Source organism: Gallinula chloropus (assembly GCF_964237585.1).
Source record: "Gallinula chloropus genome assembly, chromosome: 25".
In the NCBI taxonomy this organism is placed as follows: Eukaryota; Metazoa; Chordata; class Aves; order Gruiformes; family Rallidae; genus Gallinula; species Gallinula chloropus.
The window spans coordinates 4,147,719-4,268,458 of NC_140110.1; the positions used below are offsets into that span (position 1 = coordinate 4,147,719).

Consider the following 120,740-nt stretch of genomic DNA (forward strand, 5'->3'; position numbering starts at 1 on the left):
AGAAGGGCTGAAGCCCAACTGGGACTCAGCCTGGCCAGTTCTGTACCAGAGAATCAAAGTCCTTCTCTAGGGAGATGAACAGGAACAGGAGGGTCAAGGGGAATCTCCAGCCCTGACTGGACGCAGGGGGAACAGGAGTGACAAGGGATGAGGACAAGGCTGAGGTCCTGAATTCCTTCTTTCCCTCAGCCTTTACTAGTCAAATTATTTGCAGGAGACTGCGGGTGCTGCACTTACAGTGCCTTCCTCCTCCTCCTCCTCCTCCTCTGCATGGGGGTGCAGCGGTGCAGGACAGAGCGGCGCCCTGGGTAAAAAGGGAATCAGTGAGTCCCCTGCCTCGCTCCCTGCTGCCCGGCCACCCTTGCGTCGCCCACCGCCCGCAGCCCCAGGACATCCCACAACACCTGGGGACGGGCCCCCGTTTCCATGGCCTCCCTTGGCGTTGCTGCCTGTGGCTGGCAGCTGGCTGCCTCCCCCTTCTCCGGCTGTGTGTCTGCCGGGTGCGCCTGGAGCGGGGTCTCTGCCGGCGGCTGCTCCAGCTGTGGCTGCAGCGGTACCCAGCCATGGCTCCTGCTGCCACGGCTGCTCCTGGGCTTCTGGCAGCCCCACAGCCGCCACACCCCAAGTTATAGTGGAGGGTGAGTGTGACATGTGATGACATCACAGTGCCGAGGGGTGACGGTGCAAGGGGCAGGCAACCACGTGCCACCACCTGGGCAAAGTCAGTGACTGGCGTCGCCTGGGAGACCAAGAGGAGCTGGCCCTGGAACCCCAAATGCCCCCAGCCCTTTGCCCGGGGGGTGAGGGTCAGCTGGGGGCCTGCTGAGGCTTTGATTCCAGCTTTTCAGGGTTCAGGATGAGTCCCCAAGCCTGCCAGCTTCCCAGAGGCCATGTAAAAACCACGGTAAGAAGATGGGAAAGGGAATGAACCTCTGGGTCAAAGCCCCCGCCAAGCACAGCACTTGGTCTGAGCAGCCCCTCTTCTCTCCCAGCACCCAGCGACCCAGAACTGGGACAGAGCTGGAGGAGGCCGAGCTGGGAGCAGGACGCCAAAGCTGGGCCACGCGTCGCTCCAAGGGCAGATGGCTGGCGTGACCAGTGGAGGGTTGGGGTGGAATGGTCATGGCTGGGTCCTTTGACCGTTCCCCTCATTGCTCAGCCGTATTTGCCCCAAACCCCAACCCAAACCTTGACCCCAGGAGCCATGGCAAAGGCTCAGCCCAGACTTGCTCCCCTTGAAGGATGAGGACACGGACGTGGAGGCGACTTCTTGGATCTCTCTCCTCAGCCAAGCTGGCTTCCTTCCTGGCCGACTCCTCTTCCCACAGCCTGGGACAGCCTGTTCTTGTGCCGCCAAGTTTTCCTTCAAGGGATCGGTGGGCCCCACAGTTGGGTTCTGAAGGAAACTGGGGGAGATTTTGGCCAGAAACACTCCAAGTTGACTTAAAAGAGATCGAGAATGGGACAAAATGGTTCTCCAGGGAGGTGGGGATACAGGGATGGGGTCAAGGCCACCACCAGCACCACCAGTAGCACCACCAGGAGCTCTGGCTCAGTAGTAGGTGGCCGTGTCACCATCCCTGAGGCTGTTCATCTGCAGCATCACCGTGCTCTGGGAGTTGTCCTTGGAGATGGTGAACCGGCCCTTGACCGATGACCCGTAGTCAGTGCTGCTACCATCGTTACTAATGTGTGTGACCCACTCCAGCCCATTACCGGCGGCCTGGTGAGCCCAGAATATGTGGGTGCTGCTGAAGTCAAAGCCAGAGGCCTTGTAGAGGAGGCGCAGGGACCCCCCGGGTGTCTTGAAGCCCCTCTGTACTCGACCACTGTCCCAGCTGGAAAAATTAGAGGGTTTTGGAGGAATATAAAGGAATTTTGGGGGAAATGAAGGAATTTGTGGAAAATATGAGGGAATTTTGGGGTAAATTAAGGAAATTTAAAAGATAATTAAGGAATTTGTGGAAAAATTATGAGAATTCTGGGAAAAATTAATAGAATTTGGGGGTAAATTAGGGGTGAGGCTGTTTGAGAGAATGGGGGCTGCAGAAAATGGGTGCTGTAAGAAGCAGCCAGAAACTCTCTGCAGACCCCAGAGAGTAAACATTGGCTGATTCAAGGCCAGAGCTGCTGCTGACTAAGGCCGAGCCAATTGGCGATGGTCACAGCGCCTCTGGGAATCACATACAGGAGAAAGAGAAACACAAGCAGCTGCATTTACCGCCAGAGAAGGGAGCAAAATCCTGACTAAAATTAAGTCTGCTAAGAAGGGAGGGGTGGGGGAAGGTGCTTTGAGATCTGGTCACGCTTCTGACTCGACTCTGGTGTCACTGTCTGTGTAGTGCAGTGTCATCAATCAGAGAGTTTTCTTTCCTTCACTCTGTGTTGAGTCTGTTCTGCCGTGTTGTTGATTACAGGATGATCTCTCCCTGTGCTTATCTTGACTCCTGAGCCTCTCTATATCTATTTTCTCCCCTGTCCAAAAAAAGGGGAGTGATAGATCGACTTTGGTGGGCGTCTGGCCTCCAGCCAGGCCTAAACCACCACACATACTAATCTCACAGAACTGGGGCCTCATTGTTTCCTTGCACCCCCTCAGGATGCTGGGAGCTGTGGTACCCTTGTACCACACGCTGCATCACACACCCCATGTGACACTGGCCCAGGAAGAGCCCTGAGGCAGTGCAGGGGGCAGAATCCCACTTCTGTGGGGCTGGCTCTTCTGCTTGATAAAATACATCAAGGCTTTACTCAGCATCAGATCCACCTGCACAGTGCCTTAGTCTACCTTAAATCACAGACTCCAATTTTCTGCTCTAACCCCTTCATGAGGAGAGAGGCTTTCTCAGTAACGGGCCTCAGTGGGGCCAATTAACACTCTACAGCAGTTCAGCTTTTTCTTCTGACCTTAACTCTTGGAGAGACTGCTTCAGTCTCCTCACAGGATCTGCAGTTCATGGAATCAGCACCAAATACACCATGGGGCTCATTAAAATTGAAAAAGCCCTAACAATCTATGTGTCTTTTCTTCAGGGTTTCAAGACTTGTACAGCTAATTGGAGAAGTTTCAGGGCTCGATTTAAAGTGGAAGATTTCAATGAGCACTTACTTGAAAAGAAAAAAGATATTTCAACACTTTCAGGCTTTTTAGTTTTTCAAATTACAGAAGTGACAGCAGATTTCTCCAATTGATAGTGCACCAGAGGACCTCCTAAGGAGGTGTGGAAAAGTCATAACACCTGTCTCCCTGAGTTCTCACAGTGCTTAGATGACCTCCCTCTACACCTCCCCAACCCCACCATGTCTTCAAGGGATGTTTGGGAGCTGCACTCTTTTCCTCCATCAGGCTTCTGCACTGGGTCTGCAGCTGAATGTTGCAGCCCCTTTGCTGCAATTCCCACCCTTTTACCCTGAGGACTGGCTGGAAATAGAAACAGCTAAGGGCTGTGGGTGATGAAACTCCTTCAGAACATTGACACGTGCTTCCCTGAATGCTGATTAGAGCAGGAAATCAGAGGGAGCAATTTCAGGACGACAAAGTGAGAAGATACAGGCATGCTGTGTCGTGGATCCACTTGGATGTGTCCTGGCACACCACAGGGCCCAGTGGTAGTCCAATGCCCACTGAAATGGGGAGGCTTTTGGTCATCACTTCTCCCCCTCCTCTTTTCCTTTAAAGAGCAGGCAGCTGCCTGGATCTCAGCTCTCAGCCGGGGTAAAACCACGACCCTCAGGTCTTTCCTTGGCAAGGGAATGTTCCTAACGATGCCTCTGTCATTCCGTGTGCTAACAGTGTCCATATTTCAAACTGATAAATGTCCAGCAGTAACTCCCAAATAGGAGGATTGAGGGCAGAAATATGTTCCTGTCCTGAAACCATGCCAGGTAGCCCAGTAGCAGCCCCAGTAACCTTGGGACTCATGTCTGTCCCTACCAAGGGATCGTTCCTAACAGTGCCTGACACCATCACCTGGGAAGGAATAACTGCTGGAATCAGTACAGGCTGGGGGATGACCTGTTGGAGAGGAGCTCTGCAGAGAAGGGAAGAACCTGGGGGTCCTGGTGGGTGACAGGTTGGCCATGAGCCAGCAGTGTGTCCTGGGGGCTAAGAGAGCCAATGGGATCCTGCGGGGCATCAGGAGGAGTGTGGCCAGCAGGTCACAGGAGGGGATCCTCCCCCTCTACTCTGCCCTGGTCAGGCCGCACCTGGAGTATTGTGTCCAGTTCTAGGCTCCCCAGGACAAAAAAGCCAGGGATCTCCTGGAGAGAGTCCAGAGAAGGGCTACAAAGATGATTAAGGGCCTGGAGCCTCTCCCCTATGTGGAAACGCTGAGTGAGCTGGGACTATTCAGCCTTGAGAAAAGAAGGTTAAGAGGTGATCCTATTAATGTTTATAAGTATCTGAAGTGTTGGACACAGGGTGAAATTGTCAGCCTCTTTTCAGTGGTCTGTGGGGACAGGACAAGGGGCAATGGTTTCAAGTTGGAGCACAGGAAGTTCCGCACCAACATGCGGAAAGTCTTTTTCCCAGTGAGGGTGACAGAGCCCTGGGACAGGCTGCCCAGGGGGGTTGTGAAGTGTCCCTCTCTGGAGATATTCATGACCCTCTGGACGCTGACCTGTGCGACCTGGTAAAGAGATTGAGTGACACATAGATAGTGAGGTAAGCCGATAGACAGATAAACACATTTTGAGGTAAGAACATGGACTGATAGATGTGAGGTAATGAGACTGACTGATAGATTATGAGGTAAGGGGATTGTGAGGTATGATGATTGTGAGGTAAGGGGATTGACTGATATAGATTGTGTGGTAAGGAGAGTAACCAATTGTGAGGTAAGGGGATTGTGAGGTAGAGGAGATTGTGAGGTAAGGAGATTGATTCATAGATAGACTGACAGGTAAAGAGATTAACTGAGAAATAGATTGTGAGGTCAGGAGATTGACTGAGAGATAGTTTGTGAGGTAAGGAATTTGACAGATTGTGAGTTAAGAGGATTGTGAGGTAAGGATTTTGTGACTGTCACAGTTTTGTGTAGCTGGGTGCTGGGAGAGAACTGGGGCTGCAGAAAATGTCTGGTGTAAGGAACAGCTAGAGCTCTCTGCAGGTCCTGAAGAGTAAACATCAGCCAATTCAAGGCCATAGGTACTGCTGATCAGGGCTGAGTGAATCTACGATGGTCACAGAGCCTCTGGGAATCACATAGAGGAGAAAAAACCACAAGCAAATGCAACGCCCATCGTGAAGACAGGCCAGAGGGAGGTCCCAGGGAACTGCAGGCCTGTCAGCCTGACTGACCTCGGTGCTGGGGAAGGTGATAGAACAAATCATCTTGAGTCCCATCATGCAGCACATGCAGGACACTCAGGTGATCAGGCCCAGTCAGCATGGGTTTAGGAGAGGCAGATCGTGATGGACCAACCCGATCTCCTTCTATGGCAAGGTGACCTGCTGCTCAGTGGATGAGGGGAAGGCTGTGGATGTGGTTTATCGAGATTTCAGTGAAGCCTTCATCACTGTCTCCCAAAGCATTTCCCCTGCTGGAGAAACTACCCGCTCATGGATTAGATGGGTGCACTCTGTGCTGGGTTAGAAACTGGCTGGGCAGCCAGGCCCAAAGGGTTGTAGTGAACAGAGTTAAATCCAGCTGGTGGCAGGTCACAAGGTGTGTTCTCCAGGACTCAGTGCTGGGACCTGTCCTCTTTAACATCTTTATTCATGATCTGGACGAGGGGATCGAGTGCACCCTCAGTAAGTTTGCAGATGACATCAAATTGTGTGGGAGTATTTATTGTCTGGACGACATGTAGGCTCTGAAGAGTGATCTGGACAGGCTGGATCGATGGGCAGAGGTCAATTGTATGAGGTTCTTGGGTTCTTGTGGCCAAGTGCCAGGTCCTGCATTTTGATCAGAATAACCCCAGGCAACGCCACAGGCCTGGGTCAGAGTGGTTGGAGAGCTCCCTGGAAGAAAAGGATCTAGGGGTGTCCGTGGATACCTTGGCTGGACATGAGCCAGCACTGTGCCCAGGAGGTCTAGAAGACTAACAGCATCCTGGCCTGGATCAGGAATCGTGTGACCAGCAGGAGTAGGGAGTGATTGTTCCATTATCCTCAGCTCTGGTGAGGCTGCACCTCGAGTGCTGTGTCCGGTTTAGGGCCCCTCACTACAAGAAGGACCCTGAGATGCTGGAGCATGTCCAGAGAAGGGCAACAAAGCTGATGAAGGATTTGAAGGACAAGTCCTCTGAGGAGCAGCTGAGGCAACTGGGGCATTTTAGCCTTGAGAAAAGGAGGCTGAGGGGGAGACCTTGCCGCTCTCTCCAACTACCTGCAAGGAGGAATGTAGAGAGGTGAGAGCCGGTGTCTTCTCTCCGGGAACAAGTGACAAGATGAGAGGGAATGGTTTCAAATTGCACCAGGGGAGATTTAGGTTGGATATCAGGAAGAATTTCATTACTGAAACTTTAGTCAAGTATTGGAACAGGCTGCCCAGGAAAGTGGTGGAGTCACCAACCCTGGAGGGATTTAAAAGGTTCTTATAGATGTTGTGCTTGAGGACATGGCCTAGAGGTGGACTAGGCAGGGGTAGGCTTTGGTTGGACTCAATGATCATAAGGGTCTCTTCCAACCTAAGTGATTCTATGATTCTCTGGTACAGTTCCAGGAAATTCCTGTTCTGTCATGGTGGGAAAACACTGTCATTTCAGAAGCATAGTTGAGTGGTTCTGCTGTTGGAAATGTGCTTGTAAAACTTTTATAAATGTCAGGGGGAAAAAACGGAATAAAAAGTTGTGCCCCTTTCCAGGCAGAGATGATGGAAAGAGAGCACAGCTCATCACTACGCAGTGTCTGGGTCACACAAGACCAGGAGATACTGCATTAGCAATGGGATGAAGCTGGTCCATGTTATTAAAGCTGAGACAAACTAGGAGGGGAAAAAAACCCCAACCCAACAGCTAAAAACCCTACTAAATACAGACTGGTCCTAATGTGAGCTACATGGCCAGTGATAGGCAGAGTGAGCAGTTTGTTGCTGCTTTGAGACATCCAGTCATCACTTTCCAAACGGCATCATTGAGCTCCTGGTTCCTCATGCTGTAGATGGGAAATTTTAATTCTGGAGGAACCACTGACTAAATATTGTCACTACCAGGTGCAAATGATGGAGAGAAGCTTCAGGTAGGTGAACACAGCAGTGATGAGGAACAGGGAGACCATGGCCAGGTGAGGGAGGCAGGTGGAAAAGGCTTTGTGCCGTCCCTGCTGCGAGGGGATCCTCAGCACAGCCCTGAAGATCTGCACACAGGACACCACGATGAACACAAAACAGCCAAAAGCTAGACATGCTCTGATTACAGTTTCACTGAGGTAGGATCATGAGTGAGAGAGCTTGAGGATCTGGGAGATTTCTCAGAAGAACTGGTCACAGGCACTGCCCTTGCAGAGGGGCAGTGACAATGTATTGGCTGTGGGGATCAGAGCACTGGTAATCACAACACTGTGACAGTGTTTTTAAGAAGGGAAATAATAACCAGCAGCTGCTTTTTGCCACCAGAGAAAGGAGTGAGAAAGTGTAAGGGATGTTGCAGACAACAAGGTCAGTGAATTAAGGGAGAAGATCCTCCAAGCCTCATTGCAGAGATTCCCCTGCAGCCTGTGGAGAAGCCCATGGTGAATGGGGCTGTACCCTGCAGCCCATGTTGGATGATGTGGAACAGTGATTCTACCTGCAGCCGATAGAGGTCCCCAAGGTTGAGCATGTGAGGACACTGAAGGAGGCTGTGACCTCATAGGAAGCCTGTGCTGGAGCAGGTTTGCTGCCAGGGCTGTGGAGGACCCAGGCTGGAGCAGCCTGTTGCTGAAGGACAGCACCCCATTAATGTGACCCACACTCACACAGTGGGTGATGAACTGAAGCTATGTGGGAAGGACTCACATTTGAGAGGTTCATGGAGGACTGTCTGCCGTGGGTGGGACCCAGTGCTGGAGCAAGGGGAGACAGTGAGTAGTCCTCCCCCTGAGCAGGAAGGAGCAGCTGAGACGATGTGTGATGAACAGACCCCAACCCCCATTCCCTGTCCCTCAGTGCCACTCAGTCAGAGAGAGTAGAGAGTAAAGAGTTAAAGAGTGAAGTGGACCCTGGGATAAGAAGGGACGGTTGTCAGTGGGTGTTTAAAAATATCATTTCTTTAGTTTTTTCTTCTCATTTCTCTGCTCTCTTTGGATTGAGTAATGAATTAGATTGATTTTATTGTTGGTGTCAAGTCTGTATTGCCAGTGAGAGTAACAGCTGCATGACCTCCCCCTGTGCTTTCTCCCTGTCCTGATCATTCTGCTCCCAGGCAGAATGATCTCAGAGATGAGGTCATAGAATGATCCCCATGAGGCTTGAGACACCAGGAGGGAGCCTACAAGAACTGGTCTTCTCCTGCTGAGCTGGGCCATGCCTCTGGGATGAAAGAGCTCATGGCAACCCGGCAGCACTGCAGAGAGACAGCTCTGCCCAGGAGCAGCTCCTCTGCCAAGCACACAGGGCTGGGGACACTGCCTGTAGGCACCGAGGGGAGACCTGTGAGGCTGAGAGAGCTGATGGATGCTGAGAGCTCACTGGAGGAGACAGGTAAAGAGACTTTGCTCTGAATTTTCTTGTCTTGGTGACTGGGTGGGAAGAGGGAGCTGAGCTTTTCTCGATAACTTTGCAGAAGGCAGTGGAAACTCATTGGTCATTAAGACTTGTCAGAGGATCTCCTGAGCCCTGGACACACAGAGGTTCCCCGGGGCAGTGCCCTGATGCCAGGAGTGGTCTGCAAAGTGGATCTGAGCACAGCACAGGTGGGATCAGGTTTGTGAGCACAAAGCAGGAGGTGACATGGGCAAAGAGAAGCAGCTGCAGGGACAGCTCCAGGCAGCAGAGACATTGTCAGGTATGGAGAAGGAGCTGCTCTCAGCATAGCCTTGACAGTGGGGATTTGGTACCTCCCTGACATCACCCACAGTGCTGACCCTTTCCCTCACTGAATCCCTGGTTTCTGCTGCCCAGCACAGGCTCTGCACCAGGAGTTCCAGTGTTTCAGGCTGACTCTTCTCCTTGGCAACCCAGCCCACAAAGAAGAGAAACCCCTGAGTGCCTGTCTGTCTGTCCCTGTACTTCCAGCCCTGGCTGGAGCATTTCACTCTGTTTCCCCTCCTGTCCTTGCTGACTTTGTCCACTGGTTACCTGGGGCTCTAGGCACGTCCATTGGTGGGGCTGACCTTGAGATGACCCTCATTTCAGGTCTTGCCATCAATGGTAGACAAGACAGCACAAAGCAGACCTCCCAAAAGGGACCTGCCACAAGTCTTCTTGAATACAGAGACTCAAAATGATGGCATTAGATAAGTCGTAGAAGGGATTTTCCTCAAAGAAAGATTCCCTAATTTCTCTCTGCCATTTCCTCCTTGGACAGGTCTCCACACTTGACAGCAGCAGATGTCCAACAGCAGCTCCATCAGCCAGTTTCTCCTCCTGGCCTTTGCAGACACACGGGAGCTGCAGCTCCTGCACTTCTGCCTCTTCCTGGGCATCTACCTGGCTGCTCTCCTGGGCAATGGCCTCATCATCATCACCACAGCCTGTGACCACCACCTCCACACCCCCATGTACTTCTTCCTCCTCAACCTCTCTGTACTTGACTTTAGCTGCATCTCCACCACTGTTCCCAAGTCCATGACCAATTCCTTGTGGGACACCAGGGCCATTTCCTACACAGGATGTGTGGCTCAACTCTTTTTCTTTGTATTTTTGATCGTCACAGAGTACTGTCTTCTCACTGTCATGGCCTATGACCGCTACGTTGCCATCTGCTACCCCCTGCACTATGGGACCCTCCTGGGCAGCAGAGCTTGTGTCCACATGGCAGCAGCTGCCTGGGCCAGTGGGTTTCTCTATTCCATTCTGCACACAGCCAGTATATTTTCACTGCCCCTGTGCAAGGGCAATGCTGTTGACCAGTTCTTCTGTGAAATCCCCCAGATCCTCAAGCTCTCCTGCTCAGATGACTACCTCAGGGAAAATGGAGTCATTGTGGTTGGTGTCTGTTTAGGTTTTGGGTGTTTTGTGTTCATCGTGGTGTCCTATGTGCAGATCTTCAGGGCTGTGCTGAGGATCCCCTCGCAGCAGGGACGGCACAAAGCCTTTTCCACCTGCCTCCCTCACCTGGCTGTGGTCTTCCTGTTTATTATCACTGGTGTGTTTTCCTACCTGAAGCCCCCCTCCATCTCCTCCCTATCTTTGGACATGGTATTGGCATTTCTGTACTCGGTGGTTCCACCAGCAGTGAACCCCCTCATCTATAGCATGAGGAACCAGGAGCTCAAGGATGCCATGTGGAAACTCATGACTGGATGTTTCTATGCAGCAATAAACTGCTTGTCTTCTTCATACCACTGAAAATGTAACTCCTGATCAGTTCATTTTTAATAGGGGTTTTAGTTGTTCTTTTTTGGTTTCACTCTAGTTTTGTTAAGCTATAAAAACGTGGTCAATGTTCATCTCATTCTTAATGCAGTATCTCCTGCTCTTCCATGTAATGTCGAGCTGTGCTTTCTTTGCATCATGTCTGCTTCCACAGAGCCATTTTTTTCCTCTTTTTTTTACCCTTTTATTAATAAAAATATTACAAGAACATTTTCATCAGCTGAACAAATTGAGGACGTGCCTGTAATGTTAATGCTTTCCCACCTTGACAGAAGGGGATAAGGACAGTTTGCTGACAAAATTCACCATGAAGGTAGAATAATATTGGCCAGTTACACTGACAGCCAGTGCTAACACAGGGTACCTTATTGACCTGACAATTACAGAGTGCTGTCTGACAGCAAAGACAGACTGCCAGAACCAGGACATTATCCACCCCTGTTTCCACACCATCCACAACATGGCCAGATCTTACATGTTCAGAGTACTGGGGACGCTCATAACATCACCGATCTATTATGTAGAACATCTGCCATGGACCCATTTAGTTATACACCAAAAATTTATTGTCTATCCTTACCTAGAACTACAACCCCTTTGGGTACACACTGGACTTCCCCATTCTTTCACATCCCCCACCAAGTGGACCAAAATCCCTGAGCAAAAGCAATCCCGTGGATGGGTTTGCCTTTGTCTGAAGAAGGAACATCCCAGAGTGTCTTCCCTAACAGGTTTTTCATGTGTAATACAGGCACTTTATGCCCCTCCACAGTCTGTGGAGGACTGAAATGGTTTGGCCCTGGCTAGAGGCCAAATGCCCATCAAAATCCCCCTATCACTCCCCTTTTCAGCCAGAAAGGGGAAAACACATGTACTGGGAGGCTTAGGATTTGACATAAGGACAGAGAGGTATCACTCTGCAATTAGTGTCACGGGCAAAACAAACTCAACACAGAATAAAGGAAAAAAAAGTAATTTATTACACTACAGCTACACACCCAGTGACACCAGAGTCAGGTAATGAGAAGAGTGACCAGGTCTTGAAGCACCTTCCCCCATCCCTCCCTTCTTAGCACACTTCACTTTAGTCATGATTTTTCTCCCATCATCCACCCCACAGTGACACAGGGAGGGGCAGGGCCTGGGGGAATGTGGTTTCAGTCAGTTGCTCCCGAGTTGTTTTCCTTCTTAGCTGGGGGGGTGGAAATCCACACCCCCTTCCCCTGCTGCACACTGTCTGTCTCTCTCTCTCTCTCTCTCTCTCAAATCTTCTAAATCTTCTAGGGAGATACCATGACAAAAGGTTCCAGCACAACACCCACACATCAAGGCAGCTCAGACATGACTAGATGGGGAAGTGGCTGCAAGGAGAAGAATTTGGGCATTGCAGGGGATGCCATAGCAATCAGAGGTGCTGAACTGGAATCTGGCCATGAGCACATTGGGCTGCACTCTCAGGAGGAACGTGGCCACGCAGCCAAGAGCCCTTATGGTCCATCTGGACTCAGCGCCAGTGATGCCACCTCTGGAGCAGCCAGTCCCAGTGTGGGGCTCCCCGGTGTGGAGGAATTGGGAGGAACTGTCACATGGGACGAGAAAGTCTGCCAAGATACAGTTAGGGGTCTTGTGTAGAAAGGCTGACAGACCTGGGCTTCTTTAGCCTGGGGAAGGGGAGGCTGAGGGGAAGCCTTCTTTGTGCTACAGGGAAAGAACATAAGAAAGGAAGTCAAGGTGAAACTGCAGCTTTGAAGGTCAGAGTGGACATGAGGATAAAGAAATGTCACTCTGAGGGCAGTGCTGTGGTGCTTGAAGTCACTTGGAGAAAATGTGGATGAGCTGGTGGCTTTGTGTTTGTGGGAACAGCTGATGTGGAGGGAGAGACAGCAGTACAGGCAGGGACATCATGGAGTGAGATCAAGGTGGGGAAGGGGGTTGGGTACCTGCAGCCTGCAGGGAAACAGCACAGGCGTGGGGCAGTGTGGGATGGGCTGTGGTGCAGATGGCCAAGGGTGCCAGCCAGGTCTTTGACTCCTTGACTAGAGCTGATATCCCTGCCATAGAGGCCTCAGAGGAGACACATTGTCCTCACAGTCATGGAGTATCATTGCCTCCTTACATCCATGCCAGGGGAGGACACCATTTGTTATACCAATGTCCGTCCCTTGTAATCACACCCCAAGGAAGAGCCCTGAGACACAGGTGGGGGTCAGAGTCTCCCTGCCCAAGGGCTGGGGGTCAGCACTTGGCATTTCTGCTTCATCAGACCAAGCCAGGGTGTCCTCAGCATCAGAGCTGCCTGCGCTGAGCCTGTGTTTGTCCTCATGGCCTCCAGTTCTCTGCTTTAAGGAGCCCATGGGGAGGCTTTGTCAGTAACAGCTCCCAGTGGGTCTTGTTAATGCTTCAAGGTACTTTGGGCATTACTCCTGACTTGAACTTCTTGAGAGGTTTCCTCACTCTCCACTTGGTATCTGAGGTCTGTGGTCCCAGAATAAAAGACACCATGGGGCTCATTAACATCCAGAAAGCCCTTACAAGAATGTCTCAAAATTTAAAAAAAACAAATTAAAGAACTCAAGACTTCCACAACTACTTGGACTTTAGTTAGGTCTTTAGTGATGAAGATTTCAAAGGAATTTCCCATGAAGGAGCTTTTTCCAGTCACAGGTATTTTCTGCCATGGCTCAGTTGATATAAGGAGTGACAGCAGCATCATGTGGTGGATATCTGTCTCCTAAGGAGATCTGGACAGGCAGGAAATGCAGTTTCTTAAGATCCAACCTTTTATGGAGAACCTTGCTCTTCCTGGAAACCAACAGTTCCCCAGCTGGCCTCCTGGGACTCCCAACACTTTTCCTCACAGTCTCTCCCAGAACAGTTTAAATCAGATACATAGAAAGGTCGCTTACAAACACACTGACCTCCTGCCAGAACAGTTCATAAGAGTACTGAAAGATGGGATGTTTTCCAACTCTCTGAAGCTCAAAGCAGACACCGGAGGCTGAGCATCATCTGAAAGACCTAAGAGCAAGCAGAGGTGGAAACCTGTATGCCAAGTGAAGTGCATACGTCCAGGCAGTCTGCTGAAAAGAGATCCTTAGGATATCAAGCTGTCAATGATGTGGTTCACTGCTGGTGGAACCACTAAGTGAAGAAATGCCACTACCAGGTGCAGAAATATGAAGGACGTGGAGGGGGGCTTCAGATTGGCAAACACACCAGTGCTCACAAACAAAGAGACCACAGCCAGGTTGAGGGAGGCAGGTGGAAAAGCTTTGTCCTGTCCATGCTCCGATGGGATCCTCAGCACAGCCCTGAAGATCTGCACATAGGACACCACGATGAGCACAAAACACCCAAAAGCTAGACAAGCTCTGACTACATTTTCCCTGAGGTAGGCATCTGAGCAGGAGAGCTTGAGGATCTGGGGATTTCACAGAAGAACTGGACAACAGCATTGCCATGGCAGAGGGGCAGAGACAATGTATTGGCAATGTGGAGCAGAGGATTTTTAAGAGCAACTCTGTGACAATATTTTTAAGAAGGATGTCCTGGTTTTGGTCAGGATGGAGTTAATTTCATTTGTAACAGCGGATGGAATGCTGTGTTTCAGAGTAAAATGGGAGTAGTGCTGATAAGACCCTGATGTTTCTAGTTGCTGTCAGACAGTCAAGGACTTTCTCAGCTCTTCATGAGAAAGGAGGGGCGAAGCCAGGACAGGTGACCCAACTGACCAAAGAGAGTATTCCACTCCAGTTACGTCCTGCCCAGGATATCAGGTGCTGACGGGAGGAAGGCTGAGGGCGGCTCCGGGACGCGCGGTGCTTGGGGGAACGGTCGGGTTCTGGGACGGCTCTGGGTGGCACAGCCTGAGTTGTGTGGTTTGGTGAGAAACTGCATTGTGTATCAACAGCTTCATATATTTTTGCTTTAAAGTCCTGTTAGCATTGTTACATTGTATCTTTCTGTTATCTTAGTAAATTATCCTTATCCCAACCCACGGGCCTCTTAATTTCTTCCTCTTCCTTTTCCCTTCCCTTACTTCTCCCCCCCCCCCCCCCCCTTCCCTTTAACCTGCTCTTTTCCTCTAAGGAGCAGGCAGCTGCGTGGATCTCGGCTCTCAGCCGGGGTGAAACCACGACAGTCTTTTTGGCGCCCAACGTGGGGCCCGAAAGGTTGGGATAACGGTAGATCTGACCCTGACCCAATTGTAATTAAGACAAAGTTGTGATAAGCACTTTGGTTTAAGCAGTCTCTGGTCACGATGCTCTGATATTTACTCACAAGGCTGTGCTCACAGCTGTGGCAGCAAAAGCACCGTCTGTTGTATGCAATCCTAGCAGGATCTTTTAACATCCTGGGGCTGTGGCTCCTGTTTTCGTTCCCGTACCTCTTTTTGGTGTACTTTATGACAAGAGTCTATGATACAGTGATATCGATGGTTGTGAACTTGTATGAGATTGTGCTGTCCTGTCCATTCTTTGGACAGGGAGGAGTTAATAACAGCAGGCGGTATGGTGGCAGTACAGAAAGGAATATCTATGATGCTTTCTCTTCCTTTGGGCTAAATACAACAGCTCTGGTAACAGTTTCCGAAAATTTCCAATATCCCTGGGATATTCAAACTAGCATTGTGCTGTTGTTATGTTCAGTGAACATGGTTCTGCTTTTGTTAAATATTAAGCAAAGGTTTATGAATACCACTCAAGAGTTTTCTGCGAGGCCAGATAATCACGAGTGGCAGGGTATGTGGCAGAGTATGGGCAAGTACCTAGGCACTTTCTAACGCCCGATGGTTTGGAGTTTCACCCCTGAACAGTTACAGGACCCTGATAAAGTGACTGCATATCTGAAAAGAAATTGCTGTAAGTTTCGCAGAGATGCACAGCTTACTGCACTGTGCTGGGCCCTGGCCACTATTTACCAAACACTGCTTGATAGCAGGCAGCACTGCCAGTACTGTCAGCACTGTCAGAGGGAAAGGAAATAAAACAGACCAGCAGTGACTGTAGCTGCTGCAACTCCTATGACTGGCACTGCAGCTACTGTAACCACTGTGACTGGCACTGAGGCCTCTGTAACTTCTGTGACTAGCACTGTGGCTACTGCAACCTGCCCAGCCAATGCTGCAGCTACTGCTACCCCTACAGCAGATACTGCTGATAAAACAAAAAATCAACCCACATCAGTGTCTATTGCTCCCGTACGAAAGAGGAAATGAACAAGGAGAGTTGTTCCCGTAGTGAAGGAGGATGAGGATGAAAGTGAATCAGGGCCACCTCATGAATGTCAGGATAAAGCGGGGCCATCTCAACCATCTCGGGATAAGGCAGGGCCATCTCAACCATCCCAGGATAAGGCAGGGCCATCTCAACCATCTCAGGATGAGGTTGTTGTCACACGATCCCTGACCCTTGGTGAGCTGCGTGAGATTCGAAAAGATTTCAGCCGCCACCCAAGTGAGCACATCATCACTTGTTTGCTCCGATGCTGGGATCCCGGGGCCAGTACTTTGGAATTAGATGGCAGGGAGGCCAAGCAGTTGGGATCCCTAGCTAGAGCATTGATAAAGCAATGCTAGAGCATTGATAGGCATTGATAAGGCAATTGGGGAAAAGCCTGAAATCCTCAGCCTCTGGAGGTGACTACTGTCAAGTGTGAGGGAAAGGTATCCCATAAAGGAATACATTACATGTCAATCACCCAAGTGTAACAGCATAGAGGCAGTTATCCAGCACCTGAAAGAATTAGCTGTACGGGAGATAATTTATTATGATCTGGACAACTCACAGCTTCCCTCTGATCCTGATGACGTCCTATGCACCCCAGATATGTGGCGTAAGGTTGTACGAAATGCACCAGCAGGGCACACCAATTCATTGGCAACTATGGACTGGAGTGATGCAGATCGCACAACAGTATATGAGATGTCCTGTCGACACCAGAGTTATCAGGACAATGTTTCCCTCTCTGTCATCACAGCCGTAGAGAAACTGGTCAAACAACTTGACAACAATGTGTCCAACTGCCAACCCGTATGGAGCAATGTTGCAGCTACTGGGAGAAAGCGTCCATCGTCCCAGAAGGCAGGACACAGATGGTACACACTGCGAGAGACGCTGTGGTTTTACCTGCGTGACCATGGTGAGGACATGAGGAAGTGGGGTATGCAGCCCACCTCAGCCTTTCAAGCACGAGTAAATGAGCTGCGAGGTAAAAGAATCACACAACGTGATTCTGCCAGGAAGAACGCTGCACCAGTGAACAACCAATACAATCAGCAACAATAGAGGGGCCCTGTCTCCAGCCAGGTGGAGGAGAGGGATAACCGTGTTTATTGGACTGTATGGATCCGATGACCTGGCACGTCAGACCCACAAGAGTACAAGGCTCTGGTGGATACTGGTGCCCAGTGTACAATAATGCCATCGAATCATGTAGGGACAGAACTGGAGTGACAGAGGGATTCCAACAATTGACTGTGTTAGAGGCTGAAGTGAGCTTAACTGGGAAGGACTGGGAGAAACACCCAATTGTGACTGGCCCAGAAGCTCCGTGCATTTTAGGTATAGATTATCTCTGTAGAAGGTATTTTAAAGACCCAAAAGGGTACCGATGGGCTTTTGGAGTAGCTGCTTTGGAGACAGAAGAAATTGAACAATTGCGTGCCTTGCCTGGACTCTCGGAGGATCCTTCTGTTGTGGGGTTGTTGAAGGTCGAAGAACAGCAAGTGCCAATTGCTATGACGACGGTGCACAGGAGACAATACCGTACTAACCGGGATTCCCTGATCCCCATCCATAAGCTGATTCGTCAACTGGAGAGTCAAGGAGTGATCAGCCGAACCCGCTCACCCTTTAACAGTCCCATATGGCCAGTGCGGAAGTCTGATGGAGAGTGGAGGCTGACAGTAGATTATTGTGGCCTAAATGAAGTCACTCCAGGTATGAGTGCTGCTATACCGGACATGCTGCAACTGCAGTATGAACTGGAGTCAAAGGCAGCCAAGTGGTACACCACAATCGACATTGCAAATGCTTTCTTCTCAATACCACTGGCGCCAGAGTGCAGGCCACAGTTTGCTTTCACTTGGAGGGGCATCCAATACACGTGGAATCGTCTGCCCCAGGGGTGGAAACACAGCCCCACCATCTGCCATGGACTAATTCAGACTACACTGGAAAAGGGTGAAGCCCCAGAACACCTGCAGTATATTGATGACATCATTGTATGGGGCAATACAGCAGAGGAAGTATTTGAGAAAGGAAAAAGGATAATTCAAATCCTTTTAGAAGCTGGTTTTGCTATAAAACAAGATAAAGTCAAGGGGCCTACGCAAGAAATCCAGATTTTAGGAATAAAATGGCAGGATGGGCATCGTCAGATCCCAATGGACATTATCAATAAAATAGCAGCTAGGTCTCCACCAAGCAACAAAAAGGAAACACAAGCTTTCTTAGGTGTTATAGGTTTTTGGCGAATGCATGTCCCAAACTACAGTCTCATTGTGAGCCCACTTTACCACGTAACTCGGAAGAAGAATGATTTCCAATGGGGCCCTGAGCAGCAACAAGCCTTTGAGCAGACCAAACGTGAGATAGTCCATGCAGTGGCCCTTGGGCCTGTCCGGACATGGACAGATGTTAAAAATGAGCTTTACACTGCAGCCGGGGAAAATGGCCCTACCTGGAGTCTCTGGCAGAAAGCACAAGGAGAGACTCGAGGTCGACCGTTGAGGTTTTGGAGTCGGCCCTACAAAGGATCTGAGGCCAATTATACTCCAACAGAAAAGGAAATACTGGCCGCCTATGAAGGGGTTCGAGCTGCTTCAGAAGTGATTGGAACTGAAGCCCAGCTCCTCCTGGCACCCTGACTGCCGGTGCTGGGCTGGATGTTCAAAGGGAAGGTCCCTTCCACACACCATGCCACTGATACTACGTGGAGCAAGTGGGTTGCACTGATTACTCAGCGGGCTCGAATAGGAAACCCTAATCGCCCAGGAATTGTGGAAGTGATCACAGACTGGCCTGAAGGCAAAGATTTTGGGATGTCACCAGAGGATGAGGAGGTGACATGCGCTGAGGAAGCCCCACCTTACAACAAACTGCCAGAGAATGAGAAGCAATATGCCCTTTTCACTGATGGCTCCTGTCGCCTTATGGGAAAGCATCGAAGATGGAAAGCTGCTGTATGGAGTCCTACAAGACGAGTAGCAGAAGCCACTGAAGGAAAAGGTGAATCAAGCCAGTTCGCTGAGGTAAAAGCCATCCAGTTAGCCCTGGACATTGCTGAGAGAGAAAAGTGGCCAATGCTCTACCTTTATACTGATTCATGGATGGTGGCTAATGCCCTGTGGGGGTGGTTGCAGCAGTGGAATAAGAACAACTGGCAGCGTAGAGGCAAACCCATATGGGCTGCTGACTTATGGCAAGATATTGCTGCCCAGTTAGAGAAGCTTGTTGTAAAGGTACGTCATGTTGATGCCCATGTACCTACGAGTTGGGCCATGGAGGAACATCAAAACAACCACCAGGTAGATAAGGCTGCTAGGATTGAAGTGGTTCAGGTAGATCTGGACTGGCAACGTAAGGGTGAATTGTTCATAGCTTGATGGGCTCATGATTCCTCAGGTCATCAAGGGAGAGATGCAACATTAGATGGGCTCGAGATTGAGGGGTGGACTAGACCATGGATGCTATTGCACAAGTTATCCATGAATGTGAGACCTGTGCTGCAATCAAGCAAGCGAAGCGGTTGAAGCCCCTTTGGTATGGAGGAAGGTGGATGAAATATAAATATGGGGAGGCCTGGCAGATTGATTACATCACCCTCCCACGAACCCGCCATGGCAAACGTTATGTGCTTACGACGGTGGAGGCAACCACCGGCTGGCTAGAAACATATCCTGTACCCCATGCCACTGCCCGGAATACAATCCTGGGTCTGGAAAGGCAAGTCCTATGGCGACACGGCACCCCAGAAAGAATCGAGTCGGACAACGGGACTCATTTCCGAAACACTCTCATAGACACCTGGCCAAAGAGCATGGCATTGAGTGGGTGTACCACATTCCTTATCATGCACCAGCCTCTGGGAAAATTGAACGATATAATGGGCTTTTAAAGACTACCCTGAAAGCGATGGGTGGTGGAACATTCAAACACTGGGATACACATTTAGCCAAAGCCACATGGTTAGTTAACTCTAGGGGATCCACCAATCGAGCTGGTCCTGCCCAGTCAAAATTTCCACGCACTGTAGAAGGAGACAGAGTCCCAGTGGTGCATATGAAGAGTATATTAGGTAAGACAGTTTGGGTCATCCCTGCTTCAGGCAAAGGTAAACCCATGTCAGGGATTGTTTTTGCTCAAGGACCTGGTTGTACTTGGTGGGTAATGCAGGAGGATGGAGAAATTCGATGTGTACCTCAAAGGGATTTGATTTTAGGTGAGAATCACAGAATCACAGAATCACTGTCTGAGTCTCTTGCTGCCAGGGGAAAGAGGCAAGGGCCTCACCTGTGTGAGGTGTGAGCAGGTGGATGACCTCCTCTGCTTAGTTGCCAATCTAGGGGAAGAGCTCGAAAGGCTGAAAGCCACCCGGGAAAGGGAGCGGGAAGAGCTCGAAAGGCTGAAAGCCACCCGGGAAAGGGAGCGGGAAGAGCTCGAAAGGCTGAAAGCCACCCGGGAAAGGGAGCGGGAAGAGCTCGAAAGGCTGAAAGCCACCCGGGAAAAGGAGCGGGAAGAGCTCGAAAGGCTGAAAGCCACCTGGGAAAGGGAGCGGGAAGAGCTCGAAAGGCTGAAAGCCACCCGGGAAAGGGAGCCGGAAGAGCTCGAAAGGCTGAAAGCCACCCGGGAAAGGGAGCGGGAAGAGCTCGAAAGGCTGAAAGCCACCCGGGAAAGGGAGCGGGAAGAGCTCGAAAGGCTGAAAGCCACCCGGGAAAAGGAGCGGGAAGAGCTCGAAAGGCTGAAAGCCACCCGGGAAAAGGAGCGGGAAGAGCTCGAAAGGCTGAAAGCCATTCGGGAATGCGAGATGGAGATTGATTGGTGGTGTAGCTCCCTGGCATCCAAGAGGGAAGAGTGCCAGGTAGATTCCACACTACTGAAGGCGGTCCCCCTGCCCAGCCCTAGCCAGGTAAATGGGAGTGACCCAAACCCTGTGGAGGTCTGGAAGGCAGTCCCTACTCGCTGCCGTAGGCACTCCCCCCGCCTACCTACCCCGCTCCCCCAGGTCCCCATATGCAATAGGTTTGGAGCCCTGGAAGTTGAAGAGGAGATATGTGAGGAGATGAATACAGTCCCTCTACCTCAGAGGAAGCGAAAGCCCAGAGCGAGGCGAGTATCTGCACGCCTTGTGACTGCCTCAGCAAAGCAAGAAGAAAGAAGGGTAGTTGTGGTTGGGGATTCCCTCCTCAGTGGGACGGAGGGCCCCATATGTAGACCAGACCCTACACGTAGGGAGGTGTGCTGCCTTCCTGGAGCCAGGGTCAGGGATATTACCAGAAGGCTCCCAGGGCTGGTGAGTCACTCTGATTATTACCCACTGTTGATAGTTCAAGCAGGCAGGGATGCAATCACAAAGTGTAGCCTGCGCACTATCAAGAGTGAATTTCGTGACCTAGGGCGCTTTGTTGGGGGGACGGGTGCCCAAATAATATTTTCTTCTATCCCCACTTGTGGGAGGTGGGGTTCAGAGTGGGTCAGGAGAACACATGAATTGAATCAGTGGTTGAAAGGCTGGTGCCTGCACAAGAAGTTTGGGTTTTTTGACCAGGGGATGGTGTACTCTGCTCCGGACATGAGTACTGCTAATGGGGCTCGCCTGTCCCATAGAGGAAAGCGGATCCTAGCTCAGGAGATGGCAGGGCTCATTGATAGGGCTTTAAACTAGTTAGGAAGGGGGAAGGGGATATTACAAAGGCCGCTGGGGTAAGGCAGGTGCTTTGGGAGTCACAGCACGAGTTGATGGAGGAAATAGATAAATGCCAACAACACAATGGCAGACTTGGGGATGTTGCTCCACATGAGAGTAGGGATAACTCTGTGGATTACCCCGTGAACTCCTCAGTGGAGCCGCTTTTGCCCATCCCCTATCGAAAAACTCGCTGTGAGCTATTGGGGATATCTGCATCTGCTGCCCCACTAAAATGCCTATATACAAACGCACGTAGCATGGGGAACAAACAAGAAGAATTGGAGATCTTTGTGCGGTCACAGGGCCACGATCTCATTGCAATCACTGAGACGTGGTGGGACAGCCTGGATGACTGGCATGCTACCATGGATGGCTACGTGCTTTTTAGGAAAGATAGGCTAGGGAGACGAGGTGGAGGAGTTGCTCTTTATGTTAGAGAGCACCTAGAGTGTATTGACCTCCAGCTGGGTAGGGATGAACCACTTGTCGAGAGCTTGTGGGTAAGAATTAAAAGGCAGGCCAGTATGTGTGATGTAGTCGTGGGCGTGTACTACAGGCCCCCTGATCAAGAGGAGTGGGTTGACTGTGCATTTTTCAAGCAATTGGAAGTAGCTTCAAGATCGCAGGCGCTGGTCATTATGGGGGATTTCAATTACCCAGATATTTGCTGGGCAAGCAATACGGCCAGTCGTATGCAGTCCAGGCAATTTCTGCGGCATATGGAAGACAACTTCCTGATACAGATGGTGCAGGAACCTACGAGGAGAGGGCGGGTGCTGGACCTTGTTTTCACTAACAAGGATGGGCTCGTTAGGGAGGTGAAGGTCGGGGGCAGCTTAGGACAAAGTGACCATGAAATGATCGAGTTCAAGATCCTGAGTGGAAGAGGCAAGCCAAAAAGTAGGACAGCTACCCTGAATTTTGGAAGAGCTAACTTTGATCTCCTCCGAAATCAAATAGGGGCTATCCCTTGGGCTGCTCTGTTTGAAGGAATGGGAGCCTGCGAGAGCTGGCTAACATTCAAACAGCACTTCTTCCAAGCACAGTATAGGTGCATCCCTTTGAGTAAGAAATCGGGAAGGAGAGGTAGAAGACCTGCGTGGATAAGCAGGGAGCTTTTAAGTAAACTCAAAGGGAAGCAGAAGACCTATAAACTGTGGAAACATGGTCTGGGATCATGGGATGAATATAAGGATGTTGCCAGGGCCTGCAGGGATGCAACTAGGAGGGCTAAAGCCTGCTTAGAAATTAAGCTGGCAAGGGACATAAAAGATAATAAAAAGAGTTTTTTCAGGTATGTGAATAGTAAAAGGATAACCAGGGATAATGTAGGTCCCTTGTTAAATGAGGCGGGTATCTTGGTAACGGGAGATGATGAGAAGGTGGAGATACTGAATGCCTTCTTTGCCTCGGTCTTTACTCCGAAGGCTTCTCGGGACCCACAGATACTAGACGAAAGTAGCAGTGGTTGGGGAATGAACGGCTCACCTCTAGTTGAGGTAGGGGTAGTCCAGGAGCGACTCAAAGGATTGGATGCACACAAATCCATGGGTCCAGATGGGATACACCCACGTGTGCTGAGAGAACTGGCGGAGGTGATTGCGGAGCCACTCTCTATCATCTTCAACAGGTCCTGGACTACAGGAGAAGTGCCTGAAGATTGGAGAATAGCCAATGTGACTCCAGTCTTTAAAAAAGGCAAGAAGGAGGATCCCAGTAACTACAGGCCAGTCAGCCTCACTTCTGTCCCTGGAAAGGTGATGGAACAGTTTGTTTTGGATGCCATCTCCAAACAACTGGAAGAGAAGAAGGTTATGAGGAGTAGTCAGCATGGATTCACCAAGGGGAAATCGTGCTCGACCAATCTCATAGCCTTCTATGATGTCATCACCAACTGGGTGGACGGAGGGAGAGCAGTGGATGTCGTCTACCTTGACTTTAGCAAAGCTTTCGACACTGTCTCCCACGACATCCTGATAGAGAAGCTGAGGGAACAAGGGTTAGATGAGTGGACAGTGAGGTGGGTCGAGAACTGGCTGTCGGACCGGGCTCAGAGGGTTGTGATCAGTGGAGTAGAATCTGAATGGAGGCCTGTGACTAGCGGTGTTCCCCAGGGCTCGGTGTTGGGTCCAGTCCTGTTTAATATCTTCATTGACGATCTTGATGAGGGTATAGCATCCACCCTCAGCAAGTACACCGATGATACAAAGCTGGGAGGAGTGGCTGACACGCAGGAACACTGCGCTGCCATCCAGCGAGACCTTGACAGGCTGGAGAGCTGGGCTGGGAGAAACCAGATGAGGTTCAACAAGAGCAAGTGTAAAGTCTTGCACCTGGGGAGGAACAACCGACTGTATCAGTACAGGCTGGGGGATGACCTGCTGGAAAGGAGCTCTGTGGAGAAGGACCTGGGGGTCCTGGTTGATGACAGGTTGGCTATGAGCCAGCAGTGCGCACTGGTGGCGAAGAGAGCCAATGGGGTCCTGGGATGCATCAGGAAGAGTATGTCCAGCAGGTCGAAGGAAGTGATCCTCCCCCTCTACTCTGCGTTGGTCAGGCCCCACCTGGAGTACTGTGTCCAGTTCTGGGCTCCATGGTATAAAAAAGACAGGGATCTCCTGGAGAGAGTCCAGAGAAGGGCCACGAAGATGATTAGGGGCGTGGAACATCTCCCATATGAGGAAAGGCTGAGTAAGCTGGGTCTGTTCAGCCTGGAGAAAAGAAGGCTTAGGGGAGACCTAATTAGTGTTTATAAATATCTTAGACTTGGGATGCAGGGGGATTTGGCCAGCCCCTTTTCAGTGGTCTGAGGGGACAGGACTAGGGGCAATGGCTGTAAGCTGGAGCATAGGAAGTTCCGCACCAACATGCGGAAGAACTTTTTCACAGTGAGGGTGACGGAGCAGTGGAATAGGCTGCCCAGGGAGGTGGTGGAGTCTCCTTCTCTGGAGATATTCAAGTCTCGCCTGGATGCCTATCTGTGTAATATGAGATAGGGAGCCTGCTTTGGCAGGGGGGTTGGACCCGATGATCTCTTGAGGTCCCTTCCAACCCCTAAGATTCTGTGATTCTGTGATTCTGTGATCCTGTGTAGGAAATGGCCCTGGTATACCACAAGGAATTGGCCATGGATTTGGGAACCGTAGTGGAGATGCAGCTAAAGTCAAGTACAGAGAGGTTGAGGAGGAAGAAGTACATGGGGGTGTGGAGGTGGTGGTCACAGGCTATGGTGATGATGATGAGGCCATTGCCCAGGAGAGCAGCCAGGTAGATGCCCAGGAAGAGCCAGAAGTGCAGGAGCTGCAGCTCCCGTGTGTCTGCAAAGGGCAGGAGCAGGAACTGGCTGATGGAGCTGCTGTTGGACATCTGCTGACATTAAGTGTGGAGACCTGTCCAAGGAGGAAAAGGCAAAGAGAAATTAGGGAATCTTTCTTTGAGGAAAATCCCTTCCACTACTTATGGAATGCCCTCAGGTTGACTCTCTGTATTCAGGGAGAATTTTGTCAGGTCCCTTTTGGGAGGTCTGCTTTGTGCTGGCTTGATTCTACCACTGCTGGAAAGAGGGAAGTCCTACAGATTGGGGTCCTGAAGTGAGGGTCATCTCAAGGTCAGCCCCACCAATGGACATGCCCAGAGCCCCAGGTAACCAGGAGACAAAGGCAGTAAGGACAGGAGAGGAAACAGGAAGAAATGCTCCAGCCCAGGCGGGAAGTACAGGGACAGACAGACAGGTACTCGGGGGTTTTTCCTCTCTGTGGGTTGGGCTGCCAAGGAGAAGGCTCAGCCTGAAACCCTGGCACTCTGTGCGCAGAGTCTGTGCTGGGTGGCAGAAACCAGGGGGTCGGTGAGGGAAAGGCTCTGCATTGCAAGGAATGTCAGGGAGGTACCAAATTGCCACTGCCAGGGCCTTTCTGGGAGCAGCTTCTTCTCTCTCCCTGACAATGTCTCTGCTGCCTGGAGATGACCCTGCAGCTGCCTGTCTTTGCCCATGTCATCTCCTGCTCTGTGCTCACAGACCTCATCCAAACTGCCCTGCGGTCAGCTGTGCTCTGCAGACCCCTCCTGGCATCAGGGCACTGCCCAGGGGAACCTCTGTGTGTGCAGGGCTCAGGAGAAGCTCTGACAAATCTTAATGACCAATGAGCTTGCACTGCCTTCTGCAAAGTTATCGAGAAAAGCTCAGCTCCCACTTCCCATCCAGACACCAAGAGCAGAAAATTCAAAGCAAAGTCTCTTTACCTTTCTCTTGCAGTGAGCTCTCAGCTTCCATCAGTTCTCAGCCTCACAGGTCTCCCCTCAGTGCCTACAGGCAGTGTCCCCAGCCCTGTGTGCTTGGCAAAGGAGCTTCTCCTGGGCAGAGCTGTCTCTCTGCAGCGCTGCCGGGTTGCCATGAGCTCTTTCCATCCCAGGAGCCTGGCCCAGCTCAGCAGAAGACCAGTTCTTGTAGGCTCCCTCCTGGTGTCTCAGGCCTCATGGGGATCATTCTATGACCTCATCTCTGAGATCAATCTGCCTGGGAGCAGAATGATCAGGACAGGGAGAAATCATGCAGGGAGAAAGCACAGGGGGAGGTCATGCAGCTGTTACTCTCACTGGCAATACAGACTTGACACCAACAATAAAATCAATCTAATTCATTACTCAATCCAAAGAGAGCAGAGAAATGAGAACAAAACCTAAAGAAATGAAATTTTAAACACCCACCTACAACTCTCCCTTCTTATCCCAGGGTCCACTTCACTCTTTAACTCTCTACTCTCTACTCTCTCTGACTGAGAGGCACTGGGGGACAGGGAATGGGGGTTGGGGTCTGTTCATCACACATCGTCTCAGCTGCTCCTTCCTGCTCAGGGGGAGGACTACTCACTGTCTCCCCTTGCTCCAGCACTGGGTCCCACCCACGGCAGACAGTCCTCCATGAACCTCTCAAATGTGAGTCCTTCCCACATGGCTTCAGTTCATCACCCACTGTGTGAGTGTGGGTCACATTAATGGGGTGCTGTCCTTCAGCAACAGGCTGCTCCAGCCTGGGTCCTCCACAGCCCTGGCAGCAAACCTGCTCCAGCACAGGCTACCTATGAGGTCACAACCTCCTTCAGTGTCCTCACATGCTCAACCTTGGGGACCTCTATCGGCTGCAGGTAGAAGCACTGTTCCACATCATCCAACATGGGCTGCAGGGTACAGCCCCATTCACCATGGGCTTCTCCACAGGCTGCAGGGGAATCTCTGCAATGAGGCTTGGAGGATCTTCTCCCTTAATTCACTGACCTTGTTGTCTGCAACATCCCTTACACTTTCTCACTCCTTTCTCTGGTGGCAAAAAGCAGCTGCTGGTTATTATTTCCCTTCTTAAAAACACTGTCACAGTGTTGTGATTACCAGTGCTCTGATCCCCACGGCCAATACATTGTCACTGCCCCTCTGCAAGGGCAATGCCTGTGACCAGTTCTTCTGAGAAATCTCCCAGATCCTCAAGCTCTCTCACTCATGATCCTACCTCAGTGAAACTGTAATCAGAGCATGTCTAGCTTTTGGCTGTTTTGTGTTCATCATGGTGTCCTATGTGCAGATCTTCAGGGCTGTGCTGAGGATCCCCTCGCAGCAGGGACGGCACAAAGCCTTTTCCACCTGCCTCCCTCACCTGGCCATGGTCTCCCTGTTCCTCAGCACTGCTGTGTTCTCTTACCTGAAGCTTCTCTCCATCATTTGCACCTGGTAGTGACAATATTTAGTCAGTGGTTCCTCCAGAATTAAAATTTCCCATCTACAGCATGAGGAACCAGGAGCTCAATGATGCCGTTTGGAAAGTGATGACTGGATGTCTCGAAGCAGCAACAAACTGCTCACTCTGCATAACACTGGCCATGTAATTCATGTTAGGAACAATCTGTATTTAGTAGGGTTTTTAGCTGTTGGGTTTGGTTTTGTTTTCCCCCTCCCAGTTTGTCTCACCTTTAATAATACGGACCAGCTTCATCCCATTTCTAATGCAGTATCTCCTGGTCTTGTGTGACCCAGACACTGTGTAATGATGAGCTGGGCTCTCTTTACATCATCTCTGCCTGGAAAGAACACAACATTTTATTCCTTTTTTTCCCCGCGATACTTATAAAAGTTTTACAAGCACGTTTCCAACAGCAGAACCACTCAACTATGTTTCTGAAATGACAATGCTTTCCCACCATGACAGAACAGGAATTTCATGGAAGTGTACCAGAGAATCATAGAATCACATAGGTTGGAAGAGGCCTTTACGGTCATTGAGTCCAACCAAAGCCTACCCCTGCCTAGTCCAGCTCTAGGCCATGTCCTCAAGCACAACATCTATAGGAACCTTTTAAATCCCTCCAGGGATGGTGACTCCACCACTTTCCTGGGCAGCCTGTTCCAATACTTGACTAATGCTTCAGTAATGAAATTCTTCCTGATATCCAACCTAAATCTCCCCTGGTGCAATTTGAAACCATTTCCTCTCATCTTATCACATGTTACCTGAGAAAAAACACTGGCTCTCACCTCTCTACATTCCTCCTTGCAGGTAGTTGTAGAGAGCGGCGAGGTCTCCCCTTCAGCCTCCTTTTCTCAAGGCTAAAATGCCCCAGTTGCCTCAGCTGCTCCTCACAGGACTTGTCCTTCAAATCCTCCATCAGCTTTGTTGCCCTTCTCTGGACACACTCCAGCATCTCAGTGTCCTTCTTGTAGTGAGGGGCCCAAAACCGGACACAGCACTCGAGGTGCAGCCTCACCAGGGCTGAGGATAATGGAACAATCACTTCCCTACTCCTGCTGGTCACACTATTCCTGATCCAGGCCAGGATGCTGTTGGCCTTCTTGGCCACCTGGGCACAGTGCTGGCTCATGTCCAGCCAAGGTATCCACGGACACCCCCAAGTCATTCTCCTCCAGGGAGCTCTCCAACCACTCTGACCCAGGCCTGTAGCGTTGCCTGGGGTTATTCTGATCAAAATGCAGGACCTGGAATTTGGCCACAAGAACCCTAGAACCTCATACAATTGGCCTCTGCCCATCGATCCAGCCTGTCCAGATCACTCTTCAGAGCCTACATGTCGTCCAGACAGTAAATACTCCCACACAATTTGGTGTCATCTGCAAACTCACTGAGGGTGCACTCGATCCCCTCGTCCAGACCATGAATAAAGATGTTAAAGAGGTCAGGTCCCAGCACTGAGTCCTGCGCCAGCTGGACTTAACTCAGTTCACTACAACACTTTGGGCCTGGCTGCCCAGCCAGTTTCTAACCCAGCACAGACTGTACCCATGTAATCCATGAGCGGTTAGTTTCTGCAGAGGGGGAAATGCTTTGGGAGACAGTGATGAAGGCTTCATGGAAATCTAGGTAGACCACATCTACAGCCTTCCCCTCATCCACTAAGCAGCAGGTCACCTTGTCATAGAAGGAGATCGGGTTGGTCCGTCACGATCTGCCTCTCCTAAACCCATGCTGACTGGGCCTGATCACCTGAGTGTCCTGCATGTGCTGCATGATGAGACTCAAGATGATTTGTTCTATCACCTTCCCCAGCACCGAGGTCAGGCTGACAGGTGCTGGGAAGGTGATAGAGAGCCATCCTGGCCTCTCTTCAGGATGGGCGTTGCAGCTGCTTGTGTTTTTTTCTCCTCTGTGTGATTCCCAGAGGCTCTGTGACCATCGCAGATTCGCTCGGCCCTGGTCAGCAGCACCTATGGCCTTGAACTGGCCGATGTTTACTCTTCAGGACCTGCAGAGAGCTCTAGCTGTTCCTTACACCAGACATTTTCTGCAGTCCCCAGTTCTCTCCCAGCACCCAGCTACACAAAACTGTGACAGTCACAAACTCCTTACCTCACAATCCACTTAACTCACAATCTGTAAAATTCCTTACCTCACAAAATATCTATCAGTCAATCTCCTGACCTCACAATCTATTTCTCAGTCAACCTCTTTACCTGACAGTCTATCTATGAATCAATCTCCTTACCTCACAAACTCCTTACCTCACACTCCCTTTACCTCACAATCCTCTTACCTCACAATCTGTTACTCTCCTTACCACACAATCTATCTCATTCAATCCCCTTACCTCACTACCTATCAATCCTGTGACTTCATAATCACCTTACCTCACAATCATCATACCTCACAATCCCCTTACCTCATAATCTATCAGTCAATCTCATTACCTCACATCTATCTATCAGTCAATCCCTTTACCTATCTTTCAAGGTGTCACTCAATCCCCTTGCCTCACAATCTATCAGTCACAGAGTCATAGAATCATAGGGGTTGGAGGGACCTCAAGAGATCATCGGGTCTAACCCCCTGCCAAAGTGGGTTCCCTAGGACAGGTCGCAGAGGTCAGCGTCCAGAGGGGTCTTGAATATCTCCAGAGAGGGACACTTCACAGCCCCCCTGGGCAGCCTGTCCCAGGGCTCTGTCACCCTCACTGTGAAAAAGTCTTTCTGTATGTTGGTGCAGAACATCCTGTGCTCCAACTTGCAGCCATTGCCCCTTGTCCTATTGAAAACCATTGAAAAGAGGCTGAAAATTTACCCCTGTGTCCTACACTTCAGATACTTATTGATAAGATCCCCTCTTAACCTTCTGTCCTGGTTTTGGTCAGGATGGAGTTAATTTCATTTGTAACAGCGGATGGAATGCTGTGTTTGAGAGTAAAATGGGAGCAGTGCTGATAACACCCTGATGTTTCTAGTTGCTGTCAGACAGTCAAGGACTTTCTCAGCTCTTCATGAGAAAGGAGGGTCGAAGCCAGGACAGGTGACCGAACTGACCAAAGAGTGTATTCCACGCCAGTTACGTTCTGCCCAGGATATCGGGGGGCTGACGGGAGGAAGGCCGAGGGCGGCTCCGGGACGCGCGGTTCTTGGGGGACGGTCGGGTTCTGGGACGGCTCTGGGTGGCACGGCCTGAGTTGTATGGTTTGGTGAGAAACTGCATTGTGTATCAACAGCTTCATATATCTTTGCTTTGAAGTCCTGTTAGCATTGTTACATTGTATCTTTCTGTTATCTTAGTAAACTATCCTTATCCCAACCCACGGGCCTCTTAATTTCTTGATTTTGGGGTTATTTGCCCCTTTCTCTTCCTTTTCCCTTCCCTTACTTCCCCCCCCCCCCCCCCCCCCTTCCCTTTAACCTGTTCTTTTCCTTTAAGGAGTAGGCAGCTGCGTGGATCTTGGCCCTCAGCCGGGGTGAAACCACGACACCTTCTTTTCTTGAAGCTGAATACTCCCAGGTGACTCAGCCTTTCCTCATAGGGGAGATGGTCCAGGCCTTTAATCACCTTTGTAGCCTCTGCTGGACTCTCTCCAGGAGATCCCTGGCTTTTTTATCCCAGGGAGCCCAGAACTGGACACAATACTCCAGGTGGGGCCTGACCAGGGCAGAGCAGAGAGGGCGGATCACCTCCTTCGACCTGCTGGCCACACTTCTCTTGATGCACCCTGGGATCCCTTTGGCTCTCTTAGCCCCCTGGGAACACTGCTGGCTCATGACCAACCTGTCACCCACCAGGACACCTTCTCCTCAGAGCTCCTCTCCAGCAGGTCACCCCCCAGCCTGTACTGATTCCACCGGTTATTCCTTCCCAGGTGATGATGTCAGGCACTGTTAGGAACAATCCCTTGGTACGGACAAACATGAGTCCCAAGGTTATTGGGGCTGCTACTGGGCTACCTGGGATTGTTTTAGGACAGGAACATATGTCTGTCCTCAATCCTCTTGCTTGGGAGCTACTGCTGGACCTTTATCAGTTTGAAATATGGACACTGTTAGCACACAAAATGACATAGGCATCGTTAGGGCCATTCCCTTGCCAAGGAAAGCCCTGAGCTCAGAGGTTACTGGGGCTGCTAGTGGCTCCCTGGGGAGGTTTCAGGCCAGGAACCTCATTCAGCACTCAAACCTATTGTTTTGAAGCTGTACCTGGGCATTTAGCAGTTTCTAAGGTGGACACTGGTAGAGCCTGAAAATGACGTCAGGAGCTATTAGGATCATTCCCTTGAGGAGGAATCACAGAATCACAGAGTGTTAGGAGTTGGCAGGGACCTCAAAAGATCATCTAATCCATCCTTCCCTGCCAAAGCAGGATCACCTAGACTAAATCACACAGGAACACATCAGGGTTTGAATGTTTCCAGAGAAGGAGACACCACGCCCTCCCTGGGCAATCGGTGCAAGAGCTCAATCACCCTCACAGGGAAAAAGTTCCTCCTTACATTCACATGGAACTTCCAATGCTCCAGCTTGAACCCGTTGTCCTGTGTCCTATCGCTGGCCATCACTGAGAAGAGCCTGGCTCCATCCTCCCAACTCTCACCATTTACATAAATATAAAGATGAATGAAATCACCCCTCAGTCTCCTCTTCTCCAAGCTCAAGAGGCCCAGCTCCCTCAGCCTTTCCTCACAAGGAATCATCTTGGTGGCCCTGCCCTGGACTCTTTCAAGGAGTTCTCTGTCCTTCTTGAACTGAGGGGCGCAGAACTGCACATAACATTCCAGGTGCGGTCTCATGGTGGCAATTTGTACTTAGTAGGGCTTTTAGTTGTTTTTTTTTTTTTTCCTTCTAGATTGTCTAAGCTATATAACATTGTGCACATTCATCCCATTCCTAATTCAGTATCTCCTGGTTTTCTGTGACCAAGACATTTAGTAATGACGAGCTGTGCTCTCTTTGCATCGTGTGTCCCTTCAAATGTGCACATATTTCTTTCTTTTATTTCTCCTGGTATTTATAAAAATTTACAAGCACCTGTATCACTCGTCTACTTGTCTGGAATGGCAATGCTTTCCCACCATGCCAGGTACTGCACCTAATATAAGAGACTGACCCCAACCTCTCTACATCCTCCTTGCTGGTGGTTATAGAGAGCTACAAGGTCTTCCCCGGGTCTCCTTCTCTCAAGACTAAAAAGCCCCAATTTCCTCAGCCACTCCTCATAGGTCTTGTGCTCCAAACCCTTCATCAGATTCGTTGCCCTTCTCTGGACATGCTCCAGCATCTAAAGTTCATTCTTGTAGTGAGGGGCCCAAAACTGGACACAGTACTTGAGGTGTGGCCTCACCAGACATGAATATGATGGAACAATCACTTCCATTCTCCTGCTAGTCAGACCATTCCTGATCCAGACTCTTGGCCTTCTTGGTCACTGTTGCCTCTTGCTAAGGCACGGCAACCTGGTTCAGGAACGGCAACAGCGCCAGACTCTGGCTGCTCGGTCCATCAGCTCCCAGACACCAATGTGGTGGACGACAAATGGCATTTATTAGAGAGAGGCACGGGGCTTTATACCCCAGGGATCAGATGTCACTTCTGTCCGCTTACCTCACCGGCTACCTACTATTGGTTTCCTAAGGAGAGGGGGGGTCCCTACCTTTCCGTACAGCCCAAAATCTTCCGACCGCAAGGCCCTATCTACCGACATTTCCCCCCCCCCGTGCTCACTAAAACTACTCACAGTGCAAAGTGCAAAAAAGTGACACACAATACTGATATATAAAAAGGTGATAGCTTATAACAGTGTTGGACTACAGTAGTGACAATATATAATAGTGATAATACATAATAGTGATAATAATGGTGATAATAATAGTGAGATTAGTGATAATATATAATAGTGGTAAGTTATAATATTGATAGCTTATAATAGTGATAGCTTATAATGTTGATAGCTTATAATGTTGATAGCATAAGGCACATTAAGTGAATGATAAGTCAGAGGTAGCCTAGACAGTAGGGTGTACTAGGGACAACTACAGAACAGTAGAGGTAGTGCTTAGTGGTTACTTTCTTAAAGCATCTGTTTTCTACAAAGAGAATGTTAACCCTCTCTAGACGACTCTTGACGAATGCTGTGAGCTTGTTCAGTTCACAGGGTCCGAAGATCAGTGCTATTATGATCATTACAGCTGGTCCCAACAAGGTATTAAGGTTGTTAGCCATGGCGAATAACTAAACCATGATTCCAATCATCCTCGTTGGGCCTCTCTTTCCTTTTTTCTCTGAGCTAACCTTTCTCTCAGTTGAGCCATCGAATCCCTGACTAATCCAGTGTGGTCAGCATAAAAGCAGCATTCCTCTTTCAAGGCGGCACAAAGGCCTCCTTGTTGCATGAACAGGAGGTCTAAAGCCCGTCTGTTCTGCAAGACAACCTCTGAGAGTGAAGAGACAGATTGTTCTAGATGGGTCATAGAGTCCTTGAGTCTCTGCAGATCTTCGTCGATGGCAGTTTGTAGTCGAGCCAGGTCTTGGTGATGGTTCAGCATAGCGGTTGCTCCCGTAGCTGTACCAGCTACTCCCAGGCCGAGCAGTGTTGCTATTGTCAGTGCTGTCAGTATTTCTCTCTTTTGGATCCTGTTGTCTGCACCTCCCCAGTAATAGCTCATTTCTTCATCCGAATGATATAGGACCCTTAAAGCTAGGAGGGCCTGAGGTGACGATTTTCTGGAGTATTTTATGATCCTCCATTTTCTTATCCTCCCATCTTCCTAGCATCCATTCCCACGGCCGACGATCATACAGACCTGTAGTTGGCACAACAAACCCTAAAAGTAAAATCACACAGAGACATTGTGGCCCTTTGCCACGGGGACTGTTTCGCTGTTGTTTGGGTTCTGCCAGTTTGGGAGTCTTGGGTGCAGACGGGATGCTTGCTGGGTTGTCGTCCTCCTCAGCCACCGGGGTGTACCGGTCACAGGGGCGTCCGATGATCCAGCCCTGTGGACAAAGACTCACCATTTTCATTAGTCTTATTCCGGAGGTTTGGCTTAATGGACTTAAGCAGACACCATTTAATTCTGCCATCTTTTTTAATGGCAGCGTACCCTCGTCCTGTTAGTACCAACCTCCATCCCTGTTCCTATTCTCCCAGCTCATTTCTGATTACTACCAGTGGACCTTCATCTAGCGCTAAAGTGGCCCAATGTTTCTGGGTAGGACTGTTTACCTCCTCTCCTCTGGGGAACTGATTCAGTGCTAACAGAGCAGTTGCCAACAGGCGTGTTTGGTCTCCTGTAGGAATGGCATTGGTAAAACCCTCTGCCTTTGCTATCACTTCTAATTTAGATTTTACTGTTTGGTTCGCTCGCTCGACTATGGCTTGCCCTGTGCTATTATACAGGATGCCATACGTTAAGGTAGTACCCCATTTCTGAGTGAATGCCTTGACTGATTTGGAGACAAAGTTTGAGCCATTGTCTGTTTTAATCTGATTAGGGATGCCAAGCCATGCCATGGCTGTTAGCCAGTGCTGGATGGTTGCTTTCGAGTCGGCCTTAAGGTGTTGTGTAGCTACGATCACCCCACTATATGTGTCTACAGTTACCGCTAGCCATGCTTGAGGTTTCAGCAGCTGACAGAGTGTAAAATCTGTTTGCCACACCTCGGAGGCTTTGAGGCCTCTGGGATTGACTCCACTGCACCACAGTGGTGATTTCTGGCAGTGAGGGCACGTGGCTACTACATGTTTCACGTCCGTGACTGAGATCCCGCATCTCCATGCTAGCGCTTTAGCTCCTATATGGAGAGTCTCGTGTAGCTGACGAGCGTCTCTTAGCATCCACAACCCTTTTGCAGCAGCATCTGCTTTGCCATTGCCTGTTTGGAAAAAACCTTTTACCGGGTTGTGGCTGTTGATGTCGATGACTGATACGGTGCCCTTTCGAGAAGAAAGCGCTTCTTCTAGCATTAAGGCTACTGTAGATGTTGACACACCAGGTCCCGACATGGCTAAGCAAAGCTTGGCTGTGAACATTGAGTCAGTCACTATATTGAGGTGCTCTGTTGGAAACAGCTCGCACACCAGCACGATGGCCATTGCTTCTAACTGCTGCACTGAAAGCCCACAGTCAGTCATTTCAACACAGTGACATTCTTCTTCTGCTTGCCATACCGCAGCTGCTGTTGAGGTTGCTGAGGATGCATCTGTGAAGACCGTTGGTCCCTGTTGGGGTCGGTCCAAGACCTTTTGTGGAAGTTTGATGTCGATAACCGCCAGCATCTGAGTCCATGGGGGCTTTGCAGCGTACACGATTTCTCCGCCAAATCCGACCAGGGCTATGGCCAGGTACTCTGACATTGTCACTGATTGTGCTGGGAGCTGTTTGTGGAAGGGTAGGTATATCTTGGCTGGTTCGATGCCCAGGTGTCTTAGGGCAAGTTTTCTACCTTTCATGATAAGGTTACCGAGGCACTTGACTCCTGGTGAGAATGTATGCGATGGCTTCCCCAGGACTATCCATTGTATCGGTTGGGCTTTTTCAGGGGGGCCTTAGGCTAGTGCTCCTACACCCCCTCCTTCTGAGAAGTGTACATACAGATCAAGTGGTACATCCAGGTTCCATCTGGTGAGCGTGCCTGATGATATCTGTTGCTCGATAAAATTGAGAGAGTACATTGCCTCCGCTGTCAAACATTTTTGCTCCCATGGGTTTTTTCCCTTTAAGAGATCGTACAGGGGGTTCATGATTTCTGGAGGGATTAGGACAATGGTACGTAGCCATTGCAAGGATCCCACCAACTGCTGCCTATAACGGAGAATTTTTTTGGTTGCTGAATTACACTGCTGACGTCAGCATTCTGCTACGACCGGGCCTTTTGCTTCCGGAGGCAGCGCTGACGAGTCTACTGCTGCTTGGAGGCGATCCACAAATTGTGTGAAGCTTTTGCTTTCACTCTGCTTTATTGTGGCCCATGGTGATGGCCTAGCGATGGTTCTAGAGACTGCACGAATAGCTTCTCTGGCTGCACGAGTAGTTGCCGCAACCTCAGGGGCCCGTAGGCCCTGTGCTTGTGCCTGAGGGGTAAGCATTGCTGGATCTGTACCCAGTAGCCGCTGCAGGCTAGAGCCACGCAGAGCATGATCGTCCCCAACTGCTTGGGCCAGTAGCCTCGCACAGTTCTCCTCCCATTCTTGTTAAAAAACGATCATTCCTGCCCCATCAAAAATCAGTCTACAAGTTTGCTTTATATCAAAGGGAAGTAGGACATCTCCTCCAAAAACCCCATCTATGAGAGTGGAGACCATGGCCGAATTAAGCCCCTTATCCGCAATTGCTGTAACGATCGCTTGTATATCCTTAGGGTTTATTGGCGAGTGAGCCCTCTGTCTCCCAGGCATCACCCGGACCAGGAACGCTAACGCGGCTGATGGGGTCCAATCGGCACACGCAATTTGTATTTTTTTCCAATCCATAAGAGGAATATTTTCCTCTAATAATTCTTTTTTATTTTGGATGCGAATATTTTGGCGTATGATTTTGTCTATTCTCATTTCCTCCTCTGAGTCACAATCGGTTGTGAGCTGCTCACCCTGACTAGTGTCCGAGTCGGATCCGGAACTCGACTGACTGGCCATTTCCGGTGATACCCTTCTTTTTGTCAGGCTCCGACCCCGCCCGCCATCTTTGTGGGTGGATCCTTGTTCCCTCCCCCTTGACCCACCCCTTTTCTTGAGCGGGTTCTGATTGGCTCTCCGCCTGTCGCTCTTGTTCTTGTCCCTTCCTTCTCTACCTCTACCCACCCTTCTCTTCCCCTTCCTTTTCACGTGATCCAGGCAGCTCTGGAATTTCCTCCATTTTCTCACCAAAAGTATGCTTTCCCCGCCCTTCTCCACTGTCAGCGCCACCTTTGAGCATATAGGGAGGTGGCTCTGAGCAGACTTGATGAGATTCTGATATCTTAGTGGCAGCCCTGGCCTCCTCGGCTAGCCCACCCCAGAAAGATTTCGCTCGCTCCTCCCCCCGCTGTAAGAGTTTTAGCTCGCTCCTGCCCCGCCGCAAAAGTTTCAGCTTGCTCCTGACTCTCCGTGAGTGGATCGGGCTTCGGGGATGGAGGCGGCGTATCGCCCTCTCGATCTTTGGGCTTGGCAGGCTTATCACAGTCGGGGGGCTGCAAAGTTTGTGTGGCCGCCCCAATTCCCAATTTTGGGGTGACCAACAAACATTCTTTTGCCGCCCTCCAAGTGTCCTACTCTTGTATCACTTTCCAGAGTGCCTGCACGACCCTCCCCCACGATTTCAGATTTTTCCCACTGCCGGAGGACATAGTTTCCTCAGCTAAAACTTTAGTACATTTATCCCACACCTCAGGATGGAGAATATCAACCGGCTGGTCAATGACCCAGATTTTTAAAAGTCTCGTAACAGCGAGAGTAAAATCTTGAGCCTTACACTCAATACCCCTCTGCATACACAATCCCAATATGACCTTCACGAGGGCTTCCATCCTCCTTGGTCCGGGAGCGTCCTCCCCGCCGGGCTGGTCCCGCCGCTCCGGCCACCATTTACCCGAATTCAGGGGAGTTTCCCGGGTTTTGGCTCCACTTGTTGCCTTTGTTAGGCATGGCGACCTGGTTCAGGAATGGCAACAGCGCCACACTCTGGCAGCACGGTCCATCAGCTCACGGACACCAATGTGGTGGACGGCAAATGGTGTTTATTAGAGAGGGGCACAGTGTTTTATAGTCTAGGGCTAAGATGTCACTTCCGTCCGCTTACCTCACCGGCTACCTACTATTGGTTACCTGAGGAGAGGTGGGGCCCTATCTTTCCATACAGCCCGAAATCTTTCGACCGCAAGGCCCTATCTACCGACAGGAAGGGAGATGCTGGTAGAGCCACAAAATGATGTCAGGCACTGATAGGCGCGTTCTCTTGGTTATGAAAACTGTGAGCCTCAAGCTTACAGGGGTGGCAAATGGCCTTCCATGGAGGATTTCAGGCCAGGACCCTTTTTCAGCCCTCCTAGCTTTTGTTTGCAACCTACAATAAAGGTGGGAAATTCTCCCTTTCCCTGTCTTCAGCAGCACATATACTAAAATTGGAATGATACAGAGAAGATCAGCATGGCCCCTGCGCAAGGATGACACACAAATTCATGAAGCCTTACACATGTATTTAAATTCCCACCTGGAGTGTTGTGTCCAGTTCTGGGCTCCCTGGGATAAAAAAGACAGGGATCTATCTCCTGGAGAGAGTCCGGAGGAGGCTACGGAGAGAAATTAATAAGGGCCTACACCATCTCCCCTATGAGGAGAGGCTGAGTGACCTGGAACTGTTTAGCCTTGAGAAAGGGGGGACCTTATTAATGTTTATAAATAACTTAAGTATGGGATGCAGGGGGAAATGGCCAGCCCCTTTTCAGTGGTCTGTGGAGACAGGACAAGGGGCAGTGGCTGCAAGTTATAGCATGGGAAGTTCCGCACTAACATGGGGAAGAACTTTTACACAGTGAGGGTGACAGAGCCCTGGGACACGCTGCCCAGGGAGGTGGTGGAGTCTCCTTGTCTGGAGATATTCAAGACCTGTCTGGATGCCGACTTGTGCAATATGAGCTGGGGAGCTGCTTTGGCAGGGGGTTAGACCCAATGATCTCTTGAAGTCCCTTCCAACCCCTATGCTTCTATGATTCTATGATTCTCCTTTTGTTACTAATTTTGTGAATACATTAATAACAAATAAGGGCCAGGGAGAATTTCAAAGATGGATGCTGGTGGAGCTGGAAAAGATGTCAGACAAATTTTGGACTATTCAGTTGTCTATGAAAGACCTGTGCCCCAGGACTGAGGTACTTAAAGACATTTTTTGCTTCAGTCTTTAGTAGTATGATCAGTTGTTTCCTGATCCCCAACCCCTGAGTGGAAATATGGGGACAGGAAGTAGACTGAAGCCCAAATCATCCTAGGGGAATTGGTAAGTGACCTGCTCAGCCACTTAGATCCACATACGAGGGCATTGAGGGAGCGGGTGGAAGTTCTTGCCAAGCCACTTTCCCTTATTTACCAACAGGCTGACTGAGGTGGTTCTGCCTGACTGGAAGCTGGCACATGTGACACCCATGTGTCACAAGAAGGGACAGAAGGAGGACCCAGGGAACTAGAGGCCTGTCAGCCTGACCTCGGTGCTGGGGAAGGGGATGGAACTAATCATCTTGAGTACCATCATGCAGCACATGCAGGACACTCAGGTGATCAGGCCTGGTTAGCATGGGTTTAGGAAAGGCAGATCTTGCTTGACCGACCTAATCTCCTTCTATGACAAGCTGACCTGCTGCTTAGTGGATGTGGGGAAAGCTGTGGATGTCATCTACCTGGACTTCTGTGAAGCCTTCATCACTGTCACCCACAGCATCCTGATGGAGAAACTCACCTCTCATGGATTCGATGGATACACTCTGTGCTGGGTTAGAAACTGGCTGAAGGCTGGGCCCAAAGTGTTATGGTGAACAGAGTTAAATCCAGCTGGCAGAACGTTACAAGTGTTGTTCCCCAGGGCTCAGTGCTGGGGCACGATCTCTTTGACTCCTTTATTAATGATCTGGACAAGGGGATTGAGTGCACCCACAGTCAGTTTGCAGACGACACAAAATTGTGTGGAAGTGTGGATCTGCTGGAAGGAAGGAAAGCTCTGCAGAATGATATGGACAGGCTGGATTGATGGGCAGAGACCAGCTTTTTGGGGTTGACATGGCCAACTGCCAGGTCCTGGACTTTGGTCACAATAACCCCAGGCAATGCTACAGGCCTGGGACAGAGTGGCTGGAGATTTTCCTGGAAAAAAAGGATCTGGGGATCTTAGACAGGCAGATGTACGTGAACCAGCACTGTGCCCAGGTGGCCAAGAAAGCCAAAAGCATCCTGGGCTGTGTATGGAACAGTGTAACCAGCAGGAGCAGGGAAGTGATTGTTCCATTATACTCAGCTCTGGTGAGGCCGCCCCTCAAGTGCCGTGTCTGATTTTGGGCCACTTAACAAGAAGGACATTCAGATGTTGGAGTGTGTCCAGAGAACGACAACGACTCTGGAGATGAGTTTGGAGCACAAGTCCTCTCAAGATCAGCTGAGGGAAATGGGCCTTTTTAGTCTGAAGAAAGGGAGGTTGAGGGGAGACCTTACCGCTCTCTACAACTACCTGCAAGGAGGGTGCAGGGAGGTGGTATTCAGTTTCTTATCTCAGATAGACAGGGAGAGAATAAGATCAAATGGCTTCAAAATGCACCAGGGGAGATTTAGGTTCCATATCAGGAAGAATTTCTTTACTGAAACAGTAGTCAAGTGTTGGAACAGGCTGCCCAGGAAAGTGGTGGATTCACCATCCCTGGAGGTATTTAAAGGGCCTTTAGACATCGTGCTTGAGGACATGGTCTAGAAGTGAACTGTGCAGGGTTAGGCTGTGGCTGTGGACTCGATGATCCTAAAGGTCTTTTCCAATCCCAGTGATTGGATGATTCTATGGTACAGAGGACACAGGAAATTCCCGTTCTGTCATGGTGGGAAAGCATTGCCATTTCAGAAAATTAGTGGAGTGACTCAGCTGATGACAATGTGCTTGTAAATTTTTATAAATGGCAGGAGAAAAATAAATAAGGCAAAAAATGTGCACCTTTCATAGGAAACATGATGCAAAAGGAGCACAGCTCGTCGATACACACTGGGTAAAAAAAGTCAGATACATACAGCACTAGAAATGGGATGAATGTGAGACATCTTATTACAGCTTAGACAACATAGAAGGAAAAAAAAAACCCTAATAAATACAGACTGGTCCTCACATGAGTTACATGGCCAGCGGTATGCAGAAGATGATGATGAGCAGTTTATTACTGCCTAGAAACACCCAGTCATCAGTTTCCAAATGGCATCCTTGAGCTCCTTGTTCCTCATGCTGTAGATGAGGGGGTTCAATGCTGGTGGAACCACCGAGTAAAGAAATGCCAGTATTAGGTCCACAATAAGGGAGGACATGGAGGGGGGCTTCAGGTTGGCAAAAACAGAAGTGCTGAGAAACAGGGAGACCACGGCCAGGTGAGGGAGGCAGGTGGAAAAGGCTTTGTGCCGTCCCTGCTGCGAGGGGATCCTCAACACAGCCCTGAAGATCTGCACATAGGACACCACAATGAACACAAAACACCCAAAACCGAAACAGACACTGACGACAAGGACTCCAGTTTCCCTGAGGTAGGCATCTGAGCAGGAGAGCTTGAGGATCTGGGGGATTTCACAGAAGAACTGGTCAACTGCATTGCCATGGCAGAGGGGCAGGGAAAATGTATTGGCTGTGTGCAGCACAGCATTGAGAAACCCACCACCCCAGGCAGCTGCTGCCATGTGGACACAAGCTCTGCTGCCCAGGAGGGTCCCGTAGTGCAGGGGGAGGCAAATGGCAACATAGCGGTCATAGGCCATGACAGTGAGAATATAGTACTCTGTGAAGAGCAAAAATAAAAAGAAAAACACTTGAGCCACACATCCTGTGTAGGAAATGACCCTGGTGTCCCATAAGGAATTGGTCATGGATTTGGGAACAGTTGTAGTGATGCAGCCAAGGTCAAGTACGGCGAGGTTGAGGAGGAAGAAGTACATGGGGGTGTGGAGGTGGTGGTCACAGGCTATGGTGATGATGATGAGGCCATTGCCCAGGAGAGCAGCCAGGTAGATGCCCAGGAAGAGGCAGAAGTGCAAGAGCTGCAGCTCCTGTGTGTCTGCAAAGGGCAGGAGGAGGAAGTGGCTGATGGAGCTGCTTGGACATCTGCTGCTGTCAGGTGTGGATACCTGTCCAAGGAGGGAAAAGGTAGTGAGAAGTTAGGGAGCGATTCTTTGAGGGAAAGTTTCCAATTCACATTGACTCTCTGTATTCAGGAGGACACTTGGCTGGCCCCTTTTGGGAGGTCTGCTTTTTGCTGGCTTGAGTGCCACTGCTGGGAGGAGGGTCAGCTGTGGGGTCTTGAGAACTCAGTCCTGCCTGGCAGCAGTAAGTGAATAGAAGGATGTTGTGATCTCAGACTAAATCCCCTGTGGATAGCAATGAGCTTTTCAGCACTGTCACTCCTGTTTCACCGAGGGAAGAGCAGAGCTTTGGAGCTTTGGTTTTCTCCTGACTGATAGCTGAGGAATCCAGTCTTGCAGGGCAGAGCTCCAAAGCCCTCCTGCAGTCTCATCCTACCCAAGGAGGATCTCAGCTACCTGCTCCCAGCCAGGGTCACCCAGGGCTCAGTGCAGTTGCCCACACACAGGTGATGAGTGGCATTGCCACGGCCTCTTTGCCGAGATGTCTCCTGCATGGGGCTCCTCTCTGGGGCACAAGAGTCCCTGGGAGAGCGGTGCCATTGTGGGAGGCAGCTGCAGCCCAGCAGGAGGTGCCTGGAAACCTCAGTCCTACAGATGGGATTCTGAAGTCTGGGTCAATCAGTGCCAGCCCTCCACTGGATTTGCCCAGAGCCCCAAGAAACGGTGGGAGAAAGGCAACAAAACAGGAGGAGAAACAGCGAGAAACATTCCCCAGCAGGCTAGAAGGACAGGCACTTAGAGGTTATTTCTCTCTGGGACAAGGACCCTGCACCATATTTCCATGTGTCACACTTTACATCCACCGCTTATTTCCACAGTGCGAATGCAGCCATGTCCAGGAGAAGACAGCTGTCCTGCCCTGTCCCTCTGATGGGGCACAAGGGCATCCCTTCCAGGCAGCACTTTCTGGTCCTAGAGAGAACCTGTCCTCCTGACAGACCCCACACACTGTCCCATGTCCCAGCTTGAGGAGATCCCTCCAGGAACAGAACCTGCATTGCCCTGCACCCACAGACATACCAGGGAGAGGCTGTGGACATTTCTCCTCCACTGAGCTCTCAGCATCCATCAGCTCTCTCAGCCTCACAGGTCTCCCCTCGGTGCCTACAGGCAGTGTCCCCAGCCCTGTGTGCTTGGCAGAGGAGCTGCTCCTGGCCGGAGCTGTCTCTTTGCAGCACTACTGGGTTGCCATGAGCTCCCCCCATCCCAGGAGCCTGGCCCAGCTCAGCAGGAGAAGACCAGTTCTTGTAGGCTCCCTCCTGGTGCCTCAGACCTCATGGGGATCGTTCTATGGTCTCATCTCTGACAATCTCAGGATCTCCCTGCCCAGGGGCTGGGGGTCAGCACTTGGCATTTCTGCTTCATCAGACCAAGCCAGGGTGTCCTCAGCATCAGAGCTGCCTGTGCTTTGCCTGGGTTTGTCCTCATGGCCTCCAGTTGTCTGCTCTAACGAGCCCATGGGGAGGCTTTGTCAGGAATGGCTCCCAGTGGGGCCTGTTAGTGCTTCAAGGTACTTTGGGCATTACTCCTGACTTGAACTTCTGGAGAGGTTTTTTCACTCTCCTCTTTGTAGCTGAAGTCTCTGGACTCACCAGAGACACCATGAGGCTCATTAACATCCAGAAAGTGCCACGATGGGGAGAGCTGGGACCCAGCTTGATGCAGCCAGAGTCGGTTCATTGCACAGAACCATTCCTGTTTATGTGCTCTGCAGATGGCTGCTTTCTGTCAAACACACCCTGTTCCTGGGCTACAGCTGATGGGTCAACGTTTTGCTGTCACAGCAGCATCTCTATCTGATCATGCCAATAGAACTTCTAAACCCTCCTCAGACAGCAGATAGACCTTAACAATAGAGGACACTCTTTCCTGGAGCCTGTCCCAGCAGGGGCCAGCAACAATGCTGCCACCTTGTTTAGTTTCCCGGAGGTTCATGGCCTAAAGGCTCCATCCCGATATCTGTTAAACTGGCAGAGCTTGAGGATTTGTTTCTCAAGGTGCATGACACACCTCACAATCCTCTTACCTAACAATTCCCTTACCTCACAATCCCCTCACCTCACAATCTCTTTACTGCACAATCTATCTGTCAATCAAATCTTTGACTTCATAATCCCCTTAACTCACAATCATTATACCTCAAAATCCCCTTACCTCAGAATCCCTTTACATCACAATCCCCTTACCTCACAATTTATCTGTCAATCTATTCTCTGACTTCATAATCTCCTTAATTCACAACCATCATACCTCACAATTCCCTTACCTCACAATCCCTTTATCTCACAATCTCCTTACCTCACAATCCCCTTACCTCACAAAGCCCTTACCTCACAATCCCTTTATCGCACAATCCCCTTGCCTCACAATCCCCTTGCTTCACAATCTGTCTGTCAATCAATTATCTGACTTCATAATCCCCTTAACTCACAATCATCATACCTCTAAATCCCCTTACCTCAGAATCCCTTTACCTCACAATCCCCTTACATCACAATCCCCTCACCTCACAATCCCTTTACCTCACAATCTCCTTACCTCAGAATCCCTCTACCTCACAACCATCATACCTCATAATCCCCTTACCTCACAAACCCCTTACCTCATAATCCTTTACCTCACAATCCCCTCATCTCACAATCCCTTTACCTCACAATCCCCTCATCTCACAATCCCTTTACCTCACAGTCCCCTCATCTCACAATCCCTTTACCTCACAATCCCCTTACCTCACAATTCCTTTACCTCACTGTCCTGGTTTAGTTCAGGATGGAGTTAATTTCATTTGCAGCAGCGGATGGGATGCTGTGTTTGGGAGTTAAAATGGGAGTAGTGCTGATAACACCCTGATGTTTTAGTTGCTGTCAGACAGTCAGGGACTTTCTCAGCTCTTCATGAGAAAGGAGGGTCGAAGCCAGGACAGGTGACCGAGCTGACCAAAGAGAGTATTCCACGCCAGTTACGTCCTGCCCAGGATATCGGGGGCTGACGGGAGGAAGGCCTGGGGCGGCGCGGGGACGCGCGGTTCTTGGGGGACAGTCGGGTTCTGGGACGGCTCTGGGTGGCACGGCCTGACCTGTGGGTATGGTGAGAAACTGCATTGGGTATCAACAGCTTCATAGATTTTTGCTCTAAAGTCCTGTTAGCATTGTTATATTGTATCTTTCTGTTATCTTAGTGAACTGTCCTTATCCCAACCCACGAGCCTCTTATTTCTTGGGTTTGGGGTTATTTGCCCCTTCCTCTTCCCTTCCCTTGCCTCTTCCCGCCCCCCACCCCCCCCAGCCCCGCCCCCCCGGCCCCTTCCCTCTTCCCCTGCTCTTTTCCTTTAAAGGGCGGGCAGCTGCATGGACCTCGGCTCTCAGCCGGGGTGAAACCATGACAGGGGGGAACACCCACAAGCAGTTGCTTTGTGCCCCCAGAGAATGGGGTGAGAAGGTGTGAGGAGCCATATGGACACCAAGGCCCGGGAACAAGGAGGTGGAGGGAGGAATGAGGTGCTCTAGGTGTGGAGAGAGATTCCCCTGCAGCCCGTGGAGAAGCCCACGGTGCAGCGGGTGTCCCCTCACAGCCCATGGATAAGGACGGGGAGCAGAGACCATCTACAGCCTGTGCAGAGACCGACCCAGCCTGCAGCAGGTTTGCTGGGGACTTGTGACTCTGGGGGGGACCAGACTGGAGCAGTCTGGGCCCCAAGGTCAGCACCCCATGGAAGGAGCCGCGCTGAGGCCTGTGGTGAGGAGATGACTCCCTGACAGAGAGGACTCAGGCTGCAGAAGTTGGTGGAGGTCTGTCTGCCGTGGGTGGGACCCCACAGTGCCGCAGGGGAAGGGGGTGCAGAATTCCCCCCCTCCAGCTAAGAAGGAAAAGAAGTTGGGAGGAACTGACTGGAACCCAATCCCCCAGTCCCTGCCCCTCCCCATGACACAATGTGGGGGAAGAAGGGGGTAAAGTCGTGACTAAAGTGCAGTCTGCTAAGGAGGGAGGGGTGGGGGAAGGTGCTTTAAGACCTGGCCACACTTCTCATCACCCGACTCTGGTGTCACTGGGGGTGCAGTTGCAGTGTAATAAATCCCTTTTCTTTCCTTTATTCTGTGCTGAGTCTGTTTTGCTCGTTGCACTAATTGCAGAGTGATCCCTCTGTCCTGAGCTTGGATCCTCACCCTCCTGATCGCTGTTTGCTCCCCTTTTCAGCTGAAATGGGGTGTGAGCGAGCGGCTTGTTGGGCACTTGGCCTCCCTTCCCTCCCTCCCCACCTCGTTATGCAAATCATCTCCCACCCCTCTGCCTTATAAGGACCCCCTGACCCCATCATGCTGCCATCAGGGCCTGAGTACCCTTACCACTTTGCCCCACCCCTTGGCCTCAATATTCTCCCTCCCTGCCCAATGTCACCCCTTTCTCCTCAGTCTCAGCCCTTGGCATCCGGCTGTGACAGTGACCCAAGGGCCGAGGGCTGGGGTGACCAGTTGTGGGTTGGGTGGAATGGTCACGTCTGAATGGGGCTGGGGCAAGCTGGAGGGCAGTGTGCAAGGGTTGAGTAAAGGACTCAAGGGGTTGGTGGGAACTACAGGCAGGTTTGAACCAAAGGGGATGTGTTTTGAGCTGAAAATAGGCAAAGATGGGTCAAAAGAATTTGATAATGGGCCAAAATTCTTCTACAGGGTGGTGGGGACACAGAGACAGGGTCGGGGCCACCGCCATCACCATCATCATCATCATCATCTTCTTCAACGCAGCAGTAGGTGGCCGTGTCACCGTCCCTGAGGCTGTTCATCTGCAGCGTCACCGTGCTCTGGGAGTTGTCCCTGCAGATACTGAACCAGCCCTTGACTGACGACTTGTACCATATGCCGGTACCGGTGCTGTTAATCACTGCGACCCACTCGAACCCCTTCCCGGGTGCCTGGCGCACCCACTGCATGTGGGTCCTGCTGAAGTCGAAGCCAGAGCCCTTGCAGAGGAGGCGCAGGGACCCCCCGGGTGTCTGGAGGCCCCTCCGGACTCCACCAGCGTCACGGCCGCCCGCAGCCCTGGGGACACCAGTGAGTCGCCTGCTCCCATCATCATCATCATCATCATCATCTCCATCACCATGTCCTCACCACCCCCTAAATACCTGGGAGGGCGACGAGGAAGAGGAGGATGGTGGAGGCCCAGCGGGTGCCCATGGTGATGGGGAGGGGGGTGATGTCGCCATGATAGGGTCGGGGGTTCTTATAGGGCAGGGGGGTGGGGTTACCTCCCCCTGGGTATCAGATTTCTGACAACCTCCCCGACATGTTTTGGTTGGACTTAATTAATTAGTTCTCCAGGGAACGAGTTTTGGGGATAAAATAATAAATTAGTTAATTTATTAATTCATTACAGGGGTCTGGTCTCAGGTGTCTGGTGAAAACAAAGAGTTAATCAATTAATTATTAAATCTCCAGGGAGGATGTGGCAGCTGTGCAGGTTAATTAATGAATTATGGGGAGAGGCAGGGTGGAAAGCAATCAAGAAATAAGTTAATGAAGTCATTAAAGGGGGCATCCCGGGAGCCCATGTCAGATGCACGACAAAAGTAATCTGTTAAACAAAAGAAATCTGTTAATCAAGTAATTAAAGGTCGTCTATAGGGTGTCCACAACAGAGAAACAGGTAAAGTAATAAAAGAAATCAGTTAATTATTTAATTACAGGAGATCTCTAAAGAACCCATGGCAGGTGCACAGTGAAACCAATTGAGAAGTTATGTTAATGAAGCCATTAAAGGAGGTCTGCACAGAGCCCAAGGCAGATGCCCAGCAAAAGTAATTAAGAAATCTGTTAATTAAGTAACTATAGTGGGTGTCTATGCTCAGGAAGCCTTTCCCGGGGGTCCAGCCCCGACTTGGTCCCTCTTCCCTTTCCTGGAGGCTTCCACACCCACCCTGAGCGGGGGCATGGGCAGCTTTGCTCCAGGGGAGAAGAACTTGGCCTCCTCACCTCCTTTTTTGGACCCAAAGCTGCTCTTCCCGTGGCTTCTCTGGTCACTTTGGACCCAGATCTCACCAAGCTTTGGGTCTACCAGTCCATCATGACCCAAATCTGCTCTTCCTTTGGCTTCTTCTGGTCCATTTTGATACAAATCTGGTCTTCCTTTGGGTCCTTGGGCCAATTTTTACCCCAATCTTGAAAAACTTTGGGGTTTGGGGCCAATTTGGACCCAAATCTGCTCTTCCTTTCCCTTTTTTGACCAATTTTGACCTAAATTCGCCAGGTGAGGGGAGGCAGTTGTGCTGATTGAGGGAGAATTGCTCCCCGCTGTGTCACCGTGGTGCTCCTGGTGGTTGGAATGATTCATATGGTCAAACAGGCGATGACAAAAACCCGCCCCTTCCTCATTCTTCTGAGGTTCTTGGTAAATTTGGGCTGGTTTTCCCAATTTTCCAGGGTTTTGACCCAATCCTGTTCATTTCTTTGACCTAAAGATGGGAATTTTTCCACTTTCTACCCAAATATTTCAACTCTTCTCCAAATTTTGACCAATTTTGCCCATATCTTCAAATTAATGTCCTATTTATGACACTTTTTCCCCCAAATTTGGCCTTTGTGTGCCTAAAATTGTCATTTTTCCCCCCAAATTGAACCTTTTCACCTATTTTTCCTCAAATATGAGCACTTTTCAACCTAAAATTGCAATTTGAACCCAACATCGGGGAATTTTTTACATTAAACCCATTTTTGACCCAAATATTTCAAGTCTTTTCTAACTTTTGCCCATCTTCCCCCAAATCTTCACATTATTTTACCAATTATTTAATTTTATTACGTCAAATATGGCCTTTTATTGCCAAAAAATTGCATTTTTGCTCCAAAGTAGCAATTTTTTTACTCTTTTTGCCCCATTTCTGTCCAAATTTGGTAAACATGTAAAATTTTTAGGGCATTCCCATTCTAATCTCTCCACCACACTTAGGTGAGCATAAATCCTCCCTTTTTACCCCCTTTTTACCCCAAAAGTTTCTTCTTCAGGGGAATTTTTTATTGTTTTTTGGTAATGTTTCCCTTTTCCCACCATTTTTCAACCAATTTTTGCCCAAATCCATCACTTTTCTCTACCAAAATCCACCATGCATGCAACAAAATTCCAGAAATTTACAAAAGAAAGTGAAAATTTTAAAATAATTTGAAAATTTCACAGAATAAAAATCTGGAAATAGTTTGAATTTTTAGAATTTTTTTCCGAAAATGTATCTTTTGACCCCAAAAAATTGTTGTGGGGGAAGCACCGGGTGTGAATCATAGTAGTATTCCTGGTCGTATTGATAACTGGGGCGCCAGAGCTGTCGTCACCATCTCCTCTGGTAAGTCCTCATCACCATCATCTCCCCAGGACCAATTTTGACCCTTTTAGGCCCAAAATTTCACCATGCCAGGGCGGGGGAGTGTGGGGGAGGTGACGAGGGTCGACATCCCATCCCCAAAATTCCACCCTTGAGGCCGTTGCTGGGTCAAAATATGGGGTTTTTGGGGGGAGGAGGGAAATTCCATTTTGAGGTGAGAAATTTGATTTTTGGAGAGAATTTGGGGAATGTTGGTGAATTTTAGGGGGTTTTAGTTAGGGTGGTTTTAGAGTGTCGCACAGTCCGACTTGCCCACAAAACCCAACTTATCACCCCAGACTTTGACCCCTGGAGCCACGGCAAAGGCTTGGCCCAGACTTGCTCCCCAAAAGGACGAGGACACAGAAATTGAGGAAGATGATGGTGGGAGCGGGCGACTCAGTGGTGTCCTTCCTCCTTCCCCAGGGCTGCGGGCGGCCGTGACGCTGGTGGAGTCCGGAGGGGCCTCCAGACACCCAGGGGGTCCCTGCGCCTCCTCTGCAAGGGCTCTGGCTTCAACTTCAGCAGCAGATACATGGTTTGGGCTCGCCAGGCGCCCGGGAAGGGGCTGGAGTGGGTCGCAGCTATTTACACCAGTAATGGCAACACCTACTACGCGCCGTCAGTCCAGGGCCGGTTCACCATCACCACGGACAACTCCCAGAGCACGGTGATGCTGCAGATGAACAGCCTCAGGGACGGTGACACGGCCACCTACTTCTGTGGCAAAGGTGCTACTGGTACTGGTGGTTATATTTCTGGTGGCCCCAACCCCGTCCTTGTGTCCCCATCTCCTCTCGGGACTTTTCTGGCCCCACCACCGACTGCTTCTGCTCCAAGAAGTGTTTCAGACCTGTGCTGGTCCTGGCCAGGCCAGAGCTCAGCTCCCCAAGCAGCCAGCACAGCTGAGCTGAGTTTGCCTGGGCTGTTTTCCACACCCCCTGACACCACTGCCCCATGACAGCAGCTGGGGGAGAAAGGGGAGGGGCTGTTTGCCTCCAGAACAGGCTGAGTGTGGCCGGGGTGTGGGGCCGCTCAGTCGGTCCTGGCCGTCAGGCAGCCCTCTGGAACCGTCGGGTCAGTCAGGGACTCTGTGTCAGCACTGGGGGGGGAGTGGAACTGCCCGTTCTTGTTCTACACTCACAGGGATTTCTGTCAGGAACTGTCCCTGTCCCACCCCACGGAGGCTCCGTCTGTCTGTCTGTCTGTCCCGGGGGAGTGAGCGAACGGCTTGGTGGGCATTTGGCCTCTGGCCAGGGCCAAACCACCCCCCACCCCCCAAACCCCCATTTAGACCCAACGACGGCCTCCAGGGTGGAATTTTGGGGGGAGCGTGTCAACCCTCGTCCCCTCACCCACACGTCCCCGCTGTGGGATGGTGAAATTTTGGGTTAAAAGTGGCCAAAATTTGCCCCAGCGAGATGATGGTGACAAGGACTTACCGGAGGAGACGGTGACGACAGCTACAGTGCCCCAAAACTCAATCCAAGCAGGACAACCACTGTGATTCATGCCTGGTGCTTCCTCTCCCAACATTTTTTGGGTTTAAAAAGCCAAATTTTGGAGAAAAGATCTATTAAATTTTATTTTAAATACACTGATTTTTAAAAATTTCAATTTTTTACTATTTTTCAAATGATTTTAAAAATTCCTTGCAATTTTCGGGTTCCGTGTTGGAAATTGGGTGAGAAAAGTGACGGATTTACACAAAAATTGGATGAAAAATGGCAAGGAATGAAAAAATTACAAAAATGATGAAAAATTCCCCCAATTCATCGAAAATTGGGATAAATAAGGTGATAAAAATTTGCATTTGGGCTCATTGTAGTGAGGTGTAAAGATGGGGTAAAGCCCTAAAATAGTCCAAAGTTGCCCAAATTTGGGGGGAAATGGGGCAAAAAGATTAAAAAAGAGAGACTTTGGGGTGAAAATGGTGAATTTTGTTAATAAATCGCCATATTTGGGGCAAAAAATTGAAATAATTGGTAAAAAAATGTGAAGATTTTAAAGGAAATGTGGCAAAAATTGGAAAAGATTCAGAATATTTATGTCAAAAATGGATTTAAAGTAAAATGTTCCTTAATGTTGGGTTAAAAATGGCGATTTTAGGCTGAAACATGCCCATATTTGGGGAAAAAGAGATGAAAGAGGTCAACATCGGGGCAAAAAGTGATAACTGTAGGAACACAAAGGCCAAATTTTGGGGAAAATGTGGAATAAATGGTAAAATAATGTGAAAATTTGGGCAAAATGGTGTAAAAGTGGGAGGAAAGTTGAAATATTTTGGTGAAAATTTGGTATAAAGTGGAAAATTACTCAATTTTGGGTCAAAAAATTAACAGAATTGGGTCAAAACCTTTGAAAATTAAGAAAATCAGCACAAATGTATCGAGAAACTTGGAAGAAAGAGGAAGCACCATTTTTTTGTCACCACCCATGTCACTGTGAGTAGCACCCCAACCACCAGCAGCACCACGGTGACACAGGGGGGACAAATTCTCCATCTATCGGCACAGCTGTCTACGCTCACCCTTTGGATTTGGGTCAAAATTGGGCAAAAAAGGGAAAGGAAGAGCAGAATTGAGTCCAAATTGGCCCCAAACCCCAAAGGTATTCAAGATCTGTGTAAAAATTAGCCAGGAGACAAAAAGTTTGATGAGATTAGGGTCAATGTTGGCCCAAGGAACCAAAGGAACCCCAGATATAGGTCAAAATGGACCAGAAGAAGCCAAAGGAAGACGAGATTTGGGTCAAGATGGTGGGAGCGGGCGACTCACTGGTGTCCTTCTTCCTTCCCCAGGGCTGTGGGCGGCCGTGACACTGGTGGAGTCTGGAGGAGCCTCCAGACACCCGGGGGGTCCCTGCGCCTCCTCTGCAAGGGCTCTGGCTTCACCTTCAGCAGCTTCGAAATGGGATGGGTGCGCCAGGTGCCCGGGAAGCGGCTTGAGTGGGTTGGGAGTATTTTCAGTGGTGGGACCACATGGTACGCACCGTCTATCAGGGACCAGTTCAGCATCTCCAGGGACAACTCCCAGAGCACGGTGACGCTGCAGCTGAACAGCCTCAGGGACGGTGACACGGCCACCTACTACTGCGCCAAACATGCTGCTGGTGATGGTTATATCCCTGGTGGCCCTGATCCTGTGCCCGTGTCCTCACCTCCCTGGAGAACCAATTTGGCCCATTATCAGCCTTTTCTAACCCATCTTTGAGTTTCTTTGCCCCAAAATGTTGATCACTTTGGTTCTACCCCTGCCTGTATTGCCCGCCAAACCCTTGAGGCCTTTACCCAACCCTTGGCCATTGGCCTCCAGCTGTGACCGTTTCCCTCAAACCTCAATGCTCTTCCCCCAGCAATGGGCACCAGCAACATCAGCACCACCACTTCCATCACCAGCTTATTCACCACCACCCATCACCATGGGCACCCACTGGACCTCCACCATCCTCCTCTTCCTCGTCGCCCTCCCAGGTAACAAGGGGGTGGTGAGGACATGGTGATGGAGATGATGATGATGATTGATGATGATGATGATGATGATGATGATGATGATGATGATGGTGGGAGCTGGCGACTCACTGGTGTCCTTCCTCCTTCCCCAGGGCTGCGGATGGCCATGACGCTGGTGGAGTCCGGAGGGGCCTCCAGACACCCGGGGGGTCCCTGCGCCTCCTCTGCAAGGGCTCTGGCTTCACCGTCAGCAACACTGGCATGGGATGGTTACGTCAATCACCTGGGAAGGGGCTGGAGTACGTCGCGGGGATTGGCAGCAGTGGTAGCGGCACCAGCTATGCACCATCTGTCCGGGGCAGGTTCAGCATCTCCAGGGACAACTCCCAGAGCACGGTGACGCTGCAGATGAACAGCCTCAGGGACGGTGACACGGCCACCTACTACTGTGTCAAAAGTTCTGGTGCTGATGACAGTTGGAGTGGTTTGGGCCTCAAGCGTGTGGCCTGAGTCCCCTGAGCCTGTTCCCCCCACCCCTCGGCCTCCATCTTCTCTTTCCCTGGCCCAATGGTGCCCGGTTCTCCTCAGCCTCAGCCCTCGGCACCCGGCCTGGGACAGGGGCCCAAGGTCCGAGGGTTGGGGTGACCAGTTGAGTGTTGGGGGGACCAGCTGAGGGTTTGGGATGAAGAACGTTCAGGTCGGCGGGAAATGGTCACAGCTGGAGGCCAATGGCCAAGGGTTGGGCAAAGGCTTCAAGGGGTTGATAGGCCCCACAGTTGGGTTCTGAATGAACTGGTGGAGATTTGGGCCAGAAACACTCCAAGTTGGGTCAAAATAGGTTGAGAATGGGGCAGACTTGTTTTCCAGGGAGGTGGAGAAACTGTGACGGTGTCGGGGCCACCACTACCATACCCAGCAGCACCAGCTTCTCTGGCGCAGTAGTAGGCGGCCGTGTCGCCGTCCCTGAGGCTGTTCATCTGCAGCGTCACCGTGCTCTGGGAGTTGTCCCTGGAGATGCTGAACCTGCCCTTGACTGATGACAGGTACCATGTGCTCCCACCGCTGTTGATACTTGCGACCCACACAAGGGTCTTCCCAGGCTCCTGGCGAACCCATGCCATGGGGAAGCTGCTGAAGTCGAAGCCAGAGGCCTTGCAGAGGAGGCGCAGGGACCCCCCGGGTGTCTGGAGGCCCCTCCGGACTCCACCAGAGTCACGGCCGCCCGCAGCCCTGGGGAAGGAGGAAGGACACCAGTGAGTCGCCCGCTCCCACCATCATCATCATCATCATCATCATCATCATCATCATCATCATCATCATCATCTCCATCGCCATGTCCTCACCACACTCGCGTTACCTGGGAGGGCGATGAGGAAGAGGAGGATGGGGGAGGCCCAGCGGGTGCCCATGGGGATGGGTGGCAGGTTTGGGGAGGGGGGTAATGGTGCCATGAGGGATCAGAGTGTTCTTATGGGGTGGAGGGGTGGGTGGTGATTTGCATAACGAGGCTAGGCGGCTGAGATGAGGGGAGGGGGGCCTTGTTAGCTCCTGCCCTGGGAAGGTGAAATTTTGGGTCAAAAAAGACCAAAATCTGTCCCGGTGAGATGATGGTGACGAGGACTTACCGGAGGAGACGGTGACAACAATCCAGGTGCCCCACGATTCAATATAACCAGTTGTCCTGGTTTTTGTCAGGATGGAGTTAATTTCATTTGTAGCAGCGGATGGGATGCTGTGTTTGAGAGTAAGATGGGAGCAGTGCTGATAACACCCTGATGGTTTAGTTGCTGTCAGACAGTCAAGGACTTTCTCAGCTCTTCATGAGAAAGGAGGGGCGAAGCCAGGACAGGTGACCGAGCTGACCAAAGAGAGTATTCCACGCCAGTTACGTCCTGCCCAGGATATCGGGGGCTGACGGGAGGAAGGCTGAGGGCAGCTCCAGGACGCGCGGTTCTTGGGGGACGGTCGGGTTCTGGGACAGCTCTGGGTGGCACGGCCTGAGCTGTGGGTTTGGTGAGAAACTGCATTGGGTATCAACAGCTTCATATATTTTTCCTCTAAAGTCCTGTTAGCATTGTTATATTGTATCTTTCTGTTATCTTAGTGAACTGTCCTTATCCCAACCCATGGGCCTTTTAGTTTCTGGGTTTTGGGGTTATTTGCCCCTTCCTCTTCCTTTTCCCTTCCCTTGCCTCCCACCCCCCACTTCCCTCTTCCCCTGTGCTTTTCCTTTAAGGAGCAGGCAGCTGCGTGGATCTCGGCTCTCAGCCTGGGTAAAACCAGGACAATGCTGCAATGGGGGCTGGTCCAGAGGTCTCCTAAGGAGATCCGGACAGGCAGGAAGAGCAGTCTCTTGAGATCCAACCCTGCCTGGAGAGCTTTGATCTTCTCCAAGCCCAGCAGTTCCCTCGCTGGCCTCCTTGGACTCCCAACACTTTTCCTGGCATCATCTGTGCTCACAGGCACAGACAGATTTCTCTGACAACGAACAGCAGTTAAACATGACACAGTTTAATACCCATGAAATCTCTCTCCTCAGCTGCTGCTACGGCCAAGCAGCGTGTGAAGGGGGTCAGCTTTCAGAGGAGATTCTCTCCCAGAACAGTTTCACAGAATCACAGAATCAGAATCACAGAATAATCAAGGCTGGAAAAGACCTAAAAGATCATCCAGTCCAACCATTCACCTATTACTACTAGCTCCCACTAAACCATGTCCCTCAATACAACATCCAGTCTTTCCTTGAACACCCCCAGGGTCGGTGACTCCACCACCTCCCTGGGCAGTGTGAGAAGTAGTGCTTCCTAATGTCCAGCCTGAATCTCCCCTGGCACAGCTTGATACCATTCCCTCTAGTTCTGTCACTGTCATCTGTTTCAATCAGATACATAGCAAGGTCATTTATCAACACACTGAACCTCTGACAGAACAGTTCATTAGACTTCTGAGAGATGGGATATTTCAAACTCTCTGAAGCTCAAAGCAGAAATGGGTGAGATGAGTGGAGGTGAATAATCAAAGAGCAAGTACAAGTGGAATCCTGTGAGCAAAGTGAAGGCAAGTGGTATGCAGAAGAAGATGAGTAGTTGGTTGCTACTTAGAAACATCAATTCATCAGTTTCAACATGGAATCCTTGAGCTCCTGGTTCCTCATGCTATAGATGAGGGGGTTCACTGCTGGTGGAACCACCGAGTACAGAAATGCCAATACCAGGTCCAGAAATATGGAGGAGATGGACGGGGGCTTCAGGTTGGCAAACATGGCAGTGCTGACAAACAGGGAGACTACAGCCAGGTGAGGGAGGCAGGTGGAAAAGGCTTTGTGCCGTCCCTGCTGCGAGGGGATCCTCAGCACAGCCCTGAAGATCTGCACATAGGACACCACAATGAACACAAAACACCCAAAAGCTAAACAGAGACTGACCGTAATGAGTCCAGTTTCCCTGAGGTAGGCATCTGAGCAGGAGAGCTTGAGTATCTGGGGGATTTCACAGAAGAACTGGTCAACAGCATTGCCATGGCAGAGGGGCACTGAAAATGTATTGGCTGTGTGCAGCACAGCATGGAGAAACCCAGTGCCCCAGGCAGCTGCTGCCATGTGGACACAAGCTCTGCTGCCCAGGAGGGTCCCGTAGTGCAGGGGGTGGCAGATGGCAACGTAGCGGTCATAGGCCATGACAGTGAGAAGAAAGTACTCTGTGGAGAGCAAAAATAAAAATAAAAATAGTTGAGCCTCACATCCTGTGTAGGAAATGGCCCTGGTGTCCCACAAGGAATTGGACATGCATTTGGGAACAGTGGTGGAGATGCAGCCAAGGTCAGCAAGAGAGAGGTTGAGGAGGAAGAAGTACATGGGGGTGTGGAGGTGGTGGTCACAGGCTATGGTGATGATGATGAGGCCATTGCCCAGGAGAGCAGCCAGGTAGATGCCCAGGAAGAGGCAGAAGTGCAGGAGCTGCAACTCCCTTGTGTCTGCAAAGGGCAGGAGGAGGAACTGGCTGGTGGAGCTGCTGTTGGACATCTCCTGCTGACAAGTGAGGAGACCTGTCTGAGGAGAAAAAAGCAGTGAGAATTTAGGGAACTCTTCTTTGAGGAAAACCTCTTCTAATTCACATTGCCTCTCTGGAAGAATTTTGTCAGGTCCCTTTTGGGAGGTCTGCTTTGTGCTGCCTTGAGCGTGCCACTGCTGGGAGGAGGAGGCTCAGCTGTGGCTCTCAAGAGCTCAATCCTGCCTGGCAGCAGTCAGTAAATTGAAGGATGGTGTGATCTCAGACTAAATCCCCTGTGGCTTGGAATGAGCTTTTCAGCACTGTCACTCCAGTTTCACCCAAAGCTTTGGAGCTTTGGTTTTCTCCTCACTGCAACTGAGGAGTGTTTCTTCTGTTAGATCTCGCTGACATTGCTGCTGCAGTGCCAGTGAAACCTTCCGCTGAGTGCAGCGTGGGGAGAGTTGCTCTGTCCATCAGCCCTGCTCTCAGCTGCCCTGTGTTGGGTGCTCTGTGATCACACCCTGGTTTTCCCCGTAGAATGAACTGGACCCCACAGAGAGCTGAGGAATCCAGTCTCCCAGGGCAGAGCTCCAAAGCCCTCCTAAGGTCTCATCCTACCCAAAGAGTATCTCAGCTCCCTTCTCCCAGCCAGGGACACACAGGGCTCATTGCAGCCGCCCACAGACACAGGTGATGAGCGGCATTGCCAGGGTCTCAGTGCTGAGATGCCTCCTGCATGGGGCTCCTCTCTGGGGCACAAGAGTCCCTAGGAGAGTGGTGCAATTTTTGCAGGCAGCCTGCAGCCCAGAGCAGCCCTCAGGAAGTCCTCAGTCCTAGAGTTGGTGGTCCTGAAGTGAGGGTCAGCTCAGTCCCAGGTCCACCAATGGACGTGCCAAGATCCCCAGGTAATAGTGGGAGAAAGGCAGCAAGGACAGGAGGGGAAACAGCGAGAAAGGCTCCAGCCAAGTCTGGAAGGACAAGGACAGACAGACAGACAGGCACTGGGGGCTGGGCTGCCAAGGAGAAGACTCATCCTGAAAGCCTGGTACTCTGGGTGCAGAGTCTGTGCTGGGTGGCAGAAAATAGTGTGTCGGCGAGGGAAAGTTTCTGCACTGTGGGGTATGTCAGAGAGGTACCAAATCCTCACTGCCTGAGTATTGCTGGGAGCAGCTCCTTCTCCTTCCTTGCCAATGTCTCTGTTGCCTGAAGCTGTCCCTGGAGCTGCTTCTCTTTGCCCATGTCACCTCCTGCTCTGTGCTCACAGACTTCATCAAACCTGCTGTGTGCTCAGCTCTGCAGACCCCTCCTGGCATCAGGGCACTACCCCAGAGAACCTCTGTGTGTGCAGGGCTCAACAGAGTGTCTGAAAAGTTCCTATGACCAAATGTGTTTGCACTGCTGCCTTCTAAGTTATCAAGAAAAGCTCAATTCCCACACCCCACCCAGTCCAGAAGAGCAGAAAATTCAAAGCAAAGTCTCTTTACCTCTCATCCACAGACATACCAGGGAGAGGCTGTGGAGATTTCTCCTCCAGTGAGCTCTCAGTATCCATCAGCTCTCTCAGCCTCACAGGTCTCCCCTCGGTGCCTACAGGCAGTGTCCCCAGCCCTGTGTGCTTGGCAGAGGAGCTGCTCCTGGGCAGAGCTGTCTCTTGTCAGGGCTGCAGAGTTACCTTGAGGTCCCTCAATCCCAGGAGCCCTGCTGAGCAGGAGAAGACCTGTTATTATTGGCTCCCTCCTGGTGTCTCAGCCCTCATGGGGATCACTCTGTGATCTCATCTCTCAATTTTCATTCTTCGGCTGGGGAGAAATCCCTGTGTCCAGCAGAGTCCTTTCTCCTGATCAAACCAGAGCTGGGCAGGACAATCACCTTTCCTTGTCTCTACATGAGACTGGACACCCAGGCAGGGACAGGACAGGGACTCGTTCCCCCTGTGAAAGAAAGGGATTTGAGTGAGGATTTGGGCATTTCTCTGTGTTTCACAAGAACAAAATCAGGAAAAACAAATCTAGAAAGCTCTGCTCTGCAGTTGGGGGAAGTGGGAACCACCATCCAGAAAATAGCTTATAGATCAGAAAAGACAGACCTTCTGCTGCAAGGACAAACTAACACCTGGGGAGCTCCCATCACAGCCCCATACAGCCAGTGGCACCCTCAGCCAGCAGGAAATGCACCTCCCAAAAAGCACCTTTCCAATGTCTAATAGAACAGGGAGAGGCAGTCCTTGGGTCTCCAATGAGAACATTTCACTCAGGGAAGAGTGCCCCAAGTTCTCACTGCCTTGTTCTCCTTGCAGAGGGCTCCATGCAAAGAGGCAGAGAATGTCCAACAGCAGCTTCATTCCCTACTTCCTCCTCCTCCTGCCCTTTGCAGACACACGGGAGCTGCAGTGGGTTTCTCAGTGCTGTGCTGCACACAGCCAGTACATGTTCCCTCCCCCTCTGCAAGGGCAATGCTGGTGACCAGTTCTTCTCTGCAATCCCCCAGATCCTCAGCCTCACCTGCTCAGATGCCTACCCCAGGGAGATTGGTCTTCTTGCATCTAGTACCGGTTAAGTTTTGGGTTGTTTTGTGGGCTACCTCTGGAGCTTTAAGTCTAGGAACATTTTTGGCCCTCACACCTTGTTCTTGGGATCTGTAGCTGGACATATAGCATTTTTGAAGATGGATGCTGGTAGAGCCTGATAAAGAGGTCAGGCACTGTTAGAACCATTCCCTAGGCAAAGAAAGCCCTGAGCCCCAAGGGTACTGGGGCTGCTAGTGGGCTACTGGGGAGGTTTCAGGCCAGGAACATCGTCACCACTCAAAGCTTTTGTTTCAGCTGTACCTGGACATTGAGCAGTTTCTACGGTGGATGCTGGTACAACCTGAAAATGACATCAGGAGCTTTTAGGATCATTCCCTTGGGTAGGAATAACAGAATCAGAGAATCCCAGAACTTTGTGAGCTTGAAGGGACCTAGAAAGATCATCTAGACAAACCCCTGTGGCCAGAGCAGGACCACATTGGGTGAATCACACAGGAACGTATCCCGGCAGTCTTTGAATGTCTCTAGAGATGGAGACTCCACAACCTCTCTGGACAGTCTGTCCCAGGGCTCTGTCACCATCACAGTGAAAAAGTTTCTCCTTACATTCACATGGAACTTCTTCTGCTCCAGGTTGCATCCATTGTCCCTTGTCCTATCGCTGGCCATCACTGAGAAGGGCCTGGCTCCATCCCCCCAACTCTCACCATTTACATGTTTAGAAACATTAGTAAGGTCACCCTTCAGTCTCCTCTTCTCCAAGCTCAAGTGGCCCATCTCCCTCAGCCTTTCCTCATAAGGAACAATCTTGGTGTCCCTGCCCTGGACTCTTTTAAGGATTTTTATGTCCTTCTTAACCTACTAACCACACCCCTTCTAACACACCCCAGGATGCCATTGACCTTCTTAGCCAGGAGGGACATTGCTGTCTCATGGTCATCCTGATGTCCCCCAGGACACCAGGTCCCTCTCCCCTATGCTGCTCTCCCAACAGGCCAGTCCCCAACCTACTCTGGTACATGGGGTTGTTCTTCCACATATGCCAGACCCTACACTTGCCCTTGTTCAATCTCATTAAACTTCTCCCCGCCCAGCTCTCCAGCCTTCAGGGCAGCACAACCCTCTGGTGTTTCAGCCAACCCTCCCAGTTTTGTGTCCTCAGCAAACTTGCTGACTGGACACTCCATTCCCTCATCCCACTCATCAATAAATATAGTGAATATCAGAGGTCCCAGGAGTGACCCCTGAGGGACTCCGCTAGATACAGGCCTGCAGCCAGACTCTATCCCATTGACCCAAACTCGCTGGCTTCTTCCCTTCACCCAGCTCTCAATCCACCTCACTGCTCGATTTTCCAGACCCCATTTCCTCAGCCTAGCCACGAGGATGCTGTGGGAGACTGGTCAAATGCTTTACCTGAGGCCAAGGTAGACCACATCTACTGCCCTACTATCATCTATCCACCTAGTTATATCCTCATAAAAGGCTAGTAGATTAGTCAAGCATGACTTTCTCTTGGTAAAACCATGTTGACTGCGCCTAACAACCCTCTTATCTTTATGTGCCTAGAGACAGCACCAAGGATACATCTTTCCATCACCTTTCCAGGGATGGAAGTGAGTCTGTATTTACCCGGGTTCTTCTTCTTGCCCTTTTTAAAGACTGGAGTGAGATTTGCTTTCCTCCAGTCTTCAGGATGTCCTGGTCCTCAAGGTTATTGGGGCAACTCGTAGGCTTCCTGCAGAGGTTTCAGGCCAGGATCAGCCCTTTGGCTTTCGTACCTTCTTTTTGAACTATAGTTGTTCGTTTACCGTTTTGAAGGTGGAGGCTGGTAGAGCCCTAAACTAGCATCAGGCAATTTTAGGACTGTTCCCTTGGTAAGGAAAGCCTGCTGCTAATGGGCTACCTAGGCAGTTTAAAGGCCAGGAGCCTCTGTAAGCCCTTGCACCTTTTGTTTTGGAGCTATTGCTGTAGGTTGAGCATGTTCCAACGAGGACGCTGTTAAAAGCAAAAATAACCTCAGGCAATGTTAGGACCGTTCTCGTGGCTCAGTGTGCCCGGAGATTCAAGGTTACTGGTGCTGTTAGTAGTCTACAAGGGGAAGTTTCAGGCCAGGAACATCTTTCAGCCCTCACACCTTTTGCTTGGGACGTATTACTGGACATTAAGCAGTTTTGAAGCTGGAGGCTGGTAGAGCCAGGAAATGCTTTCAGGAACAATTAGGAAATTTCCCTTTGCATTGAAAACCCCGATCTGCAAGGTTACTGGGGCTACTAGTTAGCTACCTTGGCAGATTTCAGGCCTGGAATGTGTTTTACCCCTTCAAAAATATTTTGGGGAGCTATTGCTGGACGCTTCACATGTCCTAGTGGACGCTGGTAGAGCCTGAAAATGATGCCAGGCAATATTAGGACCCTTCCTGAGGCTAGGGTTGCCTTGAGCCCAAGGGTACTGGATCCACTTGTGGGCTACCCAGGGGGGTTTCAGGCCAGGAACAGCTCTTAGCTCTTGCACCTTTTGTTTGGAAGCTATTGGTGGATGTTTAGCATTTTTGAAGGTGGACACTGGTGGAGCTGCCAAATGGTGTCAGGCATTGTTTAGGACCATTTCATGGCAAGGAAAGCTCTGATCCCCAAGGTTACTGAAGCTGCTTGTAGTCTTCCGTGGGAGCTATCAGGCGAGGAAAATCTTTCCACCCTTGCACCTTTTGTCTGGAAGCTATCGATGGATATTATGAAGTTTCAACTTTGGAGGCTGAGAGAGCCTGAAAGTGATGTCATCATGTTAGGACCATTCCCTTGGACAGGAAAGCCCTGAGTTCCGACAGTCCTGGAGCTGCACATGGGACATTACAAACCCATGCAGAGCTACAGGCTGGGAGAGCTGTCAGGCAAAGAAGGACCTGGGGGTGTTGGGTGACTGCAGGCTGAATATGAGCCTGCAGTGTGCCCGGGCAGCCAGGAAGGCCAATGACATCCTGGCTTGTATCAGAAAATAGCGTGACCAGTAGGTCTGGGGAGGGGATTGTGCCCCTGTACTGGGCATTGGTGAGGCTGCACCTCGAGTGCTGTGTCCAGTTCTGGGCTCCTCACTATCATAAGGACATTGAGGTCCTTGAGTGAGTCCAGAGAAGGGCAACTAGGCTGAGGAAGGGGTTGGAGGGCAAATCCTATGAGGAGCAGCTGAGAGACATGGGGATGGAGAAAAGGAGGCTGAGGGGAGACCTAATCACTGCCTATAATTACCTGACAGGAGGGTGTAGAGAGGTGGGCAATGGTCTCTTCAGCCAGGTGACAGAACAAGGGGAAATGGCACAAAGCTGTGCCAGGGCGGGTTCCAATTACATGTTAAGAAAAAATTTTTACAGAAAGTTTTCAGGGCCTGGAACAGGCTGCCCAGGGAGGGGTTGAGTCACCTTCTCTGGGTGTGATTAAAAAAAAGGGTAGATCAGTTACTTAGGGACAGGAATGGATGGACACTATGATCTTAAAGGTCTTTTCCAACCTTGTGGTTCTGTGATTCTATATAGAAAACTGGTGATGCACCATGCAGGTTCTCACAGAACTGCACAGCTCAGACTGCACAGCTCAGAGCTGTCCTGAGGGTGGAGAGTGCCAAAAACTGTGTGTCCTGGATCTCTATAATCCTCCCCCAACAACCCTCTGTTGAGCATGACACAATTGAATGGAATACCGCTTTGATGAGTTTGGGCCACCTGTCCTGGCTGTGTCTCCTCCCAGCTCCTTATGTGCCCCCCACCTTCTCGTTAGCAGAGCAGTATGAACAACTGAAAAGTCTCTGACTGCTTGGCAACAACTAAACCATCTGGGTGTTACCAGCACTGCTCCCATCCTAACTCCAAAACACGGCATTCCACCAGATACTAGAAGGAAATTAACTCTACCCTACTTAATGGACACTTAATGGACGCGGGGAAGGCTGTGGATGTGTCCACCTGGACTTCAGGAAAGCCTTTGACACGGTGTCTCACAGCATTCTGACTGAGAAACTGGCTGCCACTGGCCTGGACAGGTGGACCCTCAGCTGGGTTAAAAACTGGCTGGATGGCCGGGCCCAAAGGATGGTGGTGAATGGAGCCAAATCCAGCTGAGGCCGGTCATGAGTGGCATCCTGGGTCCAGTTCTGTTAAACATTTTTATCATAGAATCATAGAATCAAGGAATGGCATGGGCTGGAAGGGACCCCAAGGATCATAGAGCTCCAACCCCCTGCCACAGGCAGGGACACCAACCTCAGGCCTGGATCTACACAAGGTTGCCCAGGGCCCCATCCCACCTGGCCTTGAACAGTTCCAGGGACAGGGCATCTACAATTTCTCTGGGCAGCCTGTTCCAGCACCTCACCACTCTTTCTGTAAAAAACTCCCCCCTAATATCTAATCTAAACCTTCCTTCCTTTAGTTTTAATCCATTCCCCCTTGTCCTGCCGTTGTCTACCCTTTTAAAAAGTTGAATCCCCTCCTGTTTCTCTGTTCCCTTCAGGGACTGGAAGGCTGCAATGAGGTCCCCCCACAGCCTTCTCTTCTCAAGGCTGAACCAGCCCAGCTCCCTCAGCCTCTCTTTGTAGGGCAGGTGCTCCAGCCCTCTAATCATCCTTGTGGCTCCTCTGAACCCTCTCCAAGAGTTCCACATCCTTCTTGTATTGGGGGCCCCAGATCTGGACACAGTACTCCAGATGGGGCCTCACGAGGCAGAGTAGAGAGGGACAATCACCTCCCTGTCCCTGCTGGCCACTCCTCTCCTGATGGAGCCCAGGATACCATTGGCCCTATGAGCTGCAAGAGCACACTGCTGGCTCATGTCAAGCTTCTCATCCACCACAATCCCCAAGTCCTTCTCAGCAGGGCTACTCTCAAGAAGCTCTTCTCCCAGTCTGTATCTGTGTCTGGGATTCTTCCATCCCAAGTGCAACACCTGACACTTGGCAGTGTTGAACCTCATTAGGTTCCCCCGGGCCCATCATTCCAGCCTGTCAAGATCCCTCTGGATGGCTCCTTTCCTTCTAGGGTGTCGACCACACCACTCAGCTTGGTGTCATCCGCAAACTTGCTGAGGGTGCACTCAATTCCATCATCCATGTCATTGATAAAGATGTTCAAGAGCACCAATCCCAAGACAGACCCCTGGGGGACACCGCTTGTCACCGGCCTCCACCTGGACACAGACCCATTGACCACCACCCTTTGGCTACGGTCTGTTAACCAGTTTCTTATCCAGTGGATGCTCCACCCATCAAATCCACTTCTCTCCAATTTAGAGATAAGGATGTGGTGGGGGACTGTGTCAAAGGCCTTGCACAAGTCCAAGTAGATGACATCAGTCGCCTTCCCTTTATCCCCCGATGCTGTCACTCCATCAGAGAAAGTCACCAGATTGGTGAGGCACGACCTTCCCTTGGTGAAGCCGTGCTGGCTGTCCTGGATCACACACGCTTCCCTCATGTGCTCCAACATGTCATCCAGGAGGATCTGTTCCATGATCTTCCCAGGCACAGAGGTGAGGCTCACCGGCTTGTAATTCCCTGGGTCTTCCTTGTTCCCTTTTTTATAAATGGGAGTGACATGACCTTTTTTCCAGTCCCCAGGGACCTCTCCTGACAGCCACGACTTTTCAAATATGATGGAGAGCGGCTCGGCAACCCCATCAGCAGCTCCTTCAGGACCCTGGGATGCCTGTCATCCGGCCCCAGAGACTTGTAGACATTCAGTCTCATGAGGCGGTCTCGGACTTGCTCTGCTCTTACAGTGGGGGGGGGGATTTACTCCCCCATTTCCCACCTAGAGTTCTAGGGATGCAAGGTTCTGGGATTTGAGACTGATGAGAATCCTGGCTGCCAGAGAAGACCGAGGCAAAGAACTCATTCAGTACCTCAGCCTTCTCCTCATCAGTCGCAGCCAATTCTCCTTTCTCATTTCCCAAGGGGGGTACGTTCTCTTTGGCCTGTCTCTTCTGGCCAATGTACCTGTAAAATCCCTTCTTGTTGTTTTTAACATCCCTTTCCAAGTTCAGTTCCATCTGCGCCTTGGCTTTCCTGATCCCATCTCTGCAAGTCTGAACAGCATCCCTGTATTCTCTCCAGGCTACACACCCTTGTTTCCAGAGCTTGTATTTGCCTTTCTTTTCCCTCAGTTTGACCAGCGGGTCCTTGCTTAGCCATGCTGGCCTCCTGCCCCTCTTGCCCACTGTCTTATTCAGAGGGACAGGGAGCCCTTGAGCTCTCAGAAAGGCATCCTTAAAGAGCAGCCAGCTGTCCTCAACATTCCTGTCTCTAAGGACAACCTCCCAGGAGATCTTGGCCAACAAGTCCTTAAACAGCCTAAAGTTTGTGCTCCTAAATTTCAGGGTCCTGATGCCATGAGAAAAATAAATGGGAAAAGAACAAAACCCTAAACAACATACTAAATACACATTGGTCATAACGTGAAGTACATGGCTACCCATATGCAGAACAAGATGAGCAGTTTATTGCTGCATAGAAACTGTCAGCAGCTTCCAAACATCATGCTGTGGCTCCTTATTCCTCATGCTGTAGATGAGGGGGTTCACTGCTGGTGGAAACACTGAGTAAAGAAATGACACTACTACATCTACAAATATGAAGGAGATGGAGGGGGGCTTCAGGTTGGCAAACATGGCAGTGCTGAGAAACAGGGAGACCACGGCCAGGTGAGGGAGGCAGGTGGAAAAGGCTTTGTGCTGTCCCTGCTGCGAGGAGATCCTCATCACAGCCCTGAAGATCTGCACATAGGACACCACAATGAACACAAAGCACCCAAAACCCATTGGCATTGCCATGGCAGAGGGGCAGTGAAAATGTATTGGCCATTTGCAGCAAAGAATTGAGAAAAATGTCAGTGCTGAGGTGTCTTCTGCCTGGAGCTCCTCTCTGGGGCACAAGAGTCCCTGGAAGAGCGGTGCCATTGTGGGAGGCAGCCTGCAGCCCAGCAGGAGCCCCCGGGAAGTCCTCAGTCCTACAGATGGGGGTACTGAAGTGATGGTGAGCTCAGTGCCAGCACCACCAACTGATGTGGTCAGGGCCCCAGGTAAGGGTGGGACAAAGACAGCAGGGAGAGGAGGGGAACCAGGAGGAAATGCTCCAGCCATGGCTGGAAGGAGAGGGACCGACAGACAGGCACTCAGGGGTTTCTCCTTACAGGGGCTTGGGCTGCAAAGGAGAAGACTCAGCCTGAAACCCTGGAGCTCTGGGTACAGATTTTTGTTGGGTGGCAGAAACCAGGGGCTTGCTGTGGGAAAGTGTCTGCACTGTGGGGGATGCCTTGAGCTGTGCCTGCAGCAGCTTCTCTTTGCGCACAGACCTCATCCAAACTGCTCTGTGCTCAGCTTTGCTCTGCAGACCCCTCCTGGCATCAGAGCACTGCCCCGGGGAACCTCTTTGTGTGCAGGGCTCAGGCACAGCTCCAACATCTGAATGATGGAAAGCCCACATACTTTCCCATGTCCCAGCTTTATGAGATCCCTCCAGGAACCACATCTTGACTACTGTGTCCAGTTCAGGGACCCTCATAGAAGAAGGACGTTTAGATGCTGGATTGTGCCCAGAGAAGGACAAAGAATCTGGAGAAGGGTTTGGAGCACAAGTCCTCTGAGGAGCAGCTAAGGGAAATGGGGTTTTTTAGTCTATGAAATGGAGGCTGAGACCTTAATCACTCTCTACAACTACCTTCAAGGGGACTCTAGAGAGGGGGAGTTTGGTCTTATATCTCAGGTTAAACGTTATAGGATGAGAGGATTTGAAATTGCACCAGGGGAGAGTTAGGTCAGATATCAGGAAGAATTTCTTTACTGAAAGGGTAGCCAAGTATTGGAAAAGGCTGAGAAGGGAAGTGGTGGACTCACCAGCCCTGGAGGGATTTAAAAGGTGTGTAGATGTTGTGCTTGAGGACATGGTCTCAAATCAGAGCCCCATACAAGTGGGCAGGGTTAGGTGTAGTTGTACTCAAAGATCATAAAGGTCTCCTCCAACCTAATAGATTCTATGATACATTTGCAGAAAATTCATGTTCTGTCATGGTGGGAAAACATTGCCAATTCAGAGAAGTTCTCAACTGATTCAGCTGGTGAAAATGTACTTGTAAAATTATTATAAATGTCAGGAGAAAATAGAAGAAAACTTTGTGCAACTTTCAGGCAGGTATGATGGAAAGGGAGCAGAGCTGGTCAATACAAAGTGTCTGGGTCACATGAGACCTGGAGATACTTAATTAGGAATAAGATAAACATGTCCCATGTTAATATACCTTTGACAAACAGAAGAAGATGAGCAGTTTATTGCTACTTAGAACCATTCAGTCATCAGTTTCCACATGGCATCCTTGAGCTCCTGGTTCCTCATGCTGTAGATGAGGGGGTTCAGTGCTTGTGGAAACACTGAGTAAAGAAATGCCAATACCAGGTCCAGAAATAAGGAGGAGATGGAGGGGGGCTTCAGGTTGGCAAACATGGCAGTGCTGAGAAACAGGGAGACCACAGCCAGGTGTGGGAGGCAGGTGGAAAAGGCTTTGTGCCGTCCCTGCTGCGAGGGGATCCTTAGCACAGCCCTGAAGATCTGCACATAGGACACCACAATGAACACAAAACACCCAAAAGCTAAACAGGCACCGACCACAAGGACTCCAATCTCCCTGAGGTAGGCATCTGAGCAAGAGAGCTTGAGGATCTGGGGGATTTCACAGAAGAACTGGTCAAGGGCATTGCCATGGCAGAGGGGGAGTGAAAATGTATTGGCTGTGTGCAGCACAGAACAGAGAAACCCACTGCCCCAGGCAGCTGCTGCCATGTGGACACAAGCTCTGCTGCCCAGGAGGGTCCCGTAGTGCAGGGGGTGGCAGATGGCAACGTAGCGGTCCTAGGCCATGAGAGTGAGCAGACAGTACTCTGTGACAATCAAAAATACAAAGAAGAAGAGTTGGGCCACACATCCTGTGTAGGAAATGGCCCTGGTGTCCCACAAGGAATTGGCCATGGATTTGGGAACAGTGGTGGAGATGCAGCCTAGGTCAGTAACAGAGAGGTTGAGGAGGAAGAAGTACATGGGGGTGTGGAGGTGGTGGTCACAGGCTATGGTGATGATGATGAGGCCATTGCCCAGGAGAGCAGCCAGGTAGATGCCCAGGAAGAGGCAGAAGTGCAGGAGTTGCAGCTCCCGTGTGTCTGCAAAGGGCAGGAGGAGGAACTGGCTGATGGAGCTGCTGTTGGACATCTGCTGCTGTCAAGTGTGGAGACCTGTCCAAGGAGGAAAAGGAACAGTGAGAAGTTAGGGAACTCTTCTTTGAGGAAAACCTCTTCCAATTCCCATTGACTCTGTATTCAGGAGGACTTTCGGCAGGTCCCTTTTCTGCTGGCTTGAGGAGGGTCAGCTGTGGGCTCTGGAGAACTCAGTCCTGCCTGGCAGCAGTCAGTAAATAGAAGGATGGTGTGATCGCAGACTAAATCCCCTGTGGATAGGAATGAGATTTTCATCACTGTCACTCTAGTTTCAATCGAGGGCAGAGCAGAGCTTTGGAGCTTTGGTTTTCTCCTGACTGCAACTAGGGAGTGTTTCTTCTGTCAGGACTCCCTGACATTGCTGCTGCAGTGTCAGTGAAACCTTCCCCTGAGTGCAGAGTGCGGAAAGCTGCTCTGTCCATCAGCCTTGGTCTCAGCTGCCCTGTGCTGGACGCTCTGTGATCACACCCTGGTGTTCCTGTAGGATATCAGTGTCTGCACTGTGGAGGATATCAGGGATGTCTCATATCCCCAGTCCCATGGCATTTCTGGGAGCAGCTCCTTGTTTCTCCCTCCTAGCCAACGTCTCCACTGCCTGGAGCTGTCCCTGCAGCTGCTTCTGTTTGCCCATGTCACCTCCCGCTCTGTGGTCACAGACCTCATCCAACCTGCCCTACACTCAGGTTTGCACTGCAGACCCCTCCTAGTATCAGGGCACTGCCTCAGGGGACCTCTGTGCATGCAGGGCTCGGGAGATCCTCTGATGTGGACATTCTTGAGGGGAGAAATTAGTTCTGATACACCACAGTCAGCACAGCCCACAGGAGAGGAAAAGTCAAAGCAAAGGCTCTGCCTGGCAAGAAAATGCTTCCTTGATGTTGTTCTTCAAATTCCCTTTGGCATTTCTCAGTGATCAGCTGGAGCTGAGAGCAAAGCTGACCCAGGAAGCACTGTCTTACTGCAGAAGGACCTTAGGCTTCTCTTCCTTGGTCACTCCTTCAACCCACAGGTCCTTTTCCTTTTCTCCTGGGGAAAGCCCACAAGGCAGGCTGAGTACTGACCCTGGCAGCAGCAGAGTCTCTGCCCCAGCACACAGACCCCATGGCGCAGGGACCCTGCTCACAAGGACAGCCCTGGGCACCCCTGGGTGCACACTCTGCTTCACACCTCTGCAGCCATGCCCAGGAGAAGACAGCTGTCCTGACCTGTTCCTCTGATGGGGCAGAAGGACATCCCTTCCAGGCAGCATTTTCTGGTCCTAGAGAGGACCTGTCCTCCTGACAGACCCCACACACTGTCCCATGTCCCAGCTTTAGGAGATCCCTCCAGGAACAGAACCTGCATTGCCCTGCACCCACAGACATACCAGGCAGAGTGCTGTGGAGATTTCTCCTCCAGTGTGCTCTCAGCATCCATCAGCTCTCTCAGCCTCACAGGTCTCCCCTCGGTGCCTCCAGGCAGTGTCCCCAGCCCTGTGTGCTTGGCAGAGGAGCTGCTCCTGGCCAGAGCTGTCTCTCTGCAGCACTGCAATATTTCTTGAGCTCCTACTGTCCATCCCAGGAGCCCAGCCCAGCTCACAGCAGAGCAGCAGGTGAAGACATCATACCCTCGGTTCCCTCTGGGCTCCACCCTTAATGTCCAGGGAACCTACTTAGAATGACTTTGAAGTTCTCACTGATGTTTCCTTCCTCAGCTGGGGAGAAATCCTTCTGTCCAGCAGAGTCCTTTCTCCTGGTCAAACCAGAGCTGGGCAGGACAATCACCTTTCCTTGTCTCTGCATGAGACAGAACACCCTGACAGGGACGGGAGGATTCTCTGTCCCCCTGCAGAGGTTAAGGAGCATGGCTGCCTGGGAGCTGCTGGTCCCAGTGCCGATGGGAAATAATGAGGGTGGAGGCCAGGAGAGAGTTGCTCAGACACCAACCCCTGTTGTCACCCAAAGGGCCAGAGGTGGTCCAAGAGACATGAGTGGGATCAAGGTCCAATGGAGCAATGGTGAAAGAGGGCAGTGCCTGGGAGCAGCAGTTTTGAGCCTGGTGGGGAATTCCTTTGGCCAACTGACAAGACACATTTAGGACCGTCCATACCCAGAGGCACCACATGTCCAACAGCAGCTCCATCAGCCACTTCCTCCTCCTGCCCTTTGCAGACACATGGGAACTGCAGCTCTTGCACTTCTGGCTCTTTCTGGGATTCTACCTGGCTGCTCCTCTGGGCAACAGTTTAATGATCATTTTTATAGTCTCTCCAACATTTCCTCCTCCCTCAGCAGACAGTCCCTGGCTGGCAGAGTTTGTGGAAGGATTTGGCCAGGTCATAGAGCAGTTATCACCTCCTACAGCCTGTGACTTTACAGCTGCACAGGCAAACAACCCTGGCAAACTGACACGCCACCTGATCAATGGGTGCCTTGACTACATCATCCCAATCCCACCCCCATCCCAATCTCATCCCATCTGTCCTGGATCTTGCCAGAGAAGAGTTAAACTCACCAGGCAGGCAGCACAGGTGAGCTGAGTTAGCCCAGGGTGTTTTTCACACCACTTGACATCACTCCCCCATAAAACGGGGCTTGTTGGGGAGGGGCACTCCTGGTGCCTCCAGGGCAGTGCAAGTGCAGCCGAGTCATCGAATTGGTCATCGTGTTGTGAAGTTACTGGGTCATAACTGGGTATAAGTGAAATTCAGTGTGGGCTATTCGTCTTTCATGGTGGTTTGGTCAGTAAACTGTCCTTACCCCAGCCCATGGAGGCTCTGTCTGTTTCTCCTCTGGGAGTGAGTGAGCCGCATATGTCACTCAGCCACTGGTTGGAGCTGAACCACCACAGACCTTTTTGGAGCCCAAGGTGGGGCCTGAAGTTTTATGATAACGGTAGAGGATGAGGTGAGGGGTGCTTTCTCCTCCCCTTTTCCCTTTAGGCTTTTTACAGCATCTGTTGAGAATGTTGACTATCCCTGGGATGTTCAGACCAGCATATGTGTCTTGCTCGCTCTCCTGAATGTCTGTCTGGACCTACGTGTAACCAACAACTGTTCCAAGAATATTGCCAAGAGGTCTTCCCTGGGCTGAAGGTTCAGGGGTGGCATGGGGTGTGGGAGGGCATTGAAAAATACCTAGACAAGAAAACCAGATCCAGAGGCACTGTGGCTGCCCAGGCCTCAGAAACCAACACCACAGCTGAACCACAAAGAACCCTTACAACAGGCACTGGAGCTACCTGTGCCTCAGAGAGTGCAGCTCCTGCCGTCTCCCCAACAAGCACCATGGGTACTCAAACCTCAGAGGCCAACCCCAGAGCTGATCCAGACAGCCAACCAGTACGACTGTCACCTCTATCCAGAAGAAGAAATACACAGAGAAATCAATCCTCATCATGAGAGATGATGATGAACTGGGACCATTGCAAGGACCTGAAGAGGCAATACCAGAGGTTATAACTTGATCCCTGTCCTTGAGCTGAGAGACATAAGAAAAGACTTCAGCTGCCTTCCAGGGGAGCACATCATCACCTGGCTACTGCGATGCTGGGACAATGGGGCACGCAGCAGGGAGAAGGCAGGGAGGCCAAGCAGCTGGGATCCCTGTCCAGAGAAGGAGGCAGTAACAAGGCAATTGGAAGGAAGGCTCAAGCTCTCAGCCTCTGGAGGTGACTTCTATCAAGTGTAAGGGCAAGGTACCAGTTCATTGAAGATGTTGTGTATTGGCCAGACCAGTGGATGACCATGGAGAGAGATATCCATTGTCTGAAGGGATGAGCCATGTGAGAGATGATTTAGTGTGATCCTGATGATCTGCAGCTCTGTGCATACTGGGCATAGACTTCCTCTGGAGAGGGCACTTCAAAGACCCAAAAGGGAACCAGGGGGCTTTTGGAATAGCTGCCTCAGAGACAGAAGACATTGAACAAGTGTCTCTTCTGCCTGGGCTGTCAGAAGACCCTGCTGTTGTGAGGCTGCTAAAGGTTGAAGAACAGCAGGTAGCAATTGCTACCATGATGGTGCACAGGCAACAATACCACACCCAACAGAGACTCCCTGATTCCCATTCAGAAACTGATCATCAACTGGAGAGTCAGGGAGTGATTGGTAGAACCCGCTCACCCTTCAGCAGTGCAATCTGGCCAGTGCAGAAGCCCAGTGCAGAGTGGAGGCTGACGCTGGACTATCGTGCCCTGAATGAGGTCATGCTGCCTCTGAGTGCTGCAGTGCCAGACCTGCTGGAACTCCAGTGTGAACTGGAGTCAAAAGCAGCCAAGTGCTACACTACAACTGACATTGCAAATGTGGTTTTCTCAACCCTTTGGCAGCAGAACACAGGCCACAGTCTGCTTTCACTTGGAAGGGAATCCAGTACACCTGAGATCGACTGTCCCAGGGCTGGAAACACAGCCCCACCATCTGCCATGGACTGATCCAGTCTGCATTAGAGCAGGGTGAAGCCCCAGAGCACCTATAGTATACTGATGATGTCATGGCATGGGGCAAAACAGCAGAGGAATTTTTTTGAGAAAGAAAATACTTGAAATCTGCTAAAGCTGGTTTTGCCATCAGACAAAGTAAGGGCAAGGGACCTGCTTAAGTAATCCACTTTTTAGGAATAAAATAGCAGGATGGGTGTCATCAGATCCCAATGGATGTTATCAGTATAATAGTAGCTATGTCTCCATCCACCCACAAAAAGGAGACACAAGCTTTCCTAGGCACTGTGGGGTTCTGGAGAATGCATATCCCAAACCACAGTCTCATTGTCAGCCCTCTCTGCTGTGTAACCTGTTAAGAGAACGATTTCCAATGAGCAATGAGAAGCCTTTGAAGAGATCAAACAGGAGACAGTCCTTCCAGTAGCCCTTGGGCCTGTCCAGACTGGGCCAGATGTAAAAAATGTGTTCTACAGGTCAGCCTGGGAGAATGACCCTACCTGGAGACTCTGGCAGAAAGCACCAGGGGAGGCTCAAGGTCAGTCTCTGGGTTTTGGAGTTGGGGCTACAGAGGATCCAGACACTCTAACAGAAAAGGAAATAGTGGCAGCACAGGAAGGGGTTTGAGCCACTTAAGAAGTGATTGGGACTGAAGCCCAGCTCCTCCTGGCACCCCGACTGCTGGTGCTGGGCTGGATGTTCAACGGGAAGGCCCCTCCTACACACTATGCCAATTATGCTACGTGGAGCAAGTGGGTCACACTTACCACACAGTGGGCTGGAATAGGAAACCCCAATCACCCAGGAACCCTGGAAGTGATCACAGACTGGCCAGAAGGCAAAGATTGTGGAATATCACCAGAGGAACAGGTGACACGTGCTGAAGAGGCCTCACTGTACAGTGAACTGAAAGAAAATGAGAAAAATATGCCCTGTTCACTGATGGGTCCTGTGGCATTGCTGGTAAACATCAGATGTTATGAACCCCCCCAGTACTCTGAAAATGTAAGACCTGGGCATGATGTAGATGGTGTTGAAATAGGGGTCAATAATGTCCTGGTTCTGTCTAGGCCAGAGCTCACCTCCCCAAGCAGCCAGCACAGCTGAGCTGAGTTCACCTGGGCTGTTTTCCACACCACCTGACTTCACTTCCCCATCCAAGGTGCTGGTTGGGGGGGGTGGTCATGGCACGGTGCAGCACTCTGTTATTGTTGGGTTTGTAAGGTACTCTCTGTGCTTTCACTGGGTGTGAGTCCAATTGGGGCTGTTATTGGTTCCCTTTTATGGTGCTTTTGTCTCTAAACTGTCCTTATCCCAACCCACAGAGGCTCTGTCTGTTTCTCCTCCGGGAGTGAGCGAGCAGCATGTGGTGCTCAGCTATTGCTTGGGGATGAACCACCACAGTTTCCAAGCCACAAGCAGTGAGCTTCTCTAAGAGAAAGTTCTGGAAAACTGCGTACAAGGCCTTGCTGAAGTCAAGGTAGACAACATCCAGAGCCCTTCCCTTGTCCAAGAAGCAGGTCACCCTGTCATAGAGGGAGATTCAGTGGGTCAAACAGGACCTGCCCTTATGAACCCAAGCTGGCTGGGCCTGATCACCTGGGGGTTCTTCATGAACTGGATAATGCTGCTCAGGATGTTCTGCTCCATCAGCTTCTCTGGGACTGAAGTCAAACTATCAGGCCTGTAATTTCCCTGACCATCCTCTTTATATATCACCCTTATATAGGGGGTTACGTTGACTGATTTCCAATCTGCTGGTACCTCTCCAGTCAGCCAGGACTGATGGAAAGTGGCTTGGTGAACCCCCCTTCCCAGCTCTTTCAGCTCCCTTGGCTGCATCCCATTCAGCCCCACAGATCTCTGCACATCTCTGTGGTGCAGCAGGACCATCTCCTCCTGGATTGAGGTGGGGTCATTCTGCTCCCTGTCCCTGTCTCCTAGCTCAGGGAATTGGATTCTCTCTGTACAACTGCTCCTGTTACTAAAGACAGTGGCAAAGATTTCATTAAGCACCTCAGCCTTGTCCTCATCTTTCCACAATGTTTCCCCCTGAATCTGATAGGGGATGGAGGGTCTCCCTGCTCTTTCATTTATTTAAATGGAGGACAGATGAATTTCTAGCTGGGCTTTGGACCAACAATGAGGAGAAACTCTCATCCTGTTGTTCTTCCCTGAGCATTACACACCCCATGCTGACCCAGGAAGAGCCTGAGCAATGCCTGAAGGACAGGACCTGTCTTTCCTGGGGATGGGGGTCAGGGCTTGGCCTTTCTGCTTCATCAAACCAACCCAAGGCTTGCTCAGCATCTCAGCTGCTTGTACATTGCCTTTGCCTACCAGCCAACATGTCCTCCAATTACCTGTTCTAACGAGTCCCTGGGGAGACTCAGCCAGCAATGGCTCTCAGTGGGACTCATTAATACTTCAGGGTACTTTGGCTTCTACTTTTGACATGGAGTTTTTTGTGTAATTTCCTCTCAGTACCTGAGCTTCAAGGACTCAGCACAAATGCACCCCAGGGCTCATTAAAAATAAAACGCAAGCCTTAATGAGCTGTGTCTTCATGTAATTATCTTCAAGTCTTCAAGAGATGTACAGACCATTGAAGGGAGCTGAGACTAAAATTGATTTCTTTTTAAGGGTGTAGGTTATTATTTTCACTGTAGAGGAGAGGTGACAACCTCTGACTGAGATTGATCCAGAGTGCCTCCTAAGGAGGACTGGACTGGTCTGAAAAAGGGTCCCTTGAAGCAGTGGGAACAACCTTGCTGCACATCTCCACAAGCCCACCATGACTCTCACCAGCCAACTGGGACTTGCATCCCTTGTCCTTACATCAGGTCTCTCTGCTACACTCCACAGTGGGGCATTACAGCCCCTCTGTACCAGCTCCCCTGCTTTCCTTAGAGAACTGGCTGCACACAGGCAGCACACAGGGAGTTATTTTCCCAACAACAGAAGAAACCTGACAAGATCCACCATGAAATCAAACACTCCTCACTCTATGCCAAGTGCAATCTGACACCAGTGAGGTTCACCTGCCACAAAGCTTAACCAGGTGAGAAATGTTCTAGTGAGGAAGGAGACTGTGAAATCACCGCAACTCAAGAGCTGGCTAAAGACAGAATGAGTCAGACAGCTGCCAGAAAGGCAAGGGTTTAACTCCCTGAAACTCAGAGCAGCAGCTGGATTGTTGAGAGGTGTCTGAATGGTCAAAGGGGAAGGGAAATCTAGAGACCAACCACAAATGCTGGTGTGCAGATCCATTGATGGAATGATGATTTCAGACATGGTCAGTAGACTTTGGACAGGTAGAAATATGTGACAGACAGGGGAGATTAAATGCACAGCGGTCCTGTTTCAGGCCAGGCAAGAGTTCACCTCCCCAAGCAGCCAGCAGAGGTGAGTTAAATTAGCAGAGGTGACCTGAGTTAACACAGCTCAGCTGAGTTAGTCCAGGCTGTTTTCCACACGACCTGACATCTCTCCCCCATAAAAGGGGCTGGTTGGGGAGGGACACTCATGGTTTCCTTAAGAACAGTCTGAATGTGGCTGGGGCATTTGGTTGGTCCTTGCACTGTGCAGTACCTTGTGATCCTTTGGTCAGTAAAGTACTCTCTGTTATCACTGGATGTGAGTGTAGTTTGCAGTGTGCTGTTATCATTTTTGTCACAGTGATTTTGTCAGTAAACTGTCCTCCTCCCAGCCCACAGACGGTCTGTCTGTTTCTCCTCCAGGAGTGAGCATTATAACCTGACCCTTGTACATGAGTACCAAGGGAATGGTCCTAAAATTGCCTGATGCCATTTTAGGACTCTACCAGTGTCCACCTTTAAACACACTGAACATCCAGAAATATCTCCCAAACAAAACGTGCGAGGGATGAAAGATGGGTCTGGACTACAGCCTCCCCAGGTAGCACCCTAGCAGCACCGGGAACCTTGGGGCTCAGGGCTTTCCTTAGAAAGGGAACAATCCTGACAATGCCTGATTTCACGTTTGGGCTCTACCTATATACACTTTCCAACTGCTAAACGAACAGCAATAGATCCTTAAAAAAAGCTTTAAGGGATGAAAGATGTTCCTGGATTGAAAGCTCCTGAGATAATCCACAAGCAGCCCCAGTACCCTTAGGGCTCAGGGCTTTCATAGACAACAGAATCTTCCTGGCAGTGCTTGACATCATTTTTCGGGCTCTAACAACGTCCAGGTTTGAAACTGCAAAACGTCCAGCAATAAATCCCCCAAAAGAAAATCAAGGGCTGAGAGATTGTCCTGCCTTGAAACCTCACTAGGTAGCCCACTATCAGCTCCAGTTATACTTGGACTCAGGTCAGTCCTTATGAAGGGAATGGTTGTAACAGTTCCTGATGTCATTTCCAGGCTCTACCAGCATCCAACTTGGAAACTGCTAAACGTCCAGCAATATCTCCCAAAGGAAAAGTGAGAGGGTTGAAAAAAGTTGCTTGGAATGGAACATGCCCAGGAAGCCAACTAGCAGCCCTGGTAACCTTGGGGCTCAGAGATTTGCTTGCTAGGAGAACAGTCCTAAGGCAGGCTTCTTTATGTCACTTCCAGGCTCTGCTACCATCCAGCTTCGAAACTGCCAAAGCTCCAGCAATAAATCCTTCCTAAATACAATTTGAGGGATGAAAGATGTTCGTAGGCTGAAACCTCCACTGTGAGAGGCAAGTAGCCCCAGTAACCCTTGAGATCAGGGCATTCCTTGCCATGGGAACAATCCTAACAGAGTCTGATGTCATTTTCAAGCTCTTCCAGCGTCACCCTTAAAATATTCTAAATGTAGAGCAATAGTTCCCCAACCAAAGGTGTGAGGAATTAAAGATGTTCCTGGCCTGAAACTCCCCCAGGTAGCCCATGAGCAACCCCATTAACCTTGAGGCTCAGGGCACTCCCAGACAGGGAACAGTACTAACAGGGCCTGATGTCAATTTACAGATCTACCTGCATCCACATTCAAAACTTCTACATGTAACACAATAGCACCAAAGCAAAAGGTGTGGGGACTGAATCCTCCCCAGGCACTGCACTAGGAGCACTGGTAAGCTTGGAGCTCGGGGCATTCCTAGCCATGAGAATGGTCCTAAAAAGGCCTGATTTCATTTTCAGCATCTACCTTCATTGACCTTCAAACATGCTGAACGTCCAGCCATAGAGTCCCAGGTTCTTTAACACCAATTGCTGTCATTTTGTTAGAGGGAACACAATTTGGAGAGATACCTGCATGCACACATGTGCACCGTTAACAAAATGGAGCTGCACTTCAAACTGACCTTGACAAACGCTGGGATTTCCAGACCAGAAACATCAAGAAGGTTTCCAACCAGAAGAGATCTTCTCCTCCTGACCATATTTTGTCTGGGCTGGAATTAATTCTCATGTTTGCAGCCCCCAGAGTTCTGTGGGGTGGATTTGTAAGCAAAAAAGTCTAACTAAATGGATTTGTTCCTTGCTGAGCAGTGCTTGCACAGCATCAAGGGCTTTGGACTAATTTTGCTCCAGAAATGAGTCAACTGGGAGTGCCCAAGTGCTGGGAAGGGGACAGAACAGGCCCAGGTGACCATAACTGACCAAAGGAATTATCCATACTGTATGATTACAAGAGTGAGCCCACTGTTGTGTTACACTTGTTGTCTGCAAAGGTGGCCTGGTTTCAGCCAGGATAGAGTTGATTTTCTTTCTGGCAGCGGGTGGAATGCTGTGTTTGTGAGTTCAGGTGAGAGCAGTGCTGATAACACAGGGATGGTCGAGTTGTGTCCAAGCAGTCAGGGACTTTTCAGGTTTTTATGCTGCCCTGTTTCCGAGAACACAAGTTGCACCCAGGGAGCTGGGAGGGGACACAGCCAGGACACAGCCAGGTGACCCAAACTGGCCAAAGAGCGTATTCCATTCAATTGTGTCATGCTCAGATGATGGCTGGAGGGGAGAGGATCATGCAGATCCAGGACATGCAGTTTTGGGGACTGTCCAGGTTCAGGACAGCTCTGAGCTGCTGCCCCTGAGCTGTGCGGTTCAGTGAGAAACTGCATTGTGCATCCCCAGTTTGTATATTGTGCTACAAAGTCCTGTTGTTGTTGTTAGTCTCTCTCTGCTGGCCCAGTAGACTGTTCTTATCCCAACCCACGATGTTTTGGGTGTTTTGGTTTCCTTTTTTCTCCCTTCATCCCAGCCATAATCCACCCCCACACCCTGTTAAAGAGAGAGAGTAGCTGTGTGGTACCCGGCCCTCAGCTGGGATGAAACCATGACCAAAGGTTCCAGCACAACACCCGCATATCAAGGCAGCTCAGACATGATGGGAGGAGAACCGGGCACAAGAAGAATTTGGTCATTCTGGGGGAAACCATAGCAGTCAGAGGTGCTGAACAGGGATCTGGCCATGAGCACATTGGGCTGGACTGGGAGGAGCGTGGCCACACAGACAAGGGCCCTTCTTGTCCAACTGGATGCAGCACTGGTGAGGCCACTTCTGGAGCAGTCAGTGCCAGTGTGGGGCTCCCCAGTCTGGAGAAATGGGGAGGAACACTTGTGTGGGCAGTAAAAGTCTGCCAAGTTACGATTAGGGGTCTTGTGTGGAGAGGTTGAGTGACCATTGCTTCTATAGGTTGGGGAAGGGGAGGCTAAGGGAAGCCCTGTCTGTGGTGTGTGGAAAGCACATAGGGTATCAAATCCACTGAAACTGCAGCTTTGAAGGTCAGAGTGGACGTGAGGATAAAGAAATGTCACTCTGAGGGCAGTGCTGTGGTGCAAAATGTCACTTTGAGGAAGTGTGGATGAGCTGGTGGGTTTGTGCTTGTGGGAGCAGCGGGTGAGGATGGAGAGACATCAGAACAGGCAGGGACATCATGGGGTGAGATCAAGGTTGGGAAGGGTGCTGGGTGTGTGCAGCCTGCAGAGAAACAGGCACAGGTGTGGGGCAGTGTGGGATGGGCTGTGGTGCAGATGGCCAAGGGTGCCAGCCAGGATGAAAGGGCCTGATAGTAACGAGGTCTTTGCCCCCTTGGCTGTGGCTGATGTCCCTGCCACAGAGGCTTCAGAGGAGACACATTGTCCTCTTGGCCACAGAGCATTGTTTTCCCCTTGCACCCACCCCAGGGGAGGACTCCATGTGTCACATCCCTGTCCTTCCATGGGGTCACACTCCCCACATCCCAAGGAAGAGCCCTGAGACACAGCTGAGGGTCAGGATCTCCCTGCCCATGGGCTGGGGGTCAGCACTTGGCATTTCTGCTTCATCAGACCAAGCCAGGGTGTCCTCAGCATCAGAGCTGCCTGTGCTTTGCCTGGGTTTGTCCTCATGGCCTCCAGTTGTCTGCTCTAAGGAGCCCCTGGGGAGGCTTTGTCAGGAATGGCTCCCAGTGGGGCCTGTTAGTGCTTCAAGATACTTTGGGCATTACTCCTGACTTGGACTTCGTCAGAGGTTTCTTCACTCTCTTCTTGGTAACTGAGGTTACTCAGAAGAAAACACACCATGGGGCTCATTAACATTCACAAAGTCATTACAAGCACGGCTCTACAACTCATTTTTATTAGAAAAAAACAAGACATCTACAATTACTTGGATTTTAGTTAGATCTTTAGATCTGGACAGGCAGGAAAAGCAGTCTCTTCAGATGCAACCCTGCATAGAGAACATTGCTCTTCCCCAAGCCCAGCAGTTCTCTCACTGGCCTCCTGGCACTCCCAACACTTCTCCTGGCATCATCTGTGCTCACAGGCACAGACAGATTTCTCTGTCTGTGCCTGGGGAAGGTGAGTATTTCTTCTGGTACCATAGGTACACTACCTGGAAATTCCCATTCTGTCATGGTGGGAAAGCACTGCCATTTCAGACAAGTAGTCAAGTGCTTCAGCTGATGAAAATGTGTCTCTAAGTTTCTTTATAAATGTCAGGAGAAAAAAAAGGAGAAATAATTGTGCACTTCTCCACACAAAAATAGGTGCAAAGAGAGCACAGATCATCATTACACAGTATCTGGGTCACACAAGGCCAGGCAAATACTGCATTAGGAATGGGATGAATAGGGAAAAAGTTGTTATAGCTTAGAAAAACTAAAAGGAAAATAAACCTAACAGCTATAAAACCTACTAAATAGAGATTGGTCCTAATGGGAATTCCATGGCCAGTGATATGCAGAAGATGAGCAGTTTATGGCTGCGTAGAAACATCTAGTCATCAGTTTCCACACAGCATCCTTGAGTTCCTGATTCCTCATGCTGTAGATGAGGGGGTTCACTGCTGGTGGAAACACTGAGTAAAAACATGCCACTAGCAGGTCAAGAAAGACAGACGAGATGGAGACGGGTTTCAGGTAGCAAAAGGCGGCAGTGATGACAAAGACAGAGACCACGGCCAGGTGAGGGAGGCAGGTGGAAAAGGCTTTGTGCCGTCCCTGCTGCGAGGGGATCCTCAGCACAGCCCTGAAGATCTGCACATAGGACACCACAATGAACACAAAACAACCAAAAGTTAAACAGACACCGACCACAATGAGTCCAGTTTCCCTGAGGTAGGCATCTGAGCAGGAGAGCTTGAGGATCTGGGGGATTTCACAGAAGAACTGGTCAAGGGCATTGCCATGACAGAGGGGTAGCGACAATGTATTGGCTGTGTGCAGCAGAGCATGGAGAAATCCACAGCCCCAGGCAGCTGCTGCCATGTGGACACAAGCTCTGCTGCCCAGGAGGGTCCCGTAGTGCAGGGGGTGGCAGATGGCAACGTAGCGGTCATAGGCCATGACAGTCAGAAGACAGTACTCTGCTACAATCAAAAATGAAAAGAAGAAGAGTTGAGTCACACATCCTGTGTAGGAAATGGCCCTGGTGTCCCACAAGGAATTCGTAATGGATTTGGGAACGGTGGTGGAGATGTAGCCAAGGTCATTAACAGAGAGGTTGAGGAGGAAGAAGTACATGGGGGTGTGGAGGTGGTGGTCACAGGCTATGGTGATGATGATGAGGCCATTGCCCAGGAGAGCAGCCAGGTAGATGCCCAGGAAGAGCCAGAAGTGCAGGAGCTGCAGCTCCCGTGTGTCTGCAAAGGGCAGGAGGAGGAACTGGCTGATGGAGCTGCTGTTGTTGGACATCTGCAGCCATCAAGTGGGGAGAGCTGTGAGATTTGGAAAATGCAACGAAAGGTTAGGGAACACTTCTATGAGGACAACCTCTTCCAATTCACATTGACTCTCTGTATTAAGGAGGACTTTTTTCAGGTCCTTTTTGGCAGGTCTGTTTTGTGCTGCCTTGAACGTGCCACTGCTGGGACTCCCTGGTCAGCTGTGGCCTCTCTAGAACTCATTCCTGCCTGAGTTCTGTAGAATATCAGTGTCTGCGCTGCAGGGGATATGAGGGAGTTCCCAAATCCTCCCTTGCCAGGGCATTTCTGGAAGCAGTTCCTTCTTTCTCCTTCCCTGAAAATGTCTCTGATACCTGGAGCTGTCCCTGCAGCTGCTTCTCTTTGCCCATGTCACCTCTGTGCTCACAGACATCATCCCACCTGTCCTGTGCTCAGCTCTGCTCTGCAGACCCCTCCTGCAATCAGGGCACTGCCCTGGGAACCTCTGTGTGTGCAGGGCTCAGGAGATGCTCTGATGTGGACATTCTTGACGGGAGAAATTAGTTCTGATATACCACAGTCAGCACAGCCCACAGGAGAGGAAAAGTCAAAGCAAAGACTCTGCCTGGCAGGAAAATGCTTCCTTAATGTTGTTCTTCAAATTCCCTTTGAAATTTCTCAAGGATCAGCTGGAGCTGGGAACAAACCTGACCCAGGCAGCACTGTCTTACTGCAGAATGACCTCACACTGCTCTTCCCTTGGTCTCTCCTTCAATGCACAGGTCCTTCTCTATCCCTGTGGAAAGCCCACAAGGCTGGCTGAGTGCTGACCCTGGCAGCAACAGAGTCCCTGCCCCAGAACACAGACCCCAGGTCACAAGGACCCTGCTCTCAAGGACAGCCCTGGGCACCCATCAACCATGCCCAGGAGAAGACAGCTGTCCTGCCCTGTCCCTCTGATGGGGCACAAGGGCATCCCTTCCAGGCAGCACTTTCTGGTCCTAGAGAGAACCTGTCCTCCTGACAGACCCCACACACTGCCCCATGTCCCAGCTTTAGGAGATCCCTCCAGGAACAGAACCTGCCTTGCCCTGCACCCACAGACATACCAGGCAGAGTGCTGTGGAGATTTCTCCTCCAGTGAGCTCTCAGCATCCATCAGCTCTCTCAGCCTCACAGGTGTCCCCTCGGTGCCTACAGGCAGTGTCCCCAGCCCTGTGTGCTTGGCAGAGGAGCTGCTCCTGGCCAGAGCTGTCTCTTTTCAGGAGCTGCTGGGTTGCCATGAGCTCCCTCCATCCCAGGAGCCCAGCCCAGCTCCCACCAGAGGAGCAGGTGAAGCTGTCACGTACTCCATCCCCTCTGGACTCCTTCGTGGTGTCTCTGGAGCTCAAAGGAACTAACTTGGAAAGATACTGAAGTCCTTTGTAATGTTCCCTCCCTTGTCTGGGGAGCAATCCTTCTGTCCATCAGAGTCCTTTCTCCTGACCAAACTAGAGTTGGGCAGGAGAATCACCTTGCCTTGTCTCCCTATGAGACACGACCCACAGGAAGGGACAAGGAAGGGTCTCTTTCCCCCTGTGAATGGAAGGGAGTCAGTCCAGTAATTCCAGACCCTTCATCCTTGCTTTGCAGCCCTGGGGCTGGAAGGACTTGCTGCTCTGACCTATGGCTGCCACAAACCCATTGGAGTTTCCATTCCTCTTGCCCCAGTTCTGGTGGCACAAATAGGCACCTTCTGTATGGGAGCTGCTGGTCACAGCTCCCTTAGGAATGGAGGCAAGTTGCAATTTACTCTTCTCCATGAGAGTGAGCCTCATAAGATGGAAAGTGGGTGTCACCCACATTTGCTCGTACCCAAAACTATCGCCGTTCACGGCGTGGCCACCTGGTTCAGGAACGGCACCGGCGCCACACTCTGGCTGCTCGGTCCATCCGCTCACAGACACCAATGTGGTGGGCGGCAAATGGCGTTTATTAGAGAGGGGCGCGGGGCTTTATACCCCAGGGGTCAGATGTCACTTCCGTCCACTTACCTCACCGGCTCCCTACTATTGGTTACCTAAGGAGAGGGGGTGGGGTCCTACCTTTCCGTACAGCCCGAAATCTTCCGACCGCCAGGCCCCATCTTCCGACATTTCCCCCCTCCCTGTGCTCACTAAAACTACTCATAGTGCAAAGTGCAAAAGTGACACACAATACTGATATATAAAAAGGTGACAGCTTATAACAGTGTTGGACTACAGTAGTGACAATACATAATAGTGATAATATGTAATAGTGATAATATATAATAGTGATAATAATAGTGATAATATGTTAGTAATAATATATAATAGTGGTAAGTTATAATATTGATAGCTTATAATAGTGATAGCTTATAATGTTAGTAGCATAAGGCACATTAAGTGAATGATAGTCAGAGGTAGCTTAGACAGTAGGGTATACTAGGGACAACTACAGAACAGTAGGGGTAGTGCTCAGTGGTTACTTTCTTAAAGCATCTGTCTGTTTTCTACAAAGAGAATGTTAACCCTCTCTAGACGACTCTTGACGAATGCTGTGAGCTTGTTCAGTACGCAGGGTCCGAAAATCAGTGCTATTATGGTCATTACAGCTGGTCCCAACAAGGTAGATATTAAGGTGGTTAGCCATGGCGAGTAACTAAACCATGATCCCAGCCATCCTCGTTGGGCCTCTCTTTCCTTTTTTCTCTGAGCTAACCTTTCTCTCAGTTGAGCCTTCGAATCCCTGACTAACCCTGTGTGGTCAGCATAAAAGCAGCATTCCTCTTTCAAGGCGGCACAAAGGCCTCCTTGTTGCATGAACAGGAGGTCTAAACCCCGTCTGTTCTGCAAGACAACCTCTGAGAGTGAAGAGACAGATTGTTCTAGATGGGTCATAGATTCCTCGAGTCTTTGCAGATCTTCATCAATGGCAGTTTGTAGTCGAGCCAGGTCTTGGTGATGGTTCAGCATAGCGGTCGCTCCCGTAGCTGTACCAGCTATTCCCAGGCCGAGCAGTGTTGCTACTGTCAGTGCTGTCAGTATTTCTCTCTTTTGGATCCTGTTGTCTGCATCTCCCCCTTAGTTGCTCTTCTCTTCATCCGAATGATATAGGACCCTGGGAACAATCAAAACTTGTACACAAAAGTCAGTTGTAGAGTTGAAACGCTTAATGGACACACAGGGGGTCAGACCTGTCTGATGACAGATCCACATCCCTGATGCTGATGGAATTGCCCTGTGATAGATGAGCCTTTGTTCAGTAAACCACATGTACCTTGAAACAGGTTGTAACGTTCTGACTTTGTAAGAATGATTGTGTAACGTATATTGTTAGTTGCTAACGAAGCATAGAACTGAGTTATAGGTAACTTAGAAGTGGAAACCATAGAAATTAAGCAGCCAATGAATGAACTTGCTGTTAAAGATGACCAAATATGGGAGAGGGGTCAACTAAGGGACAAGTGAGGAAGAGGAGCAACTTCATCCCATCGACCACTAGAAGGTAGAAGACGACCCCCTAACAACAACTGGCGCATGTGCAGAAGAAGCCTCAGTGAAACAATCGGGACCCGGAACTAAAGGACTATAAAAACCTGAATTGGGAAAGGGACGGTGCGTGCCGTTGGTAGAGCTGAGACGCTCCGGCCGCCCAGCGCTGTTTGCTTAATTGCCGCCTGCTAAATTAATAAAATTAAGTTTGTAACTGAATTAACTGGTTTCCGACTGGTGACTGGGAAACCCACGATAACAATTTGGTGCCGTGACTCGGATGGAGAACAACCGGACGTGAGCCTCTGAGCAGGGAGGCGCCCCGCTGTATCAGCGGCCCTGCCAGAGGATCCGCTCGGCTCTCCACCCACGAACCGAAATTCTCGGCAATAAGCAAAGAAAAGCCGGCAAAGCCCCTTAATCTTTGTGCACGAAGCCCCGGACGAAGACGCAGGATGCGTGAGTATAGGCCAGTTTACCGTTCGGTTGGGGCTAGGATTCCCGGGGTGGGAGAGGTACGAACCCCGAGAGGTGGGTAAGAGTACAGACCCCGGATGATGGGACAGAGGAGAAGCAGGCCCACTGTCACCATGGGTGGGGGAGATCCTGTGAATCTTTCCCCAGTACCCCCGAGTAGTCCATTGGGACTGATGATTAAATACTGGGATGCTCACCCTTCTAGGCGGGGTAAGAGTAAAGTAAAGATGATACATTAATGTATGGAAGTCTGGGCAGGACAACTCATAAGGGGTGAATCTGTTCGCTGGCCCAGGTTTGGTTCCTTTGAGGATTGGGTATGTCAAGCTCTAAATTTGTGTGTAAACGAAAAGGAACCCTTTAGTTTAGAAGAAAGTGAATATGCAGCCCTTTGGATAATTTCTGAAACAAGGGCAAATTTATACACTTTAAGTGAAAGAGAACCCCTTACGAGAAGTGGCAATGGGGGAATGAGAAAATGTTTAAAGAAGACTAGGGGTGTCAAGAACTTTATTTGCTGGGGATAAGGAGTAAGACAGAGCCCCTGGTAAAACTGAAAGTATCTCCCCAGCAGTAAGAAATTGAGTTCCTCGTGGACTCAGGGACGGAAAGATCCACCATCCAAAGTTTACCCCCGGGGATGTAAAATTTCCTCGGAGACAGTACAGGTAATTGGCGCAAAAGGGGAACCCTCTGCGGTACCCGTGGTCAAGGAAATATTATTTGAAAGCAACTCCAAAATTGGCTTAGAATCATTGTTGCTGGTGCCTGAAGCTGACTATAATTTACTGAGACGAGACTTAATGGTTAAACTAGGAATTTCTTTGGAAATAAATAAAAAAACAATTAGGAGTTAAATTATGCTCCCTTAAAGTCGAAGATGAAAAGCAAATTAACCCTGAGGTATGGTATACCCCAGAGACCACGGGAAGATTAAATATTAAACCTTTTGTGATTGTGATTAAGGACCCTGAGGTCCTGGTACAAATTAAACAATGCCCACTACCTGAGGAGGGTAGGAAGGGATTGAAACCAGAAATTAAAAGACTAACAACTTTTACGGGAATATGAGCCGGGCCAAGGAGTAACCCTCATCCAGTATGTGGACGACTTGTTGTTGGTCGGAGAAGATGAGGAAACAATTAGACGGGAGAGTATTAAACTTTTAAACTTTTTAGGTTTACAGGGTTTAAAGGTGTTTAAACAAAAATTACAGTCTGTAGAAGAAGTAGTAAAGTACCTAGGACACAGACTCAGTAAAGGAACTAAGAAATTGGATCAGGAAAGGGTTAATGGAATACTCTCTATGCCTCTGCCCAGAAATAAATGACAAGTGTAACAATTATTGGGACTTTTTGGGTATTGTAGACAATGGGTTGAGAATTTTAGTGGAAAAGCAAAATTTTTATATGCTAAATTAGCTCACGATGGGTTGCTAAAGTGGACTCCAGAGGATGGAGAAAAATTGGAAACACTTAAGAGGGAATTGACAAATGCCCCCATGCTCAGTTTACCCGACTTGCGGAGACCCTTTTTCTTATTTGTTAATACAGAGGGAGGTGTCGCATACGGGGTATTGGCTCAGGAGTGGGCAGGAAGCAAAAACCTATAGCCTATCAAACTATTAGACCCGATTAGTAGGGGATGGCCCATTTGTCTGCAAATAATAGCAGCCACGGCACTATTGGTGGAGGAAGCTCTCAAAATTACCTTTGGAGGAGATTGAAAGTAATCTCCCCACAGAACATCAGGGGAGTATTACAACAAAAAAAAGCGGACAAATGGATATTAATTGCTTCTCCAACATTGTGTCTAGAAACTACCTCTCTGCAGAATCCGGCCCAATTTTTATATCTTGAACCATATTCACAGACTCAAAATATGCTTTTGGAATAGCTTATACATTTAGAAGATTTGGGAATAGAGAGGGTTAACAAATTTACAAGGAAAAGACTAATCCATCAAGAGCTTACAAGCCATAAGGGGCCTTAAGAAAATTGCAGTGGTACGCTTGAGGGGACACCAGAAAGGGTTAACCCCGCAAATAAGAGCAAATAGTTTAGCTGACCAAGAAGCTAAAAGAGCTGCTTTATTAATTCTGGAGACTAGGGACACAGATATATCGGATAAGAGGCAGAAAGAACTAAATCCACAGGTACCGAAATTCACACCACAGGAGTAAGAAAAACTAATAAAGATGGGAATACAAAAGAATAGTTCAGGAGCCTGAGAATTACCTGACAGCCGAGAGGTTTTTCCTAAAACAATGGCCCTCAAAATTTTACAAAGAATACACAGTGGTACACACTGGGGCACTCGAGCCTTAATTGACCAATTTGTAATTAAGTATATGTGCATTGGTTTATATGATCTGGCTAAGCAAATTTTAAGGGGATGTATAACGTGTCAAAGGGTCACAATAGACAATATCTAAGAAAAAATAAAGCAGCTGAATCCTGTAGTTTCACAAAATGTTTTTAACTAGTATTTTTAACAGTACTGCTGCCTACAACAAGAGTTTTCCTCCTCCCAGGCACTGTGCCCCTCCCCTGTGCTGGCATCTTGCTGGTGCCAGTGTATCTGCAGGGTGGACTTGGCCAGGGAGATCACAGAGTTACAGCTGCGTGGTGGTGTGCTGACTTAGCATGCAGCTCAGCTGCTTCCCCTGGCTGGTTCACCAAGCCACATGGAAGCTGCTTGCACTGGCTGAAGGGAAGCACAAGATGCACATGGAAAAAGCCGGAGGAAGAATCCTGGCCCATAGACCCTTTTCTAATACACAAATTGATTTTACCGATTCGACAACACGAACCACGGCCTGGGTGGAGGTTAAAATATTATTAGAAAAAAAAAAAATTAATTACTCCCCGATGTGGGATTGTTGAAACTGTAGATTTGGAATTGAGTGACAACACCACACACCATGGCACCCACAAAGTTCTGGCAGAGTTGAAAGAATGAATGGAGAAATTAAAAAACAATTAACAAAATTAAAATTGGAAACAGGGATGTCCTGGATTAGGTGTTGACCATTGGCTCTATTAAATATCTAAACACAGCCGAGAACTGATGTGGGTGTTTCTCCCTTTGAAATGTTATATGGGATGTCATATGACATGAGTAACCCGGGGAATCATCCGCGATTGGAGGATTCCCGAGTAGAAACTTATATAACACAGCTAATGGCAAGAAGAAAGGAGTTAATAAGAAAAGGAATATTGGCACAACGCCCCCCCCCCCCCCCCCTTGGATATGGCGATACACAAGATACAACCGGGTGACAAAGTCCTGATAAAGACTTGGAAAGAAACTTCTTTAACACCTCAAAAGGGAGGGACCTTTTCTTGTCTTACAACAGATACAGCCATTAGGACTGCTGAGTGTGGATGGACACATGCCAGTTGAGTGAAGGGACCTATTTCGGATTCAACATTGCAAGAGCCATCCTGGAAGGTCACCAATTCCCCTGGAAGTCTCAGAATGACCCTAAAGAGATCTTAAACACCGATGCTCTTATACAGATAAGTGATGAAGAAGAAACTTGTAACTCTAAGTGTGTAAAAACTTTACAGTTAAGTGTGGAGTCAAACGTTGTAATTGTTATCCTTTTGTGTGTTTTATTTGTAAAATCTGCCAAGGACGGTGGTGGTCTCATTGTTATGAAGGAACCCCTCCTAGGGGAATTTATGGGAATAATTACACACAAAAATTGAAATTGACACAAGAAATGAACAGGTTCATTTAGGTGGAAACAATAATATTCTGGTAACCTATATATATTCCACCACTGTGGTGACCATTTTTCAATTTCCCCTTAAGCTATTTTATACTCTTGTTTCCACCTAAATGAACCTGTTCCTCTTTCAATAACTATTGTCCAGGTGTGTTGCCGGAGAGACCTAAGTGGAGTATGGTGCAGCTCCCCAGAGTAAAACTGGGAGAAATTCAAACAAAGGTGCGCCAAGAGAAAAATCTCGGCACCTCCTGAAGAATACCCCTGCTGCCGGGAAGATGGAACACCCTGTGACTCGAAGCAACCGAGCCGATGGGCGAGGCAGAGGTGTAAAAACTGTGGAGGACGGAACCCCGAGATCAGAGTAACGCGCAAGCCTCAGAGGAGCTGCCCTAGTGCAAATCCCGGCTTAACACTGCCTCAGGAACACACCCACCTAGGAAAAGAAAAAGGGGGGGCTAGAGGGCAATAAATGGGATCAAGAAAACCCTTGTAGGAAATCGGAATACCACCACCCATCCTGGCTGATTATTTTAATTATTGTATGTATCTGGGAGCAATTAATTAGACCATGTCAAGGACCCTTGTTAGGTGGGAGGATTCAAAGGTCCTTAAAGTTAATGTTAACGGAAAAATCCCTAAGATCACGATCTGAGGTGGTGTTACAGGACAGGAGAGGTTTAGATCTCCTATTTTTAAAACAAGGGGAACTTTGTGTAGCCTTAGGAGAAGAATGCTGTATTTATGCAGATCATACCGGCATTGTTAGAGATACTGTGGCTAAACTTAGGGAAGAGTTGGAAAAGAGATGACGAGAAAGAGAAACTCAACAAGGCTGGTATGAATCATGGTTTAACTCTTTCCCCGGTTGACTAAAATCTTACACTAAGCCACCGAAAATTATAATGGTTTACTGAACAAAATGGTGATAAAAAGATGATAGATGTGATAGATGAGCCTTTATACGTTACACAATCATTCTTACAAAATCAGAACGTTACAACCTGTTTCAAGGTACATGTGAAACCATAGAAATTAAGTAGCCAATGAATGAGCTTGCTGTTAAAGATGACCAAATATGGGAGAGGGGTCAACTAAGGGACAAGTGAGGAAGAGGAGCAACTTCATCCCATCGACCACTAGAAGGTAGAAGACGACCCCCTAACAACAACTGGCGCATATGCAGAAGAAGCCTCAGTGAAACAATCGGGACCCGGAACTGAAGGACTATAAAAACCTGAATTCAGAGAGGGACGGTGCGTGCCGTTGGTAGAGCTGAGACGCTCCGGCCGCCCAGCGCTGTTTGCTTAATTGCCGCCTGCTTTCTGACTGGTGACTGGGAAACCCACGATAACAAGCCCCCAGACCCAAATGGAGAGGGGCTGCTTGGGGGCCCCCTGGGGCCCCTTCAGGCCAGCTAGGTCTTTGGGTCCTGGCTCCTTCGCTTTGGGAGCAGTCGCTGGACGTTGGGCATGTTGGCCGGAGAGTGCTTCTCGGGCCACGACCTGCAACCTGGCAGGTACCTCCCAGGTTCCCGGCCCAACGAAAGCCCCCAGACCCAAATGGAGAGGGGCTGCTTGGGGGCCCCCTGGGGCCCCTTCAGGCCAGCTAGGTCTTTGGGTCCTGGCTCCTTCGCTTTGGGAGCAGTTGCTGGACGTTGGGCATGTTGGCTGGAGAGTGCTTCTCGGGCAGCGGCCTGCAACCTGGCAGGTACCTCCCAGGTTCCCGATCCAACGAAAGCCCCCCGATCCAAATGGAGAGGGGCTGCTTGGGGGCCCCCTGGGGCCCCTTCAGGCCAGTTAGGTCTTTGGGTCCTGGCTCCTTCGCTTTGGGAGCAGTCGCTGGACGTTGGGCATGTTGGCCGGAGAGTGCTTCTCGGGCCGCGGCCTGCAACCTGGCAGGTACTTCCCAGGTTCCCGGCCCAACGAAAGCCCCCAGACCCAAATGGAGAGGGGCTGCTTGGGGTCCCCCTGGGGCCCCTTCAGGCCAGCTAGGTCTTTGGGTCCTGGCTCCTTCGCTTTGGGAGCAGTCGCTGGACGTTGGGCATGTTGGCCGGAGAGTGCTTCTCGTGCCGCGGCCTGCCACCTTGCAGGTACCTCCCAGGTTCCCGGCACAACGAAAGCCCCCAGAGCCAAATGGAGAGGGGCTGCTTGGGGGCCCCCTGGGGCCCCTTCAGGCCAGCTAGGTCTTTGGGTCCTGGCTCCTTCGCTTTGGGAGCAGTCGCTGGACGTTGGGCATGTTGGCCGGAGAGTGCTTCTCGGGCCGCGGCCTGAAACCTGGCAGGTACCTCCCAGGTTCCCAACCCAACGAAAGCCCCCAGACCCAAATAGAGAGGGGCTGCTTGGGGGCCCCCTGGGGCCCCTTCAGGCCAGCTAGGTCTTTGGGTCCTGGCTCCTTCGCTTTGGGAGCAGTCGCTGGACGTTGGGCATGTTGGCTGGAGAGTGATTCTGGTGCCGCGGCCTGCAATCTGGCAGGTACCTCCCAGGTTCCCGATCCTACGAAAGCCCCCAGACCCAAATGGAGAGGGGCTGCTTGGGGGCCCCCTGGGGCCCCTTCAGGCCAGCTAGGTCTTTGGGTCCTGGCTCCTTCGCTTTGGGAGCAGTCGCTGGACGTTGGGCATGTTGGCCGGAGAGTGCTTCTCGGGCCGCGGCCTGCAACCTGGCAGGTACCTCCCAGGTTCCCAACCCAACGAAAGCCCCCAGACCCAAATAGAGAGGGGCTGCTTGGGGGCCCCCTGGGGCCCCTTCAGGCCAGCTAGGTCTTTGGGTCCTGGCTCCTTCGCTTTGGGAGCAGTCGCTGGACGTTGGGCATGTTGGCTGGAGAGTGATTCTGGTGCCGCGGCCTGCAATCTGGCAGGTACCTCCCAGGTTCCCGATCCTACGAAAGCCCCCAGACCCAAATGGAGAGGGGCTGCTTGGGGGCCCCCTGGGGCCCCTTCAGGCCAGCTAGGTCTTTGGCTCCTGGCTCCTTCACTTTGGGAGCAGTCGCTGGACGTTGGGCATGTTGGCAGGAGAGTGCTTCTCGGGCCGCGGCCTGCAACATGGCAGGTACATCCCAGGTTCCCGTCCCAACGAAAGCCCCCAGACCCAAATGGAGAGGGGCTGCTTGGGGGCCCCCTGGGGCCCCTTCAGGCCAGCTAGGTCTTTGGGTCCTGGCTCCTTCGCTTTGGGAGCAGTCGCTGGACGTTGGGCATGTTGGCCTGAGAGTGCTTCACGGGTCGCGGCCTGCCACCTGGCAGATACCTCCCAGGTTCCCGGCCCAACGAATGCCCCCAGACCCAAATGGAGAGGGGCTGCTTGGGGGCCCCCTGGGGCCCCTTCAGGCCAGCTAGGTCTTTGGGTCCTGGCTCCTTCGCTTTGGGAGCAGTCGCTGGACGTTGGGCATGTTGGCCGGAGAGTGCTTCTCGGGCCGCGGCCTGCAACCTGGCAGGTACCTCCCAGGTTCCCGATCCAACGAAAGCCCCCAGACCCAAATGGAGAGGGGCTGCTTGGGGCCCCCTGGAGCCCCTTCAGGCCAGCTAGGTCTTTGGGTCCTGGCTCCTTCGCTTTGGGAGCAGTCGCTGGACGTTGGGCATGTTGGCCGGAGAGTGCTTCTCGGGCCGCGGCCTGCAACCTGGCAGGTACCTCCCAGGTTCCCGGCCCAACAAAAGCCCCCAGACCCAAATGGAGAGGGGCTGCTTGGGGGCCCCCTGGGGCCCCTTCAGGCCAGCTAGGTCTTTGGGTCCTGGCTCCTTCGCTTTGGGAGCAGTCGCTGGACGTTGGGCATGTTGGCCTGAGACTGCTTCTCGGGTCGCGGCCTGCAACCTGGTAGATACCTCCCAGGTTCCCGGCCCAACGAATGCCCCCAGACCCAAATGGAGAGGGGCTGCTTGGGGGCCCCCTGGGGCCCCTTCAGGCCAGCTAGGTCTTTGGGTCCTGGCTCCTTCGCTTTGGGAGCAGTCGCTGGACGTTGGGCATGTTGGCCGGAGAGTGCTTCTCGGGCCGCGGCCTGCAACCTGGCAGGTACCTCCGAGGTTCCCGATCCAACGAAAGCCCCCAGACCCAAATGGAGAGGGGCTGCTTGGGGGCCCCCTGGAGCCCCTTCAGGCCAGCTAGGTCTTTGGGTCCTGGCTCCTTCGCTTTGGCAGCAGTCGCTGGACGTTGGGCATGTTGGCCGGAGAGTGCTTCTCGGGCCGCGGCCTGCCACCTGGCAGGTACCTCCCAGGTTCCCGGCCCAACGAAAGCCCCCAGACCCAAATGGAGAGGGGCTGCTTGGGGGCCCCCTGGGGCCCCTTCAGGCCAGCTAGGTCTTTGGGTCCTGGCTCCTTCGCTTTGGGAGCAGATGCTGGACGATGGGCATGTTGGCCGGAGAGTGCTTCTGGGGCCGCGGCCTGCAATCTGGCAGGTACCTCCCAGGTTCCCGATCCTACGAAAGCCCCCAGACAAAAAAGGAGAGGGGCTGCTTGGGGGCCCCCTGTGGCCCCTTCAGGCCAGCTAGGTCTTTGGGTCCTGGCTCCTTCGCTTTGGGAGCAGTCGCTGGACGTTGGGCATGTTGGCCTGAGAGTGCTTCTCGGGCCGCGGCCTGCAACCTGGCAAGTACCTCCCAGGTTCCCGGCCCAACGAATGCCCACAGAGCCAAATGGAGAGGGGCTGCTTGGGGGCCCCCTGGGGCCACTTCAGGCCAGCTAGGTCTTTGGGTCCTGGCTCCTTCGCTTTGGGAGCAGATGCTGGACGATGGGCATGTTGGCCGGAGAGTGCTTCTGGGGCCGCGGCCTGCAATCTGGCAGGTACCTCCCAGGTTCCCGATCCTACGAAAGCCCCCAGACCCAAATGGAGAGGGGCTGCTTGGGGGCCCCCTGGGGCCCCTTCAGGCCAGCTAGGTCTTTGGCTCCTGGCTCCTTCACTTTGGGAGCAGTCGCTGGACGTTGGGCATGTTGGCCGGAGAGTGCTTCTCGGGCCGCGGCCTGCAACCTGGCAGGTACCTCCCAGGTTCCCGGCCCAAGGAAAGCCCCCAGACCCAAATGGAGAGGGGCTGCTTGGGGGCCCCCTGGGGCCCCTTCAGGCCAGCTAGGTCTTTGGGTCCTGGCTCCTTCGCTTTGGGAGCAGTCGCTGGACGTTGGGCATGTTGGCCTGAGAGTGCTTCTCGGGTCGCGGCCTGCCACCTGGCAGGTACCTCCCAGGTTCCCGGCCCAACGAATGCCCCCAGACCCAAATGGAGAGGGGCTGCTTGGGGGCCCCAGGCTCCTTCGCTTTGGGAGCAGTCGCTGGACGTTGGGCATGTTGGCCGGAGAGTGCTTCTCGGGCCGCCGCCTGCCACCTGGCAGGTATCTCCCAGGTTCCCGGCCCAACGAAAGCCCCCAGACCCAAATGGAGAGGGGCTGCTTGGGGGCCCCCTGGGGCCCCTTCAGGCCAGCTAGGTCTTTGGGTCCTGGCTCCTTCGCTTTGGGAGCAGTCGCTGGACGTTGGGCATGTTGGCCTGAGAGTGCTTCTCGGGCCGCGGCCTGCAACCTGGCAAGTACCTCCCAGGTTCCCGGCCCAACGAATGCCCACAGACCCAAATGGAGAGGGGCTGCTTGGGGGCCCCCTGGGGCCCCTTCAGGCCAGCTAGGTCTTTGGGTCCTGGCTCCTTCGCTTTGGGAGCAGATGCTGGACGATGGGCATGTTGGCCGGAGAGTGCTTCTGGGGCCGCGGCCTGCAATCTGGCAGGTACCTCCCAGGTTCCCGATCCTACGAAAGCCCCCAGACCCAAATGGAGAGGGGCTGCTTGGGGGCCCCCTGGGGCCCCTTCAGGCCAGCTAGGTCTTTGGGTCCTGGCTCCTTCGCTTTGGGAGCAGTCGCTGGACGTTGGGCATGTTGGCCGGAGAGTGCTTCTCGGGCCGCGGCCTGCAACCTGGCAGGTACCTCCGAGGTTCCCGATCCAACGAAAGCCCCCAGACCCAAATGGAGAGGGGCTGCTTGGGGGCCCCCTGGAGCCCCTTCAGGCCAGCTAGGTCTTTGGGTCCTGGCTCCTTCGCTTTGGGAGCAGTCGCTGGACGTTTGGGAATGTTGGATGGAGAGTGCTTCTCGGGCCGCGGCCTGCAACCTGGCAGGTACCTCCCAGGTTGCCGGCCCAACGAAAGCCCCCAGACCCAAATGGAGAGGGGCTGCTTGGGGGCCCCCTGGGGCCCCTTCAGGCCAGATAGGTCTTTGGGTCCTGGCTCCTTCGCTTTGGGAGCAGTCGCTGGACGTTGGGCATGTTGGCCTGAGAGTGCTTCTCGGGCCGCGGCCTGCAACCTGGCAAGTACCTCCCAGGTTCCCGGCCCAACGAATGCCCCCAGAGCCAAATGGAGAGGGGCTGCTTGGGGGCCCCCTGGGGCCCCTTCAGGCCAGCTAGGTCTTTGGGTCCTGGCTCCTTCGCTTTGGGAGCAGTCGCTGGACGTTGGGCATGTTGGCAGGAGAGTGCTTCTCGGGCCGCGGCCTGCAACCTGGCAGGTACCTCCCAGGTTCCCGGCCCAAGGAAAGCCCCCAGACCCAAATGGAGAGGGGCTGCTTGGGGGCCCCCTGGGGCCCCTTCAGGCCAGCTAGGTCTTTGGGTCCTGGCTCCTTCGCTTTGGGAGCAGTCGCTGGACGTTGGGCATGTTGGCCTGAGAGTGCTTCTCGGGTCGCGGCCTGCCACCTGGCAGGTACCTCCCAGGTTCCCGGCCCAACGAATGCCCCCAGACCCAAATGGAGAGGGGCTGCTTGGGGGCCCCAGGCTCCTTCGCTTTGGGAGCAGTCGCTGGACGTTGGGCATGTTGGCCGGAGAGTGCTTCTCGGGCCGCCGCCTGCCACCTGGCAGGTATCTCCAAGGTTCCCGGCCCAACGAAAGCCCCCAGACCCAAATGGAGAGGGGCTGCTTGGGGGCCCCCTGGGGCCCCTTCAGGCCAGCTAGGTCTTTGGGTCCTGGCTCCTTCGCTTTGGGAGCAGTCGCTGGACGTTGGGCATGTTGGCCTGAGAGTGCTTCTCGGGCCGCGGCCTGCAACCTGGCAAGTACCTCCCAGGTTCCCGGCCCAACGAATGCCCACAGACCCAAATGGAGAGGGGCTGCTTGGGGGCCCCCTGGGGCCCCTTCAGGCCAGCTAGGTCTTTGGGTCCTGGCTCCTTCGCTTTGGGAGCAGATGCTGGACGATGGGCATGTTGGCCGGAGAGTGCTTCTGGGGCCGCGGCCTGCAATCTGGCAGGTACCTCCCAGGTTCCCGATCCTACGAAAGCCCCCAGACCCAAATGGAGAGGGGCTGCTTGGGGGCCCCCTGGGGCCCCTTCAGGCCAGCTAGGTCTTTGGGTCCTGGCTCCTTCGCTTTGGGAGCAGTCGCTGGACGTTGGGCATGTTGGCCGGAGAGTGCTTCTCGAGCCGCGGCCTGCAACCTGGCAGGTACCTCCGAGGTTCCCGATCCAACGAAAGCCCCCAGACCCAAATGGAGAGGGGCTGCTTGGGGGCCCCCTGGAGCCCCTTCAGGCCAGCTAGGTCTTTGGGTCCTGGCTCCTTCGCTTTGGGAGCAGTCGCTGGACGTTTGGGAATGTTGGCTGGAGAGTGCTTCTCGGGCCGCGGCCTGCAACCTGGCAGGTACCTCCCAGGTTTCCGGCCCAACGAAAGCCCCCAGAGCCAAATGGAGAGGGGCTGCTTGGGGGCCCCCTGGGGCCCCTTCAGGCCAGCTAGGTCTTTGGGTCCTGGCTCCTTCGCTTTGGGAGCAGTCGCTGGACGTTGGGCATGTTGGCCTGAGAGTGCTTCTCGGGCCGCGGCCTGCAACCTGGCAAGTACCTCCCAGGTTCCCGGCCCAACGAATGCCCACAGACCCAAATGGAGAGGGGCTGCTTGGGGGCCCCCTGGGGCCCCTTCAGGCCAGCTAGGTCTTTGGGTCCTGGCTCCTTCGCTTTGGGAGCAGATGCTGGACGATGGGCATGTTGGCCGGAGAGTGCTTCTGGGGCCGCGGCCTGCAATCTGGCAGGTACCTCCCAGGTTCCCGATCCTACGAAAGCCCCCAGACCCAAATGGAGAGGGGCTGCTTGGGGGCCCCCTGGAGCCCCTTCAGGCCAGCTAGGTCTTTGGGTCCTGGCTCCTTCGCTTTGGGAGCAGTCGCTGGACGTTGGGCATGTTGGCCGGAGAGTGCTTCTCGGGCCGCGGCCTGCAACCTGGCAGGTACCTCCCAGGTTGCCGGCCCAACGAAAGCCCCCAGAGCCAAATGGAGAGGGGCTGCTTGGGGGCCCCCTGGGGCCCCTTCAGGCCAGCTAGGTCTTTGGGTCCTGGCTCCTTCGCTTTGGGAGCAGTCGCTGGACGTTGGGCATGTTGGCCGGAGAGTGCTTCTCGGGCCGCGGCCTGCAACCGGGCAGGTACCTCCCAGGTTCCCAGCCCAACGAATGCCCCCAGACCCAAATGGAGAGGGGCTGCTTGGGGGCCCCCTGGGGCCCCTTCAGGCCAGCTAGGTCTTTGGGTCCTGGCTCCTTCGCTTTGGGAGCAGTCGCTGGACGTTGGGCATGTTGGCCGGAGAGTGCTTCTCGGGCCGCGGCCTGCAACCGGGCAGGTACCTCCCAGGTTCCCGGCCCAACGAAAGCCCCCAGACCCAAATGGAGAGGGGCTGCTTGGGGGCCCCCTGGGGCCCCTTCAGGCCAGCTAGGTCTTTGGGTCCTGGCTCCTTCGCTTTGGGAGCAGTCGCTGGACGTTGGGCATGTTGGCCGGAGAGTGCTTCTTGGGCCACGGCCTGCAATCTGGCAGGTTCCTCCCAGGTTCCCGATCCAACGAAAGCCCCCAGACCCAAATGGAGAGGGGCTGCTTGGGGGCCCCCTGGGGCCCCTTCAGGCCAGCTAGGTCTTTGGGTCCTGGCTTCTTCGCTTTGGGAGCAGTCGCTGGACGTTGGGCATGTTGGCCAGAGAGTGCTTCTCGGGCCGCGGCCTGCAACCTGGCAGGTACCTCCCAGGTTCCCGATCCAACGAAAGCCCCCAGACCCAAATGGAGAGGGGCTGCTTGGGGGCCCCCTGGGGCCCCTTCAGGCCAGCTAGGTCTTTGGGTCCTGGCTCCTTCGCTTTGGGAGCAGTCGCTGGACGTTGGGCATGTTGGCCGGAGATTGCTTCTCGGGCCGCGGCCTGCAATCTGGCAGGTACCTCCCAGGTTCCCGATCCAACGAATGCCCCCAGACCCAAATGGAGAGGGGCTGCTTGGGGGCCCCCTGGGGCCCCTTCAGGCCAGCTAGGTCTTTGGGTCCTGGCTCCTTCGCTTTGGGAGCAGTCGCTGGACGTTGGGCATGTTGGCCGGAGAGTGCTTCTCGGGCCGCGGCCTGCAACCTGACAAGTACCTCCCAGGTTCCCGGCCCAAGGAAAGCCCCCAGACCCAAATGGAGAGGGGCTGCTTGGGGGCCCCCTGGGGCCCCTTCAGGCCAGCTAGGTCTTTGGGTCCTGGCTCCTTCGCTTTGGGAGCAGTCGCTGGACGTTGGGCATGTTGGCCGGAGAGTGCTTCTCGGGCCACGGACTGCAATCCGGCAGGTACCTCCCAGGTTCCCGATCCAACGAAAGCCCCCAGAGCCAAATGGAGAGGGGCTGCTTGGGGGCACCCTGGGGCCCCTTCAGGCCAGCTAGGTCTTTGGGTCCTGGCTCCTTCGCTTTGGGAGCAGTCGCTGGACGTTGGGCATGTTGGCCGGAGAGTGCTTCTCGGGCCGCGGCCTGCAACCTGGCAGGTACCTCCCAGGTTCCCGGCCCAAAGAAAGCCCCCAGACCCAAATGGAGAGGGGCTGCTTGGGGGCCCCCTGGGGCCCCTTCAGGCCAGCTAGGTCTTTGGGTCCTGGCTCCTTCGCTTTGGGAGCAGTCGCTGGACGTTGGGCATGTTGGCAGGAGAGTGCTTCTCAGGCCGCGACCTGCAACATGGCAGGTACCTCCCAGGTTCCTGGCCCAAGGAAAGCCCCCAGACCCAAATGGAGAGGGGCTGCTTGGGGGCCCCCTGGGGCCCCTTCAGGCCAGCTAGGTCTTTGGGTCCTGGCTCCTTCGCTTTGGGAGCAGTCGCTGGACGTTGGGCATGTTGGCCGGAGAGTGCTTCTCGGGCCGCGACCTGCAACCTGGCAGGTACCTCCCAGGTTCCCATCCCAACGAAAGCCCCCAGACCCAAATGGAGAGGGGCTGCTTGGGGGCTTGGGCCCTGTGGTACCTGCCAGGTTGCACTCTCCGGCCAACATGCCAAATGTCCAGCGACTGCTCCCAAAGCGAAGGAGCCAGGACCCAAAGACCTAGCTGGCCTGAAGGGGCCCCAGGGGGCCCCCAAGCAGCCCCTCTCCATTTGGGTCTGGGGGCTTTCGTTGGGCCGGGAACCTGGGAGGTACCTGTCAGGTGGCAGGCCGCGGCCCAAGAAGGACTCTCCGGCCAACATGCCCAACGTCCAGCGACAGCTCCCAAAGCGAAGGAGCCAGGACCCAAAGACCTAGCTGGCCTGACGGGGCCCCAGGGGGCCCCCAAGCAGCCCCTCTCCATTTGGGTCTGGGGGCTTTCGTTGGGCCGGGAACCTGGGAGGTACCTGCCAGGTGGCAGGCCGCGGCCCGAGAAGCACTCTCCGGCCAACATGCCCAACGTCCAGCGACTGCTCCCAAAGCGAAGGAGCCAGGACCCAAAGACCTAGCTGGCCTGAAGGGGCCCCAGGGGGCCCCCAAGCAGCCCCTCTCCATTTGGGTCTGAGGGCTTTCGTTGGGCCGGGAACCTGGGAGGTACCTGCCAGGTGGCAGGCCGCGGCCCGAGAAGCACTCTCCGGCCAACATGCCCAACGTCCAGCGACTGCTCCCAAAGCGAAGGAGCCAGGACCCAAAGACCTAGCTGGCCTGAAGGGGCCCCAGGTGGCCCCCAAGCAGCCCCTCTCCATTTGGCTCTGGGGGCTTTCGTTGGGCCGGCAACCTGGGAGGTACCTGCCAGGTGGCAGGCCGCGGCCCGAGAAGCTCTCTCCGGCCAACATGCCCAACGTCCAGCGACTGCTCCCAAAGCGAAGGAGCCAGGACCCAAAGACCTAGCTGGCCTGAAGGGGCCCCAGGGGGCCCCCAAGCAGCCCCTCTCCATTTGGGTCTGGGGGCTTTCGTTGGGCCGGGAACCTGGGAGGTACCTGCCAGGTGGCAGGCCGCGGCCCGAGAAGCACTCTCCGGCCAACATGCCCAACGTCCAGCGACTGCTCCCAAAGCGAAGGAGCCAGGACCCAAAGACCTAGCTGGCCTGAAGGGGCCCCAGGGGGCCCCCAAGCAGCCCCTCTCCATTTGGGTCTGGGGGCTTTCGTTGGGCCGGGAACCTGGGAGTTACCTGCCAGGTTGCAGGCCGCTGCCCGAGAAGCACTCTCCGGCCAACATGCCCAACGTCCAGCGACTGCTCCCAAAGCGAAGGAGCCAGGACCCAAAGACCTAGCTGGCCTGAAGGGGCCCCAGGGGGCCCCCAAGCAGCCCCTCTCCATTTGGGTCTGGGGGCTTTCGTTGGGCCGGGAACCTGGGAGGTACTTGTCAGGTTGCAGGCCGCGGATCGAGAAGCACTCTCCGGCCAACATGCCCAACGTCCAGCGACTGCTCCCAAAGCAAAGGAGCCAGGACCCAAAGACCTAGCTGGCCTGAAGGGGCCCCAGGGGGCCCCCAAGCAGCCCCTCTCCATTTGGGTCTGAGGGCTTTCTTTGGGCCAGAAACCTGGGAGGTACCTGCCAGGTGGCAGGCCGCGGCCCGAGAAGCACTCTCCGGCCAACATGCCCAACGTCCAGCGACTGCTCCCAAAGCGAAGGAGCCAGGACCCAAAGACCTAGCTGGCCAGAAGGGGCCCCAGGGGGCCCCCAAGCAGCCCCTCTCCATTTGGGTCTGGGGGCTTTCGTTGGGCCGGGAACCTGGGAGGTACCTTCCAGGTAGCAGGCCGCGGCTCGAGAAGCACTCTACGACCAACATGCCCAACGTCCAGCGACTGCTCCCAAAGCGAAGGAGCCAGGACCCAAAGACCTAGCTGGCCTGACGGGGCCCCAGGGGGCCCCCAAGCAGCCCCTCTCCATTTGGGTCTGGGGGCTTTCGTTGGGCCGGGAACCTGGGAGGTACCTGCCAGGTGGCAGGCCGCGGCCCGAGAAGCACTCTCCGGCCAACATGCCCAACGTCCAGCGACTGCTCCCAAAGCGAAGGAGCCAGGACCCAAAGATCTAGCTGGCCTGAAGGGGCCCCAGGGGGCCCCCAAGCAGCCCCTCTCCATTTGGGTCTGGGGGCTTTCGTTGGGCCGGCAACCTGGGAGGTACCTGCCAGGTGGCAGGCCGCGGCCCGAGAAGCTCTCTCCGGCCAACATGCCCAACGTCCAGCGACTGCTCCCAAAGCGAAGGAGCCAGGACCCAAAGACCTAGCTGGCCTGAAGGGGCCCCAGGGGGCCCCCAAGCAGCCCCTCTCCATTTGGGTCTGGGGGCTTTCGTTGGGCCGGGAACCTGGGAGGTACCTGCCAGGTGGCAGGCCGCGGCCCGAGAAGCACTCTCCGGCCAACATGCCCAACGTCCAGCGACTGCTCCCAAAGCGAAGGAGCCAGGACCCAAAGACCTAGCTGGCCTGAAGGGGCCCCAGGGGGCCCCCAAGCAGCCCCTCTCCATTTGGCTCTGGGGGCTTTCGTTGGGCCGGGAACCTGGGAGTTACCTGCCAGGTTGCAGGCCGCGGCCCGAGAAGCACTCTCCGGCCAACATGCCCAACGTCCAGCGACTGCTCCCAAAGCGAAGGAGCCAGGACCCAAAGACCTAGCTGGCCTGAAGGGGCCCCAGGGGGCCCCCAAGCAGCCCCTCTCCATTTGGGTCTGGGGGCTTTCCTTGGGCCGGGAACCTGGGAGGTACTTGTCAGGTTGCAGGCCGCGGCTCGAGAAGCACTCTCCGGCCAACATGCCCAACGTCCAGCGACTGCTCCCAAAGCGAAGGAGCCAGGACCCAAAGACCTAGCTGGCCTGAAGGGGCCCCAGGGGGCCCCCAAGCAGCCCCTCTCCATTTGGGTCTGGGGGCTTTCCTTGGGCCAGAAACCTGGGAGGTACCTGCCAGGTGGCAGGCCGCCGCCCGAGAAGCACTCTCCGGCCAACATGCCCAACGTCCAGCGACTGCTCCCAAAGCGAAGGAGCCAGGACCCAAAGACCTAGCTGGCCTGAAGGGGCCCCAGGGGGCCCCCAAGCAGCCCCTCTCCATTTGGGTCTGGGGGCTTTCTTTGGGCCAGAAACCTGGGAGGTACCTGCCAGGTGGCAGGCCGCCGCCCGAGAAGCACTCTCCGGCCAACATGCCCAACGTCCAGCGACTGCTCCCAAAGCGAAGGAGCCAGGACCCAAAGACCTAGCTGGCCTGAAGGGGCCCCAGGGGGCCCCCAAGCAGCCCCTCTCCATTTGGGTCTGGGGGCTTTCGTTGGGCCGGGAACCTGGGAGGTACCTGCCAGGTGGCAGGCCGCGGCCCGAGAAGCACTCTCCGGCCAACATGCCCAACGTCCAGCGACTGCTCCCAAAGCGAAGGAGCCAGGACCCAAAGACCTAGCTGGCCTGAAGGGGCCCCAGGGGGCCCCCAAGCAGCCCCTCTCCATTTGGGTCTGGGGGCTTTCGTTGGGCCGGGAACCTGGGAGGTACCTGCCAGGTGGCAGGCCGCGGCCCGAGAAGCACTCTCCGGCCAACATGCCCAACGTCCAGCGACTGCTCCCAAAGCGAAGGAGCCAGGACCCAAAGACCTAGCTGGCCTGAAGGGGCCCCAGGGGGCCCCCAAGCAGCCCCTCTCCATTTGGGTCTGGGGGCTTTCGTTGGGCCGGGAACCTGGGAGGTACCTGCCAGGTGGCAGGCCGCGGCCCGAGAAGCACTCTCCGGCCAACATGCCCAACGTCCAGCGACTGCTCCCAAAGCGAAGGAGCCAGGACCCAAAGACCTAGCTGGCCTGAAGGGGCCCCAGGGGGCCCCCAAGCAGCCCCTCTCCATTTGGGTCTGGGGGCTTTCCTTGGGCCGGGAACCTGGGAGGTACCTGCCAGCTTGCAGGCCGCGGCCCGAGAAGCACTCTCCGGCCAACATGCCCAACGTCCAGCGACTGCTCCCAAAGCGAAGGAGCCAGGACCCAAAGACCTAGCTGGCCTGAAGGGGCCCCAGGGGGCCCCCAAGCAGCCCCTCTCCATTTGGGTCTGGGGGCTTTCGTTGGGCCGGGAACCTGTGAGGAACCTGCCAAGTGTCAGGCCGCGGCCCGAGAAGCACTCTCCGGCCAACATGCCCAACGTCCAGCGACTGCTCCCAAAGCGAAGGAGCCAGGACCCAAAGACCTAGCTGGCCTGAAGGGGCCCCAGGGGGCCCCCAAGCAGCCCCTCTCCATTTGGCTCTGGGGGCTTTCGTTGGGCCGGGAACCTGGGAGGTACCTGCCAGGTGGCAGGCCACGGCCCGAGAAGCACTCTCCGGCCAACATGCCCAACGTCCAGCGACTGCTCCCAAAGCGAAAGAGCCAGGACCCAAAGACCTAGCTGGCCTGAAGGGGCCCCAGGGGGCCCCCAAGCAGCCCCTCTCCATTTGGGTCTGGGGGCTTTCGTTGGGCCGGGAACCTGGGAGGTACCTGCCAGGTGGCAGGCCGCGGCCCGAGAAGCACTCTCCGGCCAACATGCCCAACGTCCAGCGACTGCTCCCAAAGCGAAGGAGCCAGAACCCAAAGACCTAGCTGGCCTGAAGTGGCCCCAGGGGGCCCCCAAGCAGCCCCTCTCCATTTGGGTCTGGGGGCTTTCGTTGGGCCGGGAACCTGGGAGGTACCTGCCAGGTTGCAGGCCGCGGCTCGAGAAGCACTCTCCGGCCAACATGCCCAACGTCCAGCGACTGCTCCCAAAGCGAAGGAGCCAGGACCCAAAGACCTAGCTGGCCTGAAGGGGCCCCAGGGGGCCCCCAAGCAGCCCTTCTCCATTTGGGTCTGGGGGCTTTCTTTGGGCCAGAAACCTGGGAGGTACCTGCCAGGTGGCAGGCCACGGCCCGAGAAGCACTCTCCGGCCAACATGCCCAACGTCCAGCGACTGCTCCCAAAGCGAAGGAGCCAGGACCCAAAGACCTAGCTGGCCTGAAGGGGCCCCAGGGGGCCCCCAAGCAGCCCCTCTCCATTTGGGTCTGGGGGCTTTCGTTGGGCCGGGATCCTGGGAGGTACCTGCCAAGTGGCAGGCCGCGGCCCGAGAAGCACTCTCCGGCCAACATGCCCAACGTCCAGCGACTGCTCCCAAAGCGAAGGAGCCAGGACCCAAAGACCTAGCTGGCCTGAAGGGGCCCCAGGGGGCCCCCAAGCAGCCCCTCTCCATTTGGGTCTGGGGGCTTTCGTTGGGCCGGGAACCTGGGAGGTACCTGCCAGGTGGCAGGCCGCGGCCCGAGAAGCACTCTCCGGCCAACATGCCCAACGTCCAGCGACTGCTCCCAAAGCGAAGGAGCCAGGACCCAAAGACCTAGCTGGCCTGAAGGGGCCCCAGGGTGCCCCCAAGCAGCCCCTCTCCATTTGGGTCTGGGGGCTTTCGTTGGGCCGGGAACCTGGGAGGTACCTGCCAGGTGGCAGGCCGCGGCCTGAGAAGCACTCTCCGGCCAACATGCCCAACGTCCAGCGACTGCTCCCAAAGCGAAGGAGCCAGGACCCAAAGACCTAGCTGGCCTGAAGGGGCCCCAGGGGGCCCCCAAGCAGCCCCTCTCCATTTGGGTCTGGGGGCTTTCGTTGGGCCGGGAACCTGGGAGGTACCTGCCAGGTTGCAGGCCGTGGCTCGAGAAGCACTCTCCGGCCAACATGCCCAACGTCCAGCGACTGCTCCCAAAGCGAAGGAGCCAGGACCCAAAGACCTAGCTGGCCTGAAGGGGCCCCAGGGGGCCCCCAAGCAGCCCCTCTCCATTTGGGTCTGGGGGCTTTCTTTGGGCCAGAAACCTGGGAGGTACCTGCCAGGTGGCAGGCCGCGGCCCGAGAAGCACTCTCCGGCCAACATGCCCAACGTCCAGCGACTGCTCCCAAAGCGAAGGAGCCAGGACCCAAAGACCTAGCTGGCCTGAAGGGGCCCCAGGGGGCCCCCAAGCAGCCCCTCTCCATTTGGGTCTGGGGGCTTTCGTTGGGCCGGGAACCTGGGAGGTACCTGCCAAGTGGCAGGCCGCGGCCAGAGAAGCACTCTCCGGCCAACATGCCCAACGTCCAGCGACTGCTCCCAAAGCGAAGGAGCCAGGACCCAAAGACCTAGCTGGCCTGAAGGGGCCCCAGGGGGCCCCCAAGCAGCCCCTCTCCATTTGGGTCTGGGGGCTTTCGTTGGGCCGGGATCCTGGGAGGTACCTGCCAGGTGGCAGGCCGCGGCCCGAGAAGCACTCTCCGGCCAACATGCCCAACGTCCAGCGACTGCTCCCAAAGCGAAGGAGCCAGGACCCAAAGACCTAGCTGGCCTGAAGGGGCCCCAGGGGGCCCCCAAGCAGCCCCTCTCCATTTGGGTCTGGGGGCTTTCGTTGGGCCGGGAACCTGGGAGGAACCTGCCAAGTGGCAGGCCGCGGCCCGAGAAGCACTCTCCGGCCAACATGCCCAACGTGCAGCGACTGCTCCCAAAGCGAAGGAGCCAGGACCCAAAGACCTAGCTGGCCTGAAGGGGCCCCAGGGGGCCCCCAAGCAGCCCCTCTCCATTTGGGTCTGGGGGCTTTCGTTGGGCCGGGAACCTGGGAGGTACCTGCCAAGTGGCAGGCCGCGGCCAGAGAAGCACTCTCCGGCCAACATGCCCAACGTCCAGCGACTGCTCCCAAAGCGAAGGAGCCAGGACCCAAAGACCTAGCTGGCCTGAAGGGGCCATAGGGTGCCCTCAAGCAGCCCCTCTCCATTTGGGTCTGGGGACTTTCGTTGGGCCGGAAACCTGGGAGGTACAAGCCAGGTGGCAGGCCGCGGCCCGAGAAGCACTCTCCGGTCAACATGCCCAACGTCCAGCGACTGCTCCCAAAGCGAAGGAGCCAGGACCCAAAGACCTAGCTGGCCTGAAGGGGCCCCAGGGGGCCCCCAATCAGCCCCTCTCCATTTGGGTCTGGGGGCTTTCGTTGGGCCGGGAACCTGGGAGGTACCTGCCAGGTGGCAGGCCGCGGCCCGAGAAGCACTCTCCGGTCAACATGCCCAACGTCCAGCGACTGCTCCCAAAGCGAAGGAGCCAGGACCTAAAGACCTAGCTGGCCTGAAGGGGCCCCAGGGGGCCCCCAATCAGCCCCTCTCCATTTGGGTCTGGGGGCTTTCGTTGGGCCGGGATCCTGGGAGTTACCTGCCAGGTTGCAGGCCGCGGCCCGAGAAGCACTCTCCGGCCAACATGCCCAACGTCCAGCGACTGCTCCCAAAGCGAAGGAGCCAGGACCCAAAGACCTAGCTGGCCTGAAGGGGCCCCAGGGGGCCCCCAAGCAGCCCCTCTCCATTTGGGTCTGGGGGCTTTCGTTGGGCCGGGAACCCGGGAGGTACCTGCCAGGTGGCAGGCCGCGGCCCGTGAAGCACTCTCCGGCCAACATGCCCAACGTCCAGCGACTGCTCCCAAAGCGAAGGAGCCAGGACCCAAAGACCTAGCTGGCCTGAAGGGGCCCCAGGGGGCCCCCAAGCAGCCCCTCTCCATTTGGGTCTGGGGGCTTTCGTTGGGCCGGGAACCTGGGAGGTACCTGCCAGGTGGCAGGCCGCGGCCCGAGAAGCACTCTCCGGCCAACATGCCCAACGTCCAGCGACTGCTCCCAAAGCGAAGGAGCCAGGACCCAAAGACCTAGCTGGCCTGAAGGGGCCCCAGGGGCCCCCCAAGCAGCCCCTCTCCATTTGGGTCTGTGGGCTTTCGTTGGGCCGGAACCTGGGAGGTACCTGCCAGGTTGCAGGCCGCGGCCCGAGAATCACTCTCCGGCCAACATGCCCAACGTCCAGCGACTGCTCCCAAAGCGAAGGAGCCAGGAGCCAAAGACCTAGCTGGCCTGAAGGGGCCCCAGGGGGCCCCCAAGCAGCCCCTCTCCATTTGGGTCTGGGGGCTTTCGTTGGGTCGGGAACCTGGGAGGTACCTTCCAGGTGGCAGGCCGCGGCCCGAGAAGCACTCTCCGGCCAACATGCCCAACGTCCAGCGACTGCTCCCAAAGCGAAGGAGCCAGGACCCAAAGACCTAGCTGGCCTGAAGGGGCCCCAGGGGGCCCCCAAGCAGCCCCTCTCCATTTGGGTCTGTGGGCTTTCGTTGGGCCGGAACCTGGGAGGTACCTGCCAGGTGGCAGGCCGCGGCCCGAGAAGCACTCTCCGGCCAACATGCCCAACGTCCAGCGACTGCTCCCAAAGCGAAGGAGCCAGGACCCAAAGACCTAGCTGGCCTGAAGGGGCCCCAGGGGGCCCCCAAGCAGCCCCTCTCCATTTGGGTCTGGGGGCTTTCGTTGGGTCGGGAACCTGGGAGGTACCTGCCAGGTTGCAGGCCACGGCCCGAGAAGCACTCTCCGGCCAACATGCCCAACGTCCAGCGACTGCTCCCAAAGCGAAGGAGCCAGGACCCAAAGACCTAGCTGGCCTGAAGGGGCCCCAGGGGGCCTCCAAGCAGCCCCTCTCCATTTGGGTCTGGGGGCTTTGGTTGGGCCGGTAACCTGGGAGGTACCTGCCATGTGGCAGGCCGCTGCCCGAGAAGCACTCTCCGGTCAACATGCCCAACGTCCAGCGACTGCTCCCAAAGCGAAGGAGCCAGGACCCAAAGACCTAGCTGGCCTGAAGTGGCCCCAGGGGGCCCCCAAGCAGCCCCTCTCCATTTGGGTCTGGGGGCTTTCGTTGGGCCGGGAACCTGGGAGGTACCTGCCAGCTTGCAGGCTGCGGCCCGAGAAGCACTCTCCGGCCAACATGCCCAACGTCCAGCGACTGCTCCCAAAGCGAAGGAGCCAGGACCCAAAGACCTAGCTGGCCTGAAGGGGCCCCAGGGGGCCTCCAAGCAGCCCCTCTCCATTTGGGTCTGGGGGCTTTGGTTGGGCCGGTAACCTGGGAGGTACCTGCCATGTGGCAGGCCGCTGCCCGAGAAGCACTCTCCGGCCAACATGCCCAACGTCCAGCGACTGCTCCCAAAGCGAAGGAGCCAGGACCCAAAGACCTAGCTGGCTTAAGGGGCCCCAGGGCCCCCCAAGCAGCCCCTCTCCATTTGGGTCTGGGGGCTTTCGTTGGGCCGGGAACCTGGGAGGTACCTGCCAGCTTGCAGGCCGCGGCCCGAGAAGCACTCTCTGGCCAACATGCCCAACGTCCAGCGACTGCTCCCAAAGCGAAGGAGCCAGGACCCAAAGACCTAGCTGGCCTGAAGGGGCCCCAGGGGGCCCCCAAGCAGCCCCTCTCCATTTGGGTCTGGGGGCTTTCGTTGGGCCGGGAACCTGGGAGGTACCTGCCAGGTGGCAGGCCGCGGCCCGAGAAGCACTCTCCGGCCAACATGCCCAACGTCCAGCGACTGCTCTCAAAGCGAAGGAGCCAGGACCCAAAGACCTAGCTGGCCTGAAGGGGCCCCAGGGGACCCCCAAGCAGCCCCTCTCCATTTGGGTCTGGGGGCTTTCGTTGGGCCGGGAACCCGGGAGGTACCTGCCAGGTGGCAGGCCGCGGCCCGTGAAGCACTCTCCGGCCAACATGCCCAACGTCCAGCGACTGCTCCCAAAGCGAAGGAGCCAGGACCCAAAGACCTAGCTGGCCTGAAGGGGCCCCAGGGGGCCCCCAAGCAGCCCCTCTCCATTTGGGTCTGGGGGCTTTCGTTGGGCCGGGAACCTGGGAGGTACCTGCCAGGTGGCAGGCCGCGGCCCGAGAAGCACTCTCCGGCCAACATGCCCAACGTCCAGCGACTGCTCCCAAAGCGAAGGAGCCAGGACCCAAAGACCTAGCTGGCCTGAAGGGGCCCCAGGGGGCCCCCAAGCAGCCCCTCTCCATTTGGGTCTGGGGGCTTTCGTTGGGCCGGGAACCTGGGAGGTACCTGCCAGGTGGCAGGCCGCGGCCCGAGAAGCACTCTCCGGCCAACATGCCCAACGTCCAGCGACTGCTCTCAAAGCGAAGGAGCCAGGACCCAAAGACCTAGCTGGCCTGAAGGGGCCCCAGGGGGCCCCCAAGCAGCCCCTCTCCATTTGGCTCTGGGGGCTTTCGTTGGGCCGGGAACCTGGGAGGTACCTGCCAGGTGGCAGGCCGCGGCCCGAGAAGCACTCTCCGGCCAACATGCCCAACGTCCAGCGACTGCTCCCAAAGCGAAGGAGCCAGGACCCAAAGACCTAGCTGGCCTGAAGGGGCCCCAGGGGGCCCCCAAGCAGCCCCTCTCCATTTGGGTCTGGGGGCTTTCGTTGGGCCAGGAACCTGGGAGGTACCTGCCAGCTTGCAGGCCGCTGCCCGAGAAGCACTCTGCGGCCAACATGCCCAACGTCCAGCGACTGCTCCCAAAGCGAAGGAGCCAGGAGCCAAAGACCTAGCTGGCCTGAAGGGGCCCCAGGGGGCCCCCAAGCAGCCCCTCTCCATTTGGGTCTGGGGGCTTTCGTTGGGCCGGGAACCTGGGAGGTACCTGCCAGGTGGCAGGCCGCGGCCCGAGAAGCACTCTCCGGCCAACATGCCCAACGTCCAGCGACTGCTCCCAAAGCGAAGGAGCCAGGACCCAAAGACCTAGCTGGCCTGAAGGGGCCCCAGGGGGCCCCCAAGCAGCCCCTCTCCATTTGGGTCTGGGGGCTTTCGTTGGGCCGGGAACCTGGGAGGTACCTGCCAGCTTGCAGGCCGCGGCCCGAGAAGCACTCTCCGGCCAACATGCCCAACGTCCAGCGACTGCTCCCAAAGCGAAGGAGCCAGGACCCAAAGACCTAGCTGGCCTGAAGGGGCCCCAGGGGGCCCCCAAGCAGCCCCTCTCCATTTGGGTCTGGGGGCTTTCGTTGGGCCGGCAACCTGGGAGGTACCTGCCAGCTTGCAGGCCGCGGCCCGAGAAGCACTCTCCGGCCAACATGCCCAACGTCCAGCGACTGCTCCCAAAGCGAAGGAGCCAGGACCCAAAGACCTAGCTGGCCTGAAGGGGCCCCAGGGGGCCCCCAAGCAGCCCCTCTCCATTTGGGTCTGGGGGCTTTCGTTGGGCCGGGAACCTGGGAGGTACCTGCCAGGTTGCAGTCCGCGGCCCGAGAAGAATTCTCCGGCCAACATGCCCAACGTCCAGCGACTGCTCCCAAAGCGAAGGAGCCAGGAGCCAAAGACCTAGCTGGCCTGAAGGGGCCCCAGGGGGCCCCCAAGCAGCCCCTCTCCATTTGGGTCTGGGGGCTTTCGTTGGGCCGGGAACCTGGGAGGTACCTGCCAGCTTGCAGGCCGCGGCCCGAGAAGCACTCTCCGGCCAACATGCCCAACGTCCAGCGACTGCTCCCAAACCGAATGAGCCAGGACCCAAAGACCTAGCTGGCCTGAAGGGGCCCCAGGGGGCCCCCAAGCAGCCCCTCTCCATTTGGGTCTGGGGGCTTTCGTTGGATCGGGAACCTGGGAGGTACCTGCCAGGTTGCAGGCCGCGGCACGAGAAGAATTCTCCGGCCAACATGCCCTACGTCCAGCGACTGCTCCCAAAGCGAAGGAGCCAGGACCCAAAGACCTAGCTGGCCTGAAGGGGCCCCAGGGGGCCCCCAAGCAGCCCCTCTCCATTTGGGTCTGGGGGCTTTCGTTGGGCCGGGAACCTGGGAGGTACCTGCCAGGTTGCAGGTCACTCAGGTTGCCGGTTGGGCAAGGCAACCCATCAGGCCAGGAAGCCAGTGTGCATGGTGGCCACCTGACCCGCCGCCTGATGTGACCTGTCGCCTCCTCTGACACGCCGTGAACAGCAACTGTGGAGCACTTCTGCGGCTGTGAACAGCACCTATGGAAATATCTCAAAGGTTTCCTGGCAAACCAAAGCCCTCAGAGCCACAATGCTAGGGGCTGCTTGTGGGCCGCCTTGGGAGGTTTCAGGCCAGCTATGTCTTTCAGTCCTGGCCGCCTTGCCCTACCTGACCAGCCGCCTGACCTGACCTGACCAGCCACCATGCCCAACCGGCCACTTGACCTGACCTGACCGGCTGCTAGACCTTACTGGCCGCCTGCACGATCTGACTGGCCGCCTGCCCGACCGACGGCCCAACATGACCAGCCGCCTGCCCCACCTGACCAGACGCCTGACCAACCTGACCGGCCGCCTTCCCGACCTGCAGCCTGACCTGACCAGTCGCCTTGCCCGACTGGTCCCCTGACCTGACTGGTCGACTCTCCCTTCTGGCCGCATGACCTGACCTGACCGGCCGCCTTGCCTGAACTGACTGGCAACCTGACCTGGCAGGCCACCTTGCCCAACCGGCCACCTGACCTGACCGGCTGAGTGACTTGACCTGACCTGACCGGATTCCTGACCTGACGGGCTGCCATGCCCAACCTGACCAGCCGTCTGCCCGACTGGCCACCTGACCTGACCTGACTGGCCGTCTGACCTGACCAGACCGTCTGCCATCCTGATTGGCCCCCTTGCCCGACCGGCCGCCTGCTTGACCAGCCGTCTGACATGACCGACCGCCTTGCCCGACCTGACTGGAAGCCTGCCCAACCGGCCGCCCGACATGACCAGCCACCTTGCCCGACCTGACTGGCCGTGTGCCCGAATGGCCTCCTTACCCGGCCTGACGTGCTGCCTGCCCGACCTGACCGGCCATCTTGCCCAACCAGCGTCCTGACTTGACCGATCGCATTGCCCGACTGGCCGCCTGACCTGATCTGACCAGCCGCCTTACCTGACCTGACTGGCCACCTGTCCTGACCGGACGCCTTGCCCGACCTGACCGTCATGCGGCCACTCAGGTCAGGTCAGGCGGCCGGAAAGGTCAGGCGGTCGTTCGGGCAGGCGGCCGGTCGAGCTGGTGGCCGGTCATGTCGGGCAAGGCCACCACTCAGTTCAGGCAGCTGGTCGGACAGGCAGCCTGTCAAGTTGGGCAAGTCAGCCGGTCAGGTTAGGCGGCCGGTTGGGAAGGCGGCCGATAAGGTCGGGCAGGCTGCCGGTCAGGTCAGGCGATTGGTCAGGTAGTGCGGCCAGTCAGGCAGTCAGTCAGGTCGGGTGCCTGGTCGGGCAGGCGACCGGTCAAGTCTGACAAGATGGCCGGTCAGGTAAGTTGGCCGGTGATGTGAGGTGGCCGGTCAGGGCTGGCGGCCGGTCAGGCAGGTTGCTGGTCAAGTCTGGCAAGGCGACCATTCAGGCAGGCGGATGGTCAGGTCAGGTCAGGCAGCCAGTCAGGTAAGGTCAGGTCAGGCGGCCAGTCAGGTAAGGTCAGGCGGCCAGTCAGGTCAGGCAGGTGGCCAGTCAAGCAAGGTGGGCAGTCAGGTCAGGTGGCCTGTCAGGTTGTGCAAGGTGGCCAGTCAGGTCATGTGGCCGGTGAGGTTGGGCAAGGTGGCCGGTCAGGTCAGGCAGCCTGTCAGGTAGGTGGCCTGTCAGGCAGGTGGCCTGTTGGACAAGGTGGCCGGTTGGGTAGGTGGCCAGTCTGGTTGGGCAAGGCAGCCATTTGGGCAAGGTGGCCGGTCAGGTCGGGCGTCCAATCGGGTAGGAGGCCGGTCACGTCGGTGGGCTGATTGGGCAAGAGGCCAGTCACATCGAGCAAGGGGGCCAGTCAGGTTGGGCCGTTGGTCAGAGAGGCTGCCGGTCCCGTCGGACAAAGCAGCCGGTCAGATCAGCTGGCCGGTCAGGCAGGCAACCAGTCAACTCTGGGAAGGCGGTCGGTCAGGTCACGCGGACGGTCAGGTAAGGTCACATCAGGCGGCCGGTCAGATAAGCTGGCCGGTCAGGCAAGGCGGCCGGTCAAGTCAGGCGGCCGGTCTGGTCACGTCAGGTGGCCGGTCAGGTCAGGCGACTGGTCGGGCATGCGACCGGTCAGGTCAGGCAAGGCAGACGGTCAGGTCAGGTGGCCATTCTGGCCAGGTCAGGTTAGGCATCCGGTCAGGTCAGGCTGCCGGTCAGGCAGGCGGCCGGTCGGGGAATGCGGACAGTTGGATATGCAGCCGGTTGTGTCGGGCAAGGCGGCCAGTCAGGAAAGGCAGCTGGTCAGATCAGGCAGCCAATCAGGAAGGAGGCTCGTCACGTCGTGGGGCCGATCGGGCAGGAGGCCGGTCACGTCGAGCTAGGTGGCTGGTCAGGTTGGGCCGTCTGTTGGACAGGTGGCCAGTCAGGTCAGAGAAGACGGCTGGTCAGGCCAGCTGGTCGGTCCGGCAAGGCAGCCGGTCAGGTAGTGCAGCCGGTCAGGCAGGCGACCAGACAAGTCTGGGAAGGCGGCCAGTCACGTCGGGCGGCCAGTCAGGTAGTCGGCCATTCAAGTCTGGCAAGGCAGCCTATCAGGTCAGGCGGCCGGTCACGTCAGTTCAGGTCAGGCATCTGGACAGGTCAGGCGGCAGGTCAGGTCAGGTCATGTCAGGTGGCCAGTCAGGGAGTGGGCCAGTCAGGTCAGGTCAGGTCAGGTGGTCGGTCGGTCAGGTGGCCAGTCAGGTAAAGGAAGACGACCGGTCAGATCAGGCAGGCGGCTAGTCGGGGAGGCAGCCTGTCAGGCAAGGTGGCCGGTCAGGTCAAGCAGCTGGTCAGGTCAGGTCAGGCGGCTGTTCGGGAAAGGCAGCCGGTCAGAGAGGCCAGTCAGGTCAGGCGGCCGTTCAGGTCAGGAAGGCGGCCGGTCAGGTGGGGCGGCTGGTCCAGCAAGGTGGCCGGAAAGGTCAAGCGGCCGGTCAAGTCAAGTCAGGTCAGGCGGCCGGTCAGGTCAAGCGGATGGGCAGGTCAGGCGTCCGGTCAGGTTAGGTCAGGTCAGGTCAGGCAGCTGGTCCGTTCGGGCAAGGTGGCCGGTCCGGACAGGTCAGGTGAGGCAGCCGGTCAGGTCAGGCAGCCAGTCAGGTCAGGTCAGGTCAGGCGGCCGGTCAGGTCAGGTGGCCAGTCAGGTCGGGAGAGTTGTACGGTCACGTGTGGCGGCTGGTCGGGCAGGCATCTGGTCAATTTGGGTAAGGTGGCTGGTCAGATCAGGTCAGGTCAGGCGGCCGGTCAGGTCAGGTCAGGTTAGGCGTCCGGTCAGGTAGGCAGCCGATCAGGTTGGGCAAGGCGGCTGGTCAGGCGGCCGGTCAGGACTGGCAAGGTGGCCGGTCGGGCAAGGCGGCCAGTCAGGTCAGGTGTCTGGTCATGTCAGGTCATGTGGCCGGTCAGGCAAGGCGGACTGCTAGGTCACGTGGAAAGTCAGGTCAGGTCAGGCGGCCAGTCGGGCAAGGCAGCCGCTCAGGTGAGTCAGCTGGTTGGGCAGGCGGCATGTCAGGTCGGGCAAGGCGACCGGTGAGGTCAGGATGCCGGTCGGGCAGGTGGCCGGTCAGGTCGGGCAAGGCGTCAGGTCGGGCAGGCGTCTGGTCAATTCGGGTAAGGTGGCCAGTCAGATCAGGTCAGGTCAGGCGGCTGGTCAGGTCAGGTGGAAGGTCAGGTCGGGCGAGGTGGCCGGTCAGGTCAGGCGGCTGGTCGGGTAAGGCAGCCGGTCAATTCCGGCAGGCGGCAGGCCAGATCACGCGGCCAGTCAGGTCAGGCAAGGAGTCCTGTCAGGTCAGGCAGCAGGTCGGGCAGGCAGCCAGTCAGGTTGGGCAAGATGGCCGGACAGGTCGGGCCGTTGGTCAGGCAGGCGGCCTGTCAGGTCAGGAGGCCGGTCAGGTCAGGTCAGGCATCGAGTCAGGCATGGCGGCCGGTCACGTCAGGTGGCTGGTCTGGCAAGGCGGGCAAGGAGGCCTGTCAGGTCAGGCGGCTGGTCAGGTCAGGTCAGGTAGCCAGTCGGGTAGGAGGCCAGTAAGAAGAGCGAGGCAGCCAGTCAGATCAGGTGGCCGGTCAGGACAGGCAGCCGGTCACTCAGGCGGACGATCAGGTCGGGAAGGCAGCGGGTTGGTCAGGCGGACGGTAATGTTGGGCAAGGAGGCTGGTCAGGTCAGGCAGGCGTCCGGTAAGGTGGGGCAGGCGGCCAGTCAGTTCGGGCGGGTGGTCAGGTCAGGTGGCCGGTCAGGTGAGGTCAGGCGGCCCGGTCGGGCAGGCGGGTGGTCAGGTCGGGCGAGGCGGGTGGTTAGGTCAGGTGGCTGGTCAGTTCAGGCCAGGCAGCCAGTCAGGGAGGCAGCCGGTCACGTCGTGCAAGGCAGCCAATCAGTTCAGGTGGACGGTCGGGTCACACGGCCAGTCAGTTCGGGCAGGTGGCCGGTCAGATCGCGTAGCCGGTCAGGTCAGGCAAGACGGCCGGTCAGGTCAGGCCGCCAGTTGGGTCAGGTCAGGTCAGGCGGCCGGTCAGGTCGGGCGAGGTGGCTGGTCAGGTAGGGTGGCCGGTCGGGTACGCGGCCGGTCAGGTTGGGCAAGGAGCCCGGTCAGGTCAGGAGGCTGGTCGGGCAGTGGACAGTCTGGTGGGTCGGGCGGCCGGGCAGGTCGGGCAGGTGGCCGGTCAGGTTGGGAGAGGCGGATGGTCAGTTGGCCTGTCAGGTCGGTCAAGGAGGCTGGTCGGGAATGCGACCGGTCAGGTCAGGCAAGGCAGACGGTCAGGTCAGGTGGCCATTCTGGCCAGGTCAGGTTAGGCATCCGGTCAGGTCAGGCTGCCGGTCAGGCAGGCGGCCGGTTGGGGAATGCGGACAGTTGGATATGCAGCCGGTTGTGTCGGGCAAGGCGGCCAGTCAGGAAAGGCAGCTGGTCAGGTCAGGCAGCCAATCAGGAAAGAGGCTCGTCACGTCGTGGGGCCGATCGGGCAGGAGGCCGGTCACGTCGAGCTAGGTGGCTGGTCAGGTTGGGCCGTCTGTTGGACAGGTGGCCAGTCAGGTCAGAGAAGACGGCTGGTCAGGCCAGCTGGTCGGTCCAGCAAGGCAGCCGGTCAGGTAGTGCAGCCGGTCAGGCAGGCGACCAGACAAGTCTGGGAAGGCGGCCAGTCACGTCGGGCGGCCAGTCAGGTAGTCGGCCATTCAAGTCTGGCAAGGCAGCCTATCAGGTCAGGCGGCCGGTCACGTCAGTTCAGGTCAGGCATCTGGACAGGTCAGGCGGCAGGTCAGGTCAGGTCATGTCAGGTGGCCAGTCAGGGAGTGGGCCAGTCAGGTCAGGTCAGGTCAGGTGGTCGGTCGGTCAGGTGGCCAGTCAGGTAAAGGAAGACGACCGGTCAGATCAGGCAGGCGGCTAGTCGGGGAGGCAGCCTGTCAGGCAAGGTGGCCGGTCAGGTCAAGCAGCTGGTCAGGTCAGGTCAGGCGGCTGTTCGGGAAAGGCAGCCGGTCAGAGAGGCCAGTCTGGTCAGGCGGCCGTTCAGGTCAGGAAGGCGGCCGGTCAGGTGGGGCGGCTGGTCCAGCAAGGTGGCCGGAAAGGTCAAGCGGCCGGTCAAGTCAAGTCAGGTCAGGCGGCCGGTCAGGTCAAGCGGATGGGCAGGTCAGGCGTCCGGTCAGGTTAGGTCAGGTCAGGTCAGGCAGCTGGTCCGTTCGGGCAAGGTGGCCGGTCCGGACAGGTCAGGTGAGGCAGCCGGTCAGGTCAGGCAGCCAGTCAGGTCAGGTCAGGTCAGGCGGCCGGTCAGGTCAGGTGGCCAGTCAGGTCGGGAGAGTTGTACGGTCACGTGTGGCGGCTGGTCGGGCAGGCATCTAGTCAATTCGGGTAAGGTGGCTGGTCAGATCAGGTCAGGTCAGGCGGCCGGTCAGGTCAGGTTAGGCGTCCGGTCAGGTAGGCAGCCGATCAGGTTGGGCAAGGCGGCCAGTCAGGTCAGGTGTCTGGTCATTTCAGGTCATGTGGCCGGTCAGGCAAGGCGGACTGCTAGGTCACGTGGAAAGTCAGGTCAGGTCAGGCGGCCAGTCGGGCAAGGCAGCCGCTCAGGTGAGTCAGCTGGTTGGGCAGGCGGCATGTCAGGTCGGGCAAGGCGACCGGTGAGGTCAGGATGCCGGTCGGGCAGGTGGCCGGTCAGGTCGGGCAAGGCGTCAGGTCGGGCAGGCGTCTGGTCAATTCGGGTAAGGTGGCCAGTCAGATCAGGTCAGGTCAGGCGGCTGGTCAGGTCAGGTGGAAGGTCAGGTCGGGCGAGGTGGCCGGTCAGGTCAGGCGGCTGGTCGGGCAAGGCAGCCGGTCAATTCTGGCAGGCGGCAGGCCAGATCACGCGGCCAGTCAGGTCAGGCAAGGAGTCCTGTCAGGTTAGGCAGCAGGTCGGGCAGGCAGCCAGTCAGGTTGGGCAAGATGGCCGGACAGGTCGGGCCGTTGGTCAGGCAGGCAGCCTGTCAGGTCAGGAGGCCGGTCAGGTCAGGTCAGGCATCGAGTCAGGCATGGCGGCCGGTCACGTCAGGTGGCTGGTCTGGCAAGGCGGGCAAGGAGGCCTGTCAGGTCAGGCGGCTGGTCAGGTCAGGTCAGGTAGCCAGTCGGGTAGGAGGCCAGTAAGAAGAGCAAGGCAGCCAGTCAGGTCAGGTGGCCGGTCAGGACAGGCAGCCGGTCACTCAGGCGGACGATCAGGTCGGGAAGGCAGCGGGTTGGTCAGGCGGACGGTAATGTTGGGCAAGGAGGCTGGTCAGGTCAGGCAGGCGTCCGGTAAGGTGGGGCAGGCGGCCAGTCAGTTCGGGCGGGCGGTCAGGTCAGGTGGCCGGTCAGGTGAGGTCAGGCGGCCCGGTCGGGCAGGCGGGTGGTCAGGTCGGGCGGGTGGTTAGGTCAGGTGGCTGGTCAGTTCAGGCCAGGCAGCCAGTCAGGGAGGCAGCCGGTCACGTCGTGCAAGGCAGCCAATCAGTTCAGGTGGACGGTCGGGTCACACGGCCAGTCAGTTCGGGCAGGTGGCCGGTCAGATCGCGTAGCCGGTCAGGTCAGGCAAGACGGCCGGTCAGGTCAGGCCGCCAGTTGGGTCAGGTCAGGTCAGGCGGCCGGTCAGGTCGGGCGAGGTGGCTGGTCAGGTAGGGTGGCCGGTCGGGTACGCGGCCGGTCAGGTCGGGCAAGGAGCCCGGTCAGGTCAGGAGGCTGGTCGGGCAGTGGACAGTCTGGTGGGTCGGGCGGCCGGGCAGGTCGGGCAGGCGGCCGGTCAGGTTGGGAGAGGCGGATGGTCAGTTGGCCTGTCAGGTCGGTCAAGGAGGCTGGTCGGGCATGCGACCGGTCAGGTCAGGCAAGGCAGACGGTCAGGTCAGGTGGCCATTCTGGCCAGGTCAGGTTAGGCATCCGGTCAGGTCAGGCTGCCGGTCAGGCAGGCGGCCGGTTGGGGAATGCGGACAGTTGGATATGCAGCCGGTTGTGTCGGGCAAGGCGGCCAGTCAGGAAAGGCAGCTGGTCAGGTCAGGCAGCCAATCAGGAAGGAGGCTCGTCACGTCGTGGGGCCGATCGGGCAGGAGGCCGGTCACGTCGAGCTAGGTGGCTGGTCAGGTTGGGCCGTCTGTTGGACAGGTGGCCAGTCAGGTCAGAGAAGACGGCTGGTCAGGCCAGCTGGTCGGTCCGGCAAGGCAGCCGGTCAGGTAGTGCAGCCGGTCAGGCAGGCGACCAGACAAGTCTGGGAAGGCGGCCAGTCACGTCGGGCGGCCAGTCAGGTAGTCGGCCATTCAAGTCTGGCAAGGCAGCCTATCAGGTCAGGCGGCCGGTCACGTCAGTTCAGGTCAGGCATCTGGACAGGTCAGGCGGCAGGTCAGGTCAGGTCATGTCAGGTGGCCAGTCAGGGAGTGGGCCAGTCAGGTCAGGTCAGGTCAGGTGGTCGGTCGGTCAGGTGGCCAGTCAGGTAAAGGAAGACGACCGGTCAGATCAGGCAGGCGGCTAGTCGGGGAGGCAGCCTGTCAGGCAAGGTGGCCGGTCAGGTCAAGCAGCTGGTCAGGTCAGGTCAGGCGGCTGTTCGGGAAAGGCAGCCGGTCAGAGAGGCCAGTCTGGTCAGGCGGCCGTTCAGGTCAGGAAGGCGGCCGGTCAGGTGGGGCGGCTGGTCCAGCAAGGTGGCCGGAAAGGTCAAGCGTCCGGTCAAGTCAAGTCAGGTCAGGCGGCCGGTCAGGTCAAGCGGATGGGCAGGTCAGGCATCCGGTCAGGTTAGGTCAGGTCAGGTCAGGCAGCTGGTCCGTTCGGGCAAGGTGGCCGGTCCGGACAGGTCAGGTGAGGCAGCCGGTCAGGTCAGGCAGCCAGTCAGGTCAGGTCAGGTCAGGTCAGGCGGCCGGTCAGGTCAGGTCAGGTTAGGCGTCCGGTCAGGTAGGCAGCCGATCAGGTTGGGCAAGGCGGCTGGTCAGGCGGCCGGTCAGGTCTGGCAAGGCGGCCGGTCGGGCAAGGCGGCCAGTCAGGTCAGGTGTCTGGTCATGTCAGGTCATGTGGCCGGTCAGGCAAGGCGGACTGCTAGGTCACGTGGAAAGTCAGGTCAGGTCAGGCGGCCAGTCGGGCAAGGCAGCCGCTCAGGTGAGTCAGCTGGTTGGGCAGGCGGCATGTCAGGTCGGGCAAGGCGACCGGTGAGGTCAGGATGCCGGTCGGGCAGGTGGCCGGTCAGGTCGGGCAAGGCGTCAGGTCGGGCAGGCGTCTGGTCAATTCGGGTAAGGTGGCCAGTCAGATCAGGTCAGGTCAGGCGGCTGGTCAGGTCAGGTGGAAGGTCAGGTCGGGCGAGGTGGCCAGTCAGGTCAGGAGGCTGGTCGGGCAGTGGACAGTCTGGTGGGTCGGGCGGCCGGGCAGGTCGGGCAGGCGGCCGGTCAGGTTGGGAGAGGCGGATGGTCAGTTGGCCTGTCAGGTCGGTCAAGGAGGCTGGTCGGGCATGGCGGCTGGTCAGGTCAGGAGGCCTGTCAGCTAAGATCAAGTGGCCAGTTGGGCAAGGTGGCCGGTCAGCTCAGGCGGCCAGTCAGGTCAGGTCAGGCGGCCCGTAGGACAGGGGGACCAGTCAGATCGCACAGCTGGTCAGGTCGGGTAAGGCAGCCGGTCAGTTCAGGCGGCCGGTCGGGCAGGCGGCCTATCGAGTTGGACAAGGCGGCCGGTCGGTTCAGGCGGCCATGCAGGTCAGGTCAGGCGGCCAGTCGGTCAAGGCAGCTGGTCAGGTCAGGCAAGGCGGCTGGTCAGGTCAGCGAAGGTGCCCAGTCAGGTTACGCGGCTGGTCAGGCAAGGCCGCCGTTCAGGTCAGGTAGGCGGCTCTTAGGGCTTTTGTTTGCCAGGAAACCTTCGAGCTCTCTCTGTAGTTGCTGTTCACGGCCTCAGAAGTGCTCCCTTGAAAACATGCCGAACGT

The 120,740-nt window shown here is 54.0% G+C and overlaps 4 protein-coding genes across 4 annotated transcripts; 1 reads left to right on the forward strand and 3 right to left on the reverse strand.

The window, feature by feature from the left end:
• Positions 1-9,473: 9,473 nt before the first annotated feature.
• On the forward strand, positions 9,474-10,433 carry LOC311200866 (olfactory receptor 14C36-like; the record flags this gene model as incomplete). Its single annotated transcript, XM_084275170.1, has 1 exon — positions 9,474-10,433. The coding sequence occupies one exon, from the start codon at positions 9,474-9,476 to the stop codon at positions 10,431-10,433; it is 960 nt and encodes a 319-aa protein (XP_084131296.1).
• Positions 10,434-40,995: 30,562 nt separating this feature from the next.
• LOC311200867 (olfactory receptor 14C36-like) lies at positions 40,996-53,728 on the reverse strand (the record flags this gene model as incomplete). The annotated part of the gene is made up of 2 exons (XM_084275171.1): positions 40,996-41,940; positions 53,633-53,728. 2 exons carry the CDS (start codon positions 53,726-53,728, stop codon positions 40,996-40,998), a joined length of 1,041 nt encoding a protein of 346 aa, XP_084131297.1.
• A 2,129-nt stretch (positions 53,729-55,857) lies between these two features.
• LOC311200868 (olfactory receptor 14A16-like) lies at positions 55,858-56,772 on the reverse strand (the record flags this gene model as incomplete). Its single annotated transcript, XM_084275172.1, has 1 exon — positions 55,858-56,772. One exon carries the CDS (start codon positions 56,770-56,772, stop codon positions 55,858-55,860), a length of 915 nt encoding a protein of 304 aa, XP_084131298.1.
• A 10,811-nt stretch (positions 56,773-67,583) lies between these two features.
• LOC311200869 (olfactory receptor 14I1-like) lies at positions 67,584-82,041 on the reverse strand (the record flags this gene model as incomplete). The annotated part of the gene is made up of 2 exons (XM_084275173.1): positions 67,584-68,153; positions 81,676-82,041. The coding sequence occupies 2 exons, from the start codon at positions 82,039-82,041 to the stop codon at positions 67,584-67,586; spliced, it is 936 nt and encodes a 311-aa protein (XP_084131299.1).
• Positions 82,042-120,740: the final 38,699 nt, after the last annotated feature.